Raw genomic sequence first — 142814 nt, forward strand, 5'->3', positions numbered from 1 at the left:
GTTGTAGGGTATAAAGTGCTGCAGGGTGTAGACTGCTGCAGGGTGTAGACTGTTGTAGGGACTCTCATCACCAGGAAGGCAGCTCCGTGTGAGATGCCGCATGGAGTTTGTCAAATGGAACTTTTTTTTTTCAATAAAAGGTCAACTGTCCGAAGTAAGCGATAGCGGAGCCCGTAGCACATTCTCTTGTTTTGCTCTTCCCTCCGGGGCTCCTCTGCTCCTGGCCCCATGGAAGCGCGAGGGGAACTGGGTGGGCGCGTGCTCGCTTTCATGGGGGGCAGCTGGGCCGCCTCCTGCTTTGCAGAAGCCACAGTGACGTGTTGCTCGGGCTCCCGAGGCCCCGTGTTCCGCGCTCGTCGCTGCCGCACCCCTGCTCACCTCCCTTCCTCTCCGCCTGGTCGTTCTCTTCAGCCTGGTCTTCAGCTCGCGCCACCCCAGCCGCTTAGGACAGTCGCTGCAAGAACCTAAAAAGAAAGAAAGAGAGAAAACCGAAACACCCATGGCCATGGCCGGGCCCCCTGGCACAGACGGGCTCATCGGTTGGGGTGGAGTCCAGACTTCGGGCTTCCGGGCTTCACCTGGGCTGCGGGAGCTCGGGAACTGCGGGGACCCCCAGGGGACCAGGAGGGGAGTCCGGGGGGGGGGGGGGAGATGCGATGCACTGGCAGGCACAGAGGGCTCGGGCCGGCATGGTGGTGGCAGAGGCGGCCTTCGCTGGAACCTGGCGGGGAGCGCTGCCCCGGGGAGCCGAGTCCCGTCAGATCGGCGCCCGAGCTGGGGTTTGCTGTGGGCCTGGCTCCGTGCTGTCCTCCCACCTGGCTGCCGCCAGGGGCTCGTCCCGGGGCTGAGGGCTCTGGGGCCCGCGGCCCCACTTCTCCTGGGCTCTGAGCTGGCCAAGGGCCTCAGCACGTCAGGGCTCCCGGCCACAGAGCAGCAGGAGTGAGCAAGGTGCTGCGCACCTGGGACGGCCGAGAGCTACGGCTCCTGCGGGGTCACGGACGGGGTGAGCACACCTGGGCGCCCCGGGGCAAGGTCAGGGCCCACCCAGAGGAGCCACCTCCGAGGGTTGCGGGCGGGGACACAGCTGACCACGGGCCGAGGAAGCAGGTGCTGGGGGGGTTGACACAGGAACCAGAACGGGCCTGCGAGTTGCGGTGAGTTTGAGGGGTGACTCGGGGGGTGGCCTCCCTGTTCTGTGGAACCAAAGGTGCGGGGAGGAAAGGGCTGGTGCAACACGGGAGCGCCCGAAGGAGGACCTCGCTGCGCAGGGACATTGCACGAGGCCGCTCTGGGTGAGGGGACGTGCTGGCCGCCCGACTCCTCACCTCGGGAAGAAGTGGGGCTCAGAGGAGGGCACTAACAAAGATTCGTCGACTATGCGACTGGATGACAAAACGGGGAGAAATTAAAAAAATTAGGCTTCCAGCGGCAGCGGAGCGGGTACGGGAGCTGTGGTGCCTTCTGCGTGGAATACCACGCGGCTGTGAGAAAGAGCACGGTCTGGCCCGGGCGTGGACAGAGCTGGAGGGAGCCACACAGAGGAAGAAATTTACCCTATTATTTCGCTCAAACATGGAGTTTAGGACACAAAACAAAAGAAAAAAAAAAAGAAGGAAAAGAAGAAATGTCCTGAAGGAGAGAGACCACCGCCCGGTGGCCACGGTTCTGTTTCTAAGAGTCTGACTCTGCACTCAGGGCCTTGGTTTGGGGCCACGTGTTGGCACAATCCGTGTGATGCTCAGTTTCCTGGTCCCAGGCCCTCCAATTGTCCAGTTCTAGGAAAAAAAATGGACTAGAGAGAAAGCAGAACAAACCAGTTAGTTTCTTGGTACGGACTTCCTCGGTACTGAGAATTTGTGTTGTTGAGTGAGGAAAATGTGAACTTTCACCTTAATTCTCGAAAATGGAACGAGTGATTGTTCAGCTAAATAAGGTCACCGGCACGTACTTCTCCAAGGGGCCTGGGGCCATCGCCGGGCCGTAGCAGCCGGGGCGCACGTCTGGAGACACCCTGCGCCGCCCCACAGGGGCGTGAGCCCATCTCCACCCTCTGTCTGGGAAGAAGAGCACACAGAAAACGACACCGACGACACCCAGCTGGGGTTTGCACGCATGTCTCTGGTTCCCGCCGTGCGGGAAACCTCTAGAGAGGAGTCGTGTACGATCCCAGGGGAACGAGCCGGTTGCCAAGAGGCCCCCGTCCCGCTGCAGGCTCGGGCGCTTTAGCTCCAGCACAACCGAGGCCTCATGCATGGGACGTGCCCGGGAGAAAGCAGCCAACCCCATATACAGGGGGATCCTAAAGACCTCGGCTTCCAGGCTACCACCGCCTCTGAGAACCATGACTAGTTGAGGACTCAGAGGTGCTCTGGGGCTTCTGTGCAGGCAGAGGTTTTGGGGGCTTCTCGGCCCGCCCGGGAGCCTGATATGGGGGCTGGCGACGGCGGGGTGGGGGACGGGGGATGGATGGAGGATGGCCCCAGCCGAGGCACAGTCAGGTCCCTAGGGCCCCGCGGCCTGCTTCCCCGCATCTCGGGCAGCCCCAAAGCCGAGACCCTGTCCCGGGGCCACCGCCCCGCAGGCTGGGAGGAAGCCCCGCTTAGTGGGGGTCGGGATGGGGGTCGCGCCCCCGCAGCCCCTCCCGTCCCCGGGGCGTCCCCCTCTCCAGCCAGGCAGCAGCTCAGCTCTCCAGCATCTCTGGGAGCGACCGCAGGGGAGCCTCCTGCACGTGCTGACCCCTTAACAGCCCGAAGACAGCAGTTGTTTCCGGCTCACCCGCGCTTTTGCTCCCGTCCTTTTAAAAATAAAAGCAGACCTACAGGGCTGAGTGTGCGCCAGAGAGCACAGCGCCGCCCCTCTGTCCTCTACACAGACCTCTTTGCATTTGGGCACGAATTAAAAGATAGAAGCTCCGGCTTACCCGGGAGGTGGGTAACCCCAGGGGGACGGTCCATGTCGCCCCTGTAGGAGCTGCCGGCAGGGTCCCCTAAGCGAGGGGCTCACTCGCGCCCCTGGGAGCTTCAGACCTTGGACTGGGGTTGGCCTCTCCACGCCTGCCTTCCCTCTTTGGTCTCATCCTCTGACCTTGCTTTTGGCCTTTCTTCTCTTCCTCCTCTTGAATCCTTTTTTATCACAGCGACGTCCGCGGGGACAGGGAGGACAACATACCCATTGCATCCTTTCACGCCCCGCTGGGGTCTGACGTCCCGAACTGTGCTCCATGGCGCTCTGTGGAAGTCCTAAGGACTGTCCAGAGGTCTGTCCCCTCCGTGTGTGTGGCCAGCCCCCCCAACCTACAAATGCCAGAAGCCACGTACGTCATGCACACCCTCTGAGGTGCCACTGGATTCAGGCCCCAAAGGCACAGCCATGGACATCCCCATGATGCTGTGTAATGTGTCGAGAGCCGGCTCTCCAGGGAGTGGGGCAGTTGCACCCAACAGGCTGCACCCGTTGAGGCCAGGCACCCCGGAGCAGGTGCGGTTAGCTGTGCTCACCCCAAACGACAGCCGCGCAGTCTCCCCGGGGCCCTGGTCCCCGCAGCTCTCCTCCGCCAGCCTCTGCTCACCTCGCCTGGGCATCAGAAAGGCGGCAAGCACCGGGGCCTGTGCTCTCGGGGGTGATCCCTACCCTCAAGGCAGGAAAGAGTTCTTGCCCCTCGGGACGATTCGGAAGCGTGCTCCCTGCGGCTTCTCCAGGGCCCCCCAGTGGGGTTAAACTCCAGCTCACCCCAGCCGCCTCTCGCTTCTATGGTTCCCTCATGTCGGCTCTCCTCCCTTCCCTGTCTCACTTGCGGTCCTGTTGGCAAGCTTTCTGGAATCACCTCCAGACCAGATTTACCCCTGAATCCTTATCTCTGGGTCTGCTCTCCGGACTGAGACACCTCTCCCGGGCAAGTCGGGCCCTGTCTTAGGCCCAAGCCCAAAATCACTGTCTTTAGGATCAGGAACTACAATGCCCCAAGTGTCTGTGATTTCTGGCAACACGTAGCCTTGACGAGGAATTCCAGAGAAGGATTGGTCATTCTGTGCTCGTCAGTGGTTCCTACCTGGGCAGACGAAGCAAAAAGGTCATGGACCGGGCAGCCCGGGGGGCTCCGGGGTTGAGCATCTGCCTTCAGCCCAGGGCGTGACCCCGGAGTCCCGGGATCGAGTCCCATATCGGGCTCCCTACAGGGAGTCTGCTTCTCCCTCTGCCTGGGTCTCTGCCTCTCTCTGTCTGTGTCTCTCATGAATAAATAAATAAAATCTTAAAAAAAAATAAGGTCATGGGCCAGCACAGGGGTACGTGCCCTCCATCGGGAAAGATCCCAGGTTCTTAGCAGCAGAATTGTACATGAAGGCGCAGCGAGTGTCGCCCCGCCCTTCTCTCCCGAGAGCCCGGGGCACCCCTCTCACCCCTGCGGACCCTCTGAACACCCTCCCCATCCATAGCGGCAGCGCCTGACCGGGCTTCCTGCAGGCCCAGCCTGGATGTGCCGCAGCTGCCCGAAGGGAGGAGCCGCCGAGGATGCAGGCCGCACCGCGCATCCTGGGCCACGGCGCTGTACTCACGCCTGCAGTGCTGCCTACGTGTTGCCAGGACCTCCTCGCCCCGGGTCTTGACTAACGTATTTTCTCCTCTGACTCAGGACCTTTCACTCCCGTCTCTTCTCACTGCCCTCCCTCTGGGTCCTAGTTCCCCAGAGGGGCAGGAGCCCCTAGCTTGGGATCCGTCACCACCGAGATGGCTTCTCCCCACTGTACTGCACGTCGTGTCACCTGCTCCTCATCCAAGGCTGTTCTGTGGGAAAACGTGCAACACAAGACGGGGAGCTGGCACTTCTCCTGGAGGACTCTTGCTCGTGCAGCTCGGTGGCCACTCCCAGTTCAGCTCCCCATCCGGGTTGGCCACCGCGCCGCTCTGCAGACCACCACGGCCCACGCAGCTACTCACGTCCAGCAGTTTGCCACCGTGTCGCCTGCCACCGTGGACACGCACATCGGGCTGAGCTCCTGGAGACGAACTGCGGTCCCCAGGAGGTGTGGCAAGCAGGTGCCTCCATATAAGCGTCAGTTGTGATCCTAAAAGATAACCCAGGTCGCCGCGTGAGACCTCCTTAGCTTTGGGTGGTTATTTATTTATTTATTTATTTATTTATTTATTTATTTTCAGGGGAGAGGAAGCTTTAGTTTTTTTATTATTATTTTTTATAAATTTATTTTTTATTGGAGTTCGATTTGCCAACATATAGCATAACACCCAGTGCTCCCCTCGGTGCCCGACACCCAGTCACCCCCACCCCCCGCCCTCCTCCCCTTCCCCCACCCCTAGTTCGTTTCCCAGAGTTAGGAGTCTGTCATGCTCTGTCTCCCTTTCTGATATTTCCCACACATTTTCTCTCCTTTCACCTTTATTCCCTTTCACTATTTTTTATATTCCCCAAATGAACGAGACCATATAATGTCTGTCCTTCTCCGATTGGGTTGTCTTTTTAAAACCTCGACTCCAACCCCCAATGTCTTAATCCATGTTAGCCCAGCACCCTCCTAACGACATCCATAAGGTGTTTTTTTTTTTTAATCTGATTTCTTCATCACACTTTGTTTTTTTTTTTTTTTTAAATTTTTTATTTATTTATTTATGATAGTCACACAGAGAGAGAAAGAGAGAGAGGCAGAGACATAGGCAGAGGGAGAAGCAGGCTTCATGCACCGGGAGCCCGACGTGGGATTCGATCCCGGGTCTCCAGGATCGCGCCCTGGGCCAAAGGCAGGCGCTAAACCGCTGCGCCACCCAGGGACCCCGATCACACTTTGTTTGCGTGTTGACATGAGGCTTAGGCACTTTCGATTTGAATGCAGATTTGTCATTTTGCCATTTTCTACCAGAAGTCGAATCTCACCAAACATATTATGATTTTTTTTTTTTTTTTAATTTCAGGCATGTTCAGGGCGGGCACATTTCTTTTGGGGACGACTTCTGCTGTGCATAGCCCTGGGGTCTGTCCAGTCTCCCACTCCAGAGGTTTCTTTCCTGGGGAGGAGTGGCGGTTAGCCCATCTGCTTTCTCCAGCTCCCATGGGAAAAAGAGTGGATAAAAGTGACTCTTCCAAATCCCCCAAGGATGACTCTCACCTCCTCCCACGTCCAGCTCCCCTCACACCACAGACCTTCCTGTTTCCCTCTTTCTAAATTCTTAGAACAATTTCTCCTGGATCCAAGCAAGCCTGTGCACATTTCCCTGATCAGAGGGGAAGGAAGTGAACAGATAAGACCCATTAGTGGGTAAGCTCAAGGAGGGCGTGGTAATTTCCTGGAACCCTTGTAAGTTAATATTTTTGTGCTCTCACAACTAAATGATAACCAGATGCGGAGCAAGTACAGGATCAACAGAAAGAATAGCATTGGGGGCAGGACGACAACATGGGCTCGTCTCAGCTCCATAACTTCCAGAGTGTTCCGTATGGGAAATCTACTTCGCCTCCCTAAGCTCCCGCCTTCTCCTATAAAATGGGGTAATAACTCCCACGTAGGCTTACTTTGTAGAGAAGATGAGTAAACTGTTGAGCACTTACGCCCGGCGTGCACTGCTCCCGGAGTAATACAGAGTCATCGCTATCTCTGGAGAAGAGTTAAACTTTTAGCTGAAAACTCTCATTTCATGTGCTTGGCTCGTGTCCACATGACTCATAAACACTGTCTCTCCCGAGATGAGTAACAGTTGAGGCCTGGCTGCCCCGTTCCAGGGAACACAGGGACACCTCAGAATCCAGCAGCCCCCCTTCCCGGGCAGCTGCCCACGGGGCTCGTGGCTGCCTCTGCGGCAGGCCTGGAGCAACTCACCTGGCCTCTCGGCCTTTATATGGAACCTCCTTCCGTTCTCCAAAGAGATACCTCTCTTCCCGGACCTTCTAGTCTCTTCCTTATCTCAATGTCAGGACACTGGGTTCTGTTATCCTGCCTGGTGCTCTTGTCTTGACTGTATTGCAAGAGCCGGGGTAAGGGTGGCTGCTGTGGGATGAGAAATCTCTCTGAGCTCGGCTCCAGGCCACCCCCATCCCCACCCCCACCCCAATACCTCAAATGATGCCACCAGATTTACTCCTGAGATTTAATTTCCAGCCAGGTTACCTGGGGGGCTCAGGGGTTGAGCATCTGCCTTTGGGGTCCCAGGATCGAGTCCCGCATCGGGCCATCGGGCTCCCCACAGGGAGTGTGCTTCTCCCTCTGCCTGTGTCTCTGCCTCCCTCTCTGGGTCTCTCAGGAATAAAAAATAAGGTCTTTAAGAAAAAAAAAAAAGAATTCATATCCATCTGCCTCCACCTGATGTGAGAGGGTCAACCCAAGAAGTTTTTTTTTCTTTTAATAATACATTTATGTTTTATTGGAACCCAAGAAGTTTTACCTTATTTCTTCCACTCAGTGTGATGGGAAGCTCAGAATAGGTGAGGTTAATAAACTGAGGACGCGGGCCATCCTCGTCATTCCCATTAACCAGCGTGCTGCCCGAGGCACAGTGGGGCCTCAGGAAAAGGGCAGAGGAATGAAAAGCCATGAAATGAGAACATTTACTGAGGGAATTCTAACATGGAAGGAAAAAATGTTTGGAAAGAAGAGACCAGGAGTTCACCTTCTCTGCCTCTTTGCTAAAGCTGGTCTCTTAGGTTCAAACTCACTTGCCAGGTGCCTCTGTTCACTTTCCAGCAACGTGTTTTTGCGAGTGAACTGCCCTGTTTGCTAGGCACCCTTCCTCCGTTCTCTCCAGGAACTGGGTCTGCTAACTTTTGGGTGAGCAGAAGGTAAATTCTAAGTGTCTCGGGAGCAAGAAGAAAAACACTGTCTCCAGGGCATTAGGAAGGCAGAGGCCACGGAGTCCGAAGTGCGGATGGCAGAGCGACTGTGCACTCTGGGGTATTGGATCCTTGCAAAGCGTTAAGTAGGACCAATTTCCAGGTACTTTCATGTTTCCACCAACTTTTAATTTTTTAAAAATTCAAAAATACAATAAACTCCGATCTGCCCTTCACCTAGATTCAACGAGCACTAGCATCTTGCCACATTTCCTCTCTAATCTCTCCCTCTCCGCAGACACTTCTTTGTTGCTCAACAGCTTGGCAGTTTCAGAAACCATTAGACTCACTGTCCAAGTGCTGGCACATGCGTCCCTAAGAAGAAGGACACTGTCCTGCAGAACCACAGTCTCACTATCCTGCCTGAGCAAGTTGATGCTAATTTCATGTCATCTCGTATTCCATTTTTTAAAGATTTTATTTATTTATTTATTTATTATTTATTATTTATTCTTTTTTATTTATTTATTTATTATTATTTGAGAGTCACATGCACACAAGTGAGAGGAGGGTGGCAGAGGGAGAGGAAGAAGCAGCATCCTCACTGAGCGGGGAACACAACATGGGACTTGATCCCAGGAGCCCAGGACCATGACTCGAGCCAAAGGCAGACAGTTAACTGACTGAGCCCCCAGGCACCCCTCTAATATTCCATTTTTTAAAAAATTTATTTGTTTATGATAGAGAGAGAGAGAGAGAGAGGCAGAGACACAGGAGGAGGGAGAAGCAGGCTCCATGCCGGGAGCCCGACGCGGAACTCGATCCCAGGACCCCAGGATCGTGCCCTGGGCCAAAGGCAGGCACTAAACCGCTGAGCCACCCAGGGATCCCCCTCTAATATTCCATTTTTTAACAGAGAATTGGTTCCTCCCAAACCCATGACTCTGTTGCTTTGTATTTTAAATGTATTTCAAATGTAGGATCCAGTGAGAGTTGCTACTTCATATTTATTACATCTCTTGGATCTACACAGTTGCTCTAAAGCTATTCTTCTCGTGACATGGATTTTTGTTGCTGTTTTGAAGAACCCATGTCAAGTTACCTACAGAACGTCCCACATTCTGAATGTCTCTGGCTGTTTGTCACGATTACATTGGAGCTAAACTTTTCTGGCAGAAATATGACCTGTTTCAGAAGGCACATTATGTCAGAGCGTCTCGCCTTTGGGGATCCTAAGTTTGAACCCTTGGCTGGGGGTGAGGGCAGAGCTCTTCATTGTAAAGGTGTATTTTTTACCTTTGTAATTAATAAATAAGTCTTTGGGTTGTTCTTTAAGACCCCATAAGGGGATCCCTGGGTGGCTCAGCGGATTGGCACCTGCCTTCGGCCCAGAGCGTGATCCTGGAGTCCCGGGATCGAGTCCCACATCGGGCTCCCGGCATGGAGCCTGCTTCTCCCTCTGCCTGGGTCTCTGCCTCTCTCTCTCTCTCTCTGATATACATAAATAAAATCTTTAAAAAAAAAAAGACCACATAAGCATCTGTTCCCCATCAACCTATAGAAATCCCATTTTATGGATCCTTGGCCCTCCCAGCAACCCCTGGCTTGTAATAAAACTTCATTTCATCACCAGATGGTCACCAGGGTGTCTGCTAAATCGCTTCAAGCCTACAGGCCTCAACTTAAATGGAAGATAATATAGTGTGTTATAGTGCAGAGATTTCGTTTCAGGATAAACAGTAACTTTTAAGCTCAAGTAGGATTGATTTTCAGTTAGGGATAATGGAGCTTATTTTAATCTAATAATACCTGGTAAATATATATTTTTGTTTGTAATGCCTACTCAGAGAAAAGGAATCTGCATTTAGTTTTGATTCTGAAGCTAGATGAGACTTCAATTAAACTAACTCCAACCTTCATGAAGAATTAGCTGTGCTATAGATCGGACACTAGCATGTGTGCAGTCAGCTCCCAGTTACCAAAATTTACTTCCCAGCCATGGGAAGTCCTATTCTAAGGACACCACATGCGGTGAATGCTGCGTTTCATCTAATCTGGACGGCCCGGCCTGCTTCAGCGGGAATCTTTTGTTGTCTCCAGTGTGGAACATATTCCCAATTTCTACCTTAACTGTAAAATTATGTCTTGCTTATTTCACATTTTAAGATGGATTATTGGGGGCGCTTGGGTGACTCCTTTGGTTAAGGGTCCAACTTTCGATTTTGGCTCAGGTCACGATCTCAGGGTCGTGAGATCGAGCCCCACTCGGGCTCCGCGTTGAGCGTGGAGTCTGCTTGAGATTCTCTCCCTCTGGCCTCCTCTCCTCCTGCTGTCATGGTCTCTCTCTGTCTCTCTCTCAACAAATAAATAAATGATGCATTATTGTTGGCTGAGGTCAGAACTTTACAAAAGAACAGCAAGGCAAGTAGTAGCAAAATCCCAGCAACAAGCGAAAGCCAAGAGTTCAAAGGCTCTGGAGACAGATTGAAAAAGTCAAATGAATTCAGAATCTTCAAGTGAGAACGGAATATCCCCTGGAAACAGTGAAGGGTAACTGCATCTTTTAGGGCACAGCTAAGCGTCTTTAATGAAGGACCCAATGATATTTCCGAAGGTGGGCTTTAGCCTCCTCACACAAAAAAAGTCTGGTTCTGTCCCAAATTGTCATTAAAAGACCAGGTTCCTTCCATCGCTGGCCAGACATGACCATCAGGTTCATGGTCAACGTGCAGCTATAATGACTTCCTGTCAGTGGAAAGTGGAAAAAGAGCGTGGAGGAAATGAAGCCTAGCCCCTTTACTCCGTGATAATGGTGTTGGAATGTATTTATGGATCTATCTCGACGATTAACAACATTTAGACTCTAGGACCTATAAACGTAGCTCTTTGAGAGGGACGTAGGTAGAGTTGACTTCAGTAGTTTGGCAGGTGAATCCAAAAATCACTAAAGTAGGTCAAAGAAGTGTAACTTTTATATCCCAGGCTTGGCCTGCTTATTAAAATAAATGAGAATACATTTACATTATCACCGCAAATAGGTACACTCCCACCCATTCCTGGCTTGGTTTGTAGGAAATCCGCACCTTTACAGTTGTCCTATCCTCTCAATACTCAGGGTGTCTTAAAAGCTGCTTATCTGTGTTAAACTATCATCCAAGGTTAAGCTTTGCCACTCTCTTGATAAAAACTCAGAGGTACCTCTTTGGTGCTTGAGGCTGGAGACCTTGGAAGCCAAGATAGCCAATGAAGTGTAGGCCTGGTAGGGTCAGCCACGTGGAATGACCGTGATTGTCGCCCACAGCTCTCGGTGTAGTCAGACACCTACCACTACCTCTGTCGGCAGTTCCCCGCTCAGATGCCAAGATAAAGAGAGACGCGCACAAGTCTCATCAGGCTTCATGCTGATCCTGACATCATTATAGGATTTGCCAATCCCTTTAGGCAACCATGCCCCTTGGATGGCTCCTCTTTCCACTCCCCTCTCCACCTCCACCGTAGTAGTCATTCAAGTGAAATCCCACAGCAATGCAGTTCCGATCCCAAAGTGCTTCAGAACATGGCAAGAGAGCTCTTTCATCTTTCAGTTCACATTAACATGCGTCCATTTTCTCCAAGACATACACGTGTTTCTGGGCTGGGTCCCCTCTTGGCTGCAGACAGTAGATAGAATCTAAAGCCCCCTCTGTCCTTAGGCCTTGACCAGCCCAGACTCCTGATTGTTTCGTGACAATTTTGTATGGAAATCACAGAGTATAAGTGAAAGAGAAGAGGTGAGGGGTGACAGGTCAACACTGGTGTTGCAGGTACACATGGACGTGTAGGGAGAAGGATGCTGTGCATGTTCTCTACTAGCTTCAGCTCGGGCACCAAGGACCAGAAGCACCATCTGTGGGCTTGCCGACCCGTCTCCTTACCGTGCAAGTTAGCATTTGTCAGATTTTAACCTGCACCTGGAAACATAACATCAGCACAGAATCGTTTAGCATAATCGCTCATTTTGCAGCTACAGGAACCCACGTCCAGAGACAGGAAATGACTTGCTGATGTTGACATGACTTGTAAATATCAAAACAGGTGCCTTCCTCAGCTGGGCCCGGGGTCCTTTCTGCCGCAGCATTCTCTCTCTTCCCGAGACTTAACTGGAAATTTTGTTCTGACATTTCACTAAGGGGCTCGTCTGTGTCTAAAACAAATCGACTTAGGAATGTCCAAGAGCCAGTAACATGAGGGTTGGAGAAAATAAGGAAAATATAACAACAAGTGTTGTAGGTGAATGACTCCATGGAACAAGGACGCGACGTGGTTAGTAAACTAATTTTAAATACCTCCTGAAATAAGCACTCTGGCCCCCATGTTTTGAGATGCTTTCCTCATGCACTAGGCTGTGAAAGCCAAGGCAATAGCAAGGCCGCTGTCTTTTGGAGAAGATTGAGTACATGTGGTCCAAGAAGCCAGCACTACCCAAACCGTCATACCAGAGTGAAGGAAAACTACAGGCAGGCTCAAAGACTGAGCTCATCACTTACGTACGCTTGCTAAAAGAGCAGTGGATGGATATATTTCTGGAAGAAGGATTCAAACTCAGAAAGATGGTGTGTATTACGTTATTTCCTGTTTATGATTAGATGTTACAAAGTTAAAAATAAGAAATTTAAAAATGCAATCTTACTGAAACTAAAAAACAGGGTCACCCGAGTGATCTCAGTGATTGAGCATCTGCCTTTGGCCCAGGGCGTGATCCCAAGGTCCCGGGATCGAGTCCCACATCGAGCTCCCCGCAGGGAGCCTGCTTCTCCTTTTGCCTCTGCCTGTGTCTCTGCCTCTCTCTCTGTGTCTCTCGTGAATAAATAAATAAAAACTTAAAAAAAAAAAAAAAAGAAACAGAGGGACGCCTGGGTGGCTCGGCGGTTGAGCAGCTGCCTTTGGCTCGGGTCGTGACCCCAGGGTTCTGGGATCGAGTCCCGCATTGGGCTCCCTGCATGGGGCCTGCTTCTCCCTCTGCCTTTGTCTCTGCCTCTCTCTCTCTCTATGTGTGTCTCTCATGAATAAATAAAATACATATTTAAAAAATAATAAAATAAAAAAGAAACTGAAAACAAAGCTAAATGAAAGGCAGTCAAAAGGTACAAATAAAGTCTTACAGATGGAACATACAGCATGGTGGCTACAGCTAATCATACGGTATTGTATATTTGACAGGTCCTAAGAGAACAGATTTTTTTTTTTTGAGAACAGATTTTAAAAGTTCTCATCACAAGAAAAAAAAAATGTATGTGTAGTGACACATGTTCACTAGATCTACTCCGGTGGTCATTCCACAGTGTATGCAAGCGCCGAATCGTGCTGTGTACCCGAAACTCATGTAAGGTTTTGTGTCAATTGTGTCTCAAGTTTTAAAAGCAGACATTGAACTCTGTTTGAAGTGTTCAAGCACATATGCCGTCTAGGACAGCAAGAGGCTGAGTCTGGCATAAGGTCTGGAAGGCTTCCATGGTAGTAGGAACCAGGACGGAGAGTAAACTAAATTCGTAGGGGTGGAACGTGATGGAAAGCCTGATCTTAACAATCATGTTATTCCCTTCTTTGGGACCCATTTTCCTATTTCTTTTTAATGATTTTATTTTTAAGTAGTCTCTACACTCAACATGGAGCTCTAACTCACAATTCTGAGATCAAGAGTCACATGCTCCACCGACTGAGCCAGCTAGGTTCTCCTCCTGTTCTTTAAAATTTACCTTAAAATATGTATTCACAGAATTGTTGAGAATGTGCTTACCAGGCAATCAATATAGTGGTACTTTTATCCAATTTTACTAACAAATATCCCATAAGGAAAAATGCCAAGGGGAAGGATTCACCCAAATCTTATTTTAACCTTAATCTCTTGCACCTAAATGTCTAACTACTCCTTCTTCACTGCCAATGTTCACTTCAGTCCAAGGATTTTTGTTTTTAAAGATTTATTTATTTGAGAGAGAAAGAGAGTGCGTGCGAGAGCGGAGGAGGGTCAGAGGGAGAGGAGCCTGATTTAGGGCTCCATCCCAGGCCCCTGAGATCGTGACCTGAGCTGAAAGAAAGAGTCGGATGCTCAACCAACTGCACCACCCGGGCGCCCCAGTCCAAGGGCCATTTTTGGAGGCTTCAGCAATAGGGTACAAAGATTCATATCACATCTTTTCTGTCATTGAGGAACTTAGAGTGTTTTCCCCAGAAGATTTCCCTGTAGGCATGGAGCATTTTGTATATCTCTAGGACATAAACCTTTGTATCTTAGGAAACCAATTATTACACTAACCTTGAGGGGAAAGAGACCCTCACCCCTCCTCCAGATTGCAAGCTCTCATGGGATAATGTCTATGTCTTATTCAACTTTGCATCTTCAGCCTAAAATCATGCCCAATAACTGGTTTTCTCGGTGCTTCTTTGTTTTTCTGAATTGAAAATCATTCGTGAAATATCAGTGGCAAAATCATTGAAAAGTGTTGTTTTATTTCCAGCACATACACGCATATCGGCAAACTGGTGAATGCGGGCTAGGTAGCATCTTTGAGCATCCCGTGCAACGGCTCGCATCTGCGCGTTGACAAGGCGGGTGGTTTAGCAGATAAGGACAGCGGCTCCTCGCTCCCCCCAGCCGGTCCCCACCTAAGTGCTTGGCGCAGTCAGCAGCCTCACAGCCACCCTTTCTTTCCTGTAAGAGTCATGCTTTGTTCCCGTTGGCTCCTTCTCCTTCCTTGAGTTCATCTCTGCTGGTCCTCGACAAAGCGTGTCAAGTTTTTAAACCCCCAAGATGTAAAACTTTGAAACTTTTAAGAAAAAATATTTACAAATGTGATTATTATCACACACATGAGAGCAAAACTGAAGTTCAAAACGGAAACTGGCTATGAGTCATGTGCCTTTGTCCTAAGACAGGATTCTCTTTCACGTATTATAGTTCTAGAAAATGAAAGAAATCTTTTGATGTCAGTGCCAACGTATTCCAATTTAAGTTTGATTCTTTAAATTTAAAATAAAATAAAAATTCTCAAGCAGGATACCAAAGGGATGCAGCCTTTAATGAAGGAGAACACTTTTGTCCCCCCAAAATGTCATTTCAGTGGCATAGAACGTTTACATTCCCAAAGAGGGTAATTTTTATGAAAACCTGTAGGAAATGAAAATGAGAATTCAAATGAAAGAACCTGTGCATGTGTTTGGTACAGAGGCTGGAATGTGATAGACGTTCAATAAACCCTCATTCTTAACCATCTGCCCTACCTAAAGTTGACTAGATAATGCCAAATCATCATTGCTCTTGCCTACAGTGCTCTTTACATAAACTGTCCCATTAAATCCTCACCAAAGCTCCATGAAGCCAGTACCGGGTTCGTTCGTTCTTTCTTTCTTTCTTTCTTTCTTTCTTTCTTTCTTTCTTTCTTCTTTCTTTCTTTCTTTCTTTCTTTCTTTCTTTCTTTCTTTCTTCTTTCTTCTTTTAGATTTTATTTATTTATTTGAAGGAGAGAGAGGATGAGTGGAGTGGAACAGAGGGAGGGAGAAGCAGACCCCCTGCTAGGGAGACCCCCCTGCATCGGGCTCCATCCCGGGACCCTGGGGTCATGACCTGAGCCCAAGGCAGATGCTTAACAGACTGAGCCGCCCAGGCGCACCAGTTATTTCTATTTTAGAGATGAGAAACTTGAAGCATGTAGAGATTTGTAATCTACTGGTGGTCACACAGCTAGTTAACAGTAGAGCAGAATTTTTTTTTATAAATTTATTTTTTATCGGTGTTCGATTTGCCAACATTCTAGGGCAGAATTTTGAACCTGAATCTGTCTAGCTCCGGAGCACACATCTGTGTGCTCTTAATCTATATACGGTGTCTCCCATTCCCCGAGCTATGTTTCTAGCTGGTGGTAGCTAGGTGAAACTAACCTCGTGGAAGAGGAAGAGCACACATTGGGTCTGTCCACACCAAAATGTTGGTATGAATATTAGAGAACTCAACCAGTAAGGCATCGTGGAAGATGTTCAGCTACTCGTCAGACATTCAGGCTTTGGTTAGCCTGCCTAGCATTAAGGAGACATTGTCTAAATTTCCTAATAGGACTACAAAACTTTGGTTCATGAATCTTCTACTGACTCTCACAGAGTCTTACCAGAGAAAGTAAAATAGGAGCACCTGGGGGGCTCAGTCAGTTAGGCATCTCCCTTTGGCTCAGGCCATGACCTCAGGGCCTTGAGATGGAGCCCCATATCCTGCACCCTGCTCAGCAGGGAGCCTGCCTCCCCCTCTCCCTCTGCTCCTCCCCTGGCTCGTGCTCTCTTACTATCAAAATAAATAAAATAAAATCTTAAAAAAAAAAAGAAAGTCAAATAGACTTTTCAAGAAATGAAGAACCCTACACAATATACACTATTATCTCAAGATGAAAGAATAAGGGCAAAGCAAAGTGCTCCTCGACCTCAGCGCTGCTGGCCATCTGGAAGCAGTATGACAGATACAGTTCTCTAAGCTGGGGCTGGGCGACAGGACACATACAGCTAGCTGTTATTTATTCAGCAAATACCTGGTCATCTCTACCCTAGATCAAAGCTCCATTTGGGCAGACACAGGATACCAAAGAAAACCAGATCGGTCTGTGTGCTACGCCAGGAGTTTACAATCTTGAGTGTATAATAGAATGAGCTCCCCGACCGTAGGAATCCAGGACAGTGTTAGGTTCATTGATATGTGGGGAATTATGACAGAAGGAGTACAAGGAGCAACAGGAGTCCGAAGAAGTGAGAATCACCCCTAATTGGGGGGATTACAGAAGAACCACGGTGCACTTGAGCTGAGCATTGAAGAGACAGATGATATCTGTCAGAATAAAAAATCAAGGTGTTCAGGGATAATGAAAACCAAGATGTTCTGAGAAATAAGCACTGGGACTTAATGGAACCCTAGTGTGCTCATGTTAAGATTTCACAGGGGCACCTGGGTGGCATAGTGGGTTGAGCATCTGATTCTTAGTTTTGGCTCATGTCATGACCTCAGGGTCATGGGATGAAGCCCAGAGGTGGGCTCTACTCTGCACAGAGTCTGCTTGAGATTCTCTCTCTCTCTCTCTCTCGCTCTCAAATAAATAAATCTTTAATAAATACATCTTTAAAAAAAGATTTCATTACTTTTTCACTAAATATATTTCACCAAGTTTTCAGAAGTCTAACAAGTAGACCTGTGGTGACTGTGTCTGAATATTTATGAAAGGTATTCATTCAATCACCTCTTCTTCCTCCGTCAGGAACCGTGCCCAGGCCCTAGAGACAGGGAGATGAAAGCCCATCTCCTGACCTCAAGGACATTGCTTTGTTTCGTGGGGAAGACAGAGAGGTAAACATATCGCTAACCACACACAGGCTAGCATAATAGCATAATTTGAAATTTTCTGGACTTGGGAATAAAAAGTAATGTCAAGACTAAAAGGAAACAATTTTAATGACCCCCAGAAGAATAGAGAACAATGACATTAAAGGCAAAGGAATTCAAATAGCTGGAGTCAGAGGAAAAGGAAAATGAGTCAGAAAAAAAACTTTTAAGGATTTGGGTTGAATTTTGGTTTGAGAAGAGTAGCTCTCAAGAATAAGAGAGAATTCCTGGGATCCAAACAAAGGCTTTATCCAAAGAAAAGATGAGTGTCCAGAAAGCTGGAAACAGCTACCTCAAACTCAATAATTAGCAAGACCATGAATTCCAGAAGCTGGCACGCATGTATCGCCTTATAATGTGATCTGGGGGATGGAAAATTAAGCTTAAGCCTGTGGATTCAATATGACCATGACCATATATCTGGATTGGTATTTCTGACGAAATAGTTGCATGCATGTTATGATTTGCATCCCAGAAAAAAAAATTCCTGGCTACAGACAAGAAATTATACAGATTGAAAACAGAGAAGAGCTGGGAAATGTAGGATAAGTCAGGTAAGGATGGAACCGACAGTAGAACTTGTGGATAAGATTGAAATCACATAGGTAGAAAATGTAGATGATTTAAAGGAAAAACAAGCAAATCTAGCGGAAAGCTCTGAAACTTCAGAAAGGGACAGTTAATGGTAGAAGAGCTTTTTTCTTTCTTTCTTTCTTTCTTTCTTTCTTTCTTTCTTTCTTTCATTCTTTCTTTCTTTTTGATTTTATTTTTTTATTCATTCATGAGAAACACACACACACAGAGAGAGAGAGAGAGAGAGAGAGAGAGGCAGAGACACAGGCAGAGGGAGAAGCAGGCTCCATGCAGGGAGCCCGACCTGGGACTCGATCCCGGGTCTCCAGGATCACACCTTGGGCTGAAGGTGGCGCTAAACCGCTGAGCCACCCGGGCTGCCCAGAAGACTTTTCTAAAAACATTTTTTATCACAGAAAACTTTTTAATCATGGAAAAGTTCAGAGATCCAGAAAGTAGAGAGAATAGTAAAACGAACCTTCATGTTCCCATCAGCAAGATCCCAAACTTATTAACTTCCAGATGCTTTATTTTATCTAATCCTCCATCTAACTTTCTTTTTCTTTTGCCAGAACATTTAAAATCAAATTCACTGGAAATTGTAAGATATTGATGAAACAAAATGAAGCACAAATAAATGAAAAGATATTCCATGCTCGTGAATTAGAAAAATTTATATTATTAAAAGTGTCCATACTACCTAAAACAATCTACAGATTCAATGCAATTCTTATCAAAATTCCAATGACATTTTCCCACAGAATTGGAACAATCCTAAAATTTGTATAGAACCGCAGAAGACCCCAGATAGCTAAAGGATCTCAAGAAAGAATAAAAAAGGGGCGCCTGGGTTGCTCAGCTGGTTAAGCATCTACTTTCGGCTCAGGTCATGATCCCAGGGGTCAAGCCCCATGGTGGGCTCCCTGCTCGGGGGGAGCCTGCTTCTCCCTCTTCCTCTCCCTCTGCTTGTCCACTTGTGTGTAAAGTAAAAGAAGTAAAAGAAGAAGAACAAGGCTGGGTCATCATGCTTCCTGATTTCAAATAGCTGTAGTAATCAAAACAGCATGGCATTGGCATAAAAAACAGACACATAGATCGATGGAACCTAATAGAAAACCAAGAAAAAAATCCCAGACATATATGGTCAATAATTTAAAAAAAAAATTTTTTTATTTATTTATGATAGTCACAGAGAGAGAGAGAGAGAGAGAGACAGAGGTGGAGACACAGGCAGAGGGAGAGGCAGGCTCCATGCCCGTAAGGTCAATAATTTATGACAAAGGAGCCAAGAATATACAATAGAGAAAAGACAGTCTCTTCTATAAACAGTGTTGGGAAAACTGGGCAGCCACACGCAGAAGAACGAAACCGATCCACTTTCTTACATCATACACAAAACCTAACTCAAAGTGGATTAAAGATTTGAATATAAGAACTGAAACCATAAAACTCCTAAAATAAATCATAAGCAATTTCATCCTCAACATCCATCTTAGTGATGATTTTTTTTTTGATTTGATACCAAAAACAAAGGCAACAAAAGCAAAAATAAACACAGGACACTGCATCCAACTCAAAAGCTTCTGCACAGCAAAGAGAACCATCAACGAAATAAAATGGGAGAAAATATTTGCAGTTTTGCAAATGATGTTTCTGATAAGAAGTTAATATCCAAAATATATAAAGAAGTCATAGAACTCCACACCAAAAAAAACAGACAATCTGATTTAAAAATGAGCAGAGGATCTGAAAAGACATTTTCCCAAAGAAGACATACAGGTGGCCAACAGGTGAGTGAAAGGTGCTCGACATCTCTCATCATCAAGGAAATACAAGTAAAAACCACCGTGGGTCATCACCTGACACCTGTTAGAAGAGCTATTATCAAAATGACAGGAAATAACGAGTTTTGGAAAATGTGGAGAAAAAGGGAAACTTTGTGCCCTGGCGGTGGGAAGGCACACGGATGCAGTCACTGAGGAAGACAGTGAGAGGTTCCTTGAAAAATTAAAAACAGGGATCCCTGGGTGGCGCAGCAGTTTGGCGCCTGCCTTTGGCCCAGGGCGCGATCCTGAAGACCCGGGATCCAATCCCACGTCGGGCTCCCGGTGCATGGAGCCTGCTTCTCCCTCTGCCTATGTCTCTGCCTCTCTCTCTGTCTCTCTCTGTGACTATCATAAATAAATAAATAAATAAATAAATAAATAAATAAATAAATAAATAAAAAAGAAAAATTAAAAACAGATCCAGTAATTCCACGTGTAGGTATTTACCCACAGGAAACAAAACACTGACTCTAAGGGACGTCTGCGCGCTACGGTCCCTGCAGCCTTACTGACGGAAGCCAACGCCCGAAGCAGCGAAGCGTCCCCCGGAGGAGGAATGAATGTATGAAGAAAATGTGAAAAAAAAAAAAAAAAAAAGAAAATGTGTGTGCGGCCCGTGTAAACACACGTGCACACGCTCCCATCGGACCATTATCCAGCCACACAAAGGAAAGCAACCTGGCCACGAGTGACGATGTCGATGGGCACCAAGCGCAGGTGCTAAGTGAAATCCTCAGGAAGAGAAAGACAGATGCCATATAATTTTACATACACGTGGAATCTAAAAAGCAGGCAAACAAACGACAGAATGAACTCCCAGATGTAAGAACAGATCGGTGACTGCCAGAGGTGGGGAGCGGGCGGGGTGGGGGAGGCGCCCAATGCAGGGCTCGAACCCGGGAGCCTGGGATCATGACCTGAGACGAAGGCAGATCCTCAGCCATTTGAGGCTGAGGCCACCCGGGCGCTCCTAAAAATTATTTTTCTTGAACCTGGTTCGAACTGAATTCCTGTCACTTGTGAGCAAGAGGGTTCATAAAAGCTCCTCGCAAAACTCTGCAATGTCCCCTTGGCCCTTCCTCCCATCCCCAAATCCAATGAGGGACACATCTGCTCTGCTGTGCCTGAGAGCAGTCCCCTGCTGGTGACTCATCCCATCTCCGCACGGTCGGACCGCCCATCCTGTCACTTGCTTTCCCCTCCTTTTGAAGCACAGAAATGTTTTGAATGAACAGCAACATCCGGAGCCTTGTGAAGAGGCCAGAATTATTTGAGTTTATTAAAACCTGGCTTCCGTTGTATACGCTTTGGGAAGATGATTGATTTAATCAAGCCAGAGCTGGAGAGTTGTGTCCCACCGTAAGGGCAAGTTTCTGCAGTCATTTCTGCTTTCCGAGGCGGTAGGATCCCGAATGGTGACCGCGCAGGTTGAGGGAGGTGGCTGTAAATCACACGCAGGAAGTGGTTTCTGTGATCATTCTGGGGTAGTCAGCGGGGAAAGTGTTGCTCTTAGACTCCATTTACCTCCACTCTGTTGAAAAACAAATGCTCACATACGGATTCACGTCTCAGGTGCAGGCCTCACATCTGCAAACGTTGGATTTCAAAGGACGTGAGTACTCATCCCGTCGGTCCTTTGAAATCCAACATTTGCAGATGTGAGGCCTGCACCTAAGACGTGTCACCATTCGGGATCCTACCGCCTCGGAAAGCAGAAACGACTGCAGAAACTTGCCCTTATGATGGGACACTGACGGGATGAGCACTGGGTGTTATTCTGTATGTTGGCAAGTTGAACACCAATAAAAAATAAATTTATTATTAAAAAAAAAAAAAGGACATGAGTAGAGGACACAACACAATGACACTTGACGTTCATGGAAGCCGGAGAGAGAGGCTCGGTCAAGGAGGGGGTGGAGACAGAGGGAGACGACACCAGCTGTCCCAGTGCACTCAGAGCCATTCCCAACAAGGAAAGCGCAACTTGCAGAAGCAAAACTAGTTGGTGCTGTTTTGCAACCCTCAACCAGACAGGGATCACCAGTCAGTTTTGGGGAGGTAACAAGGCTGATGCAACCAATTCAGACGGAACAGAGAACTAATATTTTTGGTAGTACAGTCTGTACGGAACTGGTACAAGGCCTTACACTTCCGTGCCGTCAAGCTGCCCCATGGCCTTGCTGGGTTACAGGCCCGTCTCCAGCCACAAACTCACAGCCCAGTAAACACTTGGAATCACAAAAACCTAAGCTCTTTAGAAGCCAAACTCTTAGTTTCATGACCCGATACGTGTAGAAACTACAGGACTTCATTTTCTAACGCGGGAAATTGTAATAGTTTAATAGGATCCGAGGGTCAACCAGGAGCTCCGTACCAAAGTCTGGCGGCTCAGGAGCTTCAGAATGACTAAGGCAACAAGTGCCATTTGACTTATTATCTATCTAGCTCTGTGGCAAAGGAGATGCAAGAGGAAAATAAGACAGGCGTCTCATCCCTGTCCTACACATGTTGTCAACTATCAAAGGGCTCTGAGGCTGGAAGAGCTGGGAGAATTTGGTTGTGGGGATGTGTGGGCGGAAGGAAGTGGACGGGAAGGGGTGTGTGTATGTGCGTGTGTGTGTTCACAGTGTGTTCTCGCGGTTTCATTTTTTTTATTTTTATTTTTTAAAGATTTATTTATTTACTTATGATAGACACAGACAGAGAGAGAGAATGAGAGAGAGAGAGAGAGAGAGAGAGAGGCAGAGACACAGGAGGAGGGAGAAGCAGGCTCCATGCCAGGAGCCCGATGCAGGACTCAATCCCGAGACTCCAGGATCGCGCCCTGGGCCAAAGGCAGGCACCAAACCGCTGAGCCACCCGAGGATCCCTGTTCTCGAGGTTTTAGAGGGACTCTGATGGCACCGGTTTGACTGGAAGGAATCAGTGGCGCTCAGGTTCCTGCAGAGACGTAGGTTCACGACAGTCCCGGGAACGCAAAGCAGAGGGGCAGGGACCCGCGGGGTCAGGCAGCAAGACGTCATTATAACCCACGGAGGACAAAGGTGCAGTGTCTTATCTCCTCTGGCAGCTGTAACAAATGACCACAAACTTGGTGGCTTAAAAACACAAATATTTATTATCTTATAGCTCTAGAAGTTAGTGACCCCAAATGAGTCATATTGGGAAAAAAAATCAAAGTTGAGGCAGGGCTGTGTGCTCTCAGTCTATTTCTTTGCCTTTTTGGGCTTCTTGGGGTGACCTACGTTCCTTGGCCTGTTGCCCTTTCTTCTGTCATTAAAACCAGCAACCGTATCCCTCCAGCCTGTACTTCCATCCTTCCGTCTCCTCTGAATCTCCCGTCTCTCTGTCCTCTCTGTCCTATGTCTCTGTCCTTCATGACACCGGGCTCACCCAGGCGATCAGGATTCGCTCCGTCCGTTAAGATCCTTTCTTAACTTTATCACCTCTGCTAAGTCCCTTTCTCCATGAGAGGTAACATATTTCTAGCTTCTGGGGGTAGGATGCAGGCGCTTTGGGAGAATGATTACTCTGCCTACCACAGGTGGTGCTAGGACTTAGTCCTAAATCATTGTCACCTTTTAAAAATTGATGCCCACATAGAGACAGTAAGCAGGAGTATATCACAGGCCTCATTCCTGACAATGACTGCTCTTGGTACGTTTCTTCTGTTTCTTTTCTTTTCTTTTTTAAAAAATTCATGTATTTATTTGAGAGAGAGGGGGGGAGCATGAGCAGGGGAAGGAGCAGAAGGAAAAGCAGACTTCCTGCTGAGCAGGGGGCTCGAGGTGGGATTCAAACCCAGGACCTGACCACAGTCAGACGCTTGCCTGACCAAGCCACCCAGGTGCCCCTTGTGTTTCGGATGCACGGATCAATCAAAAGTATGAGCAGAGAAAGGAGGACGGTGGCTCTAGGACGTACGCACTCCCTCCATCCCTCACCACAGGCAATTCAGATTGGCCTGGGGCCTGGGGATTCGACATAAACAGGTGGAAAGGACAGGATCCCCAGTAAATGGAAAGTGGAAATACCCCAAGACTTTAGGAAGTGGAACAGACACATCTACAGTGAGTGACCACAGGAAGGAATTAGATCATGTTAACAAATCCACTGAGCACTTAATTTCACTTCTCCTTTCACATTTCTTTTTCTTTTCCTTTTTTTTTTTTTTTTAATTTCCTTCTGAAGTTATTGATGTAAGTTGTTACTTTGGTCACACGGATGGAGAAAAAGTCCGTTGATCGATTCCATGGCAGTGAGAAGTAATGATGTTTCTAAATGATTCCATAGTAGTCACGGAGAGCTGATGTAATCCTTCTTTTTTTTTTTTTTTTGTAATCCTTCTTTTAACAAATATATAATGTAAGCCAACTTAGTGCCAGGCACGCAGCCCAGAAATATAACATCTAGTCACTAATGTCAAGGACTCCAAGGTCTAGCAAGAAGCCCAAGGCATTTTCAGAGGCAGTGTAGACCATGAGTTCGGAAGGAAATAGTGTTATGCAAATATGGGATGGACCCTAAAGGGTCCTAACCCGACTTAGGGTTAATCCCTTCTTCCCTATGTTCTCATAACACTTTTCCCCATATCTCTGTTGTGGCATTTACCACTCTGCATCAGAATTATTAGTTTGCGATATCTCATTGACTATTAAATCTGTGCAAAAGGGCTCACAGTAGAAGAGCAAGAAATTATTAATGGAAGGAAGGAAGGAAGGGAGGGAGGGAGGAAGGAAGGGTACCAGTTCCATCCATCGTGAACTCTACGGGCAAAGTTTGTGTCTTACTCATCTCTGTAGCTCCAGCTCTAAGCTGACACCTGTAAGTTCTCAGTAAATTTTATGAAAATGAGGTATTCAGTCAAACTCCTGTTCGTTCTTCAAGGATCCCCATCCTATGATTCCAGCTTCCCCCTTTTGAAGTCTTCCCTCATCCCTGGCATAAAAATACAGCACACCCCCCCAAAACGAGGCACCTCTACCCTCCACACTGGGGGACGGGGGGCTGAGCCATTTCATACCAGATCCCGAGGCCCTGTTATAAAACGTTCAGTGATTTTGTGAGTCAGTTGTTAAACCCAAGCACAGTAAATTATACAAACTCAAATAAATTATATTGAAAACAGAGATAAATACTTAAAACTCATCGCTTCCTAATTATTTGCCATATTTTACTATTATCCATGCCCTTGAGATTCTTTGTGTTAATTTCAACAGTCTAGTATCAAGACCCCACAATGGTGTGCCACAGTGCACCTCGCTCCAGTGTCACCCTTCAGCCTTGTCACGCGGTCAGCTTGAGATGCTCCAGGGTGTATTCGCGACACGGAAATTGGCAAACGCTACATAATAGAGCATAACTCATTGCGTTGTTGATTGTCTAGGCCAAAAGTCAGTCAACTTTTCCTGTAGAGAGCAGATTATAAGTATCTGGGACGTCAAGCCAACCCGGTGACAACTCGGCTCTCGCTGCTGCTGAAGAGCAGCCGTACACACCATGGAAACAATCTACCGGCGTGCTGCATTCCAATAAGTCATCTTATTTTTTTTTTCATAAACCCAAAATGTATTGGAGTGACGCAATAGATTTCATTGTAATCTGGCAACCCTTAGTCTAGGCTTAAGGAAGGAACGGGGGAATGTTAGCCTGCGGATTAGACGCTAGAGTGTGTCTCCGCTGTTGTAACACCAAAACCGTAATATCCTAAAACCATTAGTCAACTGAGCAATGTCACTCATGGGACTGATGACCGAGTGAAGTTCCAACGTATCTTTGCTGTTTACCTTTCAACTTACTCATTAATACACATGAACATCTCAGCAAGGAGTCCTATGGGAACTGCATTCCTTTGTCATTGTGACTGCAAAGTGACCAGCGACACTGGCGGCTGGCCCAAATCAGCGTAGGCATTCTCTGAGAATCACTTGGCCACTGGAATGTGCAATAAAGAGTATTGCAATAAAATAAATAAATTAAAAAAAAGAGTACTGCATATTTTCTTGGGTCCCTTTTTTTTTTTTTGGTAAATTGCGTGCTGCACATATAAATAAGATTCGTAATAAGGGTGTTATTTTGCCTTTTCTTGTCCTTGGTTCTCAGCTGTAATTCAGTCTCCATTACTTAGTAAGATTTAATTATATCTGAGACAAATGACAAATGACAACCCGGGGACCCCGATCCCAGATCAGCATCAAAAAAGATGAGTTTTCTAAGGAGAATTAAGCTGCATTCTGTGGATAATTAAAAATGGTCTTTGGGGCGCCCAGGTGGCTCAGCCAGTTAAGCCTCCTACTCTTGATTTTAGTTCAGGCCTTGATCTCAGGGTTGTGGTATCGCACCTCCTGTTGGGCTCCAAGCTCAGCCTGGAGTCCCCCTTGAGATTCCCTCTCCTCCGCCTCTGACCTTCCCACTCTCGTACTTGCTGTCTCCCTCTGTCTAAAATAAATGAATAAATCTTTAAAAGAATAATTAATTCTTCAATTTTGAAGAAAATAATAAGGAATAGTCTTGTTCTGGTTGCTCTTAGATGCCTAAAATTCTGATAATCAGCATGATTCCGTACAGACCGGATTAAGGAACAGGTTGTCTTTGCTCTGCTTAAACAAAATGGTCATTTCATTCTACTAACAAGGTGTGATTCCTTGGTGACCACAGCCCACTCTGGTTAGCCATGGAAGGCAGGTCATGCATGCACAGCAAGGGCCTAGACACCTGCGGCTGCACCAGGAAGCAGCAGTCCACCTTGGCTGTATGCACCCAATCACCTGAGGGATTTATAATAACACAGATGCCCAGGGTGCAAGGCAGCCCATTTATATCAGATCTTTGGGAGTGCACCCAGGCATCGGTATTTCTGAAAGCTCTTTGAGTGAGTATAACGTGCAAAGTCAAAAACCACTTCATTCGTGGGTCTTAACATTAGTTGAGTCACAATCAGCATTTTATTTTATTTTATTTTATTTTTTTTTTATTTTATTTTATTTATTTTATTTTATTTTATTTTATTTTATTTTATTTCATTTTATTTTTTACAACCGGCATTTTATAAAAGGAATGGAATGAAAAGGGAAAGACAACGTGTTCTGCATAATAAAGGTCGGACTCGTTTCAATTAACCTGTTTCTGTTTTATGAGTGTGTATTTGTGTGTGTGCTTGCACTGTTACAATCCACTTCCTATGTGTTATGGTCCAAAATATGTGATAAATGCAGATTTGAGCGGATGAGGTGGAGGCCAGGGGTCCTTGCAGGCAGGGCCAGCCGGGGGAGCAGGCACACAGGCCAGAGCTTTCATTCCCTCCTCTGCTTTGCGTGCGCCGGGTTGGCGAGTCAGTCCCACTTCAGAAGGGCAGCATCGCTCCGAGCTGAAAGAAACTCACTTCTTTAGTAGATTGTGCTCCTTTCCAGATTGACAAGTGTCCCAGGACGCGGGCTCTGTGTCACACTTGCTAGTCCAGGGAAGACCGCTGTCTGCAGCCCACCCTCCCAGGGCGTCTTACTGGAATTCTGTGCAAGCTATTCCCAGCCCTGGAACTCAGGGGTAACTGAGGGAAGGGGCCACTACGTCTGCGGGCAAGCAAAGTCCGTCCTGTCCGGGAGACGTTCTGCTGACTCCTTTCCCAGACTTGGAAGAGGCTCGTGGTGTCTCCCGTGCACAGTCATTTCTACTTTCCTTTATTTCATATCCATTTGCACTTTTGTCACTTCTCCTTTGAACTGGTTATAACGTCAGTGTGGCTCCCTGGCTATGAGTCACATGAAATATTTAACACGTGCTCTCTTTGCCATCTTTAAACAAGAGTTGTGGCTCTGCGATAACTTGCAGCAGTAAAAAATTTCTCCTTAGAACAGGTCTTTTATTTCGCATTCCCTTTTTCTGCGGGCTCAATGGCCACTACTTCCTGACCCCATGCCACCCTTGCAACCTGCCTCGGACCAGCCACAAAGAGGATCTGGACTGACCACGGATGTTGGCCTTGGATCTGGCCCAGGAAAATCATGTCCATGGCTAAGGTTGTGTAATAGCACAGCATGTTTGTGGTTTCATGTAGAATAGAATATATGCTGATGAGATCTTGAAATCAAATTACATAGAAAATTAGCAAACTACTGAACTTACTAATTCATCTCTCCTATTTTCCTAATGGACTGCTTGAGCTAAATGGTCATTTCATTCTACCAACAAGGTGTGATTCCTTGGTGACCACAGCCCACTCTGGTTAGCCATGGAATGCAGGCCATGCATACACAGACTCAACAGACTCAACTTTCAGTATACTTCCCCAGCCACGTGATTCATTTGTTTCAACAAAAATTTATAGAGGACTTCCATTTCTTGACACCATGATCGAAAAGATACACTGAAAGATCTCCCACTGCAAAATACCTAGAAATCACAGGATACATGAAACACCCCTTTATTTTTTTTACTTTTTTAAATTTTTTGAAACACCCCTTTAAATATACAGTCCAATCTAAAATAGAACAGATGGTCCTAGAACAACTGGATATTCGTATACAAAAAAGCAAATTGACTCTAGACATAGACCCTTGACAAAAATTAACTCAGAATGAACCATAGACATAAATGCAAAATGCAAAACTATAAAACTCCCAGAAAGATAACACAGGAGATAACCCAGACGACCTTGGGTATGGCGATGACTTTTTAGATATGGTGTGAAAGGCAGGATTCATGAAAGAAATCACTGATAGCCAAACTTCATTAAAATAAAAAATGCTCCGTAGAACTTTCAATCCAATAAATTCTTCTCTTGCCTTCCCTTTCTCACAGACACTGCCAAAGCCCTGCAGAGCTGGTGCTCTCTAATGGGTGTAAACAATTATCTCATCAAACTGTTAGCTTTACTTCACCAATAGGATATGTTGGCAATGTTTGAGGAGTCAGATCTTGACATTTCAGGAAGACAGCATTAAAAAGAAAAGTCATGAGCCAGTGACCTCATGAGGATAGATGCAAAAATCCTAAGCGAGCTCTCTTCTAACTGAAGATAGTAACGTGTAGCAAGTAATATGTAATGACCACGTTTGGTTTCCCCAAGAATACAAAATCAAAAAACAAACAAACAAAAAAATACAAAATCAAATTAACATTAAACCATCAAGTAGTTTAATTTAATACTTTAATGGATTAAAAAAGCAAATTTACCTGATGGACTCAGTGCATGTGAAACACCTTTTGATAAAAATCAATATCCATTCAAAGAAAGACAAATCTCAGACCAAATTTCACCATGAATACAGACACTTATTAAACAAATATTTGTAAGCATTTTCAAAACAGCTTATCTAACCTATTCTAAGCCTTGTACATAACCAAATGGGCTCAGATCAGTACATCACTAAGATATATAAGCGTATTGGCAGTAAAATACTGATCACACAAGACGAGGGTGCCTCCTATCACTGTCTTTTCCACATTGTATTAGAATTGCTAGCCAATGCAGTGAGAAATAAAAGGGTATATAGACAAAAGGATGAAATAAAACCCCTTTAACTAGATGATACTATTATAATCTTAAAAAATTCAAGAGATTTTTTTTTTAAGATTTTGTTTATTTGTTCATGAGACACACACACACACACACAGAGAGAGAGAGAGAGAGAGAGGAAGAGACACAGGCAGAGGGAGAAGCATGCTCCCTGCGGGAAACCCAACGTGGGACTCGAACCCAGGACCCCGGGATCATGACCTGAGCCGAAGGCAGATGCTCAACTACAAACAGGTGTCCCGGTCCAAAAGAATTTTTAAAAACTATTTGACCTTATAAGAGTTTAGCTGAGTATAAAATCAAAATAACAAGTTATTTGCATTTCTATACAACATAGTAATTTTAAGGAAAAAAAAAACCATTTGCAATAACTCCCCAAAATTTACAACTTAAGAAAATAAATCTAACAAATGTATGTAAGGTACTTATGGAAAAAAAAGTTAAAATTTTTTATTCAAAAGCAGCATTACACAAAATTAAATAAATGAAGACATAAAACAGGGGGTTAAAAGGCTTAATATATAAAGGTGTTCATTCTCCTAAAATTCACCTAAGGATTCAAAATGATTCCAGTCAGAAGATCAACATATTTGTTTTTTTGTAGAAACTGGCAAGGTAGGGATCCCTGAGTGGCGCAGCGGTTTGGCGCCTGCCTTTGGCCCAGGGTGCAATCCTGGAGACCCGGGATCGAATCCCACATCGGGCTCCCAGTGCATGGAGCCTGCTTCTCCCTCTGCCTGTGTACTCCGTCTCTCTCTCTCTCTGTATGACTATCATAAATAAATTAAAAATAAATAAATAAAAAAGAAACTGGCAAGGTAAATAAAAATGCTAAGAGTAGTCAAAACACTCCTAAAGTCAAAAAACAAGGAGGGGTGATGGCTCTTACTAGATTCCCTAAATTACTATAAAGTTGTAATGATTAACATAGTGCATTATTACCACAAGAAAAAATAAAGATATCAGTGAAACAGGATATAGCCTAGGAATAAATTCAAATGTACATGTGTATTCGATACATGATACACACGGCAGTGCAAATCAGTAAGGATGGCTTTTTCTTTTTAAGATTTTATTTATTTATTCATGAGACACACAGAGAGAGGCAGAGACACAGGCAGAGGGAGAAGCAGGCTCCCTACAGGGAGGCCGATGTGGGACTTGATCTCGGGACCCCAGGATCACGTCCTGAGCCGAAGGCAGCCACTCAGCTGCTGAGCCACCCAGGCGCCCCAGTAAGGATGGACATTTTTTAATAATGCTGGAAAAATCATCTATATTTTTAAAAAATAAAATTGGATTTCTACCTTAACCAACAAATCAGCAAAAAATGCTTTTTGGTAAAAACTGACAAGCTGATTCTATTTTTTTTTATTTTTTTATTTATTTATGATAGGCACACACAGAGAGAGAGAGGCAGAGACATAGGCAGAGGGAGAAGCAGGCTCCATGCACCAGGAGCCCGATGTGGGATTCGATCCCGGGTCTCCAGGATCGCGTCCTGGGCCAAAGGCAGGCGCCAAACCGCTGCGCCACCCAGGGATCCCCAACAAGCTGATTCTAAAATGTATATGGCAGTTCAAGAGGCCTGGAAGAGCCAAACCAGTTTGGATCAAGGGACGAGGTAGGAAGACTCACGCTCTGCGTATTAAAAACTCCTTAAAAACCTTCCTATGAAGCTGCCGTCATAGGACAGTCTGTGTGGTCTTGGTGTCAGGATAGACAGACAGACAGTGGAACAGAGCAGAAGGTCCAGAAGTAGACCCACACGTATACGTAGTCAATTGGCAATGGGAAAATGGGAAAATGCAGAAATACAAGCAGGATGGTCTTTCCACCGGGTGCTGGAGACATTGAGTATCTGCGTGGAAAACCGTGAACGTCACCCCTTACCTCACACCATACACCACAGTTAACTCAAGCTTCTATAGACATAAGCTTCTAGAATAACAATAGTAGGATCTCTGCAAATTTGGGGACCTCGCTTTCCCGGCCACCTAGTGAGGGACACCCCGGCTCGTCCATCCCTTGACCACTGGGAATAATGCCGCAGTGACCATAGGGGTGTGTGTATCTTTTCAAATTAGTGTTTTTGTTTTATTTGGCTTAAAAATATGTTGGATCCTATTTCTGTTCTTAATTTTTTTAAAGAAATGTCACCACCTTGGACCCCAGGAACAGGCCACTCACGCCTTCCCCTTCCTAGATGGACGAGAGGAGGAAGCTTATTTTAGGGGCTGATGACTAATGCCCACAACCCAGTACAGAACCGGACCCACAGGTGACACTTAACAGGAAAAACATCCATTGCGATCCTATTCTCACTGTTATTACCGTCATCTCCGTTCTCGCCTTTTGGAGACCTCACCTGCTTTTCGCCGTCCAAGGATGTCTTCCACCAGCGGATGTTTGGGTGCAGCGTACAAACAGGTTTGGTTTTTTTTCCCCCTCATCAGAGTAACAAATAGATAAGTCCCCTGTTGCCTCCACCGTACGTGCGCGTCCTCCCTTCCCCGGAGAGCAAAACGTCTTGAGAGCTATCCGGACACAGTCCTTCTTCCTTTCCCACCCTTTCCCCGGGCTCCGTCCCAGCAGATTTGTCTCTGCTGCTCCACCAATAACCTGTGTCCCGCAGGACCCCACCCTGGGCGCGCCGCTCCCCACCATGACAGGGTCAAGCGGGCGCTGCCAGGGAGCTGCAGGTTGGCATCCCGGGCCCCAAGGCCTCGCTTCGAGGAACTTGATCAGAGCAGAAAGGGAACGGCGTGGAGCTCCTTCTTCCCTTGCTCCTGCCGCCCCTCCGTCCTCTGCTCCCACAGCAGTTCCAGGGATTCCTCCCCCGGCGGGCTGGGGAGGGGCGGCCTGTCACATTCTGGGGTGTCCATGCCAGTAAGGCCGTTTAGGAGGCGAGGAAACACACCTGCTGCTTTGCCCTGACTGCACAGTTCAGAGTAGGGGTCCCGCCTCCCCCGCCTCTCCTGCCTCCCCTGCCAGCGTGGCCACCGGGCCCGGAGAACAGCTCCACGGACAGAGCGCCCTGGCCCCTTGGAGTTCCTCTTTCCGGATCTCCCAGCTTCGGAGGGTCAGTGGCCGCACAGAGGCTGACGTCCGCAGGCGCCCGGGGCACAGTTTACAAGCTGCTAGGAAGCCCACCTGCTCCAACGGCGGGAAAGCCGGATCGTACTTGTAGGGTTTCTAGCTGCTTATTCATCCCAGCCATGAAGCAGGTGCGTCGGCTTCCCCGGGAGGGAGAGCAAAGCTCCCCTGAGTCTTGCTCTGTGCATGTGGCCATGTCAATCCTTTGCACACTCCGCATCCAGTCCTCCCACCCCAACCTAAGTGGAGTTAGCTCTACCTAGAGAAGAGGACGCCCGAGTCCAGAGATGGTAAAGGACTGGCCCCGGCACACCCGGGCTGAAGCAGGGCCCCCGCGCAGGGCCCCGGGACCTCGTGATCTGCACCAGGACAGCCCCTCCACCACCCCGCGGGCCCCGAGCCCCTCCCCACCCACATGTTCCTCACGGATTTCGGTGACCTGCCAGCCATGAACTCAGCCCGAGCACACCCAGACTCTTTGAATCCCGTTCTCATGTGCTTCCATGCAAGGATCGGGAATAAGAGAATTGACAAGAGGGCATGGCAGCTGGAGGAGCATCACAACACTGGGCTTCGGCTCTTCCGGATTTTCACCTGGACGACTGTCCCGGACCCTCGCCCTCAGGTGACGTGATCTAGCCTCCCTGGCTAACCGCTGGGGCCTTGGGACATACTTGCCCACCCCTCGGTGTGCTCATCTAGGGAACGGGGGTGTCTCACCTACTCCGCCGTGATGTGACGGAGGCAAGTGGTGGAGGAGCCCCGTTCCTCTCACTTGAGACATGTGCATCAAATATTTATTTGGCAGAATAATTTTTTTAAAGATTTTTTAAAAATTTATTTATTCATGAGAAACACACACAGGGAGAGAGAGAGGCAGAGACACAGGCAGAGGAGGAAGCAGGCTCCATGCAGGGATTGGCAGAATAATTTATTGAAATTTGCGCTACGCCTTGATGGCGATGCCACAGGAGACTCAGAAGAAAGAGCTTTCCTTCGCCATCGCGGGCCCACCGCTTCCGTCCTTTGGACGATTTCTGAGCAATCCTTCCTCCCACTCTGCTGTCTTCTGAGAACAGAGTTAAGCAACCATCTATTTACACTATTCCAACCCAGATGTTTAGACTCATACGCCTGCCTTGCGGAGAATCTGCTCACGTCTCCTGACCCCTTCCACAGACGTCGGGGCCGATTCCGTGGTTGAGTTGAAAGAGGCTGAAGCAAGAGCCTCGTGGGTTACAGACTACTAACCCCTGCCCCTGAGTGAAGGGTGGCAGAGAGTTTCCTGAGGGGCACCGATCGCCGAGCTTTGCTCCCCATCACCCGGAAAATAGCGACATACAGCAGGAGGCCATGAGGAGCCGCGAGTGAACAGACAGATGCGCTTTTGACCACGTGCCCATGTGGATAAAAAGACTTGACCGAGCACCCCCGACAGCGGCACATTTACATATTTCGCTATTGCGTCTGTGTACTCTTCTGTTAATATACATTATGTACCCGAGAAAACATACGCCCGGACGGAAACTAAAAATCATGAGATTAAAAAGTGAGTAGGAATAAAAGTTCTAATTTTTTTTTCGATGTTCCAGAAGTTCTTTCCTGGGACTCAGGGGAGCAGAGCCCAGGGTAAGAGAAGGAGCAGCAGTGACCCCCAAGGACTGTTCAGCTCCTCATCGATATGTTCCTGGAAGTTCAGGCTTCCAGTCTCCTTTCACTCTCTTCCCACCTGCCCCTAGTAGGGACCCCAAAGGCCTTTGCGGAAGGAGGCAGACCCTACATTCCTAGGAAACACGTAGTATTTCTTCTATGGAAAATCAAGGAAGAGGACAATTATACATAGTCCAGAGGCCACACATGGAGTCCTATCTTATTGTTTGTTTCCTCCAAAGTGCCAAGAAAATGGTCAAGAAGTGTATTACACACACATTATTTTCAGGAACTAAAAGTCAAGAAATGACCACAGCCCCACACACCTCGGTCCTTCTCCTGGGAACGCATCAGCCTCCAGGAGAGATGAAGGAGCCACCTTCCTCTCTGCTCCCTCCAGGCAGGGACAAGCCCGTCTTCCCCTCTTCCTGAGACTCTCCTAAATCAGGGTTTCTTACCTTAGAAGTCTGAGACGACCATGTAACAGGAGAGGGAGGACAAGTTTTAAGGGAAGAAATACATGGAAGAGAGAAATGGAAGCCAAGGAGGTCGAGAACCAGGCAGCGCTGGGTTTGGAGGTGAGACAGAGGGGTGAAGAGAGATCTTCACAGTAGCAATGGGTTGAGAGAGATCTTGAGAGCAAGAGAAATGGGAAACAAGAAATTTTTAAAGAAACAGGAAAAGACTATTCAACCATGGGCTACGAACTGGGCCCTCGCGGATGCTTTACAGCAGATTCTTTTTTTTTTTTTAATTTTAATTTTTTATTTTTATAAATTTATTTTTATTGGAGTTCAATTTGCCAACATATAGAATAACACCCAGTGCTCATCCCGTCAAGTGCCCCCCTCAGTGCCCGTCACCCGGTCACCCCTCCCCGCCCACCTCCCCTTCCTCCACCCCTAGTTCGTTTCCCAGAGTTAGGAGTCTTCCATGTTCTGTCTCCCTTTCTGATGTTTCCCACTTATTTTTTTCTCCTTTCCTCTTTAATCCCTTTCACTATTTCTTATATTCCCCAAATGAATGAGACCATATAATGTTTGTCCTTCTCTGATTGGCTTCCTTCACTCAGCATCATACCCTCCAGGTCCCTCCACGTCGAAGCAAATGGTGGGTATTTGTCGTTTCTAATGGCTGAGGAATATCCCACTGTACACAGAGACCACAGCTTCTTTACAGCAGATTTTAAGAAACATGTGAAATGCTTCAAGTCGCTTTCACTTGACAGACCATTCCTTGGGATGGGATCTGCGCTAGGCCCTGTGAAGCCCCTGCCTTTACTGACTCTCTAAGGGGAGTAGAGAGGCCCAAAGCTTTTTTCAATCCCTCAAAGAACCCTCAAAAAGGGTCTGAGGTGACCCCAAATATTACATTTTCTCACTTCAACCTGGACTCATGGTAACACGGTGCAGCCACACCTGTCCCTCCCGCCCGCCGCTTGTCAGACTGATCGACATATTTCATTGTCTGTGACAAATATCTGTGAGATCCAACATGTTGACTCATAGATGCTACTTGGTGGTCAAAAAGAAATCCTTCAAACTCCAAGGTGTTTATGGTAAAAAACAAATACAAAGGGTGGTGGAGGGATTTCGGTGAGAGGAAAGTTTGGAGCCGTACATGGTGTTCAGTCATGTCAACTCTGCGGCACAGATTAGGAAATTAAGACAAACAGAATCCGGCTGTTGGGATTCTGTTTCTGTATTTCCTATAAAAAGGATGGCCTACCTGCAACCTCAAGGAAGACTTCCCAATAACCAAATAACAGGGGTGGCACACAGAGCCAGAAGACCCTCAAAGCCAGACCCCAAAAACGTCGGACTCAGGGAGGACACCTTTAGGCAGAGAATTAGAGTGTCGCTTATTTTTCCAGCACTACCTTGAGCTCACATCTCACAACAGGTGGAAAAATAGAGGAGTGGACTCAAGATTAACCACACGATCATCCCATGTTATGCACTAATCCTACAGATAATAAGGACCAACTTATTTCTAATATGTTTCTTTACACAAACCTTTGTTTTAGAAAGTAAATGTTGAATATTCTCACATAAACACAGAGACATGTACGAATATTGTAGAATTTATAACAACGAGAGACATGGAGAAGGGAATGAAAAAAGTTAAATAAATGATCCATACTAAAATAATTTTACCAGCGGTCAAAAAGAATTGAGTAGGGTTGCGGTGATGAACCTAGAAGATTTCTAGGATGTATTCCTCTGCGAAAAAAAATATGATAAAATATGTATAATATGATCCTGTTTGTGCTTTTTAAATCCATAAAATGGCCCTCTATGCTTCTGTGTGTGTGTGCGTGTATCTGTGTGTCCATATATCCCTGTGTATGTGTAAAGAGAGAGTCAGTTAAGTCATATGAAATTGCTTATATTGGGTCATTTGTGACCTACAAAACCAACAATCTTACAGTGGTCCAATCTAATAATTGTGGAGGAAAAGGCACGGAAGGGTACATATTAATTAGTAACTGTGATTGCCTCTGGGAATGCAAATGGGGACAGAGGTTGGTTTTCCAGGGGACATAATAATTATCTGAGTCATTTGAATTTTTATATGTTAGTGCGTCCTGGAGGTCTGGAAAGATTGGGGAGCGATGGGAAACAGGAAATGGGGAGTTGTGAAGACAGACACCGGGGCAAGAGGGATGCTCAAGAAAACTTGAAAGATACGTCACTGCGATCACGTGTCTGTTCCAAACATACCTCAGAGATTTTCTTGCAAGTCTAAGCAAGGATTTCGATTGACGGTGTTCAACTAATGGGAAACAAGCCAATAAGGAAGCAAAGGAAACAAAGGCATCCCATCGCCTTAGGCAAGAGTAGGTGAGGCTAAAAATGAAAGAAGAGGCTGTGAGATCAGTGCCTTTGGGGGAGTTTCAAACACTTTGCTACATGAGTAGCGAGTAGAAAATCCTAATTATCCCCCAGGGAGGCTTACTTCTTCTGGCAAGATTGAGATTAGAAGCAATCACACACTTTATAAAAGTGATTCAAAAATATGGGGGAAACTCTATGAGGCAAGACTGTTAATCCCAAACATCTTAGTCAGCGGCTGATCCCCAGTCGGACATCACAACCATCCTCCCCCGGCCAGGCTCTGGAGTCCAATACACGCGGGATACGCGTAAAGTGCTCCATCAGTAATGGGTAATTCCATTTTGTGTAAGAGCACTTAGCTTTTGAGTTTAGTGGCTTCTCTGGGGATAAAATGACTTTGAAGTTCTGAAAGGTAGCAGAACTTTCTATTTACGTGTGCACTGGGGGCCCCAAACACTGGGATTGGCACATTATGTGTATGAGCTCACCCGACTCGCCCAATGATGCCACCAGAGAGAGCTTCATGTGGTTCTAGGGGATGAGAATGAGGCGTAGCGACGTTGAGTAATCTGTCTGGTGTCACACAGCAGATAAGCCTCATGGGTGGGAACTGAACCCAGATCTGTCCCATCCAAAAACTGGGTTCTGCTTCAGAAGGAAATTAAGTTCACGCCCACTCTTTTCACTCCTCCAGTTCACCTCAGGCCAAGGGAAATTCTGACTGTGCCCCGCCCAGGGCTCCACCCCGGCCCGATCTCTGACTCCATCTGTGGTGGAGAAGTCAGGGAGCCGCCTAACCCTTGTATGATTTAGAGAAGGAAATACTACAGATACACACTTACCATGTAATAAATACGTACATTTATAAACACATACTTACGTGTCCAGAAATCCATAAAGGCTATTATATGTGATGCTTTATTGGTTTATGGTAGAGACTAGAGATAATTATGTGCATACAAAGGTTCAGCCACTTGAACATGTCCACCCTACACATGCTGACCTGTCAGACTCTGACCCTGTAACCCGTTGTGCTGTCCTGAGGCCTCATTTGGGGATGGTCCGAGCTCAGACCAATGACACTGCTTTGCACACTTGTGCGTTTCAGGAAATCCTGAAATAGAAGAAGTCATGGGTTGATGATGCTTTCATCTGTTGGCACTTTTCGGTCTGATCCTGTTGGTTTGTTAAATTGGGTTAGTTGAGTGATACCTCTCTGTAAAGCCCATGGAAGGGAAACAACTAATAAACAATTCTTCCCAGGAAAGTCAGTGTTAGGCTTCTCCTCTAGGGCTCCCTAATTTACCTTAGATTTGGTGTTGTAGCAAACAGGGTACTGGGCTGATGGCCCACGCACCCTGCCTCATCCCTGCTCAGCCATGTGAATTAACCAATTCACTTTCTTCTTTGGAACTTGTTTCCTCAAATATAAAACGAGGGATCTCAGCTGGACTGATGGCTTTGAAATAATTTAATTTCAATCTGGTTAAAAATACTCTTTCTTAATGTAGTAAAAAAACCCATACCATAAATTTACACACTTGCATTTTTAAGAGTGTGGCACAGTAGTATTGTTAACTCCATGCACATCATAGAATAGATGATTCTGTTCATCTAGTGCAATAGAGCTCCAGAACGTTCTCATCTACACCACGTTTCTTTAGATACCTCCTAGAAGGGGAACCATGCAGGATGTCTTTTGAGGATCGGTTTATATCACTCAGCATAATGTCCTCAAGGTTTATTCATGTTAGAGCATAGTTGCCTCCTTTTTAAAGGCTGAGAAATGTTCCATTTTATGGAACCGCATCTTCTCTCTTTTTAAGATTTTTATTATTTTTGAGTGATCTCCACACGCAATGTAGGGCTTGAACTTACAACCTGAGATCGAGTCACAGGCTCTACTGACTGAGCCAGCCAGTGACCCCACACCATGTTTTCTTTATCCATTCATCTATGGATGGTTGCGTCTGTATGTTGGCCATTGTGAATAATGCCACAATGAAATGGGAGTGCAAATATCTTTTCAAGATCCTGTTTTAAACTCTTTTGAATATATACCCAGAAGTGGCATTGTTAGATCTTATAGTAGCTCTATTCTTTATCTTTTGAGGATTCATTGCTGTTTTGCATATGGTCTTCACTATTTTACAATCCCACTAATAGTGTGCAAAGGTTCCAATTTCCCCACATTTTCACCAACACATTATTTTCTGTTTTTTTTTTCACCTAATGGTTGTGAGGTAATATTTTGTTACAGTTTTGACTTGAATCTCCCTGATGATTAAAAATTTTGAACATCTTTTTCATATGCTTATTGGCCATTTGTACATTTTCTTTGGAGAAATGTTTATTCAAGTTCTTTGCCCATTTTAAAATCTGGTTATTTGTTTGATTGTCATTTGGTTGTAGGATCCAATACTTCTTTTTAAGCTTAAAAAATGAGATCTGCTTGTTATCTTTTATATTCTAAAAAGCAGCATTTATTTCTAGGGTGGTTTGGAGAGTGAAATTGGAGAATGAACATAGATCATGTAGATCTGTCCCCGGCATCTGGCAAATACTCAATAAATGTTAGTCTTTTCTTGTCTCTTTTGCAGCGTGCAGCCGAATTGATTACCTTTTCTTTTTTTGCAAATCTTTTGATAAATCTCCTCCCACTATCTTCATGAATGTATTCTCACTCCTTGTAAATGTCATTGTTAAGAAAGTAGCTGTCTGGTGTCTCAAGAGTTCAGGCTGATGCATATTTGCTCAAGTAAAATAGCTGAGTGCAGTAGCATATGATCTCTTCCAGCACTTAAGTACTCTCCAAATGGGTCTGGCTTATCTGCTTATCTCAGGGTATCACATATGGTTGTACAATAAAAGAAAGTGAGCTCCAGCTACGTTAATCCATGATAATATATTCTTGACAGTGCTTATCACACATTTTAGTTGCTCACCTGACATTTATAATAAAGATGCAATCACTCGTGAGTTGTTGGTGATTCATTGCATTGCCTCCCATAGATTTCCTGTCACTCCTCATTCAGACTGCTGATATTTTGAGGTAGGTGCTATTTTATCACCATTTTGCAGGTAAGGAAATTGAAATGAAAGGAGTTTAAATTATTGCCAAGGATCCACGCCTGAGTCGGGGTCAGTAAAGCTCTCACCATGATGTCTTCCCCATTCTAGGGGGAAAGACCATTCAGTCCCTGGGTACCCAAAAAGAGCCAAGAGTTAACAAAGAAGGAATGAAGGGCTGAAGAAACTATTTCACCTCCTTTTTCATTTTGCCTAAGATCACATGAGGGAAAGAAGTGGGAGAAAGGCTGGAGGTAGAGAGGAAGGTAGAGACAGAGTGAAGTGTGAACCTGGCTGGACCTGGCACACACATCGACTAGAATAAGAGTGACATGGGACTGTCTGGGATGGTGCGAGATGACTTGGAAGCTTGGGGGGTGGACAATCCTTTAAAGGATAAGGAAGGAAGAAGAAGGAAAAAGGCACAAATCTATTACCATTTGCCTGATTGTTTTTCCAGGGGCGGGGCTGGGGTGGGGTGGGGTGGTTCGGGGTTTAAAACTGTGCAAAACAATCTCTTCATACTGAACACCTTATCATCCATCAATGGGTGCCAGAAGCTTAATAGAGGGCGAGGGCTATAAACAACAAGGAACAAACATTTAGAAGGTATACTTACAAAGCATTTATTAACACAAGGCTCTAAGAAGACACGAAGAGACATTTTTCCAAAGAAAACATGCAGCTGGCCAACAGACACATCAAAAATTTTTTTTGATATTGTGTGATCAATATCACCGATCATCAGGGAAATACAATCAAAACCACAATCAGATAACGCCTCACACCTGTCAGAATGGCTAAAATCAACAACACAAGAAACAGCAGGTGTTGGCAAGGATGGGGAGAAAGGGGGATCTTACTCTGTTGGTGGGAAAGTAATCTGGTGCAGCGACTCTGGAAAACAATAAGGAGTTTCTTTAAAAAGTTAGAAATAGAATTAACCTATGACCCAGCAATTGTAATACTAGGTATTTACTCAAAGGATTAAAAAAAATACTAATTTGAAGGGACATGTGCACCCAGCGTTTATAGCAGCATTACCTACAGTAGCCAAATTATGGAAAGAGCCCAAATGTCCTTCGACTGATGAATGGATAAAGAAGATGTGGTATACGGAATAGTACTCCACATGTATGGAATATTATATATTATGGAATATTATATATATTATGGAATGTTAGTCATAAAAAAGAATGAGATCTTGCCATTTGCAGTGACATGGATGGAGCTAGAGAGTATTATGCTAAGCGAGATACATCAGTCAGAGAAAGGCAAATACCATATGATTTCACTCATATGTGGATTTTTTAATAAAGATTTATTTATTTGGTTTAGAAAGAGAGAGAGATGGCACAAGAGGGAAGGGCAGAGGGAGAGAGAATCCCAAGCAGACACCATGCTCCATGAGGAGCCTGACATGAGGCTTGATCTCAAAACCCTGAGATCGTAACCTGAGCTGAAGCCAAGAGTCGAAAGCTTAACTGACTGCACCACCCACCCAGGTGCTTCTCATATGTGGAATTTAAGAAACAGAACAGATGAACACAGGGGAAGGGGAAGAAGAGAGAGAAGGAAGCAAAGCACAAGAGACTCTTAAGGATGGAGAACGAACTGATGGTTGCAAGAGGGGAGGTGGGTGGGGCGATGGGTGGGATGAGTGATGGGGACTCAGGAGTGTTACAAGCCCTGAGTGCTGTATGGAAGCGTTGAATCATTAAACTGTACCGCTGAAACTAATATTACACCATATGTTACCTAACTGGAATTTAAATAAAAACTTTTTAAAAACCCACAAGGCAAAAGTAAATAAATAAATAAATAAACAAACCAAACAAATAAACAAATAAATAAAAAGAAAAAAGAAAAAAAAAACCCACAAGGCTCTAGACAAGTCTTGGAGAGTAAATACACAGTTCATACCTCCTAGATTCTTTGTCAGGTTTTTTTTTTTTTTAAATAAAGTTGATTCTTATCAATAAAAGGAACTGGTTCCAGGTAAACTACTTTCAAGTAGTTGAAAGCTATTTAATCAAATAAATCCCCAAATTTGAAGTAAGTTCTTTGTTGTACTTGAGATACAATCACTAAAATCCTGACCATGACATTTATCAGTTCTGAGACTCCACAAAAGTAGCTTAGTCATCTGAGCCACAATTTTCTCAATGTTAAAACAAGGATAATAAACTATTTCCTGCCTGTCACATGGAGTTCATTTAAGAACCAGAGTAAAAATAAGATAATATGTGTGAAAAGGTGTTCTAATGGATGGATGACACAAAGAAATCAATGTAAAGGACAGGCTTTACAGTCTGATAGATCCCACCCACAATCCTAGGCAACTTTCCTAATCTTCCTAAATTTCAATTTCCTCAACTATAACTTGGAAGAAGGACAGATGTTTGTTGAAAAGATTAAATGAGATAATGCACAGTATAGTATCTGCTGCATAGCAAGCACTCGAGAGTTGGTAGCTGTCATTCACTTACTCACTATTCTGTATTTATTTATTGAGCATCTATTAAGGGATGAAGAATATAGCATTCAACAAAATATAATCTCTGAATCCAAGGAATTTATAATCCAATGGGAGGAGTCAGGCAATAAACAGAGGAACAAATCTATAATATGTCCAGACATGATAAATATAGTGAAGAATATCCAAGAAGAAACAGAGGTGATGGGGAATAGAGGTGCCAGTGGATATCAGGTGATCAGGGAAGGCCTTCCCGATGAGGCGCCCCCTAAGCAGAGACGTGGAGGACATGAGAGCCCCGTGGGAATGTCCAGAGGAAGAGGGTTCCCTCCCGTAAAAGGCTTTGAGGCAGGAAAGTGTCCTTTGGCCCCTTCTGGGAACGGCAAAGATACCAGCACGACTGGAGGACAGTTCAAGGAGCTGTAGAGAGTGGGCTAGAGAGGAACACGTGCCAGGAGAGTGCAGAGCCTCCACCGTGCGGAAAGGACTAGAATCTCACTGTGAATGAAACGAGAAGACATTGAGTTCTTTTCATTTCAGACATTTTTTTTTTGTCTTGTTTTTCTATGACTCAGTTCTGAGAATTTGTCTAACAGATAGCAGGGCTCCATGTGTTTCCAATCTTGGAGAAAATCCTGTTGATACTAGTTAATGAAGGCATTTAATAAGGGAAGTCAACTTGAGGATACGTTAACTTTAGGAAGAAGGATTTTTACTTTTATGTATTTTAATATTTTATTCACTTTGGTTTTACAATGAGCACATATACCAACACGGCTAAAGTCATTCATCCTTTAGCATTCCCCATAGCTCACTGGCTGCATCAACACTTAACCTTCCCGCCGTACTCCTAGGGACGTGGGTCTACTTACTGGAAATGGGTTGATTTTACTTGGGGCAAAGAACAGGAGGAAGTGGACAGGCTGAACCTTGAGCCTGCAGAGCAGCGAAGCTGAACATGGAAGCACATGGATTTCATTGCCTTCCCCCAACCCCAAACCACACATGCTTTGTGGGGAAATGACCCAGACAGAAAGCAGGCTGAGTCCAGCATGTCAGCAAGGCTGACTTTTCTAAGTCCAGCAGGAATGAGGCCAATTACACACAGATTTTGGGGTCACGTGGCTTCAAGGAAAGCAAGTCATTAGAGTCGTGGGCACCACGGAATGGGAAGCCAGTTCCACTGATCAGGGAGTGTTCCAGAAAACGCTGACCCTGATAAGAATGCTTTTTTAAAATATAAATTTATTTTTTATTGGTGTTCAATTTGCCAACATACAGAATAACACCCAGTGCTCATCCCATCAAGTGCCCCCCTCAGTGCCCGTCACCCAGTCACCCCCACCCTCGCCCTCCTCCCCTTCCACCACCCCTAGTCCGTTTCCCAGAGTTAGGAGTTAAGAACGTTTTTATACGATTTCTACAAGTGGATTTCTACTTTTAGCACCTTGACCATCGTCAATGTTTTTAAGTGATTTCCATTTAGGGATTTTCTGGTTGCCCCTGTGGCCAGTGTGGATGGCAGCCAAATACCAGGATCTCATGTCCCAGCTGACAAGCATCCAACCAAAGGTGATCAAACTCTGTTGTCTTTGAATGAGCAACATTGGCTACTTCAAAAGGCGCAACTCTCCTGTCTCGGGCTTGGCGATCAAAGCTGGAAAGCTGCTAACAAGAACCAGAGTTCTCTCCGGAAGAGCTGGAGACACAGTCATTTGTGCAAACAGCCGCTCGGAGCTGAGGACGCTGAGGATGCTGAGGACGCTGAGGCCGGCCGGCTGTGCTCGCAGCACGAGCAAGGCTCCCGGTTTCAGACGCTCCTCTCCAGGCCAAATGATGGGTCCACATCACCAGTTACATAGAGTAGTAGAGTAGTAGTTGTGTTTTTTTTTTTTTCTTAAGGGAAAAAAAAATCCAGATAGAACTTTTGAAACCCTTGGAAAGAATAAAGATAAAAAAGCAATCTTGAGAGATTCCTCAGAGTAGCTACAGCAGAATGAAAATAACCAACCATCCATACTGAAAAGCGTATTTGGGTCAATGGGACCTTAAATAAATAAACTTTTTAAAATTTTATGAAACACTGAAATGTTTTATTTTTGACCCATCCCTAAAATTTATGGTAAATACATCTGTGTGTGTGTGTGTGTGTGTGTGTGTGTTGAAAATTTAAACAATACAGAAGTAGATACTAAAGCCTCCCTGCTCTCCATTCCCTAGAGGTAACTATTACTAGTATTTACGTACTTACATTTCAAGGCTTTTTTTCCTGTGTATATAAAAGTATGGTTTTAGGGGGATCCCTGGGTGGCTCAGCGGTTTGGCACTTGCCTTTGGCCCAGGGCGCGATCCTGGAGTCCCGGGATCGAATCCCACGTCGGGCTCCCGGTGCATGGGGCCTGCTTCTCCCTCCTCCTGTGTCTCTGCCTCTCTCTCTCTCTCTCTCTGTGTGACTATCATGAATAAATAAAAAATAAATAAATAAAATAAAAGTATGGTTTTATTTTTTTAATTTTTAAAAATATTTTATTTACTTACTCACGAGAGACACAGAGAGAGATAAGCAGAGACACAGGCAGAGGGAGAAGCAGGCTCCCCGCAGGGACCCCGATGTGGGACGCGATCCCGGGACCCCGGGGTCACGCCCTGGGCCGAAGATGGCGCTAAACCGCTGAGCCACCCGGGCTGCCGGAAGTATGGTTTTATAATACAAATAAAATAATACAGTTCAACAATATGCTTTTTCTACATTATAACAAATCAAACCCCTCTTATCTGAACATAGCGGTCAACTCTCTTTTTTAATAACTGCAAAGTCCATCATATGATAATACCTGCAATCTTCCTGGAGAACCTGTTTCCACTAAATGATATGTACATTAGTAAGTTTTTTCTGTTTTTCTCTATTTTATAAAATATAATATTGAATCCTTATATATGAATTATTGCACAGGTGTGGAAATACTTATCAGGAGACATTCCAGAACTAGAAGAGACCAACAAATGAGACATTTAAAATCATAATAGCTATTTTAATATTTGATAGTTTGTTAGTATTTCTGTGTGTTTGATACCTGATATTAGAATTTTCTAAATTTGAAAATATATTTCAGAAATAATTATAGTGGGCAGCCCCAGTGGCTCAGTGGTTTAGCATCTGCCTTCAGCCCAGGGCGTGATCCTGGAGACCAGGGATCGAGTCTTGCGTCGGGCTCCCTGCAGGGAGCCTGCTTCTCCCTCTGCCTGTGTCTCTGCCTCTCTCTCTCTCTGTCTCGAATAAATACATAAAATCTTTTAAAAAAAGAAATAATTATACTTTTGATTTATTTGTCAGTAAAGTTAATCTTACCATGATAGTTATATTATTAATCTATTTTTCCATTTGTTTGTTTTCTTTATTAGCTTATTAGTTTCTTTACATATTGTAAATCTTAAGTCTTTGTTAACTAAATTATATTTTTCTTCTCAGTTTTCATTTCCCTTTTATTTCATTTACGGTTTCCTTTGCCCCAACAATACTTTAAATTTTTCCTAAGGGTCATCACTTTCTTTTATAACCTATGGGCTGCATGCCATACTTAAGAAGGGCTTCTCTGCCCCTAATTATATAAAAATATTTCTTCTGCATTCTGTCTTTTCACATAGTTTTGCATTTTATATTTAGATATTTTACCCACCTGGAATTTACTCATGGATGGTCTGAGAATTTAATTTTTTCTAAAGTTGGTTCGTAAGCAATCTTATTTTTAGATAAATGCTTTGTTGTGCGGTGGTTGAGAGCCCAGGGCCTTTCAGTCCCAGAGATCTTTACAGGAAGTGGAAGCCCAACTGTTTTGTGTGACTCTTGGCAAGTTCTCACATCTGTAAGGTGCGGGCATCGCACAGCATACCCAGAAGAATGGTGACTATCCGGCCAATGGGAACATCCAGGAAAGCACTTAGCACAGGAGTGGGCCATGAAAAGAACTTAATAAATATCAGCGGATCTCATTACTGGATTTTGAAAGAAGTGTCACTGTAATCACTTCCCTTACTGTTTAATTCTTCTATGTTTGTTGGTTGGTTGATTTGCTGTTGATTAGTTGGCCTGTTCTCTTTGGTTTGGATAGTATTGATTTCCATTTCCTTATTTGAGAAGATTAAGGCAAAACAAATGATTGCCCACCAGACAACTTTCAACTCTATGTATATTGTAAAACCCATTATGTAGTGGCTCCAATTTTCTGCCAAGAAATGAATGTGAACATGTGTTCTTACTTGCCTTACCTTAAACAATTCTGATTTCCAATATAATATTGTGCCCAGCGTGAAGTGGTGGCAGCAACGAACATAGTATCCTGTTCACTTTCTTAATTTTTATTCTCATTATGACATTATTTGTAAGATTATCTGTAAAATATTTGTATCCCCTACTAGATAATCTATAAGCATTTTAGGAGCAGGGACTCCATCCTTAGCACAGTGTCTGGCTCACTCTAGACACTCAATAAATATTCCATGAATAGTGAGTGGGACGGCAGTTTTACATCTCATGTATGCCTTGAAGTGATTTAAAATTTGCAGAACACTCTTGCAAAATAGATAGTATCATTCCCATTTCACAGATGAAGACATTGAGCCCTAATTCAATGAGCCCTGAGGATGCATGACCTTCCTTGGTGTCCTCATTGCTGGTGGCAGAGGCACGACTGGCCCTGGGTGGGTTGTAGCAAGTAGGAGTCTCAGCCTGGCACTTCTCAAGGAAAACTGCCCACATGTTTTCCAGCAAGTCCAAGCTCAGTGGTTCCTTCTACGGAAGGTAGAACAGGGTCCTGTACCAGAGAACTAAGCAAGACAACAACAAGCTTTAGGCATGTCCCTGAAAAGCTGAAATAGACACTCATCATTTCTAGTGCAAATGACCAAGACCTGTCCTTTGCAAATTGGGTAAAATTCTAATCTCACTGGAGGTCAACTTGCCAATGACCAATAGGTTATAACCCAGTTTCAGAAAGGAAAAAGCGAGTGGGTGTCTGCAAGAACATCACCTACAAGATGACTTAACCTTTCCTGCGCTTGCAGACTTTCTGCTTGTCCTTGGCTCCCTGTCACATATCTGTCCCGGATGAGCTACAGAACAAGACCTATCAGGAAACTGAAACTGGCCACCAAACAGAGGAGGCCACGTGCCAGAGAGCATGTCTCAGCGTTGCTCTGTCAGCATCACGACTTATGTAATTGCCCATGCATGAGACCAACCGGAATCTGAATTGGGAGCAATGTTACATTTTGATCTTGTGTCATCGGCTAGTGAGTTCTTGAGTGGAATGTCTACTTGTTCTTCCAGTAGCTGTGGCATTAGGAGCCTTTTATTATTTATTATTTAAATAATTACTTATGATTATTTTATTATTATTTATTATTCTCTGGGAATAATACACTCTGCAAATTCTGCCTTCTATTCAGTGTTAGGGAAGAAAACATTTTGTCTGTGCTGAAAAGGAGGTAGCATGGCCACTCATGGGGACTAGAAGGGGACAAGTGGCTGCCAGTGGCTTTTGTGGGGGCATCTCAGAAGGCACAGGAGGCCGAAGGCAGGGTCAAACATGGTGGAGAAAACAAGGGGAACCAACTCTAAAAGCCACTGTAGCAAGCTCTTAATGGGTGGGCGTTGGGGTTGAGTACACTGTATAACCCAGGAGGAGGGTGGCGATGTGGGGAACTTTAAGGATCATTCATGGGGAGGAAGGTCATCAGTGGAAAAAAACTCTGTAAAGTCACCAACAGAAAAACTATCCCTGGGAAGCATTTATTGAAGGAAAATAAATGGAGTTAGCAAACATACGTCTAGCTGCAGACGGCCGTCTGCTGAGGCACAGGACAAGAGACACCAATGGAGTGCTTTTGAGCTCTTCACATAAAGAGGCAAGCCTAATGCCATAAATATCAATAATTAATGCTCTTATATTAAATGGAATTCACACCGTAGATGTGGTCATCGAGAAGGAATATTCTTTTTCAAAAGCAGGTGGTCTGATGAGGATTGCATGTGGTGGCGGGTGGTGAGAAGGCCATCAGGCCAGGGACTCTAAAACGACTTGACAGTCTCAGGAGATACCTGGAGAACCAAGAAGAGACCTTCACCACATGACCACTGTGCATGGTTAGGAGCGTGTGTGGACACAAATAGAGAAATTGAACAACTAGAGGTTATAACAATTGAGGATTTTACTTGTCTGCCAGATTCTTCTTCTTCCATTTCACTGTATTTGACAAAATAACCACCGCAACTGAAGCTTCCATGTCCCCATTTCTGGTAGGAAGAAACAGAATGGTGATGGGCAGAAAGCAAAGCTGCTGCTTATTTTATTCAAAAAGGACCTCCCAATGTAAAAAATAGTGAAAGGGAATAAAGGAGAAAGGAGAAAAAATGAGTGGGAAATATCAGAAAGGAAGACTGAACATGAGAGGCTCCTAACTCTGGGAAACGAACTAGGGGTGGTAGAAAGGGAGGTGGGCAGGGGGTGTGGGTGACTGGGTAACGGGCAGAGGGGGGCACTTGATGGGATGAGCACTGGGTGTTATTCTATACGTTGGCAAATTGAATACCAATAAAAAAATAAATGTATAAAAAAAAAAAAAGGACTTCCCTGCATTGACCAATGCATTGTCAGAGACCAGCCTCTTACGACCAGAGATCTAATTGTTCAGCTGTTCTCATCTCTGCTCTGAAAAAAAAAAAAAATTCTTTTGTTCCTAAAGTAGGAAAAGGGTACTGGGCAGACCAACTGAGTATCACACTGGGAATTAATATTTTAAATAAATCTAGAATAACTTACCAAAAATTTAATTTTATTACTAGGTAATTTTCTGTATATGAAAAACCATATTTCCAAAAATATAATCAGTTAAAATATACCACAATTTCAGCACCATATTTTGGATTTTTACCATTTTTAAACAATCCACTAACTTGGAAATCTTAGAAATAGCTTGGGCCTCTCTCAATCTTTGAAAGACATTGACACTGATACAAAGATAGACTATAAATCTTTATACACCTAAGGAGAATGCATAAATCTAAGGCTGGGGAATTAGAGAAAACGAAAAAAAAGTATAGAAATAGTGATAAGAGAATAAATTCTGGAAATCATCCCCCTCCACCCCCCACCCCCCGACAAAGATTGCTAGGCCAGCACAGAGTAAAGTGGCAAGATAAAAATCTCTCCTATCTGTAAATCTGGTCAAATTAGCTAAAAGCAGAGAATTGAATACATCTGTGACCTTAGCTTTGAGAACGTTAATTTTAAAGACAGATTCCGGGATGCCTGGGTGGCTCAGTGGTTGAGCGTCTGCCTTTGGCTCAGGTCATGACCCCAGGGTCCTGGGATCGAGTCCTGCACCAGGCTCCCTGCGTGGAGCCTGCTTCTCCCTCTGCCTGTGTCTCTCATGAATAAATAAATAAAATCTTTAAAAAAAAAAAAAAAAAAAAGAAGAAGAATTGGGAGTAAATAGGTATATCAGACAAGGCTCTGGGTGGTGAGGCTCCCGAAGCGGGTGCGATGGGGGTGGAGGGGAAACAGCAGCTTCCATTGGTGGTTGATGTTTAACAACCCCAGTGTGCCTTGTCTTCAGGTATCTTTTTTTAAAAAAGATTTTATTTGTTTATCTGCCAGAGAGAGAGAGAGAGCGCGCACAAGCAAGGGGAGTCTCAGGCAGAGGGAGAGGGAGAAGCAGGCTCCCTGCAGACCAGGGAGCCCAACACGGGTCTCGATCCCAGGACCGTGAGATCATGACCCAAGTGGAAGGCAGATGCTTAACTCACTGAGCCAAGCATCAGGCACCCGCAAGCATCTCTTTTTAAAAAAGGATTTTATATGTTTATTTGAGAAAGAGAGAGAGCGTGCGAGCACAAGAAGGGGGATGATCTGTGGGCTGTGTTTCCCGAGTCTGTTGGACCTGAGAGCCCTTCTCGTCACATGGGATGTCCATTAGCATCACGGACCATCCCCTGCAAGAGTCGCTCTACAAGAGTGCGTCGACCAGCTGCTGGCCTGACCCAGGACAAAATGCTTTCAGTTCTCCAGGCACCATGTGTCAGGATTTGGAACGAGCTGTTCCCCCCGCCCAGAACCTCTTCTCCTAACCGTCCCATGACCACCTCCTTCTTGTTATTAGGATCTGATTGAATGCACCTCTTCAGGGAAACTTTCCCGACCACCAGCCATTGGCCTCCCTCCAGTTCTAGTGACACCAATTTCAATTTTCTGCACGTTCGGTAAGCTCCACGCAAGCATGGGGTTTCCTCTTGTTCACCGCTGAATTCCGAATGCATGAAGGCGTCCGGCCCGAAGGTAACACTCAGTGGGTGTTTGTAAGGGAATTGTTCAACGGACACCTGCCGTTTCCTACGACACGGTTTGCAGCCTAACACCCAGCTTCAGCCCCCCTCGGCGCGCGGCCCCAGGAGGCACCCGGCCTGCACAGGGCGCCCACGAGAGCGTGGGGAGCAGGACCGGCCATGCCCGGGGTGCGGAGGGGCAGGCGCTGGCAGTGTCCAGGCTGAACCACCGCCTCGGACTCGCGGCAGCTCTGAGGCAGGTGCACGGCTCCAGGTGAGCAAACCATGCTCGTAAAAGGCACGGTTGACATTCGAACGCCAGCCTAGCCGAGGCCACAGCTGTGGCCATTACCCCGGATCACGGGCCCCGCCGGAGGGACAGAGCGGCCCCCTGCCTTCAGGACCAGCGGCAGAACAGGGGGAGCACAGCCTGCCAGGTGTGCTCGGGTGGCAGCTCGCCGATCCCGCAGCTCAGGGCCGAGCACGCCCAGAACAAGCTGCCGAACCGAACCGAAGCCTCCAACACTGTGCTTTTCTGGAGCAGCGCTGGCCCCAAACCTGGAGGGGGCCCAGTGCCCCACCTGCAGGGTCCCTACCGCGGGAGCAAGGAGCGACACCGGCCATAAGCACCGATGACGGAAGTTACGGTGGAGCAAACTACAAAGATGACACCTCTCCACAGATATTCTAGTTCACTCTTTAATTTAACGGACACAGAAATGGGCAATTTAAGACGCATATTCATTCCACAAATGCTCCGGCGCTGTGTCAGGCGCCCGGGTGGCTCCACGCAGAGTGAACAGGCCAGAGAGGATCCTTGTCCTCCTCAGTAAACGCTGCACGGATGAGGGACTAAATGTCGGGATTGGTGGATACGGCTAAAGATGTGTGGGCTCCCAGGGCTCCTGGCTATGCTTCAAGAGCTGTACACTTAGCTTTGGCGGAAAGATACATGTGATTCTGGGAAAAAGCATTTAATTACCTCACTACTTCTCACCAAGGTGTCCGTTTACTCTGGGTCAACTTAGCTTCGACTTCACCGGAAGAAGCTATTGTGTGGTGCCTCTGGGCAATGGAGCAGGTCTAGTCAAGCACCAGCTACACCTGCTTCTTCTCAGCCCCGGTAAACTGACCCTGAGAATCTCATCCGAACAACTGACCTAAAAGCCCTTTTACTTAAAAAAAAAAAAAAAAAAGATGTGGTACAAATAACCTCTATATCAGTAGGGGTTCTCCAAAGAAGCAGAACCAATGGGATATGTCTGCATTTATGGAGGGAGATTTGTTTCTGGAAAACTGGCTCATGTGATTGTGGACATGTCATGCCCTAAATCTGTAGGGTGGGCTGGCTGGCTGGGGACTCAGACAGGATTTCTAGGTCACAGTCTCGAGGCAGAAATCTTTCCCTGAAAAATCCATTTTTGCTCCTGAAGCCTTCAACGGAGTGGATGAGGCCCACCCACATTATCAAGAGTCATCTCCTTTACTTAAAGTTAACTGATGATAGTAACCACACCTGCACAACACCTGGACAGCAGCATCTATGTCCCTTGTGTCTGACCGAACAGCTGGGCACTGTACCCCAACTATCCTGACATAAAATTAAGTATCATCAGCTTTCAAGAGGCCCAAGTGTTTATGACTTAACTAAAGCATTTGGCTAAGTTATTGTTCCGTATTCTCAGCAACAGTTCCAAACAAAGTCCATTGCACCTCAGAAACTTATTCCAAAAAATGAAATAGGGGTGCCTCGGCGGCTCAGCTGATTTGGCCTCAAATTCTTGACCTCCCCTCAGGCCTTGATCTCGGGGTGGTGAGTTCAAGCCCCACATTGGGCTCCATGGTGGGTGTGGAGCCTGCTTAAAAAAACAAAACAAAACAAATGAAACAAGTGAAGTGAGCCAGAAAAACAGGACAAAATTTGTGTTTTCACTGTTTTTGGAGACACTGCTGAAACTCTACCCATCTTTGAGAAACTGTGTGGTATTTGCTTTCCATAAACAACATTGCAAAATAGCCAGCCTGATTCTTGCTGTCACCACGAGAGCCTGGATGCCACAGGGTGTGGGCCCCTTTGGTGAAATCAGACCCGAGGAAACTGTAGAAGATTGTATAGACTCGGAATGACTGAGGATGAAGAGGAGAAGGAGAGGAAGGGAGAGGAGAGTGGAGAGGAGGAGGAGGAACCAACAGAGGAGGAGGAGAGGAAGGGAGGGAGCAGAGAGGGAGAGAAGACACCCCTTGGGGGATGGAAGATTGTTTTGAACTAGCGTCTACGCATGTGCATGTGTGTGCATGTGTGTGTGCCTGTGCGTCCACATGTATGTGTGTGCATGTGTATATGCATTTGTGTGCATGTGCATGTGTACGTATGTGCATGTTGTGCATGTGCACGTGTCCACATGTATGGGCGTGTGTATGTGCAGGTATGTGTATGTGTATGTGCATTTGTGTGCATGTGCATGTGTACGTGTTTGTGCCTGTGTGCATGTGTGCGTGTGCATGGGTGCATGCATGTGCACGTGCATGTGTACGTGTGTGTGTTGGCCAGCGCAGTGAGACACGCTGTGGCCCAGGGTGGAGGTGGCTGGCACTGGGGAGGACAAGTTGGGCTCTGCCCTCGTGCTCCTCTACCCCGTTTGATGCAGCCATCACCTGCCCCCTCCCCAGGACTCCACAGCAATGAGCTGTGGCCGTTGGTAAGTGCAAGCCCAAGAGTGCAAGCCCAGATGGGGGGAGGCGTGAAGAAAGTGTCCGGGCCTGAACAGCACCAGGAACCCACCCCACCCCTGCCAGCACCCAGAGCTGGTGTTTCAAAATCCCTCCCCTCCCTGTTCTCTCTGGGAGCTGGAAAAGGAAGCGGTGCTGATGACTCGGAGCAGCTGCAGGGTTACTAGGTGCGTGATTCCAAAGGAGACAGATTCACTGTCATTTTTAAAGTCCTAGGGCTTGCACCCTTCTCTTCCCTTGAATTTCCCAGGGGGACACATACGAGGGCCGTGTCTCTCAACCTCGGCAATCTTGACATTTGGGGTCAGATAATCCCTTGCTGGTTGAGGCTATCCTGGGTGTTTTACGATGTGCAGCAGCAAGCCAGGTCTCTACTCAGCAGATGCCAGTCGTTCCCCAAGTCGTGCTGGTGAAACTGTCTCTGGACTTGGCCACATGTTCCCCGGGGTATGGACTCGCCCCTGGTTGAGACAGAGAATCCGTGGTGCAGCCCCAGGGACTTGGCAGCACAGTCAGCCTGACTCGGGGAACCCGACAGACAGCTGAGTGGGGGCTGCCTCGAAAGGAAAGCACCAAACCGGCCAACTTACGTTAGTGAGAACAAAAGTAACTCAAACTGGGGGGGAAACAGTAATTTAAACAAGTACTAGAAATACCTAAGGCGGGCAGGCGTCCTGGAAGAGAAGACAAGGGGTTGTGTCCGGGGAGCCACACCGAGGGGCACGCGGAGAGCAACGTTTTCACGTTTTACAAGCATTTTAATCATCAATGCAGCACGTAGGCAGAAAAGAAGAGGAAGCATCATGTGAACGGCTGTTGTGAAGCTAAAGGTAACCCCACACGGAAGCACCGGTCGGGCCAGGAAATTGCACGTGGGGTTCAGAGAACCCGGCGCCTTACTTGCGATTCGAGGGGCTTCCCCTTCCCTAGAGGAGCCCTGATACGATGCGGAGTCCCCGGTTCATCCTAATTTCAACTCTGCGAGGTCATCCAGAGTGTTTCCCAGGTAATTTCCAGGTAATTTCCGCATGTACTCCTGGAAACCGTGGACGACCGTTATCTGCTCCATATCGTCCCCGACACTCGCTCTGTCGGCGGCTTTCACTAACCCAGCGCGGATGCGGGGCTGTCTCACTGTCGCTTGCAGGTTAACCCCCCCAATCCCTAACCAGGCTGAGGACTCGCAGGTAAACCCCTACGATCACTAACCAGGCTGAGGACTCGCAGGTAAATCCCACGATTGCTAACCAGGCTGAGGACTTCCCTCGCTCGGGGACTCCGTGTTACATTACTCGTCTTGCTGGGGCTTCCTCTCTTTTGCTCTCATTCCTTTTTTAAAAAATATTTTATTTATTTGTTTGAGAAAGAGAGAGCGAGGGGCAGAGGGGGAGGGAGAAGCAGCCGCACCCGCCCCCCCAGCAGGGCCCGACGTGGGTCTGGGTCCCAGGACCTGGGATCACGACCTGAACCAGAGGCAGACGCTTCCCCGACGAAGCCCGCAGGAGCCACTGTTTTACCTTGGTTAAGTGACATTGTACCTGCGCTAGGAGCACGAGGCTGTTAAGTCGCGGGGGGCTGCGGCCGGCTCCCCCGGTTGCCGCCCTCTCGGGTGCTCGTGTGTGCGGGCAGGCCGCGCTGCTGCTCTCCTCCCACCCCCAGCTCTGACGCCCAGGAGAGCCCCCTCGGTGTCCCCATCTGTGCCCGTCAGCCCGGAGCCTTCGTTGCTGGATGGGTGTCCAGTGACCGGTGCTGTTCAGGCTCTTGCAAACACGACTGCGGGGGGCGGCCCCGGAGACCTCAGGCACAGGACACCCTCGTTCGGAGTCTTTACAAGGTGCCAGCAGCCGACAACAACCTGGGATCAAGCCAGCCAGTCCCCGGCGCACGTACTTTATGTGAAGACGCAGAGCACATGCCGACGGTCTGCAGCCGCCGCTTCCCAAGAATTTCTTTCTTGCTCTTTTCCCACATATTTTCTGTCCCTCCCGTGACTTCTCTGAAGTCTCCCAGGACCGAGGAGGACAGGGATGTGGTCAGCTCTCACTCGCCTTCTTGCCGTGGGTCAGTCGACAACATAATTTAGGAAATTGAGAGTTAGGCACAAAGTGAGCAGAGAAGAAATGCCGCAGCCTCTGTCACAAAATGTGCCGGGGTCAACGGCTGGTAAAGAACAGAGCATCCTGGGGCGCCTCAGGCGCTGCCTTCGGCTCGGGTCGTGGTCACAGGGCCCTGGGTTCGAGTTCCGCACCCAGCTCCCTGCTTCTCTCCCTCTCCCCCTCCCTCTGTGCTCTCTCTCTCAGATAAATAAGTAAAATCTTTTTTTAAAAAAAAAAGTAGGAACAGAGTATTCCGATGTGATTTGTTTCAGAACAAAGAGAAAGAAGGAAATGCCTCATGTTCTTTTTATGAAAGGAATGTAACATTGATACCAGAACTTGATAAAGACCTCCCCCTCCACCCTCGATTCTACACTCATACACACGCACACCCGAAACTCTGTAATAAATATTGAGGGAAAATCCCAAATAAAATATTGGCAAACCATATCCAGCAGCATACGGAAAGAATTATATGTTATGCCAAACACCCTTTGTTCCAGCAGGATAAGAGTAGCTCAATATAATGATATCTAATAATTCAATCTATTTAAGAGGTCACTCTAATGAAAGGTTTTAAGTAGATTGTATTAAAAGTTCGTATCTCAAAAAAAAAAACAAAAAAAAAAATAAAAGTTTGTATCTCTGTAGACATCAAAGACATTTGGCAAATTCAAAAACATTCTTTATTCAAAACCATAGGGGTGAAATAGAAAAAGACAAATCATTCCTCAATATGATTAAAAAGAAACATACCTCAGGGAGTGGACAAGAATGGCTCCTTTCACGACTCTTTTTTTTTTTTTTTTAAGACTTTATTTACTTATTCACTAGAGACACAGAGAAAGGCAGAGACACAGGCAGAGGGAGAAGCAGGCTCCATGCAGGGAGACCGATGCGGGACTCGATCCCGGGACCCCGGGGGCACGGCCTGGGCTGAAGGCAGACGGCCGCTGAGCCACCAGGTGCCCTCACTGCTTTTATTTAACAGTTCCTGGAAGGTTGAGCCAGTCTATTATACAAGGAAGAAATTACAAGTATAATTGGAAAGAAGGTAAAACTACTATTATTCGCAAATAGTATTATTATAAATATGAAAACCCAAGAGCATAAATTAAAAAAAAAAATACATGCAATAAGAGAATTTGGCAGAGCAGCATGTACATAATTATTTCCAAAACAACACCTTCCATCAGTCCAAACAAGACCACACAGAAAGACATATAAAGGGGCCCTCGGGGGGGCTCAGTCAGTGAAGCATCTGCCTTCAGGTCAGGTCATGATCTCGGGGTCCTGGGATCATGCCCCAGGTCAAGCCCTCTGCTCAGCGGGGATTTTGCTTCTCCTTCTGCCCCTCCCACCCCCTTCAAATAAATAAATAAATAAAATATATATTTTTTTAATAAAATATTTTTTAAAAACTACATGGAAATACCATTTTTTTACCCATCAGCCTAGAAAAATATAACAGGTTCATAAAGGCTTTCCGGAAAACAGCCATTTCCAGATATCGCTTGTGGAAGTACACGCTGGTCCGGTCACTGTGCAGAAGCAGTTTGGCACGATTTATCAGAAGTACGAATGCACAGGTACGCCCTGAGCCGTGGGCAGACTCTAGACCTTGACCTCGGATCAAAATCAGAACAAACGTTCCGCTAACAGCGCTCAGAAAGTTCAGATACCTGAGAAAAAAAATGAATGTGGATCTTTATCTAACTTGTGCTGGCATGAATTTAAGAGGCTACATGACACCTCACGTGGAAAGTGCTAGAGTCTTAGGGAAGAACCCCAAAGAACACAGAGTAGGTCTTGGGTGGCAAGCCCCAAAGACGCCTTCCCGCCGAGAGTCCCTAAGAACCAGAGCACTGGTAGGGCTCAGTGTTGACGTAGGAAAGCCCTCCCCGGTGTCCCCACCTCCTCTGTCCGCAGGAATTCGTGATAAGGGCCTCATTCCAGGCAAGAGAGAAGAGAAAGAGGAAAGCACTGAGGTGTTAACCTCGCTCATTAGCAGAACGGTGACTTTAGGAAATGCTTGCTTGCTTTCTTTTTTTCTTTTTTCCTTTTTCATATCCTAGATTACTTTCAGCTTGTTTATATTAAATATATTACCTTCAGTTTTCTTTTTAAGATTTTTTAAAATTTATTTACTCATGAGAATACACAGAGAGAGAGAGAGAGAGGCAGAGACCCAGGCAGAGGGAGAAGCAGGCTCCATGCAGGGAGCCCGACGCGGGACTTGATCCCGGGACCTCCGGGTCACGGACGGGGCCCAAGGGAGATGCTCAACCGCTGAGCCACCCCGGCGCCTCTCTATGGACATCTTAAACATAATATATCAAACACTGAGCGTCTACCTCTCTGCCATCCCAAATCCTGCTGCTTCCATAAAGGTAACCCATCTTAGTAAAACCTGTTCATCCGGTTTCTCAAGCCGCTTGTCATCATCTCGCTGCTACGCCCTGGCCAGAGCTACCGCCTTCTCCCAACTTCTCTACTCAATTTCAGACTTGCTTCTGCTGCCTGTTCTTCACACAGCAGCTGGAGCGAACGCATTAGAGCCAGAACACATCACTCCTCTGGGAAAACCTCTCCCGTGGCTTCCCATGGAGGGGAGACTGCCTGGTCTCCCCGACTCCCTCCTCTACCTTCCCAGCTGCTCAGTCCACTTGAGCCTTTCTCTCCTCACAAACTCTATGCATGTGCCCATCTCAAGCCATCACCACTGGGAGTCCCTCTCACTGGAATTCCCTTCGGCCAGGTTCACAGACGCCCCATTTCCTTCAGCTGTTAATCAAATGGAACCTTCTTAGGGAAGCCTTCCCTTGCTGCTCCTATAGAAAATTGTGACAACCCCCATCACCTTCCTAGCCTGTCCGCTGCTCTTTCCTGGCTTTAATTTTCCCTTCTGCAGGGCACCTGGGTGGCTCAGTGGTTGAGCATCTGTCTTTGGCTCGGGTCATGACCCCGGGACGAGTCCCACATCGGGCTCCCTGCAGGGAGCCTGCTTCTCCCTCTGCCTGTGTCTCTGCCTCTCTGTGTGTCTTTCATGAATAAATAAATAAAATCTTTTAAAAAAATGTAGTATATATACACAATGGAATATTATTTGGCTGTGAGAAAGGAGGACATCCTCCTCTTAGTGACCACATGGTTGGACCTTGAGCATATTACACTTACCAAAGTAACGAGACAAAAACAGGTGCTGTGTGATATCACTTATATGTGGAGTCTGATAAAGTCAAACCTGTAAAACACAAAGAGTAAAATGGTGGCTACCACGTGATATTGGGGGGCGGGGGTGATGGTGGTTACAGGTACAAACCTATAATGACTATTAAATAAGCCACAGAGTATCATGAATGTAGACAATAATACTGTGCTACAATTATGTCATGTGACAGATATTGCTACACAGGCAGTCGTACTATATAAACACTACATGAGATACACGTTACATGGTAGATTTATTCAATAAAAAAAAGAAAATAACTAAATAAAAATGTGGCACCAAACAACTTCAAAATTCAGACCGTGAAGCTGCTATGTGGTCTGTAGTGAAACTGAATTGAGGATCTGTTAGGAAGATGACTTCAAGGTCAAAATTTTAAGCTAGGTCAAGTAGATGGAATTTCAATCTATGTGTATGACTTCTCATCCAGTGGTCCCTAAGAGCTTTTGCATTCCATGACTGGATGAAAATCAACTTCATTAAACTTTGTGAAAGCAAGTTTATTTATTTATTTTTACAGATTTTATTTATTTACTCATGAGAGATCCAGAGAGAGAGGCAGAGACACAGGCAGAGGGAGAAGCAGGCTCCATGCAGGGAGCCCGACGCGGGACTCGATCCCGGGACCCCAGGGTCACACCCTGGGCCAAAGGCAGGCGCTCAACCACTGAGCCACCCAGGGGCCCTTTGAAAGCAAGTTTTATACGAGGAGAGTAAGGAGAGACATGAAGGGGACAGACCACAGTCCCCAAGGGGCCATTCTGTTGAGTAACCCCTATGTGGCTGCAGAGGACAGAGCCCCAGTGTTAAGAAGCAAGATCTCACCACCAAGCGGTATTTATTTGTTGGTGGGGAGGAGGAGGAAGGATAGAGGCCAATATTGCCTAAGATTATCAGGGTGACCGTATGGAAAAGGTTGCACATTTGACAGGCTTACAGGATGGAAAACACAAGAAAATGGTGAAACGGGGCAAAGGAAGTAGCAATTTGCTGGAACTGAAGAAGTAGCCAGAGCGGCGGCACGGAGGGTGGGCGTACGGAGGCCAGCTGCCCGGAGCCGGCGTCCAGGGCCCAGGGCCACAGAACGATGCCCAGCGCGGGTGCTCAGCCCGGCCTGCGGTGGCCTCACCGGACACAAAGGTAGAGAAGCACAGTTGGTCCTCGTTCAGAGTCTCTAGCTGCAAGTTTGGCTGCTTGCCAAAGGTCACTCTTAACCCCCAAAGCGGTTCTCCTGGCCTTTTCGCCGTCATTCGTGGACAGGTGCAGAGCAAGAAAAAGAATGAGTCACCTGATGTGGCCGCTCAGGGCCGAGGGTGGAGCAGGTGACCCGCGGTCTTCCTGTCTCGGGCTCACACCGCCAGCAGGTGGCCTCTGCACGGTCTGCGTAGCTGCGCAGCCTGCAGTTTTGTGGGTTTTTTTGGGTGATCTCACTTTTAAAAGGTCTCCGGCCCAGCGCTGCCGTGCTCATGCCCCGAAGCTCAGGAGGGCTGGGAGGTGGCTCCCAGGGAAGGCCAGCTGGTTCCGGGGCTGAGTGGCGGCCACAGCAACAGCCCGGGCAGTGGTGCCAGGCAGGGGTGTCCACTGGTCAGGGCCTCGAAATGGAAAGTCAGGGTTATCGGTCGGCAAATATGGTGCGACCAGGGGCTCCCAGGCCCCAGCGCTGACTCCCCCGAGGAGCCCCAGCTCGGCTGGGTGGTTCAGGGTGCACGGAGACCTCACACACGCACCAAAGGCTGCGGGTCCGGGGTGCGCCGTGCTCCCCAGGGGCTAGCGGTCCTGCACACTGAGCACCCCGGCACCCAGCCACTCTGCGCCCTGCTCACTCACCCGCCTTCGCAACCTGTGTACCCATGGAGGCCCAGCCGGAGCGTCCCTAACGCGCAGGCCTGCCGCGATGACAGGCTGGTGCCCACGCTTCCCTCCAGGGAGTAAGAGAAATCCTCCGTTAGCCACACTCAGGAGGCGAACTGCGGTCAGTTGAGGTTGTGTGAGCACTCACCTTTGAGAGAGCGAGCGAGTGAGCGAGCGAGACAACTCCGAAGAAAAATTAATGCTTTTGTTAAAATAACTAATATTCTGACACCATGAATTTTCTGCCAATGTCCTGGAACAACTAGGGTCCTGACAAATGAGATTGAGTTTCAGAATTACTAAGTTCCCAGGGTTTCAAGTTAAAAGAGAGAGAGAGAGGGCAAAGTAGTAAGAGGCAAAGGAAAAATCTGCTTATTGAGATAAGATGCCAGAGTTTGCCATGTTAGGGTTATTTTAGTGGTTAGATATTGCTGAAAGCATTAGGGTTTGGTAGCACTGGAAAATTGAAGAACTCCTGATTTTATTAATGAGTTTATTCCTAAGGCCCCACAGTCCCCAAACACCTGTGTTCAAATCCTGGCTTTGCCATAACGACCTTGGGTAAGCCACCAAACCTTGAGAAGCCTGCTTCTGTCGGTTAAATGTGAATAATGCAAGTTCCACTCTTAAAGGGTATCTGGGGGAACTAAAACAGACGAGGCACGCAGAGGATTGAGCCCAGAACCAGGCACAGAGAAAGGCCTCCAGGATGGTTAACAAGAATCGTCACATTACATTTCCCTTGACATATAAATGCTTATTTTGAAAAATTGGAAATCAAAGAGCATGTCGGAGCCACACCCTGGCTCTTCCAGGTCTCTGGCTCATTGACTTGTCATAGTCACATGAGTTAATTCCTTAAAATAAATCTTTTTCTCTATGTGTGTATATGTTAGAAAAAAAATAGGAAAGAAAGCAATCTTATCCAGATTACCTCTTTAAAAGTTTAGGTGTATATTTTTTTAGACCTGATATGTTACAAACAATATCTTTTTTTTTTAAGTATCTACAAATGTTGTAGACACTTATATGTAACTTTAGGGGTAAAAGTATGTATTGCAATTCTTTGATGAGGAAAATATTTGGTTTCTCAGTGATTTCCTGGTGTAAAGATTTTAAGTGTTGTTTTCTGCGGAGTCTTTAAGAATTGGAAGGCAAGTATCATTCAAGGCCAAATTTCATACAAATAAATGCCAACCATCATCTAGAAGGAACTCCTAGCCTCGGTTTATGCTCCCATTGCTTGATTCCAACTTGTCATCTCAGACCACTGCAGCCTGGCGAAGGGCGAGAGTCGCTCACCCCGCGTCCATTCCCTGCCCAGAGTCTGCTGCACTGTCTCGACCAATGTGCCGAGGAAAGGGGACACTTCAGGCCCCTCCCACGACGGTAGGTCTTCTGTTGTGGGGGGAAATTTTCGCAGCACGACTTTGAGCAGTTGTTTTTTTGTTTTTGTTTTTTTTTTGTTGTTGTTGTTGTTTTTTTGTTTTTGGTGTTGGCTAGTGTAATAATAATTTCGGGACACAGCTTATTTCAATAGATACACTGTGAGGTCATGATTGACCCTTTCATGGCCAGCATCTGCTTTGACTGGCTGAGGCCTGGACCACTGCACCATCAAGGACTTGGCACCTTGGGGACCTAGGGCAGAGCAGTAGGGACTCCTGCTTCTGCCCTGCCTGCCCCAGCTTTTGTGGATATCATAAGGTGGGGGTGGGGGGCTGGGGGGGAGGGAACAAGGGGAGCTGGGAGCAGAAAGGACTCATTTTGGAACTCAACCATAGCAGCAGACAATTAATTCATAGAGCTTTTGGTGTCCTTTATCCATCCTCCTCCTCTCACCTTGCCTTCATTCCCCTCCACCAGACACAGCCTTCTAGGAAAAAATCAGGAAAGTGGTCGTGCTGGCCTCATTGGGTGTTCAAAGCTCCTGCACCCAGGGCAGACGCAGACGTGGGAAGATGGGTGATGGGGGGCTGGCTGGGTGGAGGCAAGTGTGTGGAGCCCTGTCTGCCCCTGGAGCTCATGGTCACCCTTCTGGGCAGGGTGCAGTGTCCTCTTGGGCTAACAGGGCTCTCCATTTATGGAGCTACGCCCGCATCCATGTGCCTGAACCAGATCTTATCTGGATAATGGACTAGCCCTGATTAGACCCTTGATACTTCCCACCCACCCCCCGCTCCTTCCCATAGAGTGTTTTGCTCTCCAGAGTCCCCTCTGGGAAAATTATCTGCCTGGGAAACAAGCCGACTACTTAACATTTCCCATCCCTCATGATGACAATTTATAACTGTTGTATTTCTGATGGCAAACTAGAACATATCAGAGCTGGAGGAAGGTAAAGATGGAAGTTCTTAAATGAGAAACTCCAGACACACACCAAGGCCCAAAGAGGGAGGTTAGTTGTACGAGGCTGTATTTAATGGGGTAAGAGCCATGCGAGTGAATAAAACCCACCATTTATTTTTTAACTTCTACTCTAGAGGTCTTTACCACCCCGCTTTATTCTACTCCACACTTGCAGAAGATTATTTTTAAGAATCCCTGTTCACAGAAGATCCCATCCATGAAATTTGGTAATTCTCAGAGGAAGAAGGAGAGAGGTATTGAATTGGGACAAGATAGAATTTGAGATCTTTTTGTTAATTGAAAGGGAGACATATGTTCCCCAAAGATGGAACAACGTTTCCGTAAGAGAACGCTAAGTATCAAAAGGCTTCTTGGCAAGGATCTTCCGCTGCCTCAGAAATGTGTGTTTTAGGTTCTATAAATTTTGGGGTGGTGTTTCCACTTAGGTATTTCTGAGGAAGAGCTGACAAGATTGAGAGGTAGCTGAGATAATGGATCTCATCAATAATCTAGGGATGTTTCAGCTGTAAAAGGCTGATTGTTCAGTATTTTGTTGAAACAAAAAATACCATGACTTGATCCACTCCAATGAGATGTGATGTGACTGATTGACACCTCCTATAAAGATGCCACTGTTGCTCAGAACATTCTGGAGATGGTGAGGGGGAGGGAGTTCCCTTTCTAATCTGTCTTTAGAGGCTTTTGTCTGCTACATACTATTTCACTCATCCTCCATGGTATTAAAAGATTTTTTGACATTGAAGCTAATTATGGAACCAACATCATCTCAGATCATGTTTCTTCATTTCAGAGACCACTTAATATGCTATATTTCAAACAAAGAAAGAAACCAAAACAGACCCTTAACTACAAAGAATGAACCGGTGGTGACCTGGGGGGCACGGTGGAGGGGTGGGTGAAACAGGTGATGGGGATGAAGGCGTGCACTTGCGATGAGCGCCGAGGAATGCACAGGATTGTTGGATCACTCTATTGCACACCTGAAACTGATATAACACTGTATGTTAACTACGTTTGGGATTAAAATAAAATTAAATTAATATTCTAAAACTCAAATTTGCTGTATCTGCTTCTCAAGTCTGCTCTGCAGGCTAATTGATTAGAATTGCCCTTCATACACACATTATACAAATGTCAGTTGCTATTACCATCTGGAAGAGGCATCTAAAGGTCGTGCCTCATAGTCATAATATTTAGCTACTAGGAAAATATCATAATCACAAAGGAATTTGGTTTTTCCATCCTGTCCTGCTGGTAGATTTCAATAGATTCCTAATAAAATGACTTTCTTAAAGGAATGTGGTTACAGAGATTCACTTTGTGTTGCTCTGTCACTCTTCCCACATTCTTTTGAACACATTCCAACTACGACGTTTGGGGTCATTCCAGGGTTTGAATAGAAATGTGTCAAGAGAGCACATCCAGGCCACAGCTACAGCTGGGGTCACCTTCCCAAGGCCTCCTCCGGCAAGCCCCATAGCAGGGCAAGGGCTGGAAAGCCCATGAGGTGGAAGTTCCCGTTCTGAGAACCTCTGGAGGAATAGAATGCTTTGAGGCTGCCTTCAAAGTCGGTGCGGGGATTCCTACTTTGCCCAGAGTTCACAAAATCTACAAGTATAGTTGTCATCTCCAAGAACACACAGTCAACCTCTTCTGTACCTTGTGCCCATGGCAATCAGGGTTTCTGTGAGCTATTTGTAAAAGGGGTCCTAGTTCCTGCCCTAGATCTGCTGAATTGGAACCTCTAGTGAGCAACCCAAAATTTATGTTGTTTAGCACTTTTGGAGTGATCCTTATGCCCACTAAAATTTGAAAACCATGGTATACAGGTTCTTACAGCCAACTTCAAGGGTGGGTATAAACTCAACCTAATGAGGCTGTACCTCATTAAGCTGGGAAATTCATTAGTGTCAATCTATTTTGTTCCTCATTAGACCTAATTTTCTCTAAGTAGGCAACTGATGAGGATGTCAAGTCACAAAAGGCCCACATGCATGCTCCTTAAGATACTTACTTTCCTGGGCTCCCTTAGTTTTAGGTACTTTTGTCACTCAAATGCAGACTTTGAAAATATAGTCACTTATTTAACGGATTGCTGAATTAGTTAGCACCTGCCATGACCCCGGTCTTATGCTAGTCACCAACGATATAGAAATAAGTCAGTTAGAATCCTTCCCATCAGGAGTTCACACTCTGATGCTCTCTTCCTGACCTCCTCTGGCAATCGCTCAAGAACAAACACCTCGTTCCCCACAGTGAGATTCTAGAAATTCCCTAGTCCACTGGGTTTTCACTATGTTCTTTCAAGCTCTTGAAGTGCCTCAGATGTTCCCTGAGGATGTATGGGTGACAGATCAAGTAGGCTTGTGTAACCACCTCCCATTCAACCATAAAAGCTCCAAATTGTCTCCATTTACATTTTCTATCACGACCACATGGAATTTCAATGAAGACAAGGAAGAAAGATGGCAAACCATCACCTTAGGACAGATACATTTCAAGAATTTATCTCCAACAAAGAGTTTCCCATGCTATATTCCATTCCGTTCCATTCCTTTCTTGTCTTGTTCGATGTTTCTGGTCAACCAGAAGGAACACTTCAAATGGTGCTTACATGTTGTAAACTTTTTCCCCACCAGCTAAGATTTGATTAAAGGCGGATGCCCTCGAGGGAGCTGGAGGCAGAAACACTAATATTCAGTGGAACTACTGCCTTTGTATTTCACTTGGAAAACATTTTTGGAATCATGTCAAGCCACACAAAGAATTTGGAAACCTTAAAACTTAAGTCTCTGTCTCCTGAATTCTCTCTTTCATTCCAACCCCTCCCAGTCTGATTTCTGTACTCAACAACAACCCCTTGAGCTGTGGACCAGCATCAGTTTCCACTGAATTAAAAGACGTATCTATTTTCAAAAATACTATTTTCCTTTCCCATCAAGAGCAGCCTACCTCAAGCTCATTCAGTTGTTCACAAGAACTTAGATTTTGAAAGAGAGCAAGAAGGCCCTCTTTGTCACCAGTTTGTGATGTGCATTACTGTATGTAGTTCTATCAACATACACATTTAGACGTAAAAGACTTGTGCCCCCCTGGAGACCACAGTTTAAGACAGTAAGAGCAGGAGAGGGGACCACTTGGCAGCATAAGCACAGTTTTCTGAGGGGATTAAATGATCTCCAAGTCTCTGAGAATGAATATAGCATCGTCATCTGGCCAAGTGACGACCAATAGTCGGCGCCGTCTGGGCTCTTCCTCCTTACTGCTCTGTAGGTCATACAGGGTTAGGAACACCTGCTTGGTTTGGGGCTAGTTCTTGCTGAAGCAATTCTTAACAGACGACAGTTGGACTTCTGCCCTTTACTGTTTTTGTTGACTCTTGTATGTTGACTCTAATGGGGTAGAGAATTCCAGAAAGGGCTATTTCTGGAAGAGGGCAGCTGACAGAGACATGGACTTATTCTGCTGGAATGCTCACTGGACTTAGCTTAAAATCACTGTGATAACTTGGAGAGGCTTTAAATAATGTTCTCCACAACGTTTCTGTAGCAAATCTTTTCTCTTAGGAATTGAAAAACGCAAAAGATTTAAGTCTCTGTGACCTCCAAATGGATGCAGTGATTGCTATGGGAATCTGCGAAGGAAAGCTCAAACGTGGTCCAGACTCTTATTTGCTTTGTGAACTAGACATCATGCTGGACGTCTCTAATCTTGTCTTTCAGATTTGTCTTTTGCAAGACATAAAATTATCCATGCATCCAACTTCACAGATCAAAGCTCCTGACTGTGAGCACATTCTATAGAACCCTATAGCCAGGTAAGAGAAGTAGAATAATCTTTTTCTAACTATTACTGAGCTGATTAGATAAGATCTTTAAGTGTGTTTAGCCCAGACCACAGATCTTGCTCAGATCCACTGAAAGTCAGTGCATAGAGCCGTGCTAAGCCGCGTTTTCTGGAAGTGAGACATGAGAGAGTTTATCTCACAGGAGACTGCCTCTAAGACACTAAAAAGTGGCCTAAGTATACAAGTAGATGAAGGAAATCTTCGAAGATGAACTCGAAGAAAGTAAGTCACTTTTGCCCGTGTCCTGGCATCCTACGGTCAAATCGGTGAGGCAGTTCTTTCACAGCCACTTCTCGGAGGGTAGCAGGCACTGTCGGCACACGTGGAAGGCGAATGCCAAGAAGGCACTTGTAGCATCATCATGTTGAGAAAGTCACAGCAAACGTGAAGAGGTAGTGTGGTCAGGTGCCTTCAGGTCATTTACTCAGATTTTTAAGTGTGGAAAGTACCTCCAAGAACAACTGCAAGAGGGGATGCAGGGTTCAAGATGTGGTTGCAGCTGTCTGAACAAGGCCCACGAACTGCTCCAGAGCCTTCTGATACGGACCATGGATGGAACACTGCACACCTCCGTGGTGGTGGGGGGAGGCATTCGAGTTGATATCTATGAAGATGACACTCTCTGGAGGCGTTCAGTGTGCAACCTGCAGGGCTGTGTATGGCAGGCTCGGGAGAGCCTTTCTGCCATTTTCAGGGATGAAGCAGAGGAGAGGTGTGTGGAAGAGCAGCTTTGCTTAAAATCGATTTTGTGTCCTGGTTTCCACACACACTCTGGGCATGATTATGGGCAAGGCACGTAAACCACTCTGAGCCTCAATATCCTCTGTAGAAAAAGGATACAACGAGCAAGATCCTACAAGGTTGATGGGTCAATGAGGGCCAAACGACACCATGTAAATAAAAGTGCCTGTCCCATGGAAGGAACTCAGAAATGACAATTATCAGTATTGACTCTGACTGCCAAGCAGACACGGAAGGAAGCAGGCTTCCTCTATTTATAAAGAAAGATAATAGTAATAACAGGACCCCATATTTAAGTAGCATTTCACATATTACTATCAAAACGGCCTTTACAACACTCTTAGCAGATCCATTTTACAGATTCCTTAAGTCACTTTCTCGAAGTCACAAACTCACGGAGTGAAAAGCCAAAACTCAAATCCCTGCTTTTGACTTAAAGGTCAATGCTCTTTCTCTCTGAGCGATTCAGCAAGAAACAAATGGGCTTCGGGGGAAGAAGCATTTGAAGGAAGCTCGATCGGCAAAGCGGGTGAGCCACTGAGCTGCTTTGCCCGCGGGTTTTATGAACTCATTAACAGAGATCTATTTAAGACGCTTCCTTTTTTCTCACCGGCCACTTCGGGACTGCTTTTGTGCAACCCCAAGGACAGGAAGACATTGATCAGCTCTCTCAGGCCTCGCAGAAATTACAAGAGAAGAACAGAAACGAGGAATTCAAAGGTTGGCTCCAACCTTAATTACTTCTATTTTGCCAGGAAAAGCGTGTTGTCTTCTCATCTTGGTAATAGGTGTGTGTGTGATGCGCCAAAATTGGAACAAGTTCAACTGCAACAGAAGGGCCAAATTTTCAAGGGAGACTGCAATCGCTTCCCCTGGCCTGGCCCAAAGTTGGAATCACCACCCATTAACATGACTCACTAGTGAAAACCAGGACTCTTGCTAACAGCTTAGGTTTTCCTCCTGCTGTGTAAGGCTTCATGCATCGATTTTCCTCTCTAAAACTGATATTGTGGCTACTGAATACACTTTTTAAAAAAAATTTGATTCCCTGCCCAGCATGGAGCCCAATAGAGGGCTTGAACTCACTCATGACCCTGAGATCAACACCTGAGCCACCCAGATGTCCCCTGAATATACTTTGAGCAGAGGAAGGAGGCTACCTAGGGAAAGCACAGAGGAGAACACTTGCCACAGAGTCGGTGTTCAATAAATTAGGGCTGCATAATAATTCTAGATATTTCTATACCTCATGAGACAGAGTTCAAAATACACGAAGCAAAAACCGATAGAACTAAAGAAAAAATAGACATGTCTGCAATTAGAAGCATTTATGGAACTGCCACACTGGAATATTTGAAATGTCTGCTTTTCACAAAAATTATAAGCCATGCAAAGAAACAACCACAGGAGGGGAAAGCAGCTAAAAGACACTGTTCCTAAGGAAGCACACTCTGTGGATTGAGTAGAGAAAGACTTTATTTATTTAAAGATTTATGTATTTTGGAGAGAGAGAGAGAGGATAGGGAGGGGAAGAGCCGAGGGAGAGAGAGAGAAACCTAAGCAGGCTCCGAGCTCAGCACAGAGCCTGACACAGGGCTCGACCTCATGACCCTGAGATCCTGACCTGAGCGGAAACCAAGAGTCAGATGATTAACCCACTGTGCCACCCAGGCACCCCAACAAAAACTTAAATCTGTCTTAAATATGCTCAAATATTTGTATATCACATATCTGATAAAGGTGTAATGTCTGGAATATATAAAGAACTCTTACAACTCAATAACAAAAGACCAAAAATAAAAGGGCAAAAGACTTTAACAGACATTTCTTCAAAGAAGATTTACAAATGACTGGTAAGCACATGAGCAAATGTTTGACATCATTAGTCATTAAGGAAATGCAAATCAAACCACAATGAAAGACCACTTTACACCCACGAGAATAGCTATAATTTTAAAAAATGAAAACAGCAGAGATTGGGAGGATATGAAGAAATTGGAACACTCCACATTTCTGGTGGGAATGAGAAATAATGCATTTGCTTTGAAAACATGGGGGCTATTTCTCAACAGTTAGTGTTACCATATGGCCCAACAATTCCGCTCCTGGTTATGCCCAAGAGAAATAAGAACATAGGTCTCCACAAAAAAAGTCTACATGAATGTTCATAGCTGCGTTATTCACAATAGGAGCCAAAGGCGGAAACAGCCCAAGTGTCCGGCAACTGGTGACTAGAGAGACAAAATTCAGTCTATCCGTACAATCAAATATTATTTGACAATAAAAAGGAATAGACACTGATACATGCAACAACATGGATGAACCTCGAACACATTATTTTACTTGAAAGGAGCCAATCGAGAAAGGCCACACATTGATTCCACTCCCACCACCTCCAGCCGTTGCTTAGGAGGTATCTGTTTAGCATCCACTGGTGACAACCGCCCGTGACCCCTAGCCTGGTTGGCACCAGAGGGGTTTCCTCCTTCCACCTAAATGCAGAAGGGTGCCCCAGCCCCCGTGTGTTGGCCAACATTCTCTTTGCATATGAGAACCACAATGACGTCTGAACAGCCAAGAAGAGGCATCTTTGTGTGTCTCGTCTCTCCTCCCTGATAACCTACTCGCCCTTCCTTTGTTCTGTAGATGAGCTTCCGCAGCGTCTCCATTCACATGATCCAAGACGGCAGCCTCAACGTGGTCATCTCGACCCCCTTGTTCACGTGTTGTGTGGTCCATTTATTCCGATGTGAAACAGATTTCCAACCCAGGTCCCCCAAACTGTGACCACGAGAGACGGATCGCATAGTAGGACATGGCTACAGGAGCCTAGCCTGTCTGTGTACATGTGCGGAGCAGGGGGAGGGCCTCAGAGAAAGGGGTCTGAGGTTTTGTAGGCTCTCAAGTGGGCTTCTTGTGATGGTGAAGGTTCCCGATAGGTCAGGGGTACAGATGGGCAAAGGACGGACCTTACACTCTGTAGGCGTGTGCTTGCTTATGATGGTATCATGACGTCCCCTGCCATAGTTTTCTCGTGGTAAACTGGCCCCAAAGCTAAAATTCATAAATGATAAATCATCGTCGTCATCATCACCAACATAACTGACGTACAATAAACTACACATATTTAAAGTATCCAATTGGATAAATCTGACATGTGTATGTGCCCATGGAACCAGCACGACAATCAAGGTGGTGGTGAACATAACCCTCTTCCTTGAAAGTTTCCTTGTGCCCTGGGTGATGCATCTCCGAGGCCCTCTCCCTTCCCTGAACAACTACGGGTCTGCCTCTGTCGCAACAGACTCACTTGCATTTTCTGGAGTTTCATGTAAATAGAACCACAGATGCACACTTCTTTTGTCCGGCCTCCCTTACTTCTCATTGTTATTTTAAGATCCATCCTCGTCCTGCATGGATCGTGGGAGCCCCCCGCCCTCCCCGTTCATTGCTGAGTTCACTGGGCTCCAGGACGGGGCTGCTTTCTTAAGCGTTGTCGAAACAGAGGTTGTCTGGGGTCACAGGGATGCAGTAAACGTTTACACGAAGTACCCGCAAAGGTATGTGGAGCTCGGCCCAGTGGGGAATAAACACCGCACCTGAGTTGCTAAAAACCAGCAGAGCTGTTTATGTGCTGTTTGTGCAAGTGACTAAACAGTATGCATTGCGGCCCTTTCTAGGCCGTGGCCACTCACCACGTTTCTGCTGCTCAGCGGGAGGGAGCCCCCAGGGGCTCTGAGGACCCCGAGGAGGGCACCTGCAGGGAGGCGCAGGGGCGGCACAGTCCTCAGCTCCAGCCCAGCTGTGACCCAGGGGAAGGCACTGCCCGTGCCCGGGCCTCAGGTTCCGCAGCAGGAAACAGGGATCCTGCCTCCGCGTTGCTAGAGTCTCCTTAGGGCGGCACACCGGCTCCCTTCCCAGGCCCTGCTGGACTCAGACGCATCGAGCCCATGGCCCGGGGTGAGCCGCCCCCGCCACTTAGCTGGGAACTCCAAGTGCTGGCAGGGGGGGTTCCATCCACTTAGCTTCCAAGGGCATGGGGCGTCTTTCTAAGGCTCTGGCTGCCGAGCTCTTTCTGCAGCCAGCTGCAGCGCGGGGCGTGGGGCGTGCATCCGTCCAGGTCCCCACACAGGAGGAAGGAAGAGCCCTCTCCCACCCACACCCCTCCTGCCCGCACACTCCGCCCCCCATTCTGCAAACTCGCCTTGCTCACCCCCAGGCACTCTCCCCCCGGATTCCCCCCAAGACGCAGCAAGGGGGCCAGAGCCTGGGCTGCTGAGGAGAAGGGTTCAGGGAAGGGCTGCAGGCAGGAGCCTCGAGGCCAGGCTTGGCGGGGAAGGCCTGAGGTGGCATCAGGGGTAGACAGGAGGCCATGGCCTGGGTGCCTTCCTGACACGCCCGGGGTCCCCCCTCCCCCGTGTCCTCCCACTGTCCCCTGAGGTCGCCTGGCAGCCTGGGAAGTAGGCCCCCTACTTTGCACGTACCCCAACCTCCGCCCATTTCACAGAAAGGAAAACTGATGTTCCGAGGGCTCAAGATTCCCATCACATGGGAGAGCAGGGAGCTCAGCAACCGCCACCGGCCCGAGCCCTGCAGCCACGCTGGCCGCGCTCTCCAGGGAATCCGGATCCGTGGGACACGGCCCCTTCCTCCCGAGGCCTCTCTCTCGGGCAGGGAGGGCAGAGTGGCTGCCCAAGGGGAGGCCGAGGAGAGGCCGGGTGGGCAGGGGAGAACCCCGCGCCCCGCGCCCCAAGCCAGCCGCTGGGCAAGGCAGCTTCAGTTTCTCTTCTTGCTTTGAGTCATGATCAAAAAGTACAGAAAAAGGAAATAGGCCAAAGATATTTAGAGGGAGGAAATGCCCTTGGGCTTTTGTCTAAAAATTTTGCTCACACTAACTTTTTTTTTTTTTTTTTTTAACTTTCAAAGACCATTTCGTGCCTCCTGGCTGAAGGGAGACGGGGCCGGGCCAGTGGCTCTGGTCTGCAGCCCACGCCAGGGTGGCCCGGCTGCATCCGCGGCAGGAGGAAGTCCAGGCTTGAGGCGGAGGCCGCGCTTCCCTCACGCCGTCCCTTCCCTGAGCCTGTGCTGCTTTCAGGACAGAGACCCATTCCTCCCCCGCTTACCTGCCCTGGTCACCTTGGGAGCCAGGTGACGAGGTCCCACCTGCAGCCCTGATGCTTTCCCCACAGCTGGTGACGGAGGAGCTGCTACCCCGAGGGTTTGCTCCATGGGAAGCAGAGCGCGAAATTCTCCAAATACCCTCCTTATTGAGCACAATCCCCCCCGCCCTTTTTTTTTTAAACTGGGTCTTAGATGCAGTAGCCTGTTTGCACTCACAGAGCTTGCAGGCAGAGGAGCTGGGCCTGGAGCCAGGCCTGCAGGGGCCCCGACACAGGAGCCGGTACCGCGTCTCAGTCGCCCTCGTCCACCAGATGGAACCACATCCGTCCTCTGCTTAGCATCTGGGGGCTCAGCTCTCTCCCGAAGGAACGGCTGCCTGGAGAACACAGCCGGAGCTTCTCAGGAGAGTTTCCACCCCGGGGTCGGCTCACTCACACACCCGTGGGCTCACGATAAACCGACTGGCCGCCAGGCAGCCCCGCGTTGCTCGGTCCGGCCCGGGCGCAGCAGGTGGGCAAGCGGTGCCAAGCCGCCGCGGCCCTTTGTCCCCGAGCCGCCGCTTCCTCACCGGGCGCCCAGGTCCCTTTAGCGCCCCCCGCCCTGCCCTGCCTGTGAACACGGACAAATCCTCCCTAAGCTCTGTCCTTCAAACCCAGGTGCCCCGGTTCTCGGCACCCTGCGAACACCCTCTGCTGGAGCACGCGCTGCCTTAGATTAGGCGCCCGTGCTGGCTGGGCATCCTGGGCCCCCGCCCATGGAGACCGCGTATCGGGAGTGTGGCCCCCGCTAGGAAGCCGGGCTGCACTAGAGATGAATGAGGACCCGACGGGGAAGGGCAGAGCGATGGCAAAGCTTCCCGGATCCAGGCCACGCTGGGTAGTGCGTGGGGCCGCCTGGGTGGCTTAGTCGGATAAGCACCGACTCAGGTCGTGATTTCAGGCTCGTGACATGGAGCCCTGCATCTGGCTTCGCGCTGGGCAGTGAATCTCCTTGGAGAGTCTCCCTCTCTGCCCCTTCCCCCACTCACTCTCTCTCTCAAATAAATAAATAAATAAATCTCAAAAAAAAGAAGTGGTAGAGACAGAGAGGAGGAAGTACATGTCTATACTGGGTGTGTACATGCAGATGTGTGAATACCTGCGTGCTTGTGCCTGTGCGTGCATGTGATGGTGTTTATGCAAACCACGCCTACAGACACATAATGGTGTGCTGAACTATGTAGTTCGCGTGTCGCGTGTACCCTCAGGGTGTCTCCACACGCAGTGTATACATGCGCATGGACATACAGGTGCGCCTATTATGCATTGTGTGTGTGTGCGAGAGGCTCTGCGAGCGGCGATTTGGAGATTTGCACTAGAAGCTGGTACGAATGACCCACACCCTGACCTACACCTATTACCCATCTGACCTACACATACAGAGTCAATGCTTTTTTAGCAAGAAGAGAAACACCCTGAGGCTGAGGCTGGCCTCTGTGCTACGCCACGCGTGGAAACTAGAGACTCAGGAAGGAAAGCAGCTTGGAGCAACCTCACTGAAACCAAGCAAGAGCCATGTTCCAAGAAGAGGCTGGATAACCAAAGAGAGACAAAAAGGCAGGAAGATGGGAAAGCAAGGAGAAGAAATCACTGGATTGGATCAATGGGGAAACAGCAGGGACCCAGAAATGGGCGCTCCTGGAAGAGGTAGGGGTGGGAGGTCTCAGAGGTGAGGAGCGAGAAGCAAACACAGACTTCTCTTTTTCGAACCTTTAGCCCTAAAGATCCAGGTAAGGCAGGATCAAACCCTGAGCTTGCATTGGTCCCCTACGGGGCGGGAGAGCTCAAGCGTGTGGCTGGGAGGCCCGGTCCCCGCGGGGCCACCCTGCTGCTGGCTTCCCGAAGCACCCACTGCAGCCAACAAACGCAGCCGAGACCCCCCTCCGCCCCGGTCCACGTAGCCCTGCATGCACCTCAGAACCTCCCGCAGGGACCACAGGAGGTGAGCTCCATGGTGATCCATGGAGGGGAGGCCAGGCGGAGAGGCTCAGTAATCTGCCCAGGGTCACTCAGCTAGCTAGGTCCCAGGGACACGCTTCCCCCAGGGCAGTCTGGCTGCGGCGTCTGTGCTCCTGCCCCCATGAATGGGATACGGGAAACGGAGCTTGTCCTGCGGCTGCTCTCCGGGGGCCTGCGGGCACTGGCCTCACCTGCTTTCCCCGGCTCCGAATCCAGGGACACCCACAGCAAAGCAGTGAGGCCGCTGGGTGGCTCGGGGCTTTAGCGTCTGCCTTCGGGTCAGGCCGTGACCCTGGGGTCCCGGGATCGAGTCCCACATCGGGCTCCCTGCAGGGAGTCTGCTTCTCCCTCTGCCTGCGTCTCTGCCTCTCTCTCTATGTGTCTCATGAATAAATAAATAAAATCTTAAAAAAATGTCAGGAGCAAGTCACTTAACCTATGCAGGTAGCAATTCTTCATCCGTAACATGGGATGGCGATCCTAATGATAATAATAGGGGCCATCCTACCTCCCTTAGAGTGTGAGGAGCAAGTGGAACAAAGTGTGAAAGTGCATGCAGATGTGAGGTTTTTCACTATTATTATTCCTGGGCTCTTAAACTAGCTGAAAAACCGCTCATCCTCTCCACTCCCCTACCTCACCTCCCAAGGTATTAAAAACTGTTAAGACCTCGATTTAGACAAAATGTTTCTAACCCTAGATAATTTCCACGGATACAGCTTGCCCGAAATACAAAAATTCCCTTCTACAGTGAGACAACATGAAACATTTTCAAAAAATTCTGAGAGTGAGCTGTGATAAGCTGTCATTAGTCCAGATTTGGAGGCAATTCGGGGGGTGCCCAGAGCTGCTCGGAACAGCTAATAGCCGTACCAAGTACTCCACGCCCGCCCGCTTTTCTGTTCCCTCTCAGTCCAGTGTGTTGCCCTCATACTCTCTCCAACACAGCCCATTCCACCTACATCTCATGGCCTGTTTTCACGGACCTCGCTTTTACGCATCAGGAGAATCTGTAAGACCAGCATGAACCCTCTGCAGGCTCGGGAGGAGGTAGTTAGTGAAGAAGCAAGAGAGCCCACGCATTGGAGGGAACGTAGGAAAATCCGCAGAGCAGCCAGGCATCCTGCTGCAGCTTGCCAGCCTGGGGCGGGGGGGTGGGGTGGGGGGCGTCTTCTTGGGAGTCTCATCTGGCAGCTGCGGAAACCGGGTCTTTAGATGGATGTTTCCACCTTTAAACAAGACCGTTTAGTCCGTATATAATGAGCCTAGAATTACATGCAAAGTTCCCATTCCTTATGCTTTTCTGTCTAAACGGTCTCGATGTTTTACTTTAGCCTGTATAACCCAATTCCAAAGATAGAATGAGAACAAGCAGGCAGCAGCTGGCTGGGGTACATAATGGGTAGCAGGTGTGTGGTCGGGAATAGGGACATTTACCGTGGCAAGTAATCCCCAGAACATCTGGAACACAATCCCCTTTTACAAATGAGGAACCAGGGGCCTAAGGCCAAATTTCACTTTTTTTTTTTCCTCTTTGAGAAAGGGGTAATTTGCATGTATGTCTTGACTTAAGAAAAGTGAATACCCCAAAATCCCCAGTTGCAGAGCCTGCAGCAGCTGCGAGGGTCACTTATGCTAGAAACATCCATAAAAACGAGGGCCGACTCAGAGTCTCCTCTGTAGGTATCAGCACCTCTAAGGCATAGGCTCAAACTCGCCAGTTTTGCAAAGCAAAGCACTCTGCTGATTCTACGCATCCCCCCCCACCCCCCCCCACCCCACCCCCCACCCCCCCCACCCCACCCCCGACACTGCTCTCCTCCAAATAATCAAAGGGTTGAGCGGTGTTAATTAATCTCTCTAAAACTTGAGAGGGTAATTCTTTGAGTTGCTTGTTACGCAGACATCAGCTGAAAAACATTCAGAAGAACAGTGGTTCTGCCTCCGTGAGATTGCTAGACCCAAACAGACAAACTGACCCCTTCTCCGGCCTGTCTCTCCTACACATCCCCCCAGAACACCCCAGCAAATCCCCTACAGAACACCCCATCACCCAGATTCCTCTCGGCCCGTGGCTGATGGAGGCTCACACCTACCACCCCAACTCCCTCTTCCCGTTTTCGTATTTCAATGCCAGTGAAACAGCAGCCAGTACTTGTTTGGTTTATGATCTGGGTTTTTTTTTTTTCTTTTTTAAAGTACAAATAATAATTCTTTCAATATAAATATACAGTCATATGAAAAAATACTACAGAGTTACAACAATTGTGATCACTGTCCAGCAGGAACATATTTCATTGCTAATAGAGTCAGAGATCCTATTCTCCATAAAAATATGTCATTTTCACCTCTTTCTGTGACACGTGCGAGCACAGCCAAGTCCTTGTCCTACAATCGAGTCCTTTGTGAGATGATTTAAATATGCCGGTGATGAGTGTCTAACATACCCAGGAATCAAGGCTATGGAAGCGAGCTAGAATTTCAGTCCAAGAATACAACTGTCATAGACAAGGATGATATAAATCACTTCACCAGACAGTGAAAACACCTCGGATTTCACCCATAAATCTCCATCAGGCAATAAATTACTTACAAAAAAAACAACACAGAACAGAGCAGCCCGGGCATGTTTCTCCCGACTGTAGCATGAAGTGCCCCGGCCGTCGAGCACCCCGGCGCCGGGAGGGAGCGCGTCACTTGGCCGGAGCGGACCGCAGGGTCCCCAGGATTCTGTCCCAGTGTGTGAAGTAGGGGGCGAAGTTGCAGTTAAACTGCGAGTGGTGCAGGTCGTGGTGGGCCACGCCACCGTACCAGCCAAAGGGCACCAGCCTGTGCGTGGACCAGGGGAAGTCGTAGCCGGAGTGGTCCTCCACGGACAGCCAGATGTTGAGCAGGTGGAAGGCCAGCACGCTCAGCGGGTGGCACTGCAGCAGCACCACGTTCAGCACGTGGAAGAAGCCCAGGGAGAGCAGCTCCCAGGCGCCCATGTACTGCGTGGCCAGCGCGAAGGAGGCCGCGTGCTGGTGGTGCAGCTTGTGGAAGGTGCGATACAGCCAGGGCACCCTGTGGTGCAGCACGTGCCAGGCGAAGACCTCGGCGTCGAAGAGCAGCAGGCAGCCCAGCACGTGGCGCGCCAGCTGCAGCAGCTCGGGGGCCTCGCGGGGCCAGGGCGCCGGGCCGCGGGCGCAGTGCAGCAGCGAGGCGGGCAGCAGCAGGGCGACGTGCTGGCACACGGTCCGGCCCAGGCAGCCCAGCAGCTGGCGCGCCGACGGCCCGCAGTCCGGGTGCACCTTGTAGCGCCGCAGCGCGCGCACGCGGGGGCACAGCAGGTCCAGCAGCACGAAGGGCAGGCAGCAGCCCAGGTAGGCGGTGATGGAGAAGAGGACCGCGAACGGCGGCGACTGCGCGAGCGCGGCCCGGGCGCGCACCTGGTCCCAGAGCGGCTGCAGGAGGAGCTGGCCCGGCGGGCCCAGGGCGAGGGGCCCCGAGCTGTTGTGGCTGCTCATGCTCGGCTCTGACGGCCGCGCTCGCCCGCCGCCTTTTGTGGGCGCCGCGGCCCCGCCCCGGTGATGTCAGCCTGGTGGTGTCAGCCGCCCCGGAGACGTCAGCCCCGAGCTGGAGCTGGAGCTGGACCTGCAGCTGGAGCTGGAGGAAGACCCCCCAGGGCCGCCCCGGGGCGCATCTCCGCGGCCCCGCCCCCGCGAGGTCAGCCCAGAGCTGGAGCTGAAGCTGGACCCGCGGGAAGACCCCTCCCCAGGGCCGCCCGGGTGCGCATCTCCGCGGCCCGCCCCAGCGAGGTCAGCCCCGAGCTGGAGCTGGAGCTGGAGCTGCAGCTGGAGCTGCGGGAAGAGCCCCCCAGGGCGGCCCCGGGGCGCATCTCCGCGGCCCGCCCCAGTGAAGTCAGCCCGGAGCTGGAGCTGGAGCTGGACGGGCAGGAAGACCCCCCAGGGCCGCCCCGGGGAGCATCCCCGGCCCCGCCCCGGCGAGGTCAGCCTCCCTCGCCCCCCTCCCCGGGCGGGGCTGGAGCTGGAACCGGAGCCGGACCCGCGGGAAGACCCCCAGGACCTCCCTGTGCGCATGGCGTGGGGAGGGGAGGGTCGCCCCGAGTGCGCGCGGCTGGCGAACGGCGACCGCGGGGTACGACGCGCGGCCCTTCCGCGGACCCGCGAACCCCGACAGCCGCATCCCTCCGCGTCCTCACCCCAAACAAGACGCAGTGTTTCCGCCGCCGCCGCCAGGAGCTTTACGATCCGCGCCAGTCCCTGTGCGTTTCAGTGCAGACGTGTCATTTTCTCTTTTTTAAAAAAATATTTAATTAACTAATTGATGAGAGACAGAGAGGCAGAGACCCAGGCAGAGGGAGAATCAGGCTCCCCGCGGGGACCCTGGGGTCACGCCCTGAGCCCCAGGCAGACGTTCCACCGCTGGGCCCCGGCCCTCCTGTGTCTCCGCGCTTCCATAGGGGCGCACCTCCTGGCGGATCTGAGCTGGCGGATCTGACCTGCTGGATCTGAGCTGGCGGATCTGACCACCTGCGAGCTGCGCATCCTTCCGCAGGCGGGAACCGCGGGGCGCCCGGTTGCGGCAGGGGGTACAGCTCAGGTAGAGGAAGAGGACGGAGGGCGCGATCCGTGAGGAGCTCTGGCTCCGGCTCCCCCGCGCAGGGACCCCCGCGGGGCGCGCACAGGCCCGCTGCTCCTCTCTGTGGCGTGCAGGGCCCGACCCGCATCCCGACGGGCAGGCCCGGCGACTGGGCAGAGACCTGGGCTGTGTGGCTTCAATTCAAACAAACAGGGATCCCTGGGTGGCGCAGCGGTTTGGCGCCTGCCTTTGGCCTAGGGCGCGATCCTGGAGACCCAGGATCGATTCCCAGGTCGGGCTCCCGGTGCATGGAGCCTGCTTCTCCCTCTGCCTGTGTCTCTGCCTCTCTTTCTCTCTCTGTGACTATCATAAATAAATAAAAATTTAAAAAAAAATTCAAACAAACAACAAGAACAACAAACCTCAAAACACACAGGTGCTGGACTTGAACACCCAGATCCCACCCGGATCTGGCTGCAAAGCCGCTGCACGCCCCACCCCCACCCGGTTTCCTCCTGGGCAGCGGCCTCCAGGGGCTGCAGGTGCAGCAGAGGTCCCGCCCACCCTGCCCCCTCGACCCCATTCCCCTGACCGCGGCTCCCCGCTTCCCGCTCCCCGCTCGGTCGACCTGGGGCTTCCCTGGGACCTGCTAGGAAACCATCTCCGCCTTTGACCCCAGGCGGCTGACCCAAGGGTCCCCTAGAGCGTGGAAGTCGGGGATGAACGTTTTGAGGGTGGAACCGCTCCCCACTGATTCTAACTTTGCCTCTCCTGTCCCTGTGAGGCTGGGGTACAGCGCACCACTTCTCGAAGCTTTGCATTTTTTTTTATCCACCCCCCATCCATCCCCACCGCAGGTCACCATCTCATGAGGTTCTTTCAAGCATTAAAATGGGAAGACAATAATAATTAAAGAATGTCTGCCAGGCATTAGCTAAGTGCTTCAGTTGAAGTGATTTCATCCAGACTGGGAACCCCAAGCTGCCCAGAAGCAGCGTGGCTATCCACGTTGTGGCCCTACAGGGGCAAAAGCAGAGTGTCTGGCACACAGCAAGCTGGCAAAGGAAGACACATATTATTTTAAATGTGTGCTCCACATTTCACCTGAAGAACCGAGGGAGTTTACAATGAAAATCAAAGAAAATCACGTAAAGAGAAATAAAAGGATAATGCCACATATTATGAGGAAAGAATAAATACAACAGAAATATAAACCAGTTTACGGACCCAGAAATATAACACTCTATGGGATGTGTACACATATGCATATGATAAACCATAAGCCAGTTCATAATACATGGTTATATACTGAAATCTAGTAATGTGTTGGCTGCTACGCGTATAACCTAAACAAGCCAGTTCCCAATTCAGAACCTCCTGAGTGGTGTGTGCCCCTGCCCCGACCCTGATGGAATACACTATTCCCTAGACGCCCATTCCCTGGGGCCTCAGCCCCTGGCCATGCTGCAGCTTTGTTTTCTTTAGAACCTCAGTGTGCCAGACAGAGAACGTTATGATATTCTGCTTGTATATTGATGAGACAGAGATTCAGAAACAGCTCTGAGCTTCTTGACCATCAATGCAAAAACAGGAGGAGGGGGTATTTTCTGACTGCTTGGATATCTAGATGGTAGCAGAGCTAGGGATGGCGCAGGCCCCTGGCCTCCCTCGCTGGCGAGTGTCTAGGTCGCAGGCAGCCTGTAGGTTCAGGGCTCCTCTTCAGTCCCCCACCCCAATCTATTGCTCAGTCCAATTCACCTTTAGGGCAACCCAGGGACTTCCTTCTTTCCCAGTCCTGGCAGACATGGCTTGCCCTTGAACTTTGCATGGCTCAAGCAGCATCTCAGAGGGAAGAGGATGGGCTTGGTCTCCTTCACTCTTAGACCCTCGGCGGGCCCCAGGATGGCCAGAGCTCACTTTCTCCGACTTTTCGAATGAAAGGATTTGCCCAGAGGTAAATCATCACTCAGATTTGCCCTCAAAAGAAATTAAGTCAACCTGCAAATTTCCATTCAGCACACGCTGTCCTCTTCCCGAGGTCTCAGCAATCATGCTTGGGTGCTTTGGATACTCTTGTGGATTTTTTCAGTGGGTGGCATTGGCCAACATGCTTCATTTGCACTTAGCTGTTAGGTTGCTGTCAGGACTGCCCCCTTTGTGCCCCCAGCTCCAACCAAAACCTGTTCTTTGCCTTCTTTGGTTCTTCCATCCTCTATCACTAAACCTGTTCGAATATTCTCCATGGGCCAATTGCATCAAGTCCTGTGCAGTAAAACTTCAGTAAAACTTCCACTTGGCTCAGGCTCTCCCCTCTTGCTCATAGAACTTCGGAGAAGAGCCACTGGCGTCCCTGCCTTTCCAGCCCGTCAGCTGCCTGGGACAGAAGTCGGTGTCTGATATACAAATGCAACCATCTCAGGGACGTTAATCAGTTATAATCTCATCGTTGTCCACTCGAGGTCACAGGGAGGATGCAGAAAAAGTAAGCATGACATTACGGACAACAAAGACAGCATCACGTAATGGACCCAAATAAAATCGAACCCTATTTAGTCTTGACTAGAGTGGTATCATTTCCTGAACTGGCAAATGTGCACCTTTAAAAACTTCCATACACAAAACAGATTGAACAGCTTGCTGGGTCTTTTTAGGGCACAGGTACCATCTTTTAGGGGTTCTTCCCCCAGTGCCAAGCATTATACCTTGCATATAGTGAGTGTTCAAAAGATATCTGTGGACTCAATGCCTGTTTTTAAAGATACTAGCTCTAAATTGAAGCTTAAAAGTGAATTTTTTTTTTTTTTAGAGCACTGATTGATGTGGTTCAGCTACTTACCTACTGGGATGTAGGGTGGAACCGCTCCCCACTGGGATGGTTTTCCATAGAGGGGGTATTTACTGGGTTCTAGTAGTATTAGAACTTGGGCCATACTATTTTTGTGCTCTTCCAGTTGACTTTGACTTTCTGTGTATCATTTTTATCTTGGCATGGTCTTTCTGACAGGGTGGGAGGACAGGATTCCTTTCTTCTCCAGCTACCCTGGAGATCAAATCACGTCTATGAGTGCAGCTATCAAGTCTGTGTGTATTTAACATACTCTCGAAGTTATTTGGTACTACTCACCAGAAGATTCTGGATACTGTCCCCACCTCCACAAATAGAACATGTAGTTGGGGGACCCCTGGGTGGCTCAGTGGTTGAGCGTCTGCCTTCAGCTCAGGTCGTGATCTCAGGGTCCCGGGATCGAGTCCCACGTCAGGCTCCCTGCTTATCAGGGAGTCCGCTTCTCCCTCTCCCTCTGGCCCTCTCCTAGCCTGTGCTCTCTCTCAAATAAATAAAATCTTTAAAAAATAAAAATCAGAACAATTATTGACATCTAATATCACCTTTTGGGGGGGGAGGGTGTCACATTTTGAAAATATCTCCATAAATTAAAAAATAAATGAAGTAAAAAATACAGTATATTTTAAATACTTACATTTAATGCATTAACCCCTCTAATTCAGACATAAAATGATCTCCATTATTTGAAGATAGTATCAATGGTCTAAAGTTTGGTCCTTCCTAAGTGTGAGGCCAGGCTGAAGCCTTGCCCACTTCCCCTGCCTGTCTGAGGCTCCCAGGACTCTCTTACCCATCAGGCATATTTTTATCTTCATGTTGCATTTGGGGCACAGCTACTCTTTGAGGACATTTTTCAGATATTATGAGTTAGGCAAGAATTGGTCATAATCCTGGATAGAAATGACCAGAGACACGGTTGTTCTCACCAGTCCTCAAATTACCAAGTGACTCTCAGATCAAGGACCTTCTCTGCCATCGCCACCTGCCGCCAGAGAAGGGAGGGAAAGCCTCCTTAGGGAGAGATTTGGAAGCAAAGCCGAGAGAGCCCTCTGATGGCGACGGCAAGAAATGACTGTGTTCTCAACCATTTGGGGGCTTTGCCTGGGTGACCACAGCATCTTACAGCCCAAGTTGGGTGCATTAATTAGTCTTCTTGCCCTGGAGATCTCTGGGTATCTTTGGTGCTGCTCAAAGGAATATATATCAAACCTAGTTGAAAAGAAGAGTCAGACCTCCTACCAACCTGTACCAGGACCTCTTAAGGGACAAGCTCCTCTCCACTCAGCCAAAGATAAAGCAAGACTGTTTTGTTGGGATCCCTGGGTGGCGCAGCAGTTTGGCGCCTGCCTTTGGCCCAGGGCGCGATCCTGGAGACCCAGGATCGAATCCCACATCGGGCTCCCGGTGCATGGAGCCTGCTTCTCCCTCTGCCTGTGTCTCTGCCTCTCTCTCTCTGTGACTATCATAAATAAATAAAAAAAATTAAAAAAAAAGACTGTTTTGTTAAACAATAAAACAGGGGCACCTGGGTCGCTCAGTCCATAAAGCATCTGCTTTTGGCTCAAGTGATGATCCCAGGGTCCTGGAATCGAGCCCCGAGTCTGGCTCCCTGCTCAGCGGGGAGCCTGCTTCTCCCTCTGGCCCTGGCTTGTGCTCTCTCTCTTGCTCACTCTCTCTCAAATAACATCTTTAAAAAAACAATAAAGCTTCTGTAATTTTTAAAAAAAGGAGCTATGCAGCGATGTCAGGAACAAGAGGCCACCAACAGAGGCAAACGTGCAAGGTGCCAGGACTGTAGCAAGAACAGCTATGCAACGTCTAGCCTGCCCACACTGAAGACGACGCCCCGGAGGAAAGCCTGGGAAGGGGGGAAGCGATACACATGCCGGTGGGAGGGGCTCTACGAATCACCCTGCACATCCGTGTCGTGTCGCCCGGTGCCCAAAACTCTACTGACTCTTTCTCCAAGGCACAAGCGAGCCGAGATCCAAGTCCCCTGCAACGGCCCGAAGTCCTTGCGTCTGGGGCAAGCTGTCGCCCACTAGTGCCCGAGGGCAGCAGGCGGAAGCACCTGCCCAGCTCCCTCCTCCCAGCCCTGCCCGCGCATCCCGTGGCTGCTCAGCCCGAGCGGTTGCTTTGGCCCAAGGGGTTGCTTTGGCCCAAGTAGAAAGGGCAGTGTGTGTGTGGGGGGTGGGACAGAGACAGTGAGGAGCGGCACCCTCCCGGGCACGTATAGCCTGTGCCTCTGGTGCCACTGGGGTCTTTTGTGGTGCCTTGAAAACACAGGCTCCGCTTCAGACCTCAGCCCCTCCCAGGATGTCACTGTGCATCTAACTCCACTCAGCTGACTGGTGTGGTCTCGTTCTCCACACTGCTTGTCCGTCCACGGGTACATATCGACTCGCTTTATTCCAGGCTTTTGCTCGACTCTGGGTCTATAGAAACGGGTAAGATGGCTCTTTGGCCCTCAAGCACACCGAGTGATGGAGAGATCGTGCCAGATGCCCCCAGATCAATGCCTTGGGGACCTGATAGCATGAATGATTGGTCTCTGCCAGCCTGGCTGCCTCCTGCAAGGGAGGGGTTAGATGGACAGTCCCTGAATCCACGGTTCCTCCTGCAGCCGGCCACCCCCTGCGGATAGGGGTCTCTGCTTGGTCTCCAACCGACCTCACGAGCTCAACGGCCCCTGGGGTAAGGCTGAGAGCCACTGTGTCCAAAATATCCCCCATGCCCCTTAGGTTCGCGACCATTCTCTCCTTACCATGGGAAGGGCCCAAAGGCCCACGGGCAGTGTCAGTGAGGCTTTACAAGGAGAGGGGAGGGGAGAAGATGAGAAAGAAAAGCCTAAATCCTGCCATAAGAGACAGGCAAGTACAGAAGGGCCAGCAAATAAAGGAGAACGCAGGGGCCCCCGGGGGGCTCAGTGGCTGAGCATCTGCCTTCCGCCCAGGGCGTGACCCTGGGTCCTGGGATAGAGTCCTGCATCGGGTCCCTGCAGGGAGCCTGCTTCTCCCTCTGCCCATGTCTCTGCCTCTCTCTCTGTGTCTCTCATGAATAAGTAAATAAAATGTAAAAAAAAAAAAAAAAACACACATACATACACACAGCCCCTCAGGTCCATGAAGCTACTGAGTTTTATTGCAAAGTTCCAACAAGACCTTTTCAGTGTTACAAAGTGGTATCGTGCTGCCTGCACACATCAGCCAGTACCAAGCATCATTTATTATCGCAGCCAAAAGAGCTGAACCAGAAAAACCTATCGGTTGTCCTTCTGTCCATCTGTTCGTATTGCAAGGACATGGCGCAGCAAGGAAGGCAGGTGAGTAAGGGCTTCGTGAACTAGGAGTGGGGTCAGGAGCATTGACAGCACGGACACGTACGAAACTAAAGACACGGGAAGAATCCCTGAGCATTAATCTGAAAACATTCATGTCACATTTCTCTTGGGTGAAAATGGTTAGGACACTCCTCCCGGGCAGCCCTGGGCTCCTGCCTCGGACACCCAAGCACCAAGTCACAGCGGCCGGCCTAGCAGACGCTAACCCCACAGAGGAGACTGGGGCTCCCTCCTGGTCCACTTGTCTTCTCACACCAGTGGATTTCTGGCCTGCTGCACGATGAGGGGTTCCTGACTACGGAGGCTTGCCTGTACTCAGGCCATGTAAAATATAGGGTGTTGGGGGGTCGTGTTAATGAGTAGAATTTATTGTCTGAAGATTCCAGCCAATTGTTTTGTTTGGTCTGAGCAATTTAAACATTTGCTAAATAAGGAGAATCATGGTTGTTGGCTAAAATTCATTATAGAATCTTTACGACTGGCCCAGCTCTGCACCGACTGCATGAGAACATGAGGGTGTCACTTAGCTCCCCGGTGACTCCAAGGCCACTGGACTGAGCAGCCCTTTGAGGCAAAGAGATAAGAACTGGGTACATCCTGACCGTTTTCAAATCAAAAGTCCGGTTATTTGCCAACGAACCTCACAGCTTTCAAACCCCATCACATACTCAGCATGTGTGTCTTGTGCAAGGTAAAAAGGCAGTATTGTGTATTTTAAATTTTAAGGATATACACGACAGTTAGGACCTTTTGCAAGTCAGTGGTAGCTTTAAAGAGGCTGCACCATGTTTGAGACACGAGCTTTACACAGGCCGCAACAAGAGAAAGTAAGCTAGCATGTTTCTGATCCCGGAGAGACCTGAGCAACTTCAGTCATCACTCGATGGGATACAAAAAATTTAAAAGGCCTGGGAAAGACAATGATTTTAGAGAAATTAAGCCAACAAATTTAAACGTGACTCGTCACCCGAACCGGTGACAGTTTCTCCAGCGTGGCTCTCACAGATACTTCCTCATTAGGTTCACTATTTCATTGTAGAGCCGCCAAGGAGCATCCAAGCCCCAGATAAAGTCCAGATGCTGCCAGTCAGGGATGAGCTTGTTGTACACCAGGTGGGTGATCTGGGGCAGCAAAATGCCGACGTCGTCGACATCCGCCAGCAAGTCGTTGCCACCGCTCCAGACGGCGGTGGGCACGAGCATGTTCTTCACCTTGTAAGGGGGAGGGTAGGTCTGCAGTAAAACCAACAGAAGGCTTTGCTGTTGTTTCACTTTTCAAAAACACAAGCAATCCTCATTCGATACCGATTAGTAAGTGTGATGGGACAGTGGAAGACGAAGTTCTGACAACGGCTCTCAGCTCACTTTTGAAGTCACTACTATCGGAGCAAAAAGAAACCTAACCCCGAGCACAGACCTGTAACCCTAGTAACTGCCAGCTATCGCCCCCTGCCCCGTGCCGGACACCATGGCAGGTGCTTCAGTGCTTCGGCCCCAGAGGAAGGTGCTGGTCTCTGGGCAGCGGATGCGAAGCCCTGGAGCCTGGGTGGTTGGGCGGGGCCGTCCTATACCCTACTCTGACTACCTCTCCCTCTGGGGTTCCACACAGGTCATAGGAACTCTGCCCAGCGCAGTTCCCTTACCTTCCAGAATGATAACAGCCAGCGCACCTGCCACACGGGCAGCATGAGAACTAAACAGGAAAAATATGGGCCACGTGCCTCAGGCTTTAGAGCACTCAGCACTCAGAAAATGGTCTGTTTCTGTGTATGTGGAAGAAAAGGCTTAGGCTGTGCAGCCCGGCCAGCTGCCAGGGAGCAGACTGAGGGTTCCCTGACCCTAGAGTCCGTGTTCCTGGTCACGCTGAATGATGTGAGGTGGTGACAGTTGTTACAGAGCCAGCGGAAAGGACCAGGATGGGAGGCCCAGACCACACCACCCACCACAAGGCTCAGGTTGTTCCAGAAGATGGAGAGAAACTGCCACCGTCTATTCAGGTCTCCCTCACATCTCCCCCAGCACCCAAGCACCCACCCCCCACCCAGCCCAGAGGGGTGACTCCAGCTGGCTCCACTGGTGGTTTTTCAGAGCCAGGTTTAATTCTAAAGACTTTTGAAGCCCTTACCTGATTGTAATGGAAATAATTCCTGGCACAGCTTCCCCAGTCAAAGGCTTGGAACTTCTGGTATTTAATAAACTAAAAAGAAGATAATTTGAAAAAAAAAAAAAAAAAAAAGATAATTTGAGGGAAAATGTTATCTGACACAGAAGTTTGAGAAAGCGTCACAGGTTGCTAGAGTTAGCTGTATCCCCAGAAGTCCATTTTATGCTGACCCCAGATTTACTCTTTATTTCCAAACTGTAATTTAAAATAAAACTGCAAAAAATAAAAAATAAAAATAAATAAATAAATAAATAAATAAATAAATAAAATGAAATAAAACAAAACCACATGGGGGGGGCATCTGGGTGGCTCAGTCAGTTGAGTGTCTGCTTCTTGGTTTCGGCTCAGGTCATGATCTCAGGGCCATGAGATCGAGCCCCACATCAGGGTCTGTGCTCAGCATAGAATCTGCTTGAGATTCTCTCCCTTTCTCCCTCCATCCCCTTCCCCTACTCTAAATAGTTCTAAATAAATAATAACATCTTTACATAAATTAATTAAATGGCACTGGTACTGTAACGGTGCTGTGTGGTGACAGATGGTGGCTACGCCCGTGGGAGCACAGCATGACCCGAAGACTCGTCGAATCGCTGTGCCGTACACCTGAGACCAATGTAACATTGTGCATCAACTACACTTCAATAAAATAAATAATACAAGAATTTCATTTTGGTTGGAATGTAGCTACCCTATGACACACTAAAGCAGCTACACAGTGCTGTGAATGACTGGATCGATGACTATACTCATGAGATAAACTTTATGCTGTTTACTGAAATTTGAATCTTAAACATTTTCAAAGAGTTAACTACCTTATTTGGGAAAGAAATGCATATTACATATAATATACATATTAAGACTTACATAGGGATTAAAATGTACAAGGATTAATATATTCATATTAGCATAAAATACTGATCATATATTAACGTACTCATGTGGATTACTATAAATACTATGTTCTACATCTACTAATCTGTGAATTAATATATTTATTTATCATCCCCATCATAGTTTCTACATATCCACTTTTAGAAGCCTTGATTATAGCCAACCCAACAGCCTACCGTGAGCCCAACTCCCCTTACTTTTTTTAAACAATATTTTGTTAAAAGGGGCAACTCAGATGCAAATGGTGACTACCCAGTGTAGTCTCCAAGGCACCTACAGCATCTTGGTTTGGAGCTTAAATGGTGAGTAGTTCATATTTAAAAAGAAGTTATAGAGACACCTGGGTGTCCCAGTAGGCTAATCAAGAATCTGCCTTGGGCTCAGGTGGTGACTTCAGGGTCCTGGGATGGAGCCCCACACGGGGCTGGCCCCCTACTCAGCAGGGAGTCTGCTTCTCTCTCTGTCCCTCCCCCTCTCTCCCTCTTTCAAATAAATAAATAAAATCTTAAAAAAAAAAAAAAAAGGTTAGGAAGGAAATTCCTACAAAAATATGTCCTAAGGTAGAAATAAGTCCCTGATAATACTGTTAGGTGGGAAAAAAAGCAAATTATGAAAGAATAAGTAGAAGAAAATAATATAAGCCATCTAATTAATTAATCAGCCTCTTCCTACAACTATTATTTCTATCATAAGAGCATTATTATTTTTTTCCTATACATGATTTCTGAATTTTCTGGAATGAACATGCATTGCTTTCTGGTACAGGACAAGACAATCAAAACTGCATTTTAAAAGCAAGTGGTTCCCATTGATGCGATGACTGGTTTAGCTCTGGTTTATCCACTGTGTTCATGGGTTAGTGCTGACGTTGCAGCCTCCCTCTCAAAGCTGCTCCAAAATCTTGCTTTGTGGAACAACACAGAAATAAGATAAATCTAGGACTCTGTGAAAAACTGACGGGGGGAGGGGAGGGCAGGGGAAAAAGGTCAAGCCTGATAGCTGCTGGGTGAACTCGCAAGCAGTACAGTAGCACAATGCCAGGAACCCAGGACACGGGGGCAGGAAACCAGCGCCACTCTGGAAGCGGACCGGCTTTGTGGGGGGCAGGAAGGGCTTGGGATGGTGGGCAAACCCCGGCGCGCCCCCAGAACACCTACCTGAGCCCAGTGCAAGATGTTTTGCACAGAAGTTCCAGCAGGAGAGTGTGATATATACACAGGCACTCTAGACTGCAAAATAAATACACTGAAATAAGTAAAGGACACGGCATTCAGGAGGCACGGGTAAGAATCATGTTTTGCACTTCGGAGCCACAATCTCAAATATATGAGACGAAGAGCAAGGAAAAAAGTTCTAGTTCTCTGACTACAAATACGTCCTATAAAAAGACGTACAACCACACACACGCAGAATACGTAGGAAGGAAGCAGAGCGACACGGTAACTAACTGTAGGGCTGCGTGGGTTGAGGTTACGGGTCATTTCCATTTTCTTCAGACCTTGCTTTTGTCATTGGGAACAAGAAAAATTAATATCACTTAAAAGAATTACCTGGAGTCTTCATTCTAGAATTTTAAAGCCTGTTTTCAAAATGCAACATTACAAATGACAAATATATTTAGAAATACCAGCACTGAGGCGCCCGCATGGCTCAACCGGGTAAGCGTCTGCCTGCTCGGGGGGATCCTGCTTCTCCCTCTGCCTCTGCCCCTGCCCCTGCCCCTGTGCATGCTCAAACTCTCTCTCACTCTCCCTCAAAATACATAAAATCTTTTTAAAAAAAGCATTAGAAGTACCAGCATATTGCTGACCAAAGATCTACATCTTATAAAATAAGTAAAGAAATGTGTGCACACATAGACACACACACACACAAATTTAAATACACTTAACCATAATTGTTTCAAAAGAAACAGATCACTAGAATGAATATAATTATCAGGACTTAAACTACGACAAGTCTCCTCACTCAGCAGGAAGTTGCCCACAGCAGGCCTGAGACCAGCAGACAGCATCCCCAGGCACCTGCCAAAGTGAATCCCGTGCGTCTTCAGCGAGGTCATTTCATGCTTCTCTCACATCCTCCAGCACATACACATGTTCACACACAAGATAAACTCACTGAAAGCTCAAGCAAGTGTGATCATAAACACACATACCATGTTTAAGTTCTTCTCGTTAAATCCGCAGACAACAAAAACAGCATTTCCACAGAGCTCCTTCAGAATGACGTGAGAGCAAAAGTGTGCGCTCAGCCACTTCAGAAGCATACTCTGGGGGAGAAATTCTTTGGACCCGAGTAAGTCCTATAAAATAAAAAGAAACCCAAGAATATCTCAGCATTTCATTCTGGCCTACAAGCCCCACCTCCGAAGCGGAGACGCACGCCAAGTGTCCCCACATGAGACCCGAGAAGGCGAATGGCAACCGGCGGACGGTCACACCAGCATACATACACGATAGGTTTACTAGGGCAAAAGCAGATGTTAGAGACGTGGACTTAAAGTCTCCAGTGAGGAAAAGAGGCAGAAAAACCAAATAAGTTAACAAACAGCAGACTTTGTACAGCAGGAAGGGGCAATGGGATGTGTGGGTGGCCCAGGGGTTGAGCCTCTGCCTTCTGCTCAGGTCGTGACTCCAGCGTCCTGGAATGGAGTCCGTTTCCCCCGCTGCTTGTGTCTCTCATGAATAAATAAGTAAAAATTAAAAAAAAAAAAAAGAAAAAGAAAAGGAAGGGGCATTAATGATCACTCTTCCCAGGGCCATCCCCAAGAACTCTCATTGACTGCCGAGCTGGTAGTGACTTCCAAGAAAGTCGAAACCAAGGCTGGTCAACAACGTATCTCACGTAGGACACATACATCCATATAAAATCCATATAAATTCTACTGGCCAGTGAGCCGATTCCTGCCCACTGCCTGTTGTGTTTTTCTTTTCATGCTTTTTCATTGTGATAGAGCATGAGGAACACAAAATTTTACCATTCTAACCATTTTTTAAGTGTTCAGTTCAGGGGCATTAGGACACACATTATTGTGCAACCCACACCACTACTCCTCTCCAGAGCTCTCCCAACATCTCAAGCGAAAACTCCGTTCCCACTAAACAATAGCTCCTCCTTCTTCCTCCACCGGCGCTGCCTATTCGCTAATAAAGTTTTATTGGCACACAGGTGCACTCATTTTCTTCTGCTTTGTCTCTGGCTGTTTTCACACTAAAGGGGCAGAGTTCAGTTGTTACGACAGAGGCCATGTGACCCACAAAGCCAACAACACGTCCTACGGGGCCCTTTAGAGACCAAGTGTGCCGACTCCTGTCTCCACAAGCCCTGACCAATGGCCGCTGAGTCTGTGCTCAAGGATCTCTGGGGCAATCACTATGCCCCCAAAGATCTTCACGTACGGGTGCAATGCGAAACAGGAAAAGCATCTTCCTTACGTTGCACCCAAATTTGTCCCCCTAGGATTTATACTTCTGCAGATGCCTACCCCACGGAGGGACGAGCAGGGGTGAAAAGTTCAAATGCCTACCAAGGCCGTGTTCCTCCATCCCAGGAAGAAAAAAAAAAAGGTATGTGGAAGCCCTAATTCCCAGTATCTCGGCATGTGACCTTACTAGAGTCAGGCCCTTACAGAGGCTGTCAAGGGAGGATGAGGTGAGCAGCGCGGCCCCCACGTGGTAGGACCAGGGTCCTTACAGAAAGGAGGACTCTGGGTAGAGACAGACACGCAGGGGGTGCTCACACATGCGGAGATGAAGGCAGAAACGGGAGAGAGGCTCTTACAAGCCAAGGAGAGCCGAGCAAGCCGCCGGAAGCGGGGGGCGAGGCACGAGGCAGGGTCCTCCTCACAGGCCTAACAGACCCGCGGCGGCGGCACGAAAGCGCAGCGTGTGAAACGGCGAATGTGAAATGCCACGCTGCCTGGGTGACGTTCTGAACCGGAAAGCTTAACCCAGCCTAAGGGTGCAACCGCTTTGGGGTACACAACACTTCCCCACCCCCCAAAATAATCAATTATTGAGATTTCAGCGTTAGATATGCTTTTTAAAGGGTGTGACTGATTTGAAGTTGTTACACCACACGGGCCACATTCAGCCCTACTTCGGGCAAGTTCTGTCCCCGTGCGCAGAGCCCGTGAGCTCTACCGGACCCGTCTTCTACAGGATGGCCACTGGGTCCCCTCGGGTTGCCTCTTCTCCTGACTAGCTGCATGATGACTGGCTGGGGGGGAGCGAGAAGCATGTGCAGAGCAGGACGCTGCAGGAAGAGGCATCAGTATGCAAAACTGGCTTTAAGTCTACGTGACGGTCACATGTGACAAAGAGATTTTGAGGTTCTTTACTAAAACCACGGAGACAGGGCATCCCTGACATGGGGTGCAATACGCCACGTTCTCCTTTGGACAGATGGGGTGGTGACGCTGGCCTTGAACTTTATCTTTTTTTATTTTTTATTTTTTTGACCTTGAACTTTAAAACTGCTAACCGAACGTCACTGTGGCATGCTCCACCGGCAACTACGTCAAAGCAGGACAGTGTGTTCCAAAAAAGAAAAATTCACCTTATGTACACTTACAGGCCTGCTCAGGTCAATCCTGAAGTCTTCCTAACTTACATCATCGTGTTCTGAGAGTGAGGGCACTGAACTTCCGTGGAGGCAACCCAGATTTCCCACAGCAGCTAATTGAGAGGTTTTAGGAACATTTATTTTTCCTATTCTGTCACTGTCCCAGGATATCAGAAAACACCGCTGTCTGGGACAGGGACTCCCGAGGACCAGGCTGTTTAGTCTACAGTAGGGTCCTATGGGGTGCTCTGTGAAATTGCAGATCTCCAGGGCCCTCTGCAGACTTAACGAGGCACCGCCTCCAAGGCGGGAAGTGGGGGGTCTACCTTTACAAAGCTATTAGATCACAACCTCCAAGGATTACATGAAATCAGAGATGCTCCTATGACAGAGCCACTTCAGTTCTTCGGGAAGAAGGTACAGGGGCGCGGCCACGGCACATAAGCAACAACCTCAGCATCTACCACGGGAGTCTGGCTACGTAGGCGGCAGTTCCTGGGACGTGATGAGCACTGGGTGTTATGTGCAAGTGATGAATCGCTGAACTCTACCCCTGAAACTAATAATACACTCTATGCTACTTAATTGAATTTAAATTTAAAAAAGAAGAAGAAGAAAAAGGTAGGAAAAAGCCCTTAGTTTTAGTTATCTGGATTTCAAAAGACAAATAAAGAAAAAGTAAGCGGTAATTCCTGCTAAGGGGGTACTCCCTCCCCCGTGGTTAGAACGGGATGGTGTTTTATGCGGTCGCATGACAGCTCTCCAAGTGGAAGCCACGACCCGCAGAGCAATATATACCTAAGTCGGCCACCGTCAGCGTTAAAACAAAACACTGAATTTCTCTCAGGATCTGTGTGTGTATTTAAATCCACACCCAGGGGATCCCTGGGGGGCTCAGTGGTGGAGCGTCTGCCTTTGGCCCAGGGCGCGATCCTGGAGTCCCGGGATCGAGTCCTGCATCGGGCTCCCTGCGTGGAGCCTGCTTCTCCCTCTGCCTGTGTCTCTGCCTCTTTCTATGTCTATCATAAATAAATAAATCTTTAAAAAATAATAAAAATAAAAAATAAATCCACACCCAAGGTCTATAGGAAAAGGCCCCACCCTGAGCACCTTGTTCAACTCTAAGGAGTGAGAGGACCTGGGTAACGAATGGAAGGGCGCTTTATTTGCAATCTCTGAATTGTTTGTAATGAAACCTGAAGCTTCTATGACCCGAGTCTGGTTAGAGGGGGCCACACGTTACGTGCACTTCTGGTCACGGGGGCAGAGGATCCATCTTATGTGATGGTCGGCTTCCGAGACCAGAGTACAGTCTGCAGCATTCCCTGTGCGTGTGTATAAATGTATCACACGGGAAGCACATCGGGTGCATGAGTAATGGGCCATCTGGCCTCTGCTGGCTCTCAACTCCTCCTCCTGAAAAAACTGCTTCGTCCTTGGACAGAGCTTGGGGGGCTCACAGAGCTCCTGGGTTGAGCCTCAGGCGGTTACTGGCTTGTGTTTGGGGTCAGGCTATGACATGCAATAGGAACAGTGTCTTTGGGCCTTGACCTCGGGGCCAGGAGCCAGCATGTGGGAGCAGCACCTGCCTCCTCCTCCCAGGCACAGGCTCCCTGGGCTCCCCACGCAGCATCAAGAGCAACTCTAGCTGCTTAAGGGTTCCCTTGGGCTCCCTTTGTGTGGTGGGTGGCCAGCGGCACTGACAAGTGACCTGTGAGAAGACAATGCCCCTGCAGCATTAGTGACCCGCCTTCCCTGACCCCCTAGGACCTGGAAGCAGGGGTGACGGGGACAGAAACACCATGGCGAGAAGCCCCACTGTTCCATCGACAGCGAGACGTACCGGGGGGAAGGCGCAGATTCTCCCTCTAAGGGCCAATTCTTCAGGTCTGAAAAGGAAGTTTGTGGGGCAAGAGGGTTTGGGGTTGGGGGAGTCCACGTACCTTCAGGAGAAATTCTGGCAATTCTCCTAGTCTGCTGAGAGGGCTGGTAGAGAACTGGATCGAAGCCACAGGAGCCAGGGCAAAAAACATTTTGACTTTTGCGGCCAGCTCGGGGATCTGTGAAAATGCTATAAAACCTGTGGGAACAGAAGATACTTGGAATTCCCTCTTGCGGGACTTCCTCTGGGGCCGGCAAGGCTGCGCGGCAGCCCTGGGGCCCTGCAGCAGCAGCACGGCCCCCGGGGCAGGACCCGCAAACCAGGAGGGTGCTGAGTGAAGCCAGGACGTGTGCAGCTGATTCAGTTCTGAGCCTGCGTACGCGCTGGACGAGGTCCAGAAGCTCCCCCTCGGTCAGCTAAGCCGAGCCTGGGAAAGACTCTCCCCAACAGGCAGCCCCACCACCAGCCCCAGGGAACGTTTACCGCGGCCCTCAGATCAGTCACCAAAGACTCAAAAGGAACTTATGTGCTTAGAATGTTCTAGCTCTAACGTATCTCTCGATACAAAAGTCTGCATTTCCAGAGAACATGAGGTAGTACCCACATTCTCTGCCCTTCTCCTATTCGTTATTTCTGCTTGGCATTAAAACAAAAACACACATCTCAATTTGAACTAACGTTATTTTTTTTTCCATATTTCACTTTCAGCAACAAATGCAAACCGGACTAAGACATTCCATCAAGCTCTCGTCTTTATCACATACCTAGCGTGGTGCCTTGAGAGTGACCCACGTAATACACTTGCTTTTGGCCTGTTTTATTCAGGATGAAGTTGATTGAAGCTGGTAGGTCATAATTTGCCATTTCATCATAACTGGAATCCAAAAAAGGAACACTCTTGTGAGGACACCACATGCAAACACAAGTGCACACACGCACAGTAAGGCTGCGATGTGACGGTGCCCGCAAGCTGAGCCCAGCCGGGAAGAGTAGCACCGAGCACAGAATGTGTTAACAGGGCGGTGCGGGCCGCCTTCTAACTGTGCCTCCCAAGGGTCACCACTGCCTTCATCTCTCGTGCCATAAATTAGCTTAACCCATTCTTTTTTTAAGATGCCGAGCCACCCAGGTGCCCCTAATTCTTGAATTTTCCCGTAAGTGTGGCCAAACAGCACGTCTGGCTACATCCATGCTGCTGTGTGGCCGCTGGCCATCCATTGTGTAGACACACAACACTCACCTTGTCCATCCACTTCTGATGGGCATTGATAGTTTCGGCCTTTTCACCACTACAAATGGTGTGACAACAAGTATATCCTTGCTTGGCCCTTTGGTAAAAACTCCCACGCTCGCGTTTCCTGTCCTTAGGTAACTACGGATTTTCAAATGGGAAACAAGCCTGGAGGAGTCCACAGCCCTGACCTTCTCTAACACCAGGTAGCAGGACACAGCCGTGGGCCCGCGCGTGTGCCGCTTGTCATCCGGAGATGCGCGTGCAGACTTTACCACCCGCCTGCGCCAGGCTCTCCCCTGTATCCTCTCCTTTGATTCTCTCGATGACCTCGTGAGTTAGGCATTTATTAGCCCCGTTTTACAAAAAAACATTACTGACATGTCACGCCATGAGTAATAGGCAGAGCCAGAAGTAACAGAGAGGAGAGGACAATTTCTGGAAATAGAAAAGCAGCGCATGTTTATGGAGGAAGGAAGAAGGTCATAGGACACGAGTCACCCAGCAGCTCCCACACGACCCGGACTGCCAAAATAACTAAACATCGTAACCGGATCTAAGTCTCAAACGTAATTATTTGCTTGTAATTCAACTTGCTGTGATTTACTAAATTCCTCAGTAGGTTTTCACCCTTTAACAACCTTTTACAACCTCTCCTACCGCCCTGAGTTCCCTGTCGATCTGCCTCCCCAGAGTGCCTGCCTGAAGGGTGCTAAGGAAGCAGAGCAACTCACACACCTGAAAGCCCAGAACTCATCTTGGTCTATGGAGAGGGTCTTGTGCTTCCGGGACCAGGTGTTGCCCCTGCTGTTCCCCAGCCACACGTCAAAACCGGCGTCGGCCAGGATGAAGCCCAGGCTGCTGTTGGGCAGGTTGGTGACCCAGTTACTAGCATCTGCCAGCAGGCCATGCTGCAGGAACACCACTGTCTTAGGACCTGGAAAACACTCGTGTTTAGGCGGGGGACCACCCAGCTGTAAAGCAAACGTGAGATCGTGATGAGCAGATAATTCATAAAAGATCCCAAACAGTGACTCAAAAACAAATTAAAATGTCAAGGTAACAACGTACTCCTATACAACGTCAGTAAAGAACATCTTTTTAAGTGCTGCTGGCAAAGTCACAGCAAAAACAGAGGATTTTGTGTAGCTAGCAACAAGACACATTCACTTCACCATAAAAAATGTTAATACATTCTTAAGACCTCGTGAAATGCTTCTGTAACCTATTTGTCCAGTAATTGCATTTCTTACAATGTATCCTGACAAAATAAATCGAAAGACAGAAAAATATGCACACAAATTCCTAAACTTATATACACACGTTCTTTTTTTTTTTTTTTTAAAGATTTTATTTATTTATTCATGATAGTCACACAGAGAGAGAGGCAGGGACATAGGCAGAGGGAGAAGCAGGCTCCATGCAGGGAGCCCGATGTGGGATTGGATCCCGGGTCTCCAGGATCGCGCCCTGGGCCAAAGGCAGGCGCCAAACCGCTGCGCCACCCAGGGATCCCTACACACGTTCTTTTATCTACTTTTTTTTTTTTTTTGCTCACCTATACGGTGACGTAGTGGAAAAACAAAGACTCGGGAGCCAGAGAAACGTGACCTCTGGCTGCTGACATCATGTTAAGACCATTTAGTCATTCGTTGACCAAACACGTATTGAGCACCAACTATGTGCCAGGCACTCCCAGCACTGGGGACGTAGCAGGGGGGAAACAATTCGCCCTCACAGAGCTGACGTCATATTGACCATGAGTGTTGGAGACAGACACGCCCAGGCTCAAGGCTGTCCCTCCAACCTGGGACGTGCTGCCCCGCGCAGGGTCCTTCAGCATCTGCCATCCTAACGGTCCCCCGCAGCAGGGAGATGTAGGACGTGCCTCACGAGGGCCAGCGGGCAGCGAGCTACGGGATGCTCCTGGAAGAGCTCTCAGCGAAGTGCCTGGCACGCAGGAGCGTCCGACGCACTCGGCTCACTACCGTCACCCGGGCAGTCTGGGTCTCCACTCCATAAACAACTGTCAACAGAAATGAATGAGCTTGTCTGGCCCTGGGGGGCGGGGGAAGCTAACTGTTAAGTAGTCCAATTATTTATTGCCACCAGCGACGACAAGGACCGTGGCAGCCTGGAAGCTTATGACGCGGCCTGGAAGGTGGGGAAAGAAGGCAAAGCACAAGACAACAGGCTACTCTGGACGACAGCAGGGCAGCGACGACGCGCAGGAAGCGGGAGGAGCGTGAAGCAGCGAGGGAAAAAGGGAAGAAAGATCTGTCTGGACGAATGTTTATTTTTGTTTATGTCCAAATACGGATTTGGGTGGTGACTGTCCCTCTGAAGCAAGGTGGGCTCTCCAGGCAGCTCCGGGGGCAGCGTCCAAGCGCTTCCAGCACGGGCACCGCGTGGGTGCTGCGTCTGTAAAGGCAACGGGACGCCCTGCCCGGCAAGGGCCCGACGCAACTCCTCTGACCTCATGACACACAGCGGGGACCCGTCCGTGACCTCCCACCGTCACAGAGAGAATAGAGGGCAAAACAGACAGGACTGGGGCAGCGTTATGAGCACTCCTTGGAGGTCAATGCTCATTTTGGTGCCACGTTACCAGGGTGACCCAGCTCAGAAAGCTCCACGTACAAGGGCCAGGGCATCTATGGCATCTGAGAGGCCAGCTCCTCACCGTTAGTGAAGATCATAATCCGGCGGCGGAAATAAGAATCATCATAAAGGGATTCCTGGGGGGCTCCCCCCAGTTGGTGAAGCGTCTGCCTTTGGCTCAGGTCATGATCGCAGGGTCCTGGGATCGAGTCCTGCGTCGGGCTCTCTGCTCAGCAGGGCATCTGCTTCTCTCTCCCCCTTTGCCCCTCCCTGACTTCCACTCTTGCTCTCTCTCTCTCTCTCACGCTCCCAAATAATTAAAAAAATAAAATAAATACAGTAAATAAATTTTAGTGCACGTGATAGGTTTTAAACAACAGTTGCTCGTCAGCAGGGCTGCCCTGTGTGCAGCGACAGCGACAAGAGGCATCATGGCTCAGGGTAATGGGGCAGCCCGTGTGACAGGCCCCTGGAAGCCACACGCTGCCGCTAACGTGTTCTTTCCGCACAGTGAGACACTCGCCTCCATCAAAGGTGCTCTGGGCCACGCTGGGAGGAGTAAGACTTGACCTTAAAAGGCCAGCAAGTCAGGCTGATCGAGGAGACACTGGCCGCACTCAGGCATGACCGGCCTGGACTGCCTTGTTCCGAGGGGTGCACCTGCCTGTGACATCCGCGGTCACACAGAAGCACGGTCTGCAGGGGGCCGCCTCCCCGGGGGAACGCAGAGTCAGGTGCTCCAGGAGCCTGGTGACCCCTGGCCGAGAAGCGGCCTCTGCACTGGGCCACCTCGGGGGAGGCAGGCATGGCCTCCCTGGGGGGTGCAGCCAGGCCGGGGCCGAGGCCTGCAGGGGGCCAGCAGCCACAGGTCCCCGGGGGCTCTGTACTTCACTTCCCTCCCTCACCGAGGAGCTGCAAAGGAGAAATGTAGGAATTGGCAAGTTGACGATACACCAGGAAACTCTTAAACCACCACCAGTAAATCCCTGGATCCCACGGGCGGCGAGAAGCCCCCGAGGCTCTCTGGGAAGGGCAAATGCAAAGCCGAGAAGGGGCACACGTCAGGGCAGCATGTGCTCGGGACCCCAGCCTACCTCGTGGGAGTGAGGTGAGGAAAGGAGCTGCCACCGGGGCAGGGGGTGACACATGGCCTGACGGCGATGCTGGGCTGCTCGGTCCTAGCCACGCATCTGCAGAATTTCTACTGAGCCTGCTGGACAAGAAGAGCGCTAGAAGCCCAAACCCATCAAGCTGGGACTCAAGGGGCACCCAGGGGGGCCCAGTCAGTGAAGTATCTGCCTTCGGCTCAGATCATGATCCAGGGTCCTGGGATCGAGTCTGGCTCCCTGCTCAGCGGGGTGTCTGCTTCTCCCTCTGCCTCTGCCTCTACCCCCCTGCTGTGCGCTCTCTGTCTCTCTCTTAAATGAATAAATAAAATCTTTTTTTAAAAAAAGAGAAGTGACTGAAAACACGTATTTTGCATAAACCTTTCCCGGTACCTACACTACCTCAGACGCTGGGCTAAACGTGGGAGACAGAGGTGGGCAACGCACACGCCCTCCCCCGGGGCGCTCCACTGTGGCCCAGGAACAGACACACAGTCACCTTCCAGGCCAGGCCCCCTCAGGAAAGCCCACAGGAAAAAAAGTCATGCAGCCAGAGGCAGGGACACTTTAGCCAGGGAGGGAGACACAGATGGCCGCACGGGGGGTTCTGGCGAAGAAAAGGGTTCCTGGATTCGTAGAACCGACAGGGCGCCCCAGGCTGCAGCCAGCCGGGACCCCAGAGCACACGCGGATGCTCCCTGAGGTCAGATGCCAGGAGGGGTGGGGGCCGGTGGTCAAGGTCGGTGCCTTGTGTGACCCGGAGACATGAAGGACCCTGTGGGGTGCACGTCCTTCCAGGCTGGGCCACCTTCCTTTCTTTCTAGAACCAAAGGGCCCTCATGGGCTTCTGGCACCCATGATTCTGTTAAACACAATCGGTCATCGGCAGACAAAACATTAACCAAGCCTGGCCTGGGGTGGCACAGAGGTGGCACAGAGATGCTGACAAGCTTGTCTCCTCCCCCTGGCATTCGGCGGCTGCAGGAGGGCACCCAGAAATGACAGGGCCATGGAGATGGGCCTGCCCGCGTGCCCGCCGGCATCCCTCCCCCGCTCCTGTCAGGCGAGAGGAGGGAAGGGATCATGTCATTCTTCCCCATCCCACTATCAATCAAGGACTTGAGCATTTGCTGGAAAAGGAGTATCGCTCTAGTGGGGCACCCAGGGGGCTCAGTGGTGGAGCCTTTACCCTCGGCCCAGGGTGTGACCCCGGGGTCCCGGGATCGAGTCCCAGGTCGGGCTCCCTGCATGGAGCCTGCTTCTCCCTCTGCCTGGGTCTCTGCCTCTCTCTTTGTGTGTGTCTCTCATGAATAAATAAAACTTTTTTTAAAAAAAATATTGAGATGGGAATATCAGCCTGGATTAGCTGGCAAGTCCATGTAACCACAAGGGTCTTTCTAAGAGGGGGGCAGGAGGACTAGACAGAGAGGGAGAGGGAGGTGGAAGATGCTTCGCTGTTGGCTTTGAAGGTAGGGGATGGGACCAGAAGCCAAGGAATGTGGGCAGCTTCGAGATGCTAGAAGAGACAAGAAAACAGATTCTCCCCTAGAACCTCCAGAAGGAACGCAGCCCTGCCAACGCCTTGGTCTTAGGACCTCTGACCTCCAGAACCGTCAGACAGGAGGAGTGTGAGGTATCAAGCCACAGTATGGCTAAGGAATCTGTGTGGGGTCGTAGAGCCAGCAATCCCGGACCAGGACACAGGCGGGCCGTACGTCTCCAGGACCTAAAGAAGAAACAGGCCTGGCTCCTCGCTGGTTTGGAAGGAGTCTGCACAACCTAAAACCTTCCAGAATAGCTCAGAAGGTGGGCTCTGAGTCACACGAGGGCTTCCCCGGCCTCCTGCTCCTTCTGCCAAGGCAGATTCTAGACAAAATGGCATCAAGGACTTGCTTGAGGTGCACACACTGCCACCATGTCGCACCGGGTAAGGCAAAGTCAGGATCGCCCCTCGCTTTAGAGTCCCTGCAATCATCCCTAGGACTGGACAATTCAAGAGACCTGGAGCCCCAGCAAGGCAGGCCCTCAATAGTGCACGAGCCCAAAGTCCAGGGATGGTTCAAACCATCCCTAAGGCAGGACTCCGATCACAAAAAACTCCCAAACCGTAGCAGGCATTCTGGCATCTGGTTAATTTGTGGTTATCACTAGTATTTTCATAACAGCTCCTGATTATGGGTCCGGCACTGTGTTCCACATGGATTGTGCTGTTATGAGAGAATGTGACGATCCACCCCCGTGATAAAAACAACAGATGCCTGGAGATAGAGGGAGGTTACGTGACCTGTGCTAGCACACTCACCCAGCGGGAGCCGAGCTCTCCTCATTCCAAAGTCCCCGCTTTAACCACTGCTCCAACAAAATCGGCATTAAAAAGCAAAGTGGTAGGGGACAAGAGGTGTGCTTACAAGTACTCCATTTGTACCCAACCACTTCAACGCAAGCCGAGCACGCTACTTCCCAAAGCTGGCTGCGTATCAAAAGATACGCAACCGGCTGGAGCACTTCAAAAACATACACCTTTCAGGCCCAGCTCCTGATTTAGGGAACTAAATCCTGATTTAGGAACTCCAGGGACAGGCCTGGAAGTAGTTATTTTCGACAGGCTGCCTCAGCTCTCCGGATGCCGCCCGCCCACAGCTGCGTTCAAGGGGCCCTCACCCAACGGGGCGCAGGTTCTCCCTCTGCTGCACCAGCCTGGCCCAGAGAGGACCGTACTGCCTAAATGCCCAGAGAGAGGCCACACGTGGAGATCCCGGGCTGACATCCCACAGGTTCCTGGAGGCGGTTCTAGAGCCTCCTTGTTAAGAACTATGAAGAGCAGACCTCCACTTATCCAGAGCAGAGGGCTACTGAGTGAATTTGAAGAGTCGGCCTCAAAACACAGCCCAGAGCACTCTCAGCAAGTAGTACCAGGGGGAAGCCGTGGTCATAACACAGTCACACTGGAGAAAAGAAGAAGGAGGGGTTTATCTCCAAAGCAGTCAGGGCCAGGAACTTCCACGACAGAAGCTGGTGCACAGGTCACCTGAACAGAGCACCTCCCATACTGTGGCTTTATCTGGGGACATCGCCTTGTCCCCAGGGCGGAGTGGGTAGGAGCTCAGTCCTAAGCCATGTCAACCAGCTGCCTCACCACAGGCAAACCAATCGAGCCCCATAAACCCTGGTCCCCTCACCTGTAACAGAGGTAAGGGTTGCACGAGAATCCACCTCCTGATCCATGGGGAGCACCTGGCCTAGCCCCAGGAAAGGCTCCAAGCCGTGCACTTTCCACGGGCATCTGTGGCTATGCGCGAGCTCCGGAGCACGGACTCCTTCACCTGCGTGGCCTTGGCCCTCGTGCCCTGCTCCACCGCGTCCCAGGAGGGCCCAGGCTGGAAGGCCTCTTGGAGAGACTGAAGCCTTGGCTGGAGGGACAACTGAATAGTCCGAAGAATCCTCGGCCTCAGAGAGTGTACGGTCTAGTGAGGATGGAAATCACAGACCCCGTGAGCATCGGAACACGTTATGACCTTGGTCTTCCCGCCGTCGGTGCTGGGAGGGAAACTGGAGGGCTCAGAATGAGCGGCTGGGGAATCCTCCCGGAGAGGTGACGCGGGGGACAGGACAGAGGGAGGGCGAACCAGGAGGAAGACGGGGAACTGCAGGAGGCACGGCTGCCGGCGGGACACTCTGCTTTCCACCCCGACTGCTGCAGCCCCAGCCTGCACACAGACAGCACGTGCAAGGCTGGAACCGGCCTGCGCAGCTCCGTGAGGCCAAGGTCTGAACACAGTCGCCTACCCCACGTGCCGTTGGAGCCGAGCACACCTGGGCGTGCTTTCAGCTGGCCAGAGCCGACGAGCCGGGCATTGATTAAAGACCCTGCCTGTGCCCAGTGTAGCTGAGGGGCCAGGAATTACATCTCAGCCTGTTGGGGCCTTCGGGGAGCTCGCTGGGGCACAGCGTTTCCTCAGACTGCTCAGTTAGCGATTGCACAGAAGAACAGAAAATCCAGAAATAATCAGAACCCTAAAATAATCAAAGGCAAACACAGTCAATGGCCCTTCTGTCCAAAGATCCAATTCACAAGCCTGACTGTGACTTTTCAGTGAGGACTTCAAAAGCTCCAGAGGCCAGCCCTGAGGCGTCTCGGCCAAGGGGAAGTTCAAAACACCTGAAGACAACTACTCATCTCCCACAGTCCCACCGCTTGGCTCATGGGGCCATCATGCCACCATCAACAGGTACTCATGAGGTACCTGTATCAGATAAACCAATCCACTCCTGGCGCTTTGTTGGGCAATTGCGTTACAGGGAACGTATTTCCCAATTAAGCAACAGGTCTGCCTTGTTGTGGTCGCTGTTCTATTTTAGGCAAGACAATATGCATTTCCTGGTTTTAGTCAAAGAAAAGAAATCACCTAATCATCATGGGATCCACTTGCCCCATACTTATGACTTAAGGTTGCGTTCTCTAGTTCAAAGAGCACTGTCTCTGGAGTCAGACTGGCTGGGCCACTACTCTTTGCCTCAAAGCAGTTTCTTTCTGTATCACCCAGTAAAATGAGGGTGTTCACCTAGAACACAGGTTCCAGAATGCAAGGGCCTTGGAATCCACCAGGAAGTAAGTTTAAAATGCAAACTCTCCAGATCCCGGGTTCACACAGGACGTTGACATCCTTCCAGTGCTGGCGTCCCGTGACTTTCTGAAATTAGGTTGAGCACGTGAAAACAGAACCACTTCCCTTCTAAAGATGGGTTTCCTAATTTCAATTCCCTTTTGGAGCAAGTGCAGGGCAGGGGTAGCTCAACACTTGACAGAGAAGTTGGCTTAACACCGAGAAGCACACACAGACGCTCCACAGGCCACTGAGAGCTTTCCACACTGACTGACTGGTAGGACATTGGCCAGACAGGCAAATGATTGTCTACACCAGTACATTCTTTACTGAGTCCAAAAACCCTCTACAAATGTGTGTCATACGTGTGTACACAGGGTTCTGTTCTATTTTACTACAGAGAAGGTGTATGGGGCTGCCTGGGGGGGCTCAGTCAGTGAAGCATCTGCCTTTGGCTCAGGTCATGAGCTCGGGGTCCTAGGGTCCTGTGCGTTCCCCATTCCGAGGACCAAGGGTATCCATGGCCCCACAGCACGCATGCCTGCCAACCACCACCACCACCACCACCACCACCAAAGACTTTAGACTAGAAGCCACAGGACCCAAGTGAGCAAGACTAAAAGGGAGTTATGGGATCATCCAGCCAATCAACTGTTTCTGCTGGTGAAGAATCCAAGATGCAGAGGCAAAAGCACCAGCGCCTCTGCCAGCTGACACAGACCTAGCGCTGAACTCATGACCCCTTCCTGCCACCAGGGAGCCAACTGAGACCGGTGCTCACTTTCCTCTCCTGGCAGAGCACAGCGCTCCAGCTGCAGGAGTGGTGCTGCCCACCCGCATGGTGGGCAGCCCTCACTATCTATCAGCTCTAATGCTGCGTGAGACCCAAGCCTGGGGGCACATCCACAGAACAGAGGGGGTGCATTGTCTAGGCCTGTTTTCATGGAGCTTCTTTTAGCAGAGATTCACATTACTAATTGGTCAACTAACCTTAAGAGATATGATATCAGTGCAGTCTTTTTTTATATGGGATCTGAAAGCAAAGGGTTTACTAAAAAAAAACAAAAAACAAACAAAGAAACAAACAGCAAGGAAAGTACGATCCTATGTTCACTCGGGAATAAGTATACATTTTTGTGTGTTTTGAGCAGAAAAAAAAAATAGAAGCCCTCAGCATAGCTCACTACTCATTTTTTGCAACATACTTACAAGAAGGAAGCTTAATGAGGGATCCCTGGGTGGCTCAGCAGTTTAGCGCCTGCCTTTGGCCCAGGGCGCGATCCTGGAGACCCAGGATCGAGTCCCACGTCGGGCTCCCGGTGCATGGAACCTGCTTCTCCCTCTGCCTGTGTCTCTGCCCCTCTCTCTCTCTCTGTGTGTGACTATCATAAATAAATAAAAATTAAAAAAAAAAAAAGATTCAAAGGTCAGTTTTGTTGGAGGACGTGCTGAAATCTCTGCTCTCTTTGTCATAAGGAAGCACCTTATTAATGAAAGGTTTTGAGGATTACGTAGATAGCTTTTGCTGTTTGAAAATTAAATTGTTGAATAGGCAATGTATTCACATAGTTCAAAACTTAAAGGAAATAAAAAGCCATACAGTGAAATCCCTCCCTGCTGTCTCGTTGTTGGACTCCCCCAGGTGTGTATGTATCCTTCCCAAATCTCTGATTTCTTCACCTCTAAAAAAATATCTTTAGAAACAGATATGAACATAATTATTATTTTTCCCTGCTTCCATTTTAATACAAAAGGTGGACTGTAACACACATTCTTTTGATTCTTGAATTTTTTACTTAATATCTTGGAAATCTTTCCATAAAATACATAGAATACTTCACTGTTCTTTTTTTTTTTTTTTTAAGTTTTTATTTATTTATTCATGAGAGACACAGAGAGGGAGGCAGAGACCCAGGCAGAGGGAGAAGCAGGCTCCATGCAGGGGAGCCCGACGCGGGACTCGATCCCGGGACCCCGGGGTCACGCCCTGAGCCGAAGGCAGACGCCCAACCCCGGAGCCCCCCAGGCGTCCCTTCACTGTTCGAGTCTATAGAATCGCACAGCTATACATGCTTAGCTATACCATGACTTACTTGACAGATGCCCTAATAATGGGCATTTGGGCTGTTTCTAGTCTTCCGGTAGAAGACGAATACTTCAGTTGTACATAACCTTGTATGTGTGCAAGTTTGTTTGTAAGATTCATTTCCAGAAATAGAATTTTTGAGTCGGAGGATGTTGAATACATTTGTGATTTTGACAGATGCTGTTAAATTGCTTGTCGTGTGGTCTTGTTCCACTCTCGCTAGTAATACATGAAAGTCCTTAAAGCTTTGAAGATAGGTATGTATCTTCCCATAGCAAAACTGTGGTTTCTGATTCAGATTAATGAATTTCTAGACAGACTACTTGAAATTGTTAAACATGTATCAGACTAAGGATCTGATCCCAATTCAGTCATTTCTCCAGACGTGCCTTATGCTCTAACATTTTCTGTTTGTAACGCTTTTAGTACTTTTTAGTACTTTTAGTACTTTTAGTACTTTGACCTAAAAATAACATTTCAATGCTTTGAAGTTAAAACTCAACTTGGTCACTGATACCAAAACCAGCCAAATACCAGCAGTGCGAGTACTTCGCAGAGCCCTGCTCTCTCACCAGAGAAAAGGCCCATACCTTCAGAACGGCCGTTTCTCCCGTGAGGGATTCGGTGGAGGCAAAGAATATATCCATCTTCCGTCTCGATGAAGTGCTCCTCACTAGGGAATCCCCAGTGAGAGATAATTTCACTCTAGAGAGAAAAAGAATATTGGAAAGTCTGTGGACAGAAGCTGACACGCTCTCCCACCTGAACAGGTTGAGGGGAAGACAAAGTGTGGGCATTCTTCAGGCTTTAAGCCATCGATTGTCCCTGAACTCCTACTGTGCTCTCTCCAGAAGCACCACCCAAACAGGGGGGAGCCTCCGCACGTTTTATCCATGTGTTCTGCTCACAGGTGTTTGATTAACCTTGGTTTCAACATTCTAGCATGTTCTACACCAAACGTGTCTAATTCACCACGGCTTTCGACCTCTCTGTTTCCATCTTGGCTCCACAGGGAGACACACACTTCTTTCTTTTCTAAATATGTCAGCTAATACAGCCATCTACCACTACCCTTATTTTAAGAGGGCCTGTCCTGGGAAACAAAGTATCTCATTAACCCATTTTTATCAATGACCTAATAAAATAATGCTAACAAGAGACAGTAATAAAATACACGATAGTAAGGTGGAGCTGAAGAATAAGAGATGAAAAATAGGAAGTTATGATCAAATTCACTTCTCCATAAGGAACAACCCATGGAGCCAACTGTCAATCAGGAGCTCAGTGGGTGTGGATAATTCAAGCATCTCGATTTAATGTAAGTGCTCACTATCCTCTCTATCACAAGTATTTGAAAGAATTTATTGCGTCATTTTTACAGAATAAAAATTTTAGAGGAGGGAGAGGAATGAAAGAAAAAATTGGGGACGAGAAATAACACTTGGCCTTAAGACCCTGATATATCAGGTTATATTCTCTTGACTCACTATGGATTTATCTGCCTCTGAGCTTGCCTGGATTCTTCACTGAGGTCACTGCATCATCTGCTTCAAAGTAGCTATTCTTGGGGCGCCTGGGTGGCTCAGTTAAGTGTCCAACTCTTGATTCAAGCTCAGGGCATGATTTCAGGGTCATGAGATCGAGCTCCGCATCAGGCTCCTTACAGTGCATGGAACCTGCTTAAGATTCTCTCTCTCCTTCTCCCTATGCTCCTCCCCACCATGCTTGTTCTTTAAAAAAACATAATAATAATAAAAAAATAAAGTATTTTCTTTAGTCACTTGTATTTTCCCAATATTTTATGTCTAAGTGAGGTATTTCCAGATTTTACTGTTTACTTAAGATTAATAACTCTGAACTGTGTCAATTACTCAACAAATTATATTTGCTTATTTGGTCTAACAATTTTTTTTTCAGATATGTTGATCTTTGTCTTGAACTGTATTCCCTGGGCATTGCTAATCACACTCCTTGTCCAGTGTATTATAAAAGTAGCACTTGGTAGCACATTCTTGCAAAGTTTTGATACATTTTTATCATTCTTTCAATAAATGCAGTGAGACTTAAAGATGAAATGAATTTATAAAAATGTCATTTATCCCATCAAGAAGCATGTAGTTTTACCAGTTAAGTGCAATTCATGAAACGCACATTACCTGGTGGGAAAGGCAGCAAACGAAATCTAAGGTTCAGAGAACATGAAAAGCACAATGACATATAAAGAGATTAGTCTGTAGCTTCATGTAGCCCACATAACTGAATCACAGAAAATAGTGCACATCTGTCATTGCTGCATTTTAAAAGCCTCTTTGAGACTCTGAGAAACTTACCACGTTCATCTTCGTTTCAGGATCCAAGGATGCCAGCTTCCCTTTGAGGGCCTCAGAACGCAGGGTCCCAAGGACCAAACAGATCACCAATCCCAGGAGCTGCATTTTCATTCTGCACAAAATAGTCTGCAGTTATTTGTCTGAATTTCACTACACAGCTTATGTTGGTAGATTAATGCTTCCATAAAAAGTTCTGAACCAGGTTTAGGGCAGGTAAACATCAGGTTAAGGGCAAATACGATACAAAAGACTCCAGCCATATAGGGAAACCAAAAAATAAGGAATCACTTTTTTACTAGGAAACTCCCCCACCTGCCTTCACCAGTTAACATGTGACCTTCGGAGCCCAGCACACCCACTCACTCTCTCACCACAAGGTTCAACCAGTTGTTCCTAAGAAATAACAGAAGAGGGGACTTAGAAGACAATAGGCTGAAAATAGGGAAGAGCCACAGAATTCCAGCGCCTGTTAGCCTCCCACCTTTTCCCTTCTAATTGTGATTTAAACATTTTCAAGTCCAGTATCAGTTCTGCCTTCTACTGTTTCTGTTCCCACACAAAATTACACGTCAGGATTCAAATTTGTCACTCAAATATTATGCTAAGTGAAATAAGCAAGACTGAGAAAGACAAATACCATATGATGCCACCTGTATGTGCAATCTAAAAAAAAAGAAGAAGAAGAAGAAGAATACACAAAAATCAGAAACAAACCCATAAATGCAGAGAACTGATGGCATAGGGGTAGGGGGTGGGCAAAATGGGTGAAGGGCAGTGGGAGCTACAGGCTTGTAGTTATGGGAGGAATAGGTCTTGGGAATGAAAGGCACAGCACAGGGGATAGAGCCGAAGTTACATGGTTCTAGATGGTAGCTACACTCTGAGTACAGCATGAAGTCCAAAGGTGTTGAACCACTATGTTGTGTACCTGAAGCTAATGTAACATTGTGTCAACACTGTGTCAACTACACATTATAATGTATGATAATATGTTTTTAAAAGTAAATAAAACAGATATGTCATCCAAGGAAAAGACTGGAATGAACGAGAGCCTGGAAGAGAAACAGGATAGAAGACCAATCCCTCTCCCCTGCTGAGACCTTGCAACCACCCACAAAGATGATCTAGTTCCCACCAGGGATGGTGCAAAATCACAGCACAGCAAAGACCTTGGGGCTGAATGTTAAATGCAAAGTGAAGAGAGTCCCCCCAGGAACCTGGATGGTTAGAGGCAAAACTGGAGCTGCAGCCAAAGCGTCCTTCGCTTTGAAAAATATATTCACTCAAAAAAAAGGTGTGTGCATGTATATCCATACAAAGACTTGTACAAACATGTTTATAAGAGCCTGTGTATAATACACAAAAACTAGAAAAACCCAAATGCCCCAAATGGGTGGATATATATATATATATATACACACACACACACACACATATGAATATATCTACTACTCAGCAATAAAAGGAGTGAACACACAATAGCATGGATGAATCTCAAAACAATTATGTGAATGAAAGCCAGACCTAAAAAAAAAAAAAAAAAGAAGGAATAAATACATATGATTCCATTTATATAAAACTCTGGAAAATGCAACATAATCTCTATTGATGGAAAGCAGATCTCCGCTGCCTGAGAAGAAAAGGAGCGAGAAGAAAGGATTACAAGGGGCTACAAGGAATGTTTTGAGGGAGCTGGACAGGTTCACTATGCTGAATTTACCAAGGGTTTCATGGGAGCACACGTACGGCAAAAGTTATGGAACCGTTGGTTTAAAGTGTCGCCGTTGTACATCCATACACTAGGGCGGTTTATCTGAGTATTCCACCAACCTTAGAGACGTTCTCTAGAGACTGTCGTGCAAATCCTGCCAGTGCAAGTCCTGTTGATGCTGCAGTTACTTCTCCAAGCCACGGAGCACACTGTGCATCCAGAAAGAAAGGAATGTAACCTTGAGTCTGCACTGGCAGAGAGGCTCCCTTGGCAATTACCCACAACTGTTTTATTGTGGTGGTTGGGAAGGCCACCTCCCAGGCCACCTTTTATCATAAATTCAACCACCCCAAAGTCCATTTTTTTTTTACTAGGGAGCAGGGAAGAGATTGAAAGGAAGAAAGAAAGGTTATGTCCACAACTAAAGAATTCCGTGGCAGCAGACGCCTTCCACCGGATGCTAACCTACAGAGCCCGGAGCATCTGCGGAGAAGCTGCAGGAGGGTAACAGCTAAGGGCTCTCAACTGCACGCGTCCCTCTGCTCACTTTTCCTGCCATCCCATTAAGCCAGCTTTTCAACCAAGTAGTCAACTGGTCCTGGGAAGGATGATGACTGAGAAGTTTAGAGCAAGACAAAGCTCCCTTCCAGGCTGGATTCTGTTTGTTTTTCCGGGTTTTCTTAGCAACTTTAATCTCCCTTCTTTCTACACCGTAACAGGCGAGCAAGGCTCGGCCCTGTTTCACCCCGGCCCTCCCTCGGCGGCATCTGAGTCACTTAGAACCCCTGGATCTTCGGGGGCGCCCTGGACACAGCAGGTGCGCGGCGCAGGTGCTGGAACACGAGACAGGGGTCGGCCCCAAGGTCCCAGGTAACGGTGTGGTCAGGACCCAGTCCACCGCCCGGCAGTAGCTCGGCTCCGTTTACACTCGCTGCGCCCACGCCCGGCTTCCCTCCCACCTGGGCCGACACCTGGGCGAGCACCGTTAGATCCCGGCCGGCCCGGGGCGCAGAGATTCAGCTCGGGCGGGGGGCGCCCCCAGGGCCAGGACAATACGGAGCCCCACAGCCCGCAGCCCTCACCCCCGGCGCCCCGCACCCCCGGCGCCCCAGGGCACGCACCCCCAGGCGCCCCGCAGCACTCACCCCTGGCGCCCCAGGGCACGCACCCCCCGGCGCCCCAGGGCACACACACCCCAGCCCCGCAGCCAGCAACCCCCTGCACCCCGGAGCACTCAGCCCCGGCGCCCCAGGGCACTCACCCCTGGCGCCCCGCAGCCCGCACCCCCCGGCGCCCCAGGGCACGCACCCCCAGGCGCCCCGCAGAACTCACCCCCGGCTCCCCAGGGCACACAAACCCCAGCCCCGCAGCCAGCACCCCCCTGCAGCCCGGAGCACTCACCCCCGGCGCCCCAGGGCACGCACCCTACCCCCCCGGGAACCCCGCAGCCCGCACCCGCAGCGCCCCAGGGCACGCACCTCGCAGCCCGCAGCACTCACCCCCGGCGCCCCAGGGCACGCACCCCAGCCCCGCAGCCAGCACCCCCCTGCAGCCCGGAGCACTCACCCCCGGCTCCTCAGGGCACACACACCCCAGCCCCGCAGCCAGCACCCCCCTGCAGCCCGGAGCACTCACCCGCGTCGCCCCAGGGCACGCACCCTACCCCCCCGGGAACCCCGCAGCCCGCACCCGCAGCGCCCCAGGGCACGCACCCCAGCCCCGCAGCCAGCACCCCCCTGCAGCCCGGAGCACTCACCCCCGGCTCCCCAGGGCACACACACCCCAGCCCCGCAGCCAGCACCCCCCTGCAGCCCGGAGCACTCACCCGCGTCGCCCCAGGGCACGCACCCTCCTCACCGGGAACCTCGCACCCGCAGAGCCCCAGGGCACGCACCCGCAGCCCTCACCCCCGGCGCCCCAGGGCACGCACCCCAGCCCCGCAGCCAGCACCCCCCTGCAGCCCGGAGCACTCACCCCCGGCTCCTCAGGGCACACACACCCCAGCCCCGCAGCCAGCACCCCCCTGCAGCCCGGAGCACCCACCCCCGGCGCCCCAGGGCACGCACCCTCCCCCCCGGGAACCCCGCAGCCCGCACCCCCGGCGCCCCAGGGCACGCACCCCAGCCCCGCAGCCCGCACCCTCTGCACCCCGGAGCACTCACCCCTCCGCGCCCCGCAGCCCGCCGCGGCCGCAAGGCCTCTTGAGCGGAGCCCGAGGGCGGGACCCGGGACGCATGGGGCCGGTTCCCCCCCACCAGCCACGCGCGCCGCCAATCGCAGCGGCCGCCGCCGGGAAGTGCCGCCGAGACCCCGCCCCGCCCAGGCCGGCTCGGAGCATGCGCCGCGGACGGGGGGGTGGGGGTGGGGGGGTGGGGGGAGGGGGAGGGGAGGGGAGGGGCGGGGGAGGGGCTCAGGCTCCGCCTCCAGCCCGGCCGCGCCCCCGCCGCACCTGCTCCACCCGGGCCGCGCCCTCCGCACCCGCGCGGAAGAAGTGCGCTGTGCAAGGGCTCAGAGCAGCAAGGCCGCTTTGCATTTTGTTTTATCTCTAATATGCCCAGTATCAGGGCTTTTTATTCATAAATGCGCAGACTAGGGATGGGGGCATCTGAGTGGCTCCCGCGGCTGAGCGGCTGCCGTGGATCCTGTCCTGGGGTTGGGTCCCCGCGGGGAGCCTGCTTCTCCCTCTGCCTGCCCCTCTGTGTGGGTCTCATGATTAAGTAAATAAAATCTTTTTTTAAAAGAGAAAGAGGGCAGCCCCGGTTGCACAGCGGTTTAGCGCCGCCTGCAGCCTGGGGTGTGATCCTGGAGACCCAGGATCGAGTCCCTCATTGGGCTCCCTGCATGGGGCCTGCTTCTCCTTCTGCCCATGTCTCTGCCTCTCTCTCGCTCTCTCTGAATGAATAAATAAATAAATCTTAAAAAAAAATAAAAATAAAAAGAGAAAGAGAGAGACTAAGGATCTAGAAGCCAGCAAACAAGGTCCCTGTTCCCCTTGTTACTTTCCAATGGGAAAACACGCACCACGAGTAAACATGTAACAGGAAATAGTAGAAAGCGCCACGAAGAACAATAAAACAATAAAGGCACAATGGAGGACACCCCTATGTTATGTATAAGATAGAAAAGGACTTTGATGAGGTGACAACTGAACATAAACAGGAAGGCAGCTGAGAGCCATGTAGATACTGCAGAAAGACCATTCTGGGGTGAGAGAATAGCAGGTGCAAAGGCCCTGAGGCAGGAATATTCTGGTGGGTTCTGGGAAGAGCAATGAGGTTGGTGTCGCTGGAACAGAATGTGATGAAGTCCCAGAAGTAGTTGGGTGCCTCAGAGGGGCAACTGTAAAGATTGTGCTTCTTCTTCCTACCCAGATGGGAAGCCAGTGGAGAGTTTCCAATAGAAAGGCAACATACTCTGGTTCACACTTTAGAAAGATCACTCTGACTGCTGAGGTCAGCTAGGGAAGTGGGGAGACACGATCAGAGGCTACTGCAATCATCCAAGTAGAGGTCGTGATGGCTTGGACACAGTGCTGAGAGCAGCGGAGGGGGAGCAAACACTTGAATTCAAGCGATGAAAGCACAGAGAGCAGCTTGGGAGGGAAACGAGAGTCGTGGTAGACGTGTTGACTATGAGACACTCGTTAGGCTACTCTCTGCAGGTGGGACCCGCACCAGGGATTCCACCCCCAGGAAGTGGCTCCGTGGTGGCAGAGCAGCCAGGAAGCCAACAGGCCTCAGGCAAGGCCCACAGAGAGCAGCAAGGGCAGGAAGGGCTGAGGACCTGGGGGAGGGCCGTGTGGCCAGAGCCCCGTGGTGCTTGTGTTGAGCAGCCGCCTCTGCCAGACACGCTTCTGGGCCCGGAGAGGAGGGTTCCGCCCCGTGGCCTTCCTGCCTCCTGCCCCCGAGCCTCCCACCAGTTCCCCCTTGGGGGCAAATGCAGCCTGACCCTCGTGACCCAGGAGCCTAAGAAAGGGAAGCTACGGGGCCACACTGCCTCCACCCCCCAAGACGCAGAGCAGGGGACAGCCGAGGAATGGATCCAGAGACAAAATGGCAAAGACCAGCTCTGGCACGTACCCATCTCACGTTCAAAGTCAAATTCCAGGCTGGAGACAGAGCCTAGAGACGGAGCGAAAGTCCCAAGACTGGGTGAGGCCTCCTAGAGACGAAGCACAGGGAACACACGGAGAGCAGAGGATAGGCGAGCCGAGCAGCCAGGGAGGTCGGAGCAGAGCCACGAGGGCTGTGCTGGACCGAGTGGAAAACCCTCAGGAAAGCGGTGGCGCTTGGCCTGGGTGCTGGAGTGCGGGGAGCACCGAGAAATGACTGTCACATTTAGCGGTATTTCTACATGTCAGGCGTTGTGCTAAGCCCTTTACCCAGATTGCCGCAATCAAAATGTCCCCATTTTACAAGTGAGTAGATGGGGGATTAGAAAGGTAAATATCTTGGTGGCACCTGGGGGGCTCAGGGGTCGAGTGTCTGCCTCTGGCTCAGGGCTTGACCCCGGGGTCCTGGGATCGAGTCCGCATCGGGTCCCCGAAGGGAGCCTGCCTCTCCCTCTGCCTGTGTCTCTGCCTTTGTCTCTGGGTGTCTCTCGTGAGTAAATAAATAAAACCTTAAAAAAAAAAAAGGTGTAACATGCTGTTGCCATATAACCCAGCAATTGCCCTCCTGTGTACACACCTGAGAGAAAAGAGGACTCACCCTTCTATAAAAACTTGTGCACGAATATTTCATAGAAATACTATTCCTAACAGCCAAGAAGTGGAGACAGCTCGATGTTTATGAATGGATGAATGGATAAATAAAAGGTGATAGGTCTATACAATGGAATATTATTGCCCAATTAAAGGAAAGCGAAGTAGTGATATATGCTACAACATGGATGAACCTTGAATGCTTGCTAAGTGATAAAAGCCAGTCACCCCCCAAAAGAGAAAATAATTCCATGTACATGAAATGTCCAGAATAGGCAAGTCTATACAGCCAAAAACTAGATTAATGGTTGCCTAGGGCTGGGGACAGGGGTTGGGAGGACGAGCCCAGACAATGTGGGCCGAGGGCTAAAGGTTGTGGGTTTCCTTTTGCCATGACGAAGGTTCTAAAATTAATTGTGGCGTTCATTGCATAACTCTGTGGATAAAGTGAAACTCATTTAATTGTACATTTCAAACAAGTAATTTGTACGGTATTCAAATTATATATATGACAATTAGCTGGTTTTTTAAAACCTTATAAAAATGATACATTACAATTAATTACAATTTAACAAGACTAAAAACCCAGTGAAAGATGGGCAAAAGGGAGTAGATACGCAGATGGCAAATAAACACATGAAAATATGCTCACCATCATTAGTCATCAGGGAAATGCTAATCAAAGCCACAACGAGATACCACTATTTTACCCACCAGAATGGCCAAAATTAAAAAGTTTGACGAGGACGAGAAGTAGCTGGAAATTGCCTGCATTGCTAGTGGAAATGTAAAATGGTACAACTACTTTATTTTTTAAAATTTATTTATTCATAAGAGGCACAGAGAGCGAGGCAGAGATACAGGCAGAGGGAGAAGTGGGCTCCCTGCAGGGAGCCTGACACGGGACTCGATCCCGGGACCCCAGGGTCATGACCTGAGCCGAAGGCAGATGCTCAACCACTGAGCCCCCAGGCGTCCTGGTACAACTTCTTTAGAAAGTAGTTTGAAAGATTCTTGAAAGGCTCTACATAGACCTACCATCTGGCTCCACTATTCTAAGTATTTACCCAAGAGAAATGAAAAGTGTTTGTGCACAAGTGACCATAGCAGCTTATTTGTAACAGGCAAAAACTGGAGATGATGCATCTGCTCATCAACAGGTAAATGGATAAACAAATTTGCACCTGTACGGTGGAATATTTCTTAGCGGTAAAAAAAAAAAAAAAAAAAAAAAAAAAACTGTTGTGCACACAGAAACATGTATGGCCTTTGAAATAATTATGTTGAAAGAGAGAAGACAAAAACAGCACACGCTATATGATTTCTTTTGTAGGAAATTCTAGAAAATATAAATTAATCCACACTGACAGAAAGACTATTACTAGTTGCTTGGGAAGGGAATTTTACTTTGGAGAAGAGAGGAGGTTGGATTCCCAAGGGGCATGAGCAAACTTTTGAGGGAATGCATGTCTTTATTTTGATTGTGGCGATGCTTTGGCAGCTGTATACATATGTCAAAACTCATCAAAATGTGCACTTTAGATTTGGGCCACTCAATCTTCATTGGTTATACCTTAAAAAAAAAAAAAACGTTCGCATACACTATCTCACTGAAGCATGAACCCCTCTACAGGGTTATTATTTTCTCTCCCTCGGATGAGGATATGGAGGCGAAAACATGAATGAAACATGAAAACAGCAATCAGACTCCGCCTGACGCCAAAAGCCCAGTGCTCATTCACTATGTGAGAACTGTAGCCCTTCCCATCTCTCCTGAGCGCAGGCACTCTCCTGATGTCGCCGACTCAGACCCGAGCAACACTGGCTCCTGTCCTCAGAGTGTGATGCAGGAGACAAGGAGATGGGGAGTCGGAGCCTTACAACAGGAAGGCCTGGGGCGGCGAGCAGGTGTGGAGAAAGAGGCTGAGTCTTCAGCCACTAAAAAGGAATGTTGTCTCACCCTTCATGGCCCATAGGTAGCAGAAGCCCCCCAAGAAAACTGGTTCTACATTTGGGTCCCCTCCAGGGAAGTCCTGTCCCATCTGGGGCTTGGAGGTGCGGGGTCTCGCCGCCCTTTGGCCCTGTTGTTCCCGTCTTTCACGCCCACACGTGTTTCCATACTTAAGATTCTAGGGACTCCATCTCTTTATGCTCAGCAAATTCTGGTAACCTCCCCACCTCCCAAAAGGAGGCAACTCAAACATATCTTGTTTTGTTCTGTTTCTGTTAGAAGCTCTGATAAAATGCTTATTGGCCTGCAGTTGATCCCAGCATGTGATATAGGTTTGCGGGTGAGGGGAAGGAGTTGTCACCGGGCATCCATGGAGTGAGGAATCCAGGACACTCCAGGCTTTGACCTGAGAAGGTGAGAGAGCACTGCCTTCCAGTTAGTTCCATTGCAAAAAAGCATGTGGTGGCTGCCAGGGACACATTCCTGCACCAGAAGGATTTCTAGGATCATCGCATGAGAGCCCATTCATTCTCCACACACGACTGCCTTTGATTCCCATCAGTGACATTCACGGACTCCTACAAAGACCAGGCCCCGAGCGGGGACACTGAAATAAATGAGTCAGAGCCTTTCGTGTCTTCCACATGCTTGAGCAACTAACTGGGCACGAGGCCTAATCCAGAGGCCAGACCCAAAGGCCCCCAGATGTGTTTCATCTGCCAACATAGCTGGGCCCCTAGAATGTTCTAGAAATTTGAATTCGTGGCTGCCAATTAAAAATCAAAGGAGCTAGCATAAAAATGTATTATTCTGTCTTTTCTTTTAAAATGTAAAAAATCAGGATGTCTGGGGGGCTCAGCAGTTGAGCACCTGCCCTTGGCCCAGGATGTGACCCCAGGGTCCTGGGATCGAGTTCCTCGTTGGGCTCCTCGCAGGGAGCCTGCTTCTCCCTCTGCCTGTGTCTCTGCCTCTCTCTCTGTGTCTCTCATGGATAAATGAATAAAATCTTTAAAAAACATATAAAAAAATCTTACATCTTCTACGCCCCATCTATGGGATGCCTTTGTCCGTCCCGTATCCCCTACCCCCAACCTGCCAGCTTGCTGAGCATTTAGCTATCTTCCATGATTTGATTCAAGCAATACCTACTCAATGAAACCTCCTTCTCCATTTCCCACACCCTTATCTCACCCCAGATTGTGGATTCCAGATAAGTTGGTCAACAACAAATTGTTATTACCTGGTCAAAATCAGTAGTTTGAGTAACTGATTTTTTTCTAATACTTAAGTAATTTGGTGGACACCATGCAGGTTTTTCTACAACTTTAAATGCACCTTTTAGTAATTTTTGTTCACTTTTCAGATGTTTCTGGGGCCATTCCTTGCTTCCATTTCTTCATCTGTAAAATGGAGATTATTAGAATACTCATCTACGAGGGCTCTTGAGAATTTGAATGAGTTATACATTCCCATGTATTATATTTTAAAATACACAGAAAGTACTTGAACATTGTCATGTAAGTATGTTTGTTATCTGTTATTATTTTTTAATTACATAAGTACTATTCCTGTGATTGCGTAAATAATCCAAGTTAATTGAAGGAAAAAAAACAGAAAATGAAAATAAGTAAAATAAACAAAAAATCTACAATAATCTCACTAAAAGAAAAACTTGGGTAGCATTTACTATACATTTCTCCTGACCTATTTCCTGTACACATATTTATTTTTTCCATGATGAAATATTTTACATATGACACTATGTCCTGATTTTTTGGGATTGTCTAAGTGTGTGTGTGTGTGTGTGTGTGTGTGTGTGTATTTGTGTGTTAATTCTGATTTGTTTTGACTACTTAGGTCATCTGACTTTTCTAACATATCTCTGAGATTTAAAAAGGATTTATTTCTACTTTGCTGTCTGAAAGAAACGTAGTGAAAATACAAGTTCACCAGATTACCTCTGGCCAGAGTCATGCGGGCTGTAGTTACTGGGAAAGAAATCTGTACAGTTGCCTCAGGAAATAACATAAAGTTGTTTCCCAAAAAGTCGTGGGATGCTCTTCTGCTTAAGGTACACATAATGTGCAGTGTTTGCAAGAAAAAAAAATAATGAATCAATAGATAAAATGTGATGTATCGATACAATAGATATTTGGTGAAAAGGGTTGCAACGTGGCGCTGACACCTGCTCCGGTGCAGACAAACCTTGAAGACATACTGAGTGGAACGAGCCATAGAATAATTATACGTATTGTCTAATGACATTCGTAGAAAGAGAAAGTAGATTCGTCGCTGGCAGGTACAAAGGGAAGAGGGAAATGGGCAGTGACTGCTTGTGGGTACAAGATTTCTTTGGGGGATGATAAAAATGCTCTAGAATTCAACAAATTAGATAATGGGATCGCTGTACCCTATACCATTTAGTGAATATACCAAAACCTACCAAAGTATGCAATTGAAAAGGGTGACTTTCAGGTCTGTGTGTTACGTCCCAATAAAGCTGTTAAAGAAAAGGTGTGTGAGCCGAAGAAAACTGGCGTCACAAGAATTTGAGCTGTGGGGCACCTGGGTGGCTCAGTGGTTAAGTGACCGACTTGATTTCAGCTCAGATCATGATCTCAGGGGCCTGGGATCAAGCCCCACATTGGCTCCTCAGTCTCCCTCTTGCTCTGCCTCTCCCCTGACTCGAGCTCACTCGCTCTCTCTCTCTCTCTCTCTCTCAATAAATAAATCTTTAAAAAAAAGAAAGAAAGAATTTGAGCTATGATACACATTAGGACAAGGCCTGTCAGTTTATCACCTTCACAAGTCGGGGTACTCTTAAATTTGTGCTTTCTGTTTGGATTTTCCACTTTTTAGTAGCTCAGCTGCCAGCAGGCCATTTTTTAAACTTTATCACAGAGAAGAGGACAAGAGAGTTGAGCCCTAAAGGAAATGGGGTGTAGCCCTGTAGGTACCAGGGCAGGGCTGGGGCGCTCCAGGCGGAGGCCCAGCAGGTGCGGAGGCCGGGCTACCCCTGGCCTGTGCCACAAGGGAGCCCATGAGGCAGAGGAGGAGGAGGAGGAGGATGTCGGCCTGTCATGCATGACCTCGTCAACCCTTGTGAGGATTTAGGCTCTTACTGATTTGAAAATATCTTCACTGTTTTATTCTAATACCGGTTATTATTGAGAAGTTGGTGGTCATTTTATTATACACAGAGGTGGTATTTTAAAGCCAAAATTTGTCCTTATGTCTTTAACTCATTTGTCTAAGGGGTCTCCCCCATTGCATTATAACCCACAAATTTCTGTTGGAGCTCTATAATATATTATCATTTAAAAGTGATTCATGGTTACAAAACAAACACATAAGAAAAAAAACCTCGGGGCACCTGGGTGGCTCAGTGGTTGAGCGTCTGCCTCTGGCTCAGGGCATCACCCCGGGGTCCCGGGATCGAGTCCCACATCGACTCCCTGCAGGGAGCCTGCTTCTCCCTCTGCCTGTGTCTCTGCCTCTCTCATGAATTAATAAAATCTTAAAAAACAATCCAAATCCTTTGCTCATACTTCATCATAAATCCTAGAGGGCTCTTGTCAAGGGTCTCTTCTCAATGACCATCCCTCCTGGGGCGGGGAGGCGGGGGGGAACGATCTAAAGTGACAAGCCCAAGAACATCTTACCTTACGGAAGTAGGCCTCAGCATTGGCAGCTGAGACATGAGACAGCAAGAGAGTCCATCAAGTCTTCACAGATTCTTATCCTGTTTCTTGCTGGAGCTGTTCTTTCCATACAAGAGAGATATCAGGGTCTTGGGAACAATTTGGCTTTTACTTTCCCTTCTCTTCCTCTTAATTATCCTTCCCCTAAGACTCCCTCAGCTCCAGGGTCCTGAGCATAAAGCAAGCTTATTAGACCCAGCAGTAATTTATGAATATATGATGAGGAAGCCTGGTCCCCAGTGCTGGATGGCAACAGGCTTAGTCTCACCACAGGGATGGTGATCTTGTTCCAACTTCTGCCTTGACACAGCAGTGAACTTGTAGCTTAAAAATCCACTTTGAGGAATCCTCTCTTATACAATTTAAGGAAGTGGCAACCTATATGCTCTATTCTGGCTTATAATGTTACTGTTTGGGCAAGCCCCAAGGAAACTCTCCTATTAGGTAGTCAGGGAATCAATTCATGCCATAAGGGGGAGGTTCAATTCAGCCCCTTTTCCCAAAGGTGGGAAAAGTCGCTGATGGGTGAGCGGAAGCTGGTCTTGAGTTTGAAGCACCGAATCGGAGTCCTCCCTGGTAGTGATAGTGAGGTTCCTGAAACTGAACCCAACTGTGGGCATTTCTTCTTTCATGGGCATGATCATCTTCCTCCTCCAAGTTCATTCAGGGGCACTGACTTAGAAGTACCTCTCCTGTCTGAGACTCTTATTTCCTAATCTGCCTTCCTCCATTTCTCCCACCTCTCCATCCTTTGCATGGGTGTAGTCACCTTTTTTCCTGAACTCTCGAGCCGTGACAAAAAACTTAAGCTTTTTACACACAGAAATCATTGTTTCAATTTGAGATGTGTCAAAATATTCTTCCAATTTTAGAAAGAAAGACCATAAAAGCAATAGAGGGTTGCATTCTTGGTGTTAGACTTTACCTACGTAATGTTCCTTTTTTTTTTTTTTTTTTTTTTAAGAAACTGTACCAGAGATCTTTTAACGGATTGCTACCAAATAGCTAGAGATATCAAGTTTAACATTCGTGGGTCACTGGTTATTTTGGGGAAAACAACTCAGTTCTGAGATTCCTTCTGTTTGCCATGGCAGAGTTATTTCTGTCCTCCAACCCTGCCAAACATACCATACAAAGGACTTAAACATGCACAGAAAATTATAATTCACCATAAGTCACTCGATGAGCATAGATTTAGTTTAAAGAAGTGCTAACAGCCTATGAAATCAGTAAACACATCCTTTTCTTTTGTGAAAAAGCATTTTTAATCAGGTATGAATAACATTCAACTTTATGAACCAAGAGCTACAGTAAGAAAATTTTTGTTCTTGAGGATTGGAACTGGAATTATTTTAGCTTCTTTTGCATTTTAAAAAGTGCTCACGGAGTCAGTGAGCATGCATCAAGCACTCATTAAATGCAAGGGCTGGTGTTAAACATTATGAAAGTTTCGCAACTCAAAACATGTTGCCTCTAGGGTCTGGGTAAATCTAACAAGGTGTTATAATTAAAAAATGTCCGTCATGGATTGGAAGGACAAATACTGGTAAAATGTCTATACTACCCAAAGCAATCTACACAGTCCGTGCAATGCCTATCAGAATACTAACAGCATTTTTCACAAAGCCAGGACGAACAATCCTAAAATTTGTAGGGAGCCACAAAATACCCCCAGTAGCAAAAGCAATCTTAAAAAAGAAAAGCAAAATTGGAGATATCACAGCTCTGGACTTCAAATTCTATTACAAAGCTATAGTGATCAAGACAGTGTGGTACTGGCACAAAAATAGACGCCTAGATCAATGGAACAGAATAGAGATCCCAGAAACGAACCCACAACCAAATGGTCAATTGATCTTCAACAAAACAGGAAGGAACATCTAATGGGAAGACAAATTACATGTTTCTGTGTAGTACTGGGAAAGTTGGACAGCAATATGTAAAAGAATGAAACTGGACCGCTTTCTTACACCATTCACAAAAATAAACTCAAAATGGATGAAAGACCGAAATGTGAGACCCAAAGCCATTAAAATCCTAGAAGAGAGCACAGGCAATAACTTCTTTCACATCAGCTATAGCCAGTTTTTTCTAGATATGCCTCCCGAGGCAAGGGAAACAAAAGCAAAAATAAACTACTGGGACTTCATCAAAATAAAAATGTTCTGCACAGCCGAGGAAACAAACAACAGAACTAAGTGGCGACCTATAGAATGGGAGAAGATATTTGCAAATGACATATCTGATAAAGATTTAGTATCCAAAATATGTAAAGAACTTAATAAAATGCAACACCCCAAAATCAAATAATCCAGTTAAAAACTGGGCAGAAGGCATAAACAGACATTTCTCCAAAGAAAGCATCTAGAGCGCCAACAGACATATGAAAAGATGCTCAGCATCACCCATCATCAGGGAAATGCAATTCAAAACTACAAGGAGATGTCACCTGACAGCCATCAGAATGGCTAAAATTAACAACACAAGAAACAACAGGTGTTGGTGAGGCTGGGGAGAGAGGGGAGCCCCCTTACGCTCCTGGTGGGAATGCGAGTGGGTGCAGCCACTGTGGGAAACAGTGTGGAGGGGCCTCAGGAAGTTAAAAATAGAGCTACCCTGTGATCCAGCAGTTGCACTACTATTTACCCAAATACAAGAACACTAATTTGAAGGGATACATGCATCCATCATACTTAGAGCAGCATTACTTACGATACCAGAATTATAAAAGCAGCCCACGTGTCCATAGATTAGTAAATGGATAAAGAAGATGTGGTGTATACGTGCAATGGAATATTATTCAGCCATAAAAAGAATGGAATCTTGCCATTTGCAACAACATGGATGAAGCTAGAGAGTATGATGCTAAGTGAAGTACATCAGTCAAAGACAAATGCCACAGGATTTCACTCATATGTGGAATTTAAGGAACAAAACAAACAAGCAGGGGGGAAAAAATAAGAGAGACACAAGCCAAGAAACAGACTCTTTTTTTTTTTCTATTGGAGTTCAATTTGCCAACATACAGAATAACACCCAGTGCTCATCGCGTCAAGTGCCCCCCTCAGTGCCTGCCACCCAGTCACCCCCACCCCCCGCCCACCTCCCCTTCCACCACCCCTAGTTCATTTCCCAGAGTTAGGAATCTTTATGTTCTGAGAGTCTGCTCCCTCTCTGATATTTCCCACTCATTTTCTCTCCTTTCCCCTTTATTCCCTTTCACTATTTTTTATATTCCCCAAATGAATGAAACCATATGATGAAACAGACTCTTAACTACAGAGAACACACTGATGGTCACCAGAAGGGAGGTGGCTGGGGGGATAGGGGACATACGTGACAGGGATGAAGACGTGCACTTGCCGTGAGAACCGGGTGATGTATGGAAGTGTAGAATCCCTATGTGTACACCTGAAACTCATATAGCGTTGTATGTTAACTAACTGGAATTAAAATAAAAACTTAGAAAAAGTAAAAGCGAAGAACAAAGGATGCTAAATAAAAAAAAAAAAAAAAAAAAAACAAAGACAGGGGCACATGGGTGGCTCATTAGTTAAGTGTCTGCCTTCTGCTCAGGTCATGATCCCAGGGTCCTGGAATGGAGCCCTGTGTCACGCTCCTGCTCAGTGGGAGTCTGCTTCTCCCTCTGCCCCTCTCCTGCTCATGCTCTCTTTCCTTCCAGTAAATAAATAAAATCTTATAAAAATAAAAAATGTTCACCAGTGTAAGCTTGCCAGATGTGACCTGCCCCTCAGATAGACAACTGCTTAGTCCTTAATATGGTCAAAGTGTAGGACTCGGCATTAAGTGGTAAAATAAATGATACTGTGCTGGGCACCCTTACACATTGTGGCATATGACTTCAGTGTCCCACAGAACATCCAGTACACAGCCAATAATATTGCTTTTTGTCAGTTCGCTGATTTTTCTCAAATTGTCATACACATTCATATTTTGACTAAGTCTTTGCTGTAGGTGCAGTGAAATCAGAGGAACTGATTGCTATTTCTATTCATCTGGCAAACTTACATTGGTGAACATTTTTTATTTTTATAAGATTTTATAAAATATTGCTATTAAGAAGGCAAGAGCCAAGATAAAATTAGCTGAACCATGCAGTTTCTGGACCTTACAACGGAGAACTTTTTATATTTGGCCCTTAGATAAAATTATAAGATAGTTAATGACAGACCATTTCAGGATTTTTTTTTTTTTATTTATGATAGTCACACACAGAGAGAGAGAGAGAGAGAGGCAGAGACACAGGCAGAGGGAGAAGCAGGCTCCATGCACCGGGAGCCCGACGTGGGATTCGATCCCGGGTCTCCAGGATCGCGCCCTGGGCCAAAGGCAGGCGCTAAACCGCTGCGCCACCCAGGGTTCCCACCATTTCAGGATTAATGTTGAATTGGAAGCATCAAGTAGATCACGCTACTAGAGCAGCTTGTTTCTAGTATGTGAAAAACGCAGGGCCAGAGAGCCTGTTTCCACACGGAATAAATCCCAGGAGATGACTGTGTCTCCCCTGTCTTTTGAGATGCTGCTAGAGTCGCTGTGTTGAGTGTACCTGCACGATCCTACAGCAGCCAGTGAGGTACCTCCTCTGCCATTTAGAATGTTACCCATGCTTCCTTCATCTGTGCATATCCATTCTGGGAGCTGTAATTTAAGTAAATATTAACACAATAACAGAACGGAGCAAAGGATTGTGTCTGGTCTTGGATTATGCCATGATAATTTTTGCATTCTTGCTATTTTGTAATACTACGCCGAGAGAGTAGAGGAGGCATCTCTCCCTGTTCCAAATAGGAGAGAGAGAGAGAGAGAGAGAGAGAGAGAGAGAAGAAGAAGAAGAAGAAGAAGAAGAAGAAGAAGAAGAAGAAGAAGAAGAAAGGAAGAAAAGATTACTTTTGTGCATCATCACGATCAGTCATGTTGGGTACAAAATAAGGAGGCAGATGTCTCAAGGGAGTGAACTAGTGACCAGGTCACATACATGGTACTTGACTATGGACAAAGCTTTTCTGTGGGCTTCTCCTAAATGGCCAGTTCTCAATTGTTGGTTCTGCTCAGACTTGTAAAATAGTCGGACAGTGAACAGAGAAGGATAAACTATGCTATTATTACTTCATGTTATATACGTCCCTCTGCGGTAAATTTTTTAAAATTTAAATTCAATTAATTAGCATATAGTGTATCACATACTGGCATAGCACCAGTTACCCCGGCCCCCCGCACTCCCTACTGTCCAGCAACCCTCAGTATGTTTCCAATGATTAAGAGTCTCTTGTGGTTTGTCTCCCTCTCTGATTTCATCTTGTTTTATTTTTACCTCCCTTGCCCTGCGATCCTCTGTTTGTTTCTTAAATTCCACACATAAATGAGTTCATATGATCATTGTCTTTCTCTGATTGACTTATTTTGCTTAGCATAATACCCTCTAGTTCCATCCACACGGTTGCAAACAGCAAGGTTTCTTTTTTTGATGACTGAGTAAAGTTCCATTGTACATATATAGACCACATCTTTTTTTAAAAAAAAATTATTTATTTATTTATGATAGAGAGAGAGAGAGAGGCAGAGACACAAGAGGAGGGAGAAGCAGGCTCCATGCAGGGAGCCCGACGTGGGACTCGATCCCGGGACCCCAGGATCACACCCTGGGCCAAAGGCAGGCGCCAAACCTCTGAGACACCCAGGGATCCCCTATAGACCACATCTTTATCCATTCACCTGTTGATGGACATCTGGGCTCCTTTCATCGTTTGGCCATTGGGGACATTGCTGCTATAAACACCGGGTGCGGGTGCCCCTTTGGATGACTACATTTGCACCTTTGGGGGTAAGTACCTAGTGGTGCAATTTCTGGGTCATAGGGTAGCTCTATTTTCAGCTTTTTGAGGAACCTCCATACTGTTTCCTCTGAGGAAAATTAGAAGTGCTGTGTTGGCAAGACAGCAATTCAACTCTAGCTTTTGGAAATATGAATTTCCTTTCCAAATGCTCATGTCCAGTAAATGAACTCATCTGGTTAGATCAATCAATCAGCACAGGAAGAGCATAAACTCAGGTACTTGCTTCACCTTAGATTTTTCCTGGATCCCAGTCTACTCCAGGAAAATCTGGTCACCTGGAAAGCCCCTCCACCCTCCAGCTTATACTAGAAATACTCCTTATGCCCAAACAGAAGAAAGAGAACATTCTCCCTAAACAAAGACAGAAGAGGAAGAAACAAACATTTGTATGCACTTCCTATGGGCCTCGTCCTAGGTTCTTCACTTCATCTCAATAGCCTGATGCACATAAGTCTAAAATTCTCCTGATTGTTCCCTTCTTTATTCAAAAGAGACCTACAGTTTCTTTCCTAATTCAGTTTAGATATTGCCCAGCACAAATAAGTATTTCACTGAAAGGAACATAATAGATACTATTTGTCAGAGGGGAGAATAAGGCAAAAAAAAAGCAATTACATTCTTTCATTTGGCTTAAAGAGACAAAAGTGCTGCGCAGACGCGCTGCAAAGGTTTAACGTGATGTGGTTAAACACAATATTCAAACATTGAACTTTCAAGCATATGAAAGTCATCTTCTGACAGATGAACTGGGCATTTTTCATGGGTTCCTTAGGTCACTGTATAAAGTTCTTGCCCTCAACAGTGTCTGACGCTGATCTTGATACTGTTAAAAAGTCCAATACAAGGGACACCTGGGGGGCTCGGTCAGCTAAGCCTTAGCCTTTGGCTCAGGTCATGATCCTGGGGTCCCTGGATTGAACCCCATTCAGGCTCCCTGTTCAGTGGGAAGTCTGATTCTCCCTCTGGCCCCCCCCCGGCTATTGCTCTCTTTCAAATAAATAAATAAATAAAATCTTTAAAAAAGAAATCTGATATAGGATGACCACATCTCAACAGCGAGAGATTTAGATCATCCCAACCCCTGTCTCCAGAATGCATCATCTTTCTCCACCCTTCCCCCTTCAGGATGGTAGCTCTGCTTTTTAATATTTGGTCTTTCAGCTAATTTTTGTTCTGTGCATTTGGTTTGCATCTCCTCACACCTGTTTCTGCCCTCCCAGAGGAGCTCAGCTTTCTGTGACAGGCTGTGTGGACATGGGGAAGTAGTAGGAGCCCAGCTGCCGTGAGGTCATCTAGGTGTTTGTCACCCCCTGCCCTCTTCCTCCCCGGGAGTGTCTGCCCCTTCGGGGGGTTTGCTGTATGGGGCCTGCTGTTGTCTTCAGAGGACCAGCCAGGAACAGGGCGCTGCCCGGTCAGCGTCAGGGTCACCATCAGGATCCTGGGCCTCATCGGTGTCCACAGCCACCAGCACCCCGAAACCGCGCACTGTCCCCGGAGCGCTTCACAGTCTGTGATGCCGTGTGCAGCCGGGCCACCGAGGTTAAGGGATTTTCCCTGGCGGACAGCTCGGAAATGGACTTTTAGTCGTACAGAGTCGCTGCGGGCGTTTGCATGGGCTCGGCCAGGGGCTGCTGCTCCGCTCGGGAGCTGAGCGCGGTCCGGGCCCTCCCTCAGGCCCTGCACAGCCACTGAGGACGCTGAGCCATCAAGCCCTCCAGGTGCCATCTGGACTATCAGAAACCACGCAATGATCGCAGAAGGACTGGGTCTTATCTGGGGTAACTACCTCGCCAGCCATTCAATATTTGGGAGAAGGTGAATTTTTTTTCTTAATGTATTTTTTACCAAAATGTAAGACTAACTATTTGCAGTAATGAGTCTGCCTCAAGGTCCAGACTTGAGGGTGACAACCTGAGGTCTGATGCTGCCGGGAGGTGGCTTAAACTTTGGAACCGGGCAGATGGGTTTGAATTCTGGGCAGACGTTTATTGCACAATCTTAACCCTGATTTCTTCCTTTTTCAAGAATTGCTCAATTGTGTCTATACAAGGGGCAGGTGTATTTTGGTGACATTGGATTATTTTCAACTTGATCAGGTGGTCACTCCAGCTGCTGTCCCAGATGCCTTTTTGTTTTTAGAGCAAGGCAACACATTCTCTGGCACCCGGTATGTAGCTGTGTGTCTGGTCAGTGCTATGCTCTCTATTTGTGTTAGGAATCCCGACAAAGGCAGTTTGCTTCCAGCTGGCACGACAAGAAATCCACTTTCTCTGCCCAGGCTGAGGGAAATATAATTCTCCAGGCCTCTGTCCCAACTTGCCCTGCAGAGAACTGATAATTTCTCCATTTGACCAGACCTCATGCTGGCGCAGGGTGATGGCGGTGGCACTATGCTGATTTAGTTGTGGCAGGCAGGAGTCGCAACCATTCTAGACACCTGGGTAAGACATATGTTATGAGTAGGTGAGAAAAAAGCCCCTTAACATTTCAGAGTTCTGCCTCCTTAATGACATTTCTAGCAGTCCAGTGTCTGAGGCCTGTAGGCCTGTTGAACATGTGGCTTCCGATGTGAAAGACATGTTGTTGCATCTGTTCCCTCCGACCACTGAGAGAGAGGCACCCAGCCTAGTGGGTCTCCTTGGAGTTCAGAGACAACACACACCACATCTGTACGTGCTTCTTTGGCCCATTTTCTGAATAACCCTAAAGGCTGCTGGTTTTGACTGGGCCAGAACAAGAGAAAGAGCTGCAACATGTCTGAACTGTAGACAGGCCGCTCTGCTACTTGTGCCACATGACTCATCAGATTTGATGGCGTCCAAAGTGCCTGTGGCAGATCAGGGTGCTCTAGGGAGCCTTTGTCAGGTGAATCACAGAGCTTGACTTTAGGGTCTTAGGATACAGCTGCACAGTCCTCTGCCAATGCCTGTTCTTCTTGGAGAAACAGTGTCTAGCTTGTCCGGGGCTCTAGTTGACTGAGTGCTTGACCAGGAACTGCCAAGTTATGAACGGCTCGACGACTCACGATAATTGGATATAGTCTGACCCATCAAACTACCAAGTTGGGTGCATGTAAGAGCTCTCCACCATCAAGTGGAAGGATGTAGATGAAATTGAGCCTTTGTAACACCTAAAGGCACAAATAAATCACAGGAGCAAGATTCCCACAACCCATCCTCCTACTACATTCTCTTCTGTCTCAGTCATGACCCATGTCCTCATGAGGAGTTCCGTGTGGCTAACTGACCAAGGAAGAGACTATTTGGGCCAATTTATACATGGTTCTATACGATATGCCAGTACCCCCAAAAGTAGACAGCTGCCAGCCTTCAGCCCCATTTCGGGATGGTTCTGAAGGGCAATGGTTATGGGACGTTCCTCTAGTGGAAAAGTTTGACAAGTTCACCTGGCTGTTAACGTTCCCTGGAGGGACACAGGTCCAGAGCTGTGGATCTACACTGATTTGTGGCTCCATTACCCTGGAACCTGAAGCTGTGATGTGGCCACCTTGAGCTCTGTGTTTCAATAAAGCTACAGGCAGCAGAACTTGGATCGGTGACTGCTCCCTTCTGTCTTCCTCTTCTTTTTCTTTTTTTTTTAAGATTTATTTATTTATTTATTTATTTATTTATTTATTTATGGGAGAGAGAGAGAGAGAGAGAGCAGGTGGGGAGGAGCAGAGGGAGAGAGAGAGAGAGAAGCTCCAGCTCCAGACTCTCCACTGATCAAGGAGCCGGACCCAGGGCTCCATCCCACGACCCTGAGATCACAACCTGAGCTGAAACCAAGAGTTGGATATGTAACTGATTGACCCACCCAGGCACCCGTATTGGTTTTTTGTTTTTGTTTTTGTTTTTTACCTCCCTATACTCACACTCCCTTCCCAACTCAGGGCCAACAGGAGACCCACATTTGCTGCAGCTGTGAGTAGTCCCTCCTCTTGCCCCCGAGCAGTGGTGGTTTGGAAGCAAGGATGTGATGGCCAAGGAGGTACAGGATCCATGTTTAAACTGCCCCGGGGCTGGGAGACCATCCTGAGGGCGCTGGTAGGCCCATGTCCCACGGCAGCTGCCCTGGCAGGTGTCTGCGTGGATCACCAGCCTGTCTTCCCCATCAGCTTGCTCGGCTCCGGAGAACTCAGGACCTTCGCCCTCCACTTAAAGTGTGGGGAATGTGGCTTGGCCACCTGAAACTCTTTTCCTTTTTGGGTCACACTCCAAGTGTGTTTCTCAAAACACGTTCCCTCTTTGCTTTCTTTCAGGTTCATGCAAGTTTTGTTGGCAAACCTTGGACAAAGATTTCATCCTGTACGTTTGAACTTGAACTTCCTGAAGAAGCTCCCCGTAATCCCCGCCAACAGTGAACCTTGCAATAGGGAGAGGCGAGCGTCTCACCTCTGGTTCCAGCACCCATCTGGGCTGCCGGAGTTCTGCTTTGGACACCCCAGGGGCCCCACCACCCCAGCTGATGTTGTGGGTAGATGGGAGTCCCTGGGGATACGCTGGGGAATTTCCTGGCGCTGGCTGCTCACAGGTGCCCTCCGTGGGGTGCAGTCCAGAGGCCTGATTGGGCCTCACTGCAGCCCACTTGGGTTGGTGAGGCAGGGGTGCTGGGAGACTGGGGGCTGGGGCCTGGCGGGGTTAAGCGGTCTTTCCTGGTCTGCATGGAGACCTGGCCTCCAAAAGTGAGGCATTCCTGCTCTGATCTGCGCTGGTGGAGAGGTCACGGTGTGGGGCAGGGGATGGGGGCACGGGGGTCTCCCTTCCCTGCAGGCTGCAGGCAGGGAAGGGCTTGGCAGCCTGGCTGTGCCATGGGCCTCCAGCCTGTCCCCTGGCCTCCTCGGGCCCCACGTGGCTCCTCTGAACACTCTCGGCGCAGTGGTCACGGAGGGAAGGGCAGGTCGTCATGTGGCCCGAGGGTGGCAGAGGCTCCAGCTACTGTTGGATCAGCTGAAAGCTCTGGCTTCGGGGCGGCCGGGTGGCCCTCCGGCTTGTATCTTGTTACCCAGGAGCACACACACGGCCATGATCTCATCGCATTTCTGGCCCGTGAGAGGGTCTTGGGTCCCACCCTGCGTGTGTAAGACACAGGGACCCCGAGCCAGCCTGCCGAGGGTCCTTGTGGCCAGAGCAGGGCTTTGCATAGGGCATTAGTCCTCGTGTTCATGACCCCCATGGTCCATGGAGCTTCAGAGTTTGCCTTGAAGTCCATCTCCTGCTGGGACTAGGAACGAGAGGTCCCCAAGCAGCCTGTCACTGACCAGAGCGGAATGTGGCGCGTGTCCTACTCGGCACCCACTGCAGAGCTCTTCGGGTTTCTGTCCTTCGAAAGGCAGGAGCCGTGGAGCGGGCTGTGCGGGGGGACTCCTGGCCCCGGGGTCCTGGGCAAGCAGAGGGGGCGGCCACGGAAGGTACGTGGCTCGTTGTGAAGGTGAACTGGTCCTGAAGCCCCAGCGTGCAGTCCTGCTCCCCGCACTGCGTGCCCCCCACAGCGGGCTCTCTGCCCTGAGCTTTCCGGGGCTGGGCACCTTGGGAGCCGCCGCCCAGGCCGCAGCAGGATGGGGGCAGCAGCCTCCTGCCTCTCTTCTTCCTGCCGGAGCCCCAGGGCTAGCACGCCCCACCCCCACCAGAGCCCTTCCCAGCGACACAGAGTATTTCACTGTGGGGGTGACCTTGTCTTCATGACTCCCACCTTGCCGGGGCCTCTGGAAGCTGGAGGAGTCCCGCGGCCCCCCTGTGACCTCCACTGCTGTCACCTGGCCACCCAGAATGTGCTGGACCATCTCCACCGTGGCCAAGGTCCCCTCGCGAGGGCTCCAGAGGAGACTGGCGTGGGGACCCCCTCGGCAGAGCTGGCTGGAGGTCCCGCAGCCCGCGCCTGGAGCCCAAGGCGGCCTGAGGTCAGCTCCCTTCAGTTGGGGGGAAGCTGGGGGGAGGTTTGGTCCGAGCCTGTTCGGAGCTCACTGCAGGAAGTTTATGATAACACCAAAACACAGCGGCGGGCAAAAATAGACAAATACTTACAAACTAGAGACAAGTGGATAAAAAAGAAGGAAAAGTGAAGGAGAGTTTTAAAATGAAAAAATAAACATGAGAAGCAGGAAAACTAAATTAATAACCAACAGAGAAAAACACCAGGGAGGAAACAAGCTAATTTCGGTCCGAGTCCAGGGAGTCATTGAAAAGCAGGTTCCTGAGCTACAAGGGTCAGCAACCTGGGCCCCAGCCGGGAAATTTCTTTGGTCTTGGAAATTCCAAAACAGTAACTCAGTGTGAGCGATACCATGTGAAAATGTTCTATTGCTTAACACAATAAAGCACATTACTAATATCTATAATGCTGATGGGAAGCTAGTTGTCATATTTTCATTTTTTAAAAGATTTTATTTGTTTGAGAGAGAGAGAGCTGAGCAGGGCGGCGGGCAGGGGCGGAGAGAGAGGCAGACACCCCGTGGAGCCCCAGGACCCCGGGATCGTGACCTGGCCGAAGGCAGCCGCTTCGCCCACGGAGCCCCCCAGGGGCCCCCATTTCTTACAGTTTGCCCAGTTCTTTGGAGTGAATCCCTCCCTTCTCACACTCCCACCTCGGAGCGCTGCACAAGCTCCCATTGCTGGAATCTTCTTCCCAGAGGACATTCTTCACTTAGCTCCTTCCATGCCCCATGCAGCCTTTGCTAAAACACCCTCTTCGCGAGACCCCCGTCATCTACATACTGGGTCTTCCAACATCCTTTGCCCGCTTACCTGGCACCCCTATCCAGAACTTTGTATTATGGAAATTCTCAAATACACATGAAAGTAGGAAAGCATAAAGCCCTTTCCACAGGAATCTAGCATCTAACATCAATAGTCAACATTCTTTCAGGCTTGATCTACCCATAAATATTTCAGTCGGCACCTTCAAATAATCACGTTTTAGAAACAGAGCCACCACGCCACGATCGGATGCGGCGGATCGACAGTGCCATTTACCAGTCCACATTCAAATTTCCTGTTGCACTTGACGGAATGAGCACTGGGTGTTATTCTGTATGTTGGCAAATTGAACACCAATAAAAAATAAATTTATTATTTAAAAAAAAGAAGAAATAATCATCAAAAAAAATTCCTGTTGTCTCAAAGATGCCTTGCTACAGTCGGGATGTTTGAATAAAAGTCCAAATAAGATACACACGTTGCTTTTTGACTTTTCCATAGCGATATCACTGCAAAACACTCCATCTTTAGGCAACTCTTCTGAGCCTCACTTTTCCCATCTTTAAAATGGGACCAATAACACCCACCTTTGCACGGTTGTTGTGGGAACTGGATGAAGTGTGTGCAGCGCCTGGCATGTAGTGCACGCTCAGTGGAGCTACTAACTTTCATTGACCAAGCTGAAGACCTTGAGATCATCTTGGGTTTACCAGTGTCCTTGTAAGAGGAAAGGAGAAGACACGGGGACACACAGGGAGGAACACCATGGGGAAGTGGAGGCACAGGCCGGGTAAGGCAGCCACAGGCCCAGTGACACCGGGAGCCACCAGGAGCCACGGGAGGCAGGAAGGGTCCTCCCGAGAGCACGGCAGGGCCAACACCCAGATCCCTACTGCAGCCTCCAGCACCAGGCAAACAAGTCCCTGCGGCTTTGAGAGGCCAAGGCTGGGAAGACTGGTCACAGCAGCCGCAGGAATCCCCACCTTGACGCGGCACGGAGCAGCGCGTGTGTACACTGTGTACACGGGTCATGTGTGTGTGTGTGTGTGTGTGTGTGTGTGTGTGCGTGAGCACCGGGGCAAGAGGAGCAGGATGCCAGCTCCAAGACGTAGCCTATGCTAAGCAGAGTCTCTGACCGCACCGTGCCACGGGGGCACTCGGGCCCGTCCTCACTGGTGTGCAATGTCACTGCTTGGGGTGGGGCCTTTCTGGGGGGCCCTGTTGAAATGACTAGGAGGCTCTTGGCCAAGAATTTAGGGGGAGACAAGACAGAGAATAAAAATTAGGGGCTGGGAACATGGCTCAGTGTGAGAAGGGAGCGGAGGCTTTGGGAGTACTTTCTATTCCAGACCTGCCTTCTGTCCCTCTCCGTGCTGGGCACCCGCGTCATAGCCCAGGGGAGCGGAGACTATCACTGCGGTGCCCAGGGGTGCTGACTCAGCTGCAGGCAGAGGCTCAGTGCCAACCTTCGCCCCAGGTCCCCGGGGAGCAGGCGGCCTGGCCAGGCCCCGAAGCAGCCAACCACAGGCCGGGCTCGGGCTCTGGGAGTGACTCTGTGGCACGTGGAGCAGGGAGGAGAAACTGTGCACGCCCCTCGGAGCTCCCACCGATGTCTGGGAGTGGGAGGTGGGGAGGGCAGGGCTGGATCCTGCTATCGCAGGTGGAAATGGAGCCGGAGAAACAGTTTAGCTTCTCTTGCCTGCTTCTCTCACGGAGACTGGTGTTGGCTCCAGGCTGGGATGGCCCGGGGAAGCCTGGCGACGAGGGCTCCGAAGCCTGTGTTGCATTACTGAAAGCCTGTGGTTGCTGGAGCGCGTGGAAAACAAGCTTGTTTTAAAAGTCCAATGGAAAGAATTTTAAGACTTCCTATAATTTAGTGAGTTTGATCAATAAAAATAACTTACAATAAATTGTGGATAGTACCTTTGAATCACAAAGCACATCTCCAGAGGTATCCTATTCTTTTCTTGGACTTCTAGCAAATCCGTGGTCATCTGGCCCTCCTCTCCCCACCGTCTCTCTCATCCATCTCAGACCTACGAGTTGGGAAGTTTTTGGTACCTGGGGACGTTTCAGCATCTCCGCTCAGGCCTCCACGGGCCCAGGAGCAGCTAGGGATCCTGGAGATCAGGACTCTCACTGGGTTGACTTTCATTGTGGGGGAACGTTCCAGCTTTTCAACCGAGTACTGCAGTTCCTGAGCTGCCGTGTGTGGGGCGCCATGCTAGGCCAAGCCGGGAGGTCACGGGGCTCCCACATCCTTGCCTCTGCCCGCAGGAGCATTTGGGCTGAGCATACATTGAGATCAGCAAAGGAAGAGAAGGATGGTGTCGCAGAGCGGCTGGAAGTTCATGCTCTGACACCAAGGATAATATGCAAGTTTCAGCTCCTCTGGGGGATTCTGGTGAAGATTCCTTGGCTCCCTTAAGCCTCAGTTTTCTCATTTATAAAATGGCAATCATAACCATGCTTGCCTTAGGGGCAGGGCCATCCCTGGGTTGTGCAGGCCCTAGACAAACATTTGTGTGGGTCCCCGGTCTATATAAACAACTTGGATCTTTGCACGTAGGTGGGCTGGCACCACTCTGGCAGCCCAATCCTATATTGTCCCTCTAAAGAAATGCTGCTCTGGGTAGCCCTTTGAGAAAGGCTAGCTCGCTAGCACCCCCAGCGCCCGGCCCCCTGGGATGACCCCACAGGTGCAAGTCTCAGAGCTCCTTGGCTGGGGGACCCTACCCCTTGTGTAAAGGAAGCGCCAGCAGACCGGTCCCACGTGCTGGCAGAAGGACCCAGTAAGTGTAAGCTGCTTCAGGGAAGCACAGGTCCCCTGAGACGTGGGACGGGATGCTCCTGTCTGCTCCTGGGTTCTGCGAAAATGGAAAGACAACATTTGTGGAAAGCATCCAGACAGTTACCATGGCTACTAGCACATGAAAATGTCTCAAAAATAGTAGCTACTGGGCAGCCCGGGTGGCTCAGCGGTTTAGCGCCGCCTTCAGCCCCGGGCGTGACCTTGGAGACATGGGATCAAGTCCCGCATCAGGCTTCCTGCATGGAGCCTGCTTCTCCCTCTGCCTGGGTCTCTGCCTCTCTCTCTCTCTCTCTCTCTCTCTCTGTGTGTGTCTCTCATGGGTAAATAAATAAAATCTTAAAGAAAATAATAGCTACTATTATTATTAACAGTGATAAGGCAGTAATTGCCGCAGGATTTATCAGAGGAGTTCCAGCGAGTGGGAGGCTGCTGGCTTGGAAAAGGTGCCATCAGCCAGGGAGCAGCGGGATGGCCGCGGCAGGGCCATCGGGACACCCTCGGGTGGCCAGCCTTGGAACAGCAGGAAGCAACCTCTGTTAAAGAAGCGTGCGGAGTGCCGCAGACCAGAGAGGGCAGAGGCTTTACGGCGGCCAGCTGGCTGCCAGGCGAGAGGGCACAGTCTGGGAGCCAAAGCCCAGAGGCCAGGAAGGTCAGGGGGTGCTCAGGGGGCGGGGGGAAGCCGGCTCCTGCCTGTCCCAGCTGCAGCAGAGCTTTGGTGCAGAGAGCACTCCTGGGAGACCGTGAGTGGGTCCCCAGCCCCCTGGGGGTGCACTCCTCCCCGGCTAAGGTGAGGCTCCCTGGCTGCGGAGCCAGCAAACAGCATCCACGCTAGCGCACCCTGAAAGGAATTAATGCCACAAACTAAAATTCAGGAAGCACACACTGAAATGAGACGTTTTAATCTGGAACCATGTGCAAGCAACTCCGCACTTGTGATAACGATGAGGACCGCAAAATCCGCAGTAGCCGCCCTTGAACCCTTCGGGGGTGAGGGCGCAGTGCATAAGAAAGGCAGCGGATCTGGCTTGCTAACCTGCGTGGAGGCCCCGTGTCCATCCCCGGGGCAGAATTTTAGGTATGTGTCACTTAAGGTAAATGTAGTTAAAATAGAGGAACACCTGGTGGCTCAGTCAGTGAAGCATCTGACTTCAGCTCAGTCATGATCTCAGCATCCTGGGATCGAGTCCCCCATTGGGCAGACTGCTCAGCGGGGCGTCTACTTCTCCCTCTCCCTCAGCTCCCCCCATTCAGTCTCTCAAATAAATAAGCTCTTTAAAAAAAAAAAACAATTTAAGGGACACCTGGGTGGCTCAGTGGTTGGGCGCCTGCCTTCGGCTCAGGGCATGACCATGGGGTCATGGGATCGAGTCCCACGTCGGGCTCCCTGCATGGAGCCTGCTTCTCCCTCTGCCTGTGTCTCTGCCTCTCTCTCTGTCTCTCATGAATCAATAAGTAAAATATTAAAAAAATAAATAAATTTCTAGGGATAGGAATCACAGGATGTATTACCGCAATATAGGATGTTGTATTAACTCACTGTTGAATGCCAGGCCTGCCTGAGGCCTGATCTTTAATTTTAGCCTTTAAAAACCCTCACTTGTAAGCCACGGGAGGGCTTGGGACTTTGCACATCTGCCCTCCGTTCTCCAGGGCGGGCCACACCAATGAATAGCCTATCTTTCTTCGCTGCCAAAGCTGCAGATTAGGTTTCTCGTGGGATTGCTGAACAATCGTTTTATTGTTGTTCTGGAGAGAACATGAGGGCTCTACTCTCAGCGCCTTTCAGGGCAGCAGTCCAGTGGTGACTATAGTCACATGCTGCACACTAGATCCTGGGGCTTATTTATCTTATAGCTGAAAGTTTGTACTCAGGGACCACATCTCCCCATTCCCCTCACTCCTTAGCCTCTGGCTCTCTGTTTTACGTCCGATGGTTATAGATTTCATGTCCAAGGAGCTCAGACAGTATTTGGCTTTCTCTGACCTATCTCACTTAACACTATGCATCCATCCACAAAATTTCCTTCTTTCTTATGGCTAAGGAATATCACTGTATATATATATATATACTTACCCACTCATCCACTGGTGGACACTTAGGTTGTCTCCATGTCTTGACTATTGTGAATAATGTTGCAATGAACATGGGGGTGCAAGTCTCTCTTTGAAATAATAATTTCACCTCCTTCAGAAATATACTCAGAGGTGGGATTGCTGGATCATATGGCACTTTATTTATTTATTTATTTATTTATTTATTTATTTATTTGAGACATAGAGAGAGAGAGAGGCAGATACACAGGCAGAGGGAGAAGCAGGCTCCATGCAGGGAGCCCAATGTGGCACTCGATCCCAGCACCCTGGGGTCATGCCCTGAGCCTGAGGTAATTGCTCAACCACTGAGCTCCCCAGGTGCCCCTTTTTACTTATTTTTAAGTAATCTCTGCTCCCAATGCAGGGCTTAAACTCACGACTCCAAGATCAAGAGTTGCACGTCCTACCAACTGAGCCAGTCGGGCGTCCCAGTAGGTCTCTTTGTAGTGTTTTGAGGAGCCTCCATGCTGGTTTCTGTAGTGGTTGTACCAGTTGAGATTCTTACCAAGAGCGCACCAGCATTCCCTTCCTTCCTAATCCTCACCAGCATCTGTTCCCTTTTTTTCTTCTATAATAACAATTTTAACAGGTGCAAGGTGACCTCTCACTGTGGTTTTGATTTGCATTTCCCTGATGATGGGTGATGTTGAATATCTTTTTGTGTCCTTGTTGACTATTTGTACATCTCTGGAAAAAAATGTCTATTCAAGTCTTCTGCCTATTTTTTTTAGCAATTTTTAAATTTTTTTGCTATTGAGTTGTATGAGTTCTTTATATGCTTTGGATATCAACTGCCGGTTAGAAACACGGTTTTTCAAATATTTTCTCCCTTGCCATATGTTGCCTCTTGTTTCTTTTGCTATGCAGAAGCTTCCTAGTTTGATGTACTGCTACTTGTTGATTTTTGCTTTTATTGCTTGTGCTTTGGGTGTTAAACCCAAAAAGTCATTGTCAAAATCCACGTCAAGGAACAAAATTTTTTCTATAAAAGCAGTTTTTAACAGACCCTAGAGGAGTGGAGGAAGCTACCAGGCTTCCCCACTAGGGGGCTTGCTTGGCCTAGTGACCAGCCTCACAGAAGCTGGTCTGCAGGTGATGGGGTCCCCCTGCCTCCTCCACAGAGGCCTTGCTACACCCTCTTCAGAAGTGAGTGTTTTAGAAAAAACAAAACAAAAAACCCAAAACAAACAAAAAAACTCCATAATTTTTCTTTTGTGTTTCTTATTTGAAAAGGATATTCTGAAAACCAGGAAACTACTGAAACCCATAAATTAAAAAAAAAAAAAAATTACCCACAATCTCAGAAGCCAAGGGTTCCTATAGCATTTCAGGGTGGAATTGATTGAATTTTCTTTTTTCAAATAAATAAGAGTTGGCATGAGAATTCCTCTTTTGGGGTGGGGATCTTTCTCATAGTGGTTTTCTTTTTTCTCCTTTTTTTTGGGGGGGGGAAATACAAATGGATACATTCTCTGGGTTCAGCATAGGAGAACACCTTGTCTCCAGTATAGGAAGGAGAGACAAGGGGTGTAGGGACTGGATATCTTCCTACTAAAGGGATTCAAAGGTGAGGGGAAGGTGTATGGCAAGCAGGGATTTCTTGCATTGGGTCAATGAATATCTTTTTAAAGAGGTGTTCATGTCATATCTAGATCAAAACACGTATAACCAACCTAACATCAAGTTTGCTCCTAGGTGAGTCACAGACAGAAACCACACCACTTAGGGTAAGGGTTAGGGTTAGGGCTAGGGTTAGGGGTTAGGGTTAGAGATAGGGGTTAGGGTTAGGTGTCAGGGTTAGGGGTTATGGTTAGGGTTAGGGGTTAGCATTAGGGTTAGGGTTAGGGTTAGGAGTTATGGTTAGGGTTAGGGGTTAGCATTAGGGTTAGGGTTAGGTGTTAGGGTTAGGGTTAAGTTTAGGGGTTAGGGTAAGGGGTTGGGTTTGTATTTATTGTTAGATTATGGATTAGGGGCTTGGGGTTAGTGTTTGGTTTTCAGTAGGGTTAGGGTTAGGTTATTGTCTGTGTACCATTACTGATTGGGTCTTGGCATGTGCCTGGTGCTGGGACTTCCAGTATATTCAGGGGTTTAGTTTTATGCACTATATTTAGGTTTTGGGTTCGAGGACAGCCTGGCTCCACGCAGTCAGAGGCCTCTCCAGAGAATCCAACTCCAGGCTTCTGCTGGGGTGAGAATAGACAGGGCAGGCGTCTCCTGAGCTGAGATAATGAGGGGATTTGTGGCTTTAAATACTCTTTATTTGGATTTTTAGTTTCCTTTGTATTTTTATCCCTTGGGCGCACCATTTCATCAATACTAACAATTATTATTTTAAAGTTTTACTTGAATTCCTGTTTGTCAACACACTGTAATATAGTTTCAAGTGTACACCATAGGGATTCAACCCTTGGATACAATGTCAGGTGCCCTCCGTCATCCCCATCCCCCATTTCCCTATCCACCCCCCCCCCATTCCTCTGGTATTTATTACTTTATTCTCTATGGTTAAGAGTGTGTTTCTTGGGATCCCTGGGTGGCGCAGCGGTTTGGCACCTGCCTTTGGCCCAGGGCGCGATCCTGGAGACCCGGGATCGAATCCCACGTCGGGCTCCCGGTTCATGGGGCCTGCTTCTCCCTCTGCCTATGTCTCTGCCTCTCTCTTTCTCTCTCTCTCTCTCTCTCTGTGTGACTATCATAAATAAATAAATTAATTAATTAATTTAAAAAAAAGAGTGTGTTTCTTGGTTTGCTTCTCTCATCTCCCCCCGCCACCTGCCCCTTTGCCAGTTTGATTGGTTTCTTAAAATCCACACGTGAACGCAATCGTATGGTAATTGTCTTTCTCTGACTGACTTAGTTCATTTAGCGTCAGTCCTTTCCGGTTCTCCCACGTCGTTGTCAATGGCTTCATTCCATCCCTTCTGATGACCGAGTGACGTCGCAGTGACTGTATTTCCCCCATCGCCTGTGCCCACTCATCTGTCGGTGGACACCTGGGCCCGGTCCGCTGTTCGGCTGCTGTTGATGACGCTGCTGCAGACACTGGGCTGCGCGTCCCTCTTCGAATCTGTACTTCTGTATCCTCGGGGCAAGTACCTTGCTGCGCAATTCCGGCATCGTAGGGTCACTCTACTTTTAACTTCTTGAGGCCCCTCCACACCGTTCTCCACAGTGGCCGCACCTGGTCGCATGCCCACCAGGAGTATAAGGGGGCTCCCCCTTCTCCCCAGCCTCACCAACACCTGTTGTTTCTCGTGTTGTTAATTTTAGCCATTCTGACGGCTGTCAGGTGACGTCTCATCGTGGTTTGGGTCTGCATTTCCCTGGTGATGGGTGATGCTGAGTGACTTTCCGTGTGTCTGGTGGCCATCGGGATGTCCTGTCAGAGACAATGTCCATTCATGTTTTCTGCCCATTTTCAATTGGTAATTTGTGTTTAGGATGCTGAGATTTATATTTGCTTTATCTATTTTGGACACTAACTCTTTATTGGATGCGTCGTTTACAACTATCTCCTCTCATTTTGTACGTTGCCTTTTAGCTACGGTTGTTTCCTCCACTGTGCGGAACCTTTTCAACTTGATGAAGTCCCAATAGTTTATTTTTGCTTTTGTTTCCCTCGCCTCAGAGGCGTGCCTAGAAAGAAGATCCAATGGCCAATGTCCAAGACGTTGCTGCCTATCTTTTCTTCTTTTTATGGTTTTAGGTCTCACATTTAGGTCCCTAATCCATTTTGAATTTATTTTTTACATACATGGTGTAAGAAAGTGGTCCTGTTTCATTCTTCTGCACGTGGCTGCCTAGTTTTCCCAACACCGTTTGTTGAAGAGACTGTCTTTTTGCCGTTGGATATTCTTTCCTGCTTTGTTGGAGATTAATTGATCATAGAGTTACAGGTGTGTGTCTTGTTCCGGTTTTCTGTTCTGTTCTATTGATCTAAGGCTCTCCTTCTTGTGCCTGCACCATACTCTTTGGATCACTAGAGCTCGGTGATATAACTTGAAATCTGGAACCCCAGCTTTGTTTTTTTTTTTTCAACACTGCTTTGGCTATTTTCAATCTTCCATGGTTTGTTTTTGTTTTGTTAAAGATTTTATTTATTTATTCATGAGAATACACAGAGAAGGGAAAGAGAGAGAGAGGTAGAGACACAGGCAGAGGGAGAAGCAGGCTCCACGCGGGGAGCCCGACATGGGACTTGATCCCGGGTCTCCAGGATCACGCCCCGGGCCGAAGTCGGTGCTAAACCGCTGAGCCCCCTGGGCAGCCCATCTTTCGTGGTTCTATACAAATTTTAGGATCATTTGTTCCAGTCCTGTGAAAAATACCATTGCTATGTTGATGGGCATCGCATTAAATGTGTAGATTGCTTTGAGCATAATTTGAGAAGAATGGATATTAACTCTTCTTTAGATGTCTGGTGGAATTGCCCCGGGAAGGCCATCTGGTCCTGGACTTTGTTTGTTGGGAGATTTTTGATTGCTGATTCAATTTCTTTGCTGGTTATCTGTCTGTTCCAGTTTCTTATTTCTTCCTTTTTCATTTTTGCTGTGTTATC

The 142814-nt window shown here is 48.2% G+C and overlaps 3 protein-coding genes and 3 long non-coding RNA genes across 12 annotated transcripts in view; all 6 read right to left on the reverse strand.

Annotated features, from left to right (window-relative positions):
- LOC112656272 (mucin-3A-like) overlaps positions 1-223 on the reverse strand; it is a 3585-nt gene extending 3362 nt beyond the window's left edge. Inside the window, exon 1 of the mRNA XM_025441470.3 lies at positions 1-223. This exon is cut by the window's left edge and continues 1476 nt beyond it. Coding sequence (XP_025297255.1) covers positions 1-102 — 102 coding nt within the window. The 5' untranslated portion in view covers positions 103-223.
- Positions 224-46857: 46634 nt separating this feature from the next.
- On the reverse strand, positions 46858-47492 carry LOC112656269 (uncharacterized). The gene is made up of 2 exons (XR_004809540.2): positions 47238-47492; positions 46858-47017 (listed from the first exon to the last, which is right to left on the reverse strand). It is a non-coding gene; the product is annotated as an uncharacterized LOC112656269 (long non-coding RNA).
- Positions 47493-51211: 3719 nt separating this feature from the next.
- Positions 51212-55669, reverse strand: LOC118352415 (uncharacterized). Of its 2 annotated transcripts, none has more exons than XR_007406221.1 (2): positions 54795-55669; positions 51212-52382 (listed from the first exon to the last, which is right to left on the reverse strand). It is a non-coding gene; the product is annotated as an uncharacterized LOC118352415 (long non-coding RNA). The 2 variants fall into 2 exon arrangements; XR_007406222.1 differs by having other exon boundaries at positions 51212-52385.
- A 455-nt stretch (positions 55670-56124) lies between these two features.
- On the reverse strand, positions 56125-73076 carry LOC112656262 (uncharacterized). Of its 4 annotated transcripts, none has more exons than XR_004809510.2 (4): positions 59711-59876; positions 58530-58596; positions 56788-57034; positions 56125-56364 (listed from the first exon to the last, which is right to left on the reverse strand). It is a non-coding gene; the product is annotated as an uncharacterized LOC112656262 (long non-coding RNA). The 4 variants fall into 4 exon arrangements; XR_004809509.2 differs by lacking the exon at positions 59711-59876 and adding an exon at positions 72728-73076 and having other exon boundaries at positions 56137-56364; positions 56799-57034; XR_003134224.3 differs by lacking the exon at positions 59711-59876 and adding an exon at positions 71086-71541 and having other exon boundaries at positions 56138-56364; positions 56799-57034.
- A 3587-nt stretch (positions 73077-76663) lies between these two features.
- CH25H (cholesterol 25-hydroxylase) lies at positions 76664-78037 on the reverse strand. Its single transcript, XM_025441461.3, has one exon. It carries the CDS (start codon positions 78012-78014, stop codon positions 77202-77204), a length of 813 nt encoding a protein of 270 aa, XP_025297246.1. The 5' UTR covers positions 78015-78037; the 3' UTR covers positions 76664-77201.
- Positions 78038-85048: 7011 nt separating this feature from the next.
- On the reverse strand, positions 85049-112752 carry LIPA (lipase A, lysosomal acid type). Of its 3 annotated transcripts, XM_025441401.3 has the most exons (12): positions 112609-112729; positions 110566-110655; positions 109048-109128; positions 108736-108847; positions 106996-107110; positions 96747-96945; positions 95542-95651; positions 94839-94975; positions 90488-90634; positions 89487-89558; positions 87400-87471; positions 85049-86507 (listed from the first exon to the last, which is right to left on the reverse strand). In XM_025441401.3, exons 3-12 carry the CDS (start codon positions 109065-109067, stop codon positions 86274-86276), a joined length of 1218 nt encoding a protein of 405 aa, XP_025297186.1. In that variant the 5' UTR covers positions 109068-109128; positions 110566-110655; positions 112609-112729; the 3' UTR covers positions 85049-86273. The 3 variants fall into 3 exon arrangements, with proteins under 3 accessions (XP_025297186.1, XP_025297187.1, XP_025297185.1); XM_025441402.3 differs by lacking the exon at positions 109048-109128 and having other exon boundaries at positions 112609-112728; XM_025441400.3 differs by lacking the exons at positions 109048-109128; positions 110566-110655 and having other exon boundaries at positions 112609-112752.
- Between the last annotated feature and the right edge of the window lie 30062 nt (positions 112753-142814).

The sequence above is a fragment of the Canis lupus genome, chromosome 26 (assembly GCF_003254725.2).
Source record: "Canis lupus dingo isolate Sandy chromosome 26, ASM325472v2, whole genome shotgun sequence".
Classification (NCBI taxonomy): Eukaryota; Metazoa; Chordata; class Mammalia; order Carnivora; family Canidae; genus Canis; species Canis lupus.

What these genes read in the sequence shown, in the direction of transcription:
- CH25H (XM_025441461.3), bottom strand. Translation starts at nt 78,014, where the DNA reads ATGAGCAGCCACAACAGCTCGGGGCCCCTCGCCCTGGGCCCGCCGGGC.
- LIPA (XM_025441400.3), bottom strand. Translation starts at nt 112,682, where the DNA reads ATGCGTCCCGGGTCCCGCCCTCGGGCTCCGCTCAAGAGGCCTTGCGGC. An exon ending in CTGAAACGAAGATGAACGTG is followed by an intron (nt 107,111 to 108,735) that starts GTAAGTTTCTCA and finishes TTTTCTCTCTAG; the next exon opens with AGTGAAATTATCTCTCACTG. An exon ending in GATGAGTTCTGGGCTTTCAG is followed by an intron (nt 95,652 to 96,746) that starts GTGTGTGAGTTG and finishes TTTGGATTCCAG; the next exon opens with TTATGATGAAATGGCAAATT.